This window comes from Nesoenas mayeri (genome assembly GCF_963082525.1).
Source record: "Nesoenas mayeri genome assembly, chromosome: 1".
Taxonomy (NCBI): domain Eukaryota; kingdom Metazoa; phylum Chordata; class Aves; order Columbiformes; family Columbidae; genus Nesoenas; species Nesoenas mayeri.
Window position 1 is genome coordinate 148756620 of NC_137541.1, and position 144179 is coordinate 148900798.

The 144179-nt window shown below is 40.3% G+C and overlaps 2 protein-coding genes across 3 annotated transcripts in view; one reads left to right on the forward strand and one right to left on the reverse strand.

Annotated features, from left to right (window-relative positions):
- Positions 1-4002, forward strand: part of ECRG4 (ECRG4 augurin precursor) — a gene marked incomplete at its 5' end in the record, with an annotated part of 5811 nt that extends 1809 nt beyond the window's left edge. The window contains 2 exons of the mRNA XM_080363948.1: positions 1386-1543; positions 3815-4002. Coding sequence (XP_080220074.1) covers positions 1386-1543; positions 3815-3976 — 320 coding nt within the window. The 3' untranslated portion in view covers positions 3977-4002. The remainder of the gene's footprint in view (positions 1-1385; positions 1544-3814) is intronic.
- An 8605-nt stretch (positions 4003-12607) lies between these two features.
- UXS1 (UDP-glucuronate decarboxylase 1) lies at positions 12608-79904 on the reverse strand (the record flags this gene model as incomplete). Of its 2 annotated transcripts, XM_080360853.1 has the most annotated exons (15): positions 12608-12919; positions 14977-15076; positions 17839-17900; positions 19272-19332; positions 20549-20592; positions 21962-22081; positions 34854-34975; positions 37352-37411; positions 38670-38774; positions 51006-51186; positions 57356-57416; positions 61337-61380; positions 63448-63496; positions 66287-66314; positions 79808-79904. In XM_080360853.1, the coding sequence occupies 15 exons, from the start codon at positions 79902-79904 to the stop codon at positions 12788-12790; spliced, it is 1266 nt and encodes a 421-aa protein (XP_080216979.1). In that variant the 3' UTR covers positions 12608-12787. The 2 variants fall into 2 exon arrangements, with proteins under 2 accessions (XP_080216979.1, XP_080216980.1); XM_080360854.1 differs by lacking the exons at positions 14977-15076; positions 17839-17900.
- Positions 79905-144179: the final 64275 nt, after the last annotated feature.

The window sequence follows — 144179 nt, forward strand, 5'->3', positions numbered from 1 at the left end:
CTTGCATCAGCCGCCTTCCCTGCACCCCACCAGCAGGTGGCTTGTTTGTTCCTGTCCCCTGATGAGAGGGACCACCTGGGGGAGGCTTCTTGAGGGTGCAGACACCGTGGCCTAGACCAGGAAGAACTGCAAAACCTTGTTGTGATGAGGGAGGCCATATGCAGCCTCTTTATTCCAGCCTCACTCCCCTTTTCCATTTGTGTGCTAAAGCGAGCAGTAAGTACACGACACTGGTTCCCTTGCTGGCAGCCTCCCTGTTACAAGGTTCATTCACATGACATTTGTTCAGCTGTCCCACTTGCTGGTAATAACACCCAGCTCCAGTGCACGCTGAGTTATCAGTTTCCAGCTCATCACTGCAGGGTAGCTTGCTGTTTCCCACTCTATCTGCAACAACTCATCGATCACTTTTGCCTCTTGACTCTCCTTCCCACTGCAGTCCTTTGCCTCCCCCTGTGAGGCTGCTTGGCTCCTATCTCAGTCATTTTCAAATCTCCACCTGAATTCCTCTTCTGCTTCCTTCACGTCCTCCAAAAATCACCATCCACACCCATGTTCCTGGTCTCACCCTCAATGCAATGAACCCTCTGAAGCCAAGACATTCCTCCTACTCCTACGCATGCTTCTTGTTCCACAGGAAGACCAAATGTCATACCATGTTATATCATGCAAGAGAAAATCATTTATGTGCCTAGCAGGGGGCTTGCCGGTTCTCACAGCCGTACCTTTCAGAGGCACTATAATAAATTCCTCTAGGAGCCGCAGCAAACAGCCTGTCTCTTCGGCGTGGGGCAGGCTGGGCGGCACATCTGGGTCTGGCAGGTCAAGGGCGTTCTGCATCCACCAAGCTGTGTGCTATGGAAGCCTGATGGGCTTTTGTTTTCACGCATACGTCATTTTGTAGCACTGATTGTTCAAAAGCTACGCTTCTATACAACAGATTCAAAGATCTATCTCTTTATGTGTGCCTTTCTTTATCCTAATGAGTTATCAGTGTTTCTCCAGCTGCTTTGGGCTTTTTAATTTCATGTCTCATCTTCATTCCCATTCCTGCCGCAGCAGCACACAGAGGCCAGTCTCCTGTTCTCTCCTGAAAGCACAAACACAGCGTGTTTATTCTCTTTTGCTTTGGGTTTATTTATTTAAATTCCTTACTTAGCTTGTGCCTTTGAGCTCAGAACAGCTTTTATAAAATCCAAGAGTATGAGGGTAACTGAGAAACCCTATTACACTGCTGATCCCTGAGTTTATTACTGCTGCGGCATGCATCGCGCCGCCAAGCACAAAGGCGGTGGCACGATGCAAGAAGCATTTTTCCATACAGTGCTTCAGGCTGAATGCCTAAACATTTTCTGGTGTGTCTTTTGGGGGGAAATTAATTTCAGCCCCTGTTGCCGTGAAGCCCGAGGTATCAGTGAAAGAAACGGTGGCCAAGGAGTTCCTGAGTAGCCTGAGACGCCACAGGCGCCAGCTGTGGGACCGGAGCCAGCCTGACGTCCAGCAGTGGTACCAGCAGTTCCTCTACCTGGGGTTCGATGAGGCGGTGAGTGTTGGGCTTCCAAGGGCTGGGAGGGCTGCAGCCTGAGGGGCTGTGAGTGTGGATGCACAGCCACAGGGGGACCCAGGGAGAAGCTGGAGGGCGTAGGACCTCAAGTCCTGGGACACGAGGGAGTGTCAGGAAGATGTGGCAGGGTAGGTTTAGGTTGGACATTAGGAGAAGGTTCTTCCCCCAGAGGGTGGTGGAGCACTGGAACAGGCTCCCCAGGGAGGTGTCACGGCCCCAAGCCTGACAGTGTTCAAGAAGAGACTGGACAACACCCTCAGACACATGGTGTGAACTGTGGGGTTGTCACATACAGGACAGGAGGATCAATGATCCTTGTGGGTCCCTTCCAACTCAGGATATTCTGTGCTTCTAAGCTGCACTGTTTTTCTTCACAGACACTGTGATTTCATTATTTTAAGGCAGCGAATATTGCACAGAAATGTAAGCTCTGTATTTACTAGAGATTTCTGCATTAATTTGTTAATAGAGAAAAATTACATTAAAATCTTGCATGGAGTTCTTGTCTGCTACTGAACTTTAAGCTTAATAAATTGCAACCAGACTTAAAAACAAAGTCTGCTTCAAGAAATAGGTGGCCAGACCCACAGCAACCAATTGTATTTCAGAAAATTATTTTGGCAGCCTCAGCCTAATCAATCTGCTTTTAAACATGCTGAGAAATCCACACCAAGCTGGGTGTGATTGGCATTCCTCAGTGAAACCGCACTAACGTCACGTACCTAATGCAGGCCTGTGGCTCCGTGGGGCAGGCAGCTCCTGACCATCACGAGCACTGGCAGCTGTGCCTCGACTCTAAATGTGAAGGTGAAATTCTGTCAGAGTGTGCAGCCCACCCCCCTTCAAATCAGAAGGATACTTTTTTTGAAAAACAGTTAGTTTTTGAAAATATCGGAGTGGAATCAGGAGTTCCCAGCTCTGCACAAAGCTCTACTAAACAGATGCTGAAATAGGGCGAAAAATGTGGCTTTAGCTGCAGTCCCACATGTAGAATAATTTCTGCGTTAATAAGAGGTAAAAATAGTAGTAGATGTTGAATTCTTGGCTTGTGTCAGCTGCATGAATACGTTTAATGAGATTGCATTGGCACAGGCAAGCTGGAGCACATTTTGGACCTTCATGCTATGTGGATTGCTTAAAAGATGAATGCACTCATTTTCAAAGCTGGAACAATTAAAAATATAATCCTTTTCTTGGACTGAAATAACAAAGGATACATTTTTTGTTGCTCCTGGACCTTATGCAGATAAAAGTGACTTTTTAATAGCATGGGTATATCCCCTTCCCCCAATAGGAATAGGAAAACCAGAGAAACTGGGTTTATGCATCAGAAACTGAAGACTGGGGGAAAATACTAGGAGGTAACAAGGACCAAACATGCAGATAAGATGAATTCCTCTCTGAGTTCCTGTGTGCGTTTCAAAAACTGAAATGATGCCTGTTGTGGGATACAATGAATCCACTTAGTAGGTTTTCTTGAGTATTAAGACACAGTTTTAACAATGAAATAACTGTTTGTACCGGCAAAGGACTTGGGCCATACTTACCCATTGTGTATTTTGCTAAACTTCTTTTTTTTTCAAATCTCAGCCAAAAATATTTCCAAAGAGTCATTCAGATAGAAAGGCTTTGGCTTGGCAAGTATTTGATATCCTTGCATGCTGCTTTTCCTCTGCTGTTGTGAGCAGAATTGAATTGCTTATTACATTTCCATAGCTAGAAGGCTGCACTGTACGTTTGTTTTCATCCATGCAAAATGGGAACGAAAGATCACAGACATAAAGCAAAGCCTCTTGCACCCACTTCGCAACCAGGGACATAATGACTAAAGGAATGGGGCAACAAAAACCCAAACCTTCATATTTTTAAGTACAAAACATTGAAATGTTTTTATAGTCCACCACTAAAAAGGTAATAGAAATATTGAATGTGCTCAGTGCATCTTTCAATTGAAAGTGCTTTTGGTTTAAGCACTTTACTGTGGGCAGAAGGTGTGAATGGGGGTCCCAGGTGAGGCTGGGCAGGACAATTCCTGCCCTTGGGACCCTGATAATCCCATAGCACAAGTCACAAAACCTCTCAGATCCAAAGATTTTGTTTTGACAAATCCTCAAAGGATGTGAATATCAGAAAGAAACAAAAGGAACCTCTTGCACCACTTCCATTTCACTCTCTCTGTTGTAAAGTTTCGAGCTTGGAAAACAAGTATTTTATCTTTTTTTTTTAATTATTATTATTTTTTCCTGGCAGAAATTTGAAGATGACATCTCCTACTGGACAAGCTTAGGGCGTGCTCGTAATGAATACTATGGTGGATACTACCAACACCACTATGATGAAGATTCACCGATTGGCCCACAAAATCCACACACCTTCAGGCATGGAGCAGGTGTCAACTATGATGATTACTAATGCCATTTATCTTCCTATAGCTGCTGCCTATAGTGCTGCACTGGGCAAGGCTGAGTCCTCCCTCAGGTAGAATGACCCTGCTTTCCTTCTATTCATGTAAAACAGCAAGAGTAAAGGAACGGCCAGACTTTGAAGAAAGCAACATGACTTTTTTAACAAATTATCTTCACTTAGTAGTACACCATATATAAAGTGTAATAGAAATAAAAGCTTTTTTGATAAAATAAACAGGTTGCCATTATTTAGTAGACTGTGTCACAGCAAGTTTCATTCCAACTGTATTACTACAGATTCCTTTTAAAAGGGTTTTTTTTCATTTGCTTGCCTACCATCAATTGCAAAATTACAATATATCATCCAGTTTGGCATGTAGAATACATGATATAAGCCAATACATTTCAGATGTGCCAGCTCATTCAGATTTGTGTCAACTAAGAAATCAAATTATTCTTGGGGGGAAAAATAAAAGAAAATAAAATAAAAACCCAACAGACACATTCCTCTCAAGTCAAATGCCGCCTCGTTGCCTCTTCTGCTGTTCCCATACCTACTGTGCACAGCCCTCCAAACTTGTGTGACCTGGCATGCCTACAGGTTCCACAGGTCCTTTTGGGGCCAGGGACACAGATCTTCAGAAAAGCTAAATTGAGTGCAGAGGAGCTGGTCTACCTGCACAGCCTGTGAAAGGAAAGGATTCTCCAGGGAAAGGGCTCAGTGCAGGAACCTGGCTTCAGAAGTAATTGCTGAGATTCAGAGCATCAAACCTGAGTGGCCCCTACCCCTCCCAGGCATGATAACCCAAAGGTTGTCTTTGATGAGTGCTCCCCTTTGGGTCCTTTCCACTTAGCTGCAAGCTTGCAGTCTAGCTCAAAGCAGGGAATAAAAATAATAAAATAAGCTATTTCAAATGGAGTTAGTAGCTGATAGCATCCAACACAGTCCCCAGACATAATTTCTGACCATGAAGTTTCCTCTCTCCCCAGTTCAAACTGGCATCTATACACATTAGGCTGAGCATCAAAATACATCAGAGACTGGGCACTTGTTAATGTAGTGGATAAATGGGAGGTTGGTTGGTGGGGCTGTTTGTGTTAAGAACCCCAAAATACAACCAACTTTTCTACCACAGCAACATTGGCCACATTGCCGCTTCTCTCTCGTTACTGTAGAGAAAGTCCTGACACAGACCTGAGCCTAGGAGGGAGATTTCAGCTGTCAGGGGCTCCAGGAGGAGCTTTTGGGGATAAGCGCTGCCAGACCAGCACAGAGGACTGGGAAGGGGCAGGTGAGGAGGGCTGGCTGGCTCCATGATTTTGGAGCTGGAGAATCAGGATAAAGAGAGATGCAAACTACAGCAACCAGAGGAGAAATTTCCAAAGCATGGATCATGGTAACACTGTTTTTTACATTTCACTCACTTCATCCTTAACTCTAAATGTATTTCCTAATCTTTCACTCAAACCCCTCATTGCGTGTCCAGGAGAGGCAGCCCAGCACGATCCCAGCCCCTGCGGGAGTGCTTCCAGGGGTACGGCTTTTTACCGAGGGAGCCAAATTGAACAAACGTTGTCAGTCACTTCTCTGCACGCACAGATATGTGCCCGCCTAACATGCTCCAAAAAGTCAGCTTTCCCCTAGGTTTTGAGTGCTTGCTCTTCTCAAAATCCTTGCCAGTTTAATCAGTTTAAACTGGTGTGTTGCCTCAGTAGAAGAGCCTTTATTCCAAATACAGAATAAACATATTTTGAGTCAAGCACACACTCTTTTGCACACTTGCAAAACACTTGTTCCTAGAAGAATACTTCCATTTTGTGTTCTATCAAAAAAGTGAACAGAATTTGGAAACGTTTGAACCATGCTGATAATTTCCAGCCTTTCCCAGAATTTACAACAACTGGGAATTCAGATGTCCTGAATTAGGAAGAATAATTTTTAAAAGTTCTGTAAATAAATACCATCCTTCTTTAGGCTATGGTAAGCTGTGTCCATTCCTGCAGGCTCATTCAGTCCAACAGCTTTCTGTGCCCTGCGGGCTCACAACAAAGATTACGATCTCTCTCTTCTGGATTGGCTTAACAGGAAAAAGCAGAAATCTTTTCCATTACTTTGTGCTGCGCGTTGAAGTTTTCCACCATGTACTGGGTCTGCCTGGGATGAAGTTGACTATCTTCCTAATACACTCATGGTGCCGTGTTTTACATTTGTGCCTAAAACAGTGTTGATAACAATGTTTTAGTTATTGCTGAACAGAGCTTGCACAGCATCAAGGCCACCTCTGTCTCCCACACTGTCCGCCCAGCAGGTAGGTGAGGGGTGGGTGAGAGGTTGTGAGTGGACACGGGTGGGACAGTGTCCTGGTTTTGTTAAAAACAAGTTTCTCTTTTAGTGATTTTGCCTGTCAGCTACAGCCTTCATATTAGCTGCATTTTCCTGGAGAACCAGACACGTGTTTTGGTAAACCTAGCAATGGAATGCAAACCTATTGATAATCACGAATGGACATCTCGCGAGAGGGGCAACAAGAAACTGGTGACCAAGAAACTGACCACCTGTGTATAACATTCCATTCACGTGAATACTTCATATAAAAGTGGGAGATCATGAGGATCTCCTCCCTTTGCCCTTTGCCTTTTTGCCTTTTCCCTTCTGCTTATGGCCGACATTAGGAGAGGATCTTGCGAGTCGTCCCTGCGAACTGAGGCCTAGTGACAGACTGAATCCAGCTCCGGTTGGCTGCAGAGTCCAATCCAGGACTTTGGGTGCCGGCTCGGCAGTTGCTGAGACTTTCAAGATTGGTTTTGTATGTTTTGTATTATTTTCTCTATTCTTATTAGTAGCATTAGTAAAACATCTTTAATTTTTTCCAACTCTCTTCTCTCTGTCCTTCTTTCCCTCCCAATCGCCTCTCCTGAGTGGGAAGGGGGGAGAGGGAGGGGCAAAAGGGGGAAGTGGCGGGGAGAAGAGGTTAACAATACATCTGCCAGGGTTTTATTGTCACCTCGCAATCTAACCCTCGACAGACAGCTGACCCAAACTGACCAGTTCCATCCCATATAGCATCTTGCTCAGCAATAAAAGCTGAGAAGAGGAACAAGGGGTTTGGTATTCCAGGGCACCCATTGCTCAGAGACTGGCTGGGCATCGGTTTTTCTTAGGGGCGATGGTGAAGCAGCCTTTGCATCACTTGGATATTTTTCCATCTTTCCTTCACTTATTAAACTGCTCCTACCTCAACGCTCAATTTTGCTCGCTTTTGCTCTTCCTGTTTTCTCCCCTGTCCCACTGGTGGCTGTGTGGGTAAGTAGCTGCTGGCTGGGGTCAACCCACCACAAGGCAACATCTCCGAGGAGAAGGCACCCTCCTTGTCGAGGGGTGCACCTGACTTGAAGTGCAGCAGTTGCGATGATGTAAAAGTACACGCAACAAGCTACAAAGCAAGCAAGGAGGTATGAGGCATCACAGGTTTGGGCAAAAGGAGGAAGCTTATTAAAGAAGTTTCTCACCTGCGCATGGAGTTCTTCAAAGTTAATTTCATTAGAAAGTTAACTTCCTTTGAATACTTATGTCCCCAAATGCACACAAAAACTCTGCACCCCCTCCCAGCCTTTCCATTTTGCTGCGTAGACAGCACAGAGCACTTAACATCATCATCATCCCCAGCCATCCTGGCATGGACATCACATAACCTCTCCACCAAGACAGAGGAGCAGCCATTGTTCATTGTGGCTCTCTACAGAACAGGAACAGCCTGGCCACGGTCCAGCCCTTAATGTTTCAAGATCGGATGCTGCCACATCCCCCAGTTTGCAGGTGTCTGCCAGGCAAGTCCGTCAGTCAGACTGACGGGGCACTCCTGCCTCCTTTGCTGATAATACCAGCAAGGTAACCCCTCTGTCACTACATGGAGGTGCTGCTGCTGTACCCCACTGCTACTCCCATCTTTCTCTCCAGATTCAGTTCTTCAGCAGCAGCCTCTTTTTTTTTTTTTTGGCCTTCATTTCCTTCAAGTTCCTGTTTGTAACACAAACACTTTGGGGATGGGGGATTGGGCACTTTTACGCCAGGACTGTTTCCCAGATGGAACATGGAGGCTTCCGAGCTCAAAACAGCATCTTCTGCAGTGGGGTGGACAGAGGCCAGATTGCAGTACTTAATGCCACCTCATAGTTTCCTGTGGCTTCATGTTTCTGACCCTCCAGCTGCTTCAGCTGTGACATGGACCAAGGCATGTGGAGGATCCCACTCCTTGCTGACGAGCATGTCAGAAACTAGGCAAAACATAGAAGGAATGAACCACCTGCTGCTTGGTCCGAGCTGTGAATGGCAACAAAACAAGGTGGACCAAAAGTTGTCACCATGTTTGCTATTATGGAATAGGCAAGTGAGAGAAGGAAAGGGACTGGGAAAGGGAATAGAGAACTAGAGGGTTTTTTTTTAACAAACATTGTTATTTCAGAAAAACCTCCCTGTTGACATGGAATTGTATTCAGCGACCTCCTACCTCACAAAAGGAGCCCTGCGTTTGTCCAGAGCTATTGCTGCTGTTCCTGGTAGCTCTAAGGAGTCAGGACCTCAAGTCTGACATTCCCTTGTCCTACCACTTGGGATCCAAGTGCAGGGAAAATATTCGCAACAGGGTGACTACACGTTTGTGGTGGCTGCCTTCCCACTGACTTAAGGGGGAGAGGGAGATCTCAAGGTGGCCTTTCAGTACTTAAAGAGCCCTATATGAATGATGGGGACAGACTTTTTAGCAGTGCCTGTTGAGACAGGACAAGGGGTAATAGTTTTAAACTAAAGGAGGGGGGATTCAGGCTAGATGTGAGGAAGAATTTTTTTACACTGAGGGTGGTGAAACACTGGCCCAGGTTGCCCAGAGAGGTGGGAGATGCCCCATCCCTGGAGACATTCCTGGCCAGGCTGGACGGGGCTCTGAGCAACCTGATCTAGTTGCAGATGTCCCTGCTCATTGCAGGGGGGTTGGACTAGATGGCCTTTGAAGGTCCCTTTCAACACAAACTATTCTATGATTCTGTGTATGGATGCTAGAGTCAGCAATGTTGAGAAAACACTTCCCTTGCTATTAAGAAACCATCTTCTTCCTGTGGAAGGACAGGTCTCCGATCAGCATCTAACAACCTTCAAGAATGGATTGGCCTCAAATAGGATTAAACTCAATACTAATAAAAGCCTGGGCACTAGCTCAATCCATCACACTAATCAAAGCCCTGTTCTGCCCTCTGTAACCTGTTCTCCAAGGCTAACAAATTTATGCAATTGTGTTTGTGTCATCCACCTCCTTCCTTGCTTCTTTCTCTCAACTTTGAAATTCAATTCCAACAGTATCTGACAAAGTTTTTTCAAATATATTACATTTATAAAAGTTTCTTGAAAAAACCAGATGACCAACAGATATTCATAAATGCCCAGAGGGTATTTGGCTTACTGGCTACTAAACAACCCATTAATATGGGTTAAGAAGATTGTCAGATCATGATTTTCCCACACAGCAAAAATTCGAACCTAGACATGAGGTTTCTCTAGACTGTGCATTCATGGAGCTACTTAGAATAAAATACATCTGAAAGCATCACTGTAGCTTGTCTGTAGATCAGCCATGTGGTTTACAAAGGTTCTGAACAGCCCACATATAGAAATTAAGTAAAAGTACAACCGATTAAAAAAAAATATCCAACTGTGGACCTCACACAGTGATAACTTCCAGCAGCAAGAGTGGTCCTCCTTGTTAGGTCCAAGAAATCCACCCACAGCAATAGATGCCTTGCACACCTCGTGCAGATCACTGTGACTAAAGAGGCATCTCAAGCCTGGTCATGTCTGTTTTACCTTGTCTGCCTGACCAGGTAACAGCAGAACATCCCAATTCTCAAATTTCCTGAGAAAAAAAGCCCCTACAATATGTTCTGTTCAGGCATGGTACCGAGAACACGGCTTGGCATCATTTATGCCCAAGTCCTACATTTCCAGGCTTTCAGTACTGTGTTCCACCACCTGCCATCAAAAGTTTCCAAAGCAGTTTCTCACCTGTGGCTCCCTGCAAACCTGACGTCTTCTTTCTCCTTCCAAGATGTGTAACCCCAGGTGGGAGCAGAAAGCACCAACACGCAAACCCGCATTTGCCTTCTGGAAAAATCAGTTCAGACCAGATCAAACTTAGAATTACCCCAGACCTTCAATCTTAAGTGTCAGCAGACTCTGTTTTAACATCCACGATTCATGTCTTTCCAGTCAGGTAGCACTGGCTTCACACACAAAAGGCAACAGCTGCCTCGGCTGCTATTTCTGGAAGACGTTATTTAGAAAAAATATGGAGACCAAACCAGGAACCTCTGAAATAAAAGCCAGAAACAGTACAAGGAAAGTAGGAAATCAGTACAGTCCGTCACTCAGGCCCAATGGGAGGCATGTCACACACTCACAGATGGGCTGTATCGGTACCAGACATTTGCGTTCTCTCTGATTCGCCCCTTTCATGAAGGAGGTCAGGCTGTGAAGTAACTTAAAACGCTTTTAAATTCGTATCTGTAGTATCCAAATGTTCAGACTTCCTTCCTGAGGGATTTTTTTTCTTTTTGAAAATGTACATTTTGTGCTAGTCTCCAGAAACATGCTTGTTCCAGTATGGTTTATGTGTTTTGCCCTGAAGTCACTGAGTTAAATGGAAAACAGCCCTGGAAGCAACAGTTGGCACTCACAGCTCCCATTTATTCTCAGTGCCTGCTCTAAAGACACCCTCATGCACCACCTCTTCAGAGATGCTCTGGCATACCCCAATGCCCAATTTGCATGAGGAGTAAAATATAAGGAGAAAGAACATCTTCCCTCAAATATAATCTAGAGTTTAAGGGTTGAAAACACCATTCTGGGAGCTGCTTAACAGTTCTCACACAGAACTACTGAAAAAGCAGGTGCTACTTTCACATCCACCCAGTGGTTTTGAGTATAGGGACATGCTGTGCTTTGTCACTGTATCAGTAATAACAGGTTACAGGCACATTTGGAGCATGCACACCACTGTGTACTTTTCAGGCAACTTAACATGGAATAAATGCTCAGATCAAGCACCTAGAAAAAGGCTTCAAAAAGAAAGCAGACCACGAGCTGCTCAGCTGTGAAAAGATGGAGGCAATGTTTAATACCTAAATTCCATCTCGGAGTCCAGACAGGGAGATGAGTCCTGGCTCCCCATCTTCACTGCATAGCGGATTTCCACTGGAACAAGACCTACACACGTGAGCAGAGAAGAAACTGTTTTGTCTTAAAAGGATGACTGCAAACCCAGCCCAGACAGGGCACACAGCAAAGACAGCAGCACCATCACTGCTGGGGCCTGAGGGAACTTGACCAGACAGGCTGGATGGGACCCCAAGCCCTGTCATCACCAGAAGGCTCTGGTGGACCAGGGAGCCTAAATACCACCCTGCTCGCAGGCATCAGGGGTCCAGGCATCAGGTCATTGCCACAGGTAATTCCCGCTTTGACGATCAACATAAAGACACTCGAAGCTCATGAAACCTCAAATTTTAATGAGACAAAGTCAAGTCGCTTTGCTTGATGAGATTTAGGATTTTCAGTTTTGAGTGGCACTAAGCCCAAATAGCTTTTAAAAACCTCTACCGGTCTCCCCTCCTAGGTATCCAGTCTTTGGTATTAAAAATAAAGGGGAGCTATTAAAAATAAGGGGACCTGGATATTTTATATGTTTATGTTGTTTTTTTTGTTAAGATGACATGCATAGTTATCAAAGTTGAAAGCATTTACTGGCAATTCGTTAACTGTTTAAAACAGAAACGTTTCCTCTGTTAGAGAGGCTGAAGTTAGACTCTACGGTTTGAAAAAACAAATGTTAAGGTCCTGCATCACTATGAACTACCTGAATTGGAACAATTCATGTTGTTTTTGTCTGATCTATTTCAACAGGCATCCTGCAGCCCTTCTATGTATCTATCAAGAGACAAGCAAAGAAAGACCAAAGTTATTAACTTTGAGCCAATTATTTACAGACTGTTACTTTCTAATGAATATACAATAAATGCACAGATGTGTAGTGCCAGAGAAGTGCCCACAGTAAAACCCTGAAACTAATAAGCAGAAGTTTCAATATTTTATTAAAATAGCATATTCAACCACTGTAACCAATAATACATTAACTTTTTTTCCCAGAGTATGCACAACACAGTAGTAGTGATTCAAAATATCCTTATCCATGGTAGTCAATGAAAATATCTCAAATTCAAGTGTACAACTAAAACTAAGCTTTTGAAAAAAATCTCTCCTTTAAACAATACATAAAGCTCTCATACAGAATTCTTTTAAACTCGTCTTTACTTAGATATCAGTGTCTCTCACCTGACAATACCACTAGCTTTTTTCTTATGCATAGGAGAACATCTCATATTTTATAGTACCCATTTTATAAATAAATTGGCATCTTCCATTCCATTTGTGTTTATCTTCAGCTTCACAAAGAAACCAGTAAATAAAACTGTCAAGGACAGTCACAACAAAATGATCTCACAGCAAGATATAAAACTTGAAGATACTAAAAGATGCTTCTACTCTATTTTACATAAAAAGACAGATTTAAAAAGTGCAAGGCAAGATTTGCAGGGGAAGGGGAATATTTGTTATTTTTAGGCACATCCACTTCTTTAAAGCAAGCTTCAGAATGAAATTCCAGTTTATTCTTCATGATACCTGTTTCAAAGTCTCTCTCAAAATAAACAAGAAGAAAAAAAAATTACATCTGTCAAATGTCAAGCAGGGAATCTCCTGTCCAACTAACAGTCTTCAGTTATGTCTTGTTCTTCCTTTCTTCATCCTTGCGGGTTTTGGTTTGGGGATATACTGATTGTTCGCCTGATACTCAAGTTCTTTACGGAAGTAATGAATTGCTTTATTCAAACCTTCTTCCAAGGGGACCTGTTCCCAAAAGTGAGCAGAAAATCGTATCACTCTAAGTTCACATCAGCTCTTTTCACAACAGCATCTTTTTTAATACAGCTATCAGAAGACTGCTAGGAAATCTAATTCTTAGCCAATATAAGTATTAACAGCACCACATACTGGTTACATCTCTGCACTGCTAATGTGTGTCTTAGCTTTAAAACATCAGATACATTTTCTGACACACTAAGTAAAAAACCCAACAAATTTAAATCTCATCAGATGGTTATGACTGGTCTGTTTAGTGTCAAAACACACATAATTCTACTTTCAATTCATAATACACTGAAAGAGATAAGCACACAATTTAAGCCCCTTCTGTTTCTAATGATTAAAAATCCTCTTTCACAGAATCTCACATAAACCATGACAATGGTATATACCACAGAAAGTTATGAAGGTGGTGGGGCTTTTTTAGTTTTTATTTCTTCAATGCTCCACTGATATACAGAAAAAGGGATACAAATTGTCATCCAGTATTTCATTTTATATTCTTAAATCCTATACAAATAATTGTAATTCTTTATATTCTATGCCTGTATTTAAAGACTATGATTGGTAGACAGGAACAACAGAAATACTATCCACTTTTCTCAGGAGCCACATGCTCTGACATGCTTGCTGATCCCATCACCAATACAGGAGGATAAAACAGCAGCACGAAGACTATTTGCCTTGATGTACCAACACCGAACTGCTACTTCAGAGTAATATTTGGTACTGACTGTGCCGAACACAGAAGTTCAGAACTATAAAAGTCAACTGTTTTAAACCTTTTGTGACTCTACCACTTGCCATCATCCTCATACTTTCAGGCACAGTCTGTTAATATCCGGTGCCTCCATGAATCCTTTCAGAAGGGGTTCAGAGCTACCTTTTCCTGTTACATTTAGTAGACAGGTTCACATGCTTCCTGGAAAGATTTTTGTCTGTAAATCTTAAAAAAAAAAAAGTCACTGTGCTAGCTAGAATGGGGAGTTGACTACAAAAGTCACACCCTTTCTGGGGATTAAGTAGACTTTACCTCCCCAAACAAACCAGATTTTATCATCAGCTACGTCTGGTTATACACTTGCGGTAAACTTCACCAAAAAGGTTGGGAACAGAAAAAACAGCAACCATGGGCATTTTGTATTTCTTGCTTATTAGCTGTGCAGAACAATCCTGACGTCACCCCAGGTGGCTGGTAACAAAGCTTTATAGATGGACAGACATTATTGTGGGTTGTGAGACATTAGACTAACCCTGAGCGTGTTTCAAGCTTATCAACACACAGAACAAGCCCTCAACATCTTTTCCATATGATACTTCTACTCTAAAATAAGGGCTTCTTATTCTGTTTTACTTCGGTCCACACCATAATAATACTGCTCCTAATAATAATAACGATAATAATAAAAGTGTAATCTCTGTCTGGGTAGCTTCTGTTTTGCTTGAGTTTCTGTTTAAACAAACTCTAAAAACCGGATTTTTTCTGGTGCTTACATTTCTCCTTATTAATCCAAACAAAAACTTTTTGGTTACAATGATGTAACAAGATAGTCTTAACAACAATCTTACTCCAAAGATTTTCTAAAAAATATTTTATTAAATAAAAGCAATTTTTTTCCTTCCATAATGCACGTTATCACTGCAAAATAGGAAGAACCGCAGCAACAACAGCAAACTCATTAGCTCCCATAACTACGTACCATATATTTCAAAGGATTCATCAGGCTTACAGAAAGGCAGACGCTTCATAGTATGCATGTGAAACAGCTAAAAAGCCTATCCTAACAACACTTTTTTCTACTTAAGTCTATTACAAATGCTAATCTGCTCTTCTGCATTGCATAGGCCATACAATCTTACCCAGCAGTTCTTGAATTGTAAGCTAGGGCAACATACGAGTGTCAGGCTTTTAAACTGCCCTGGAGACTATGTTAAGCAGAAATTCTGTTAACTGGAATGTATCTTTATCATGTGGTCCTCCTCTGCCCCCCTCGGCCGCCCTGCGTTTTTGCACACACCAACATTAACACAGCTGTACGCACCACAGGTTCCCAGCCAAGCAATAACTTGGCTTTTTTGATGTCAGGTTTTCGTTTCTGAGGGTCATCCTGTGCTTCTGAGAGAAACTGGATTTCACTCCCACTGCCTGTTAAACAAGAGAGGGTGCATTATCATCTGCAATTCACTATGCTTTGCATTTATACCTTTCCTACCTATTGTAGCACCAGGTCTTTCTGCAGCTTTCTGCTTCACAATCCTAACATTGAAATGCTTTCCACAGACACAGCTGCACTGCTGGCAACAGCTGGGTGAACCAGCTGTGCCACAGCAAGATGGATTCACAAAGCATTTCACAAAGATTTCAGCATGGATTCACAAGAAGGAAGCTATGTTTGACTAGTCTAATAACTTTCTACGATGAAATGACTGCCTCAGTGGCCAAGGGGAGTCGAGACCATCTACCTTGACCTCAGTGAGGTTTTTGACACCGTCTCCCATAACATCCTTATTGAGGGCTGAGCAGACAGTGGGGTGGATTGAAAACCGGCTGCACGGCCAGGCCCAGAGCATGGTGATCAGTGACACAAAGTCTAGTTGGAGGCTGGTAACTAGTGGTGTACCCCAGGAAGTCAGTTCAGAGTTGATGATACACCAGAGAGTTGTGCTGCCATCCAGAGGGACCTTGACAAAGAAGGCTGGAGAAATGGACTGATAGGAACTCAAGAAGTTCAACAAGGAGAAATGCAAAGTCCCATACCTGGGGAGGAACAGCTGCATGGACCAGTACAGGCTGGGGGCCAAACAGTTGGAAAACAGCTTGGCAGCAATGGACCTGGATGTCCCAGTGGACACCAAGTTGAATATGAGCCAGCAATGTGCCCTTGCCACAAAGAAGGAAAATGGTATCCTGGGCTCCAGCGGGAGAAGTGCTCTCAGCAAGTTGAGGAAGATGATCTTTCCCCTCTCCTCAGCAATGGGGAGATACATCTGGAGTGCTGGGTCCAGTCCTGGGCTTCCCAGTACAAGAGAGACATGGACATACTGGAGAGCATCCAACAAAAGGCCACAGAGATGATGAAGGGACTGAAGCACCTCTCCTGTGAGGACCAGCTGAGAGAGCCGGGACTTTTCAGCCTGGAGAAGAGAAGGCTCAGGGGGATTTTATCCATGTGTACAAATACCTGATGGGGAGGGTAAAGAAGAGGCAGCCAGGATCTTTTCAGTGGTGCCATGTGACAGGACCAGAGGCAATGGGCACAAAATGAACCACAGGTGGTTTCATCTGAACATCAGGAAACACATTGTTACATTGTTACTGTGAGGGTGACCCAGTGCTGGCATAGGTTGCCCAAGGAGGCTGTGGAGTTTCCACCCTTGGAGATACTCAAAAGCTGTCTGGACATGGTCCTGGGCCACTGCTGGCTGTAGGTGACCCTGCTTGAGCAGAAGGGTTGGACCAAATGACCTCCAGAGGTCCCTTCCATCCTCAACCATTCTGTCATTCTGTTAGCACCTCTGCATTGTAAAAGGACTTCAATTCCTCTTTGTCCATACTCTGCAGTCTGATGTCAATAGCCAACATGGTACTTGCCTTTCCTCATGACAATAAGCAGAAACAGGACAATTTCTCTAACCAAAGGTAGCTAATAGTTTACATGCTATGTTACTGTGAGATTTTATGGCTATAGAACTAAACCACCTCTTTGGGTGGACTGAAACAGATTCAGTTGTTTGTGAACAGATAAATGGAGCTAACAATAATTCTATGTGCCTGATGGGTTTGGTGCTGTGATTTTCAATTGCCTTCACTGATCTGTGGATTCACAAATGTTTTCCAGAGAGGATAGCCCTCTACTAGAAACATCACATGCATCAGCTTCCATACTGTATCTTTGAACTTGCCTTTTCCAGATCCCTCAGAAGCACTTTTGGAATCTACCGACTAAAAACCCTTGGCTAATGGCACCAGTATGTTTCCTCTCATTAGGAAGCTGCACTAAAAGACTAAGCACAGCCACGCGCTTCCATTCTTTAGAGCTCTGATTTGCTACAGGTATCAAGAGCAAGAACAAAGAGAAAGCCACAGTGCTTTCTTCCTAGCCACATAGCTGGGAGGTGCTCACAGCCCTTGCAAGAGTCACTGGTGGATCCATGAAAAATAGAGACAGACTGTCACCACAGCATCAGGTTTTTGAACGGTAGTTGAGGGAGAACAGCCCGCATGATTGTGAGGAACCACGCTGCTGAAATATCTGTATTTCAGCTAAGATGTTAGGCAAGGCATTTTCATTCATGTATTTTACATTTAATAGAATGTCTTGAGTTGGAAGGGATCCACAAGGATCATCGAGTCAAACTCCTGTCCCTGCACAGGGCAACCCCACAGTTCACACCATGTGTCTGAGGGTGTTGTCCAGTCTCTTCTTGAACACTGTCAGGCTTGGGGCTGTGACACCTCCCTGGGGAGCCTGTTCCAGTGCTCCACCACCCTCTGGGGGAAGAACCTTTTCATAATGTCCAACCTAAACCTCCCCTGGCACATCTTCCTGACCTTCCCTCATGTCCCAGGACTTGAGGTCCCAGGTCCTCCAAGCCCTTGTGCCAAAACAAAGCTAAAAAAGTTCAAAAATCACTATATAAAATAATGGGTATAGACTGCAGATACACAGAAAGAATGTATTCTTTCTACAATTCATGTAATATTTTACATACAATTGAGGGGATTTGGATTATCTCAAGAATATTTAATTATATGATCAGGATACAGTTAAATGGCTTTGATAAAGTTATTAAGAAATCCAAAGACCTACTAAATTATCCATATATTACACACATTAATCAAGTAATAATCAGCTAATGACAATAAGTACTTCATAAGCTTTAGGAAGAATTAGTTATCATACTCACCAACAAGTTTTTTAATTAACTGGGCAAATTCTAGGATAGTGTGCTCTTCTGGGTTTCCCTAGAAACAGAAGAGGTATTCATTACGATAACAATTGAAAACCTTACAACAGGCTAGCTTTCTGACATGAGACACTTCTAACACGGTCATGTTAAACTCTGAAAAAGCTAAACATTATGCCTTAGTCCTACTTTGATGAAAAAATGTAACTTTGCTAAGATTCACACCCATTGGAAAAGTTGCCCTCCATTACATTTGCCTTGCTAATTCAACGTATATAGGGGGGTGCCCAAATAAATCAGTCTGTAAAGAATGGACAAATGCACCTCACTTACAGTGAAGGCATATGCTACTCAGCAGCCCACACAACCACATCATCAGTTCGAAATCTGGATCCAGGGACTTTGCTGAGTTGAGGACACACAATATAACAAAGAAGTATGCTAAATTCTCTGTTCATCTAAAGTTGGGAAATCAAAATAATTTGGCTGCAATCAATTGCTTCCACATTTACTACACCTTACATATCAATATGTATAAAGCTACTTGCTTTCCTATACAGTAGTCCTTTTTTTAACTATTTTTTAACCAGCTTGCACATGAACTCCAGATATCTCAAAATAAAATTCAGAAAGCTTCCTGTTAGCATTTGCTCACCATCATCAGACTCAATTCCTCCCACCCTAGCTTTCCTCATTGCAAAACTCTTTTTTACTATATTTTGTTTGATCTAAAGCTGAGCATTTAGGTACATAGAGATCTAAACACTGAGTTTTCTGGAGATGAAACGTGATGGGGTTTAAAAAGACAAGCATAGAAATTAATTCATGGCCACAGTAAAAAAGGAAAATCTAGTGAACAATTCCCTGAAGTGTTGTATATATGATTTGGCAAAAGTTGGCATACACAGAAATTAATGGGCATATGCATCATTTTTCTATTCTTATATCCACTGCTGAGAAAAGTTCTAAGCAGCCTTAATCAATACCAGAAAATTATACAGTCAAATACTTCCCCATTTTCCTCTAATCAAGACTAGTATGAAGTGATCTCTAATTATTTAGAGCTAAGTATTCCTTCAGTGTTTTTTTCATTAAAACCAGGCTTTCACCATAATTTCCTGGGTGTATTTTGCATGTGCCCCTCTCTGCTCATTTTTTTTTTTCCATATTCTAGTTGCACAAATCTTTTTGCTAAAACAAATGAAAAACTCTAATAAATTTATCTTGTTCTTGGAACTACAAGATCTCAATATCTAGGGGATTAATCTCCTTTTAAAAAAAAATACATGGAAGAATATATTATTCATAATGGAAAGAGCTTTTCTACTCCATTTAATTCTTTTACAAATCAGCATCAGTGATGAGGAGGAAAACAGAGGTAATGTTGGCCACTACACAGTAAACAGTAGAGCAGATCTGTCGTACTCACCAAGTTGACAGGACTGCTGACATTGCTGTTCATCAACGCCACCAACCCATTCACAAGATCACTATATAAAAGGTAAGAACAGATTGAGGCAATTTCTACTTGCCTATAAATAATATTCTTGTCTAAAAAGAGAGCTACCTCCTCAGAGCTCTAGTAAAGCAGATCAAGCAGCTGAACAATACTGAAATTAGATTTACAGTGTATTTTGCAATGGGTGCAATGGCTGCTTGCTGTAATGTAACATATACTGAACTAAAGGTTAGTTTGAAAGGGCGATTATCTTAGGGACATACTGGCCATAGTTCATGTGAGAAAGTGAAACACCATAAAAAAAAAATCAAGTTACTAAAAAATTAATACTTCCTCTTCCCTCCAGTATCCAAGCATATTTAGAGGCCCACTTGTAACACATTTCAAATAAAGTAGTTAGGTTGTAATACAGATGCACATGACACCACCACCTGCTTTGCAGTTTGTTGTTTGGATTGTCTTCTCGCTTTCAGAAATTCTTAAACCATATTTGTTAAAACACAGCATTTTGGTGCTACCTCCTCCTAGCAAAATAACCCAAAGTTATTTTGGATTATTAGCGAACTCAGCATTTTGCCCCGGACATAGAAATCCAGATTCCTTTCATTATGACTCACAGTCAGGAAAGGAGTGGCTACTTTGAACTGATGGGGTTTCCTTAATGTCTATCACTGCTGTCATAACTTTAAGCAGAGGGAGAGAACATTTCCAAGCAGCAGATGATTAAAACAAAGCAGAATCCTGGCACGGAAGTGCAGCCAGCACGACAGAACAAAAGATTCTGTGGTACAGACTCATTTTTTTATAGTGAAAGCATATTCTGCCTTTGCTTACACTGCAAATATTAGCTCCAGCAATTCCCTCTCAACTGGTTCCTTTGCCCCAAAAGGAGGCACATGCCTGCAGAGCTCCCACATCGACCACAGCACCCCGAAGACACAAGGTGGCAGTACTGCATTGAAATGTAAGGGCTGACACACTGCTCAGACTCAAAGCAGCATGAAAAACTTCCCTACCCGTTACTTGCTGTCCTTTGAAGGGAAGAACACATTAATATTTTAATTAAAAGTTTTAAATCAACTAATGTTTTGTTTCTTGGTATTTTTAAGAACTTCATTGTCTTTCTTCTGAAAGTAAAGCTGGCCTAAGAATGAACATAATTTCTTTGACTAAAATGCATACAAAGCTGGTCAAGCTCAAAGAACCAGCAAGTAAAATAAATACCACACAGTACAAACGACACTTACCTGACATACTGGAAAGCTCTTGTCTGAGTTCCAGGTCCATAGACCTAAAACCAGATGAAAATAGAAGAATTACATAAATATAAAAATCCTCTTCAGCCTAATTATCTTCTCCTTACTCTTCTAGAAAAATGTCCCAAGAAACACCTGAGACACAAGCTCAGTGTTGCAGGAACGGAAAAAGATGTGCATGCAGAGCCTTTGGCAAAGAACCAGTGCTTTGAAAGTCTCTTTGCTCTTGGACGTGTCTCCAGGAAACATAACCTTAAGCATTTTGTTAACTAGAACTCTGGGTGCAGGAAACATTCTCAGGGATGTAGGACAGAGAGACACTTTGTCCTCTCCTGGAATACTGAAAGAGGCTGCAGCATTCACTCAGCCAGAAGAGACAGCCAAATATTTAAAGCAAACCTCAGAATACTAAGATGTGGTTATGATGAGCAATTTTTATTTGCTCATTATCATCAGATAACTGACTTCAAAGAGACCACCAAATGCTAGTGGTCTCTAAAAAAACTGTCAAGAAAAACAGCACTGTAAGCATTTAAAGGAATCAGAACAAAAAAAAAAATCATATGACTGTCTAAATATTGCTATATGGGCAAATGGAAAGTAAAATAATTTCTAGTGGCTAGAACTTTGGAGTAAGATAGTTGTTGCAGTTCAAAACAGATATTAAGACATACCTACAGTGTACATTAATGGTATCAGATTTATTATTTTTTCACAGTATACCATGAATACCTGAATTCTGGAAGTTATCAGTAGGCATATTTAAGTAGAGAAACACATATCTTACCACATGCTTGTTTTCCCAGGGAACAGGAAAGACAATACAACTGGTATACATGAAATCATGTAATAGTTTGTGTTGGAAGGGACCTTCAAAGGCCATCTAGTCCAGCCCCCCTGCAATGAGCAGGGACATCTGCAACTAGATCAGGTTGCTCAGAGCCCCGTCCAGCCTGGCCTGGAATGTCCCCAGGGATGAGGCATCTGCCACCTCTCTGGGCAACCTGGGCCAGTGTTTCACCACCCTCACTGTAAAAAATTTCTTCCTTGTGTCTGGCCTGAATCTCCCCTCTTCTAGTTTAAAACTATTACCCCTTATCCTGTCATAAAAGGCCCTGCTAAAAAGTCTGTCCCTATCTTTCTTATAGGGCCCTTTTAAGTACTGAAAGGCCACAATTAGGTCTCTCCAGAGCCTTCATTTCTCCAGACTGAACAACTCCAATACCATCAACAGAGTGTATCTTTGCACACATAATTCTATAGACTTGAGCTTTATATATTGAAAAACTTTTTCAGAGGGAGGGAACACCTCAGTGTTTTCTGAAATCTAGCTTCCTTCATAGCACATGAGGATAGGATATGAAGGCAAATGATTCTTTGCATCACTGAGAAGTCATTACTTACTGTTAGTGGTTCTCCTTGGAGGGCTTGTAGGATAAAATTACTGACAACTCTACCATCATTCATATGCATTCGAGGACCAAAGGTATTGAATATTCTGGCAACCCTGACTTCAACTCCTTCCTGTAGGCAAAGAAAAAAAGAATTGTTCTTACCTTAATAAGAGTGTTTTTCTTCCTAAAAGGGCAAATTAACTCTACCCTGTCCAAAAGCTTTCTTAAGAATCCCTCTTAAAACTTTAACAAGCATTGTTTTCTCAGCATGAAACACTTCTAAGCTCTAATCAACGCCACCGGAAACTGTAGAACATACAGCAAGGTAATTTATACTAGTTTGCAGTATTTGTAATGCAAATTCTAAATCAGAGCTACAACAGCTGATGATTTCCACACACACATTTTCTTCAGACAAGAATGTTAAGGTTTTTCAATAGTACCAACCAATAGTACTTCCAACAACAACTTATTTCACCTGGGACTTATCTACATTTTTTGCACACATGTGAAGTCTCACATCATCAGATATAATACCAAGGTAGCACTTCCAAAGATTAGAAAAATTGAGCACTTCCCATGAGTATCTTCACCCATACTATAAAGTGCCTTTGAAACCACAGTCACAAGGTTTCTCAGCTCCCTGCTACTTATTAGGCTGTGTAAATGTATGCATTACAATCCAGGTCTCTTCAATGGCTTAGATTTTGCAACAAATTATTCTGTCATTCCCAAAAGTCCTTCCTGCAGGATATTTCGCAAATCTTCAAAGCAAAATGCAACAAATATGTGAAATTAGAAAATGTCTGGATAAAACATTTTAACACTGGGAAACTGCAAACTCAAGTAACCTCTCTCTAGGTATTTTCTGTTTATTGATACTTACTCATCTGGACAAACCACAGTTAATGACAAACCCTACAAGAAGGATATTTGGCCTTTGTAAGCTGAAGCATGCACTTGGCTCCTGATGAGTTCAGAACAGCACAGTATGCTGTAAAAAGATAGATGCTACCACATGAGAGCGATAGCCACAAGGCAGGGAGGAAGGTGTCAACTTCAGCCCAGGCCTGTGCATCTTCCTCGTACTCCCCACTTATAGAAAAAGCCATCCTTGTATCAGCCACAGCAAACACACTTTGTACGAAGCAAACTTCATGCTGCTGATTCACCTGAAGCAACAAGCACAAGGTTCTGGAGTTGCACACATTCAGTTATTCTATCAGAGTGTACACAGAACATCTCGTATTTTCAATGCCTTTTCCTAAGGATTAGACCAATGTTTGCCATTTTGTTGGAAGACAAGGGTGTGCATGGAAGAAGTGTATTGCTGGTACATCTGTGGCTGAAGGCTGCAGCTCACACACACTTGACTCAGCAGAGATCTGAAAACACATTTTTCTTGGAAATAAATGTAGCTTTGTGTCCAACAGAGACTTGCAGGAATACCTGATCTCTCTTGGATCTCCAATGGATTCATAAACAAATGAATCCTCAAAGAAGTTACGGGAAAGCAATAGCATTAGCTTTTTACAGATGAGAAAATGAAAGGCAAAAGGCACATTTAACACTTTAACTATTCCTTGGTGTTGAGAAATGGGAAACACCAAGTAGTATACATAAAGCCAAACACTTTCCGGTATGGAGAAGGCCAAACAACATCCAGTTGTGTTTAACTGCAGGTAAGGTTTTAGCCATCGTGATTAAATATTGTTTTATTTTGCAACTAAACTGTAAGCTAGCATTAACCAGGGAGGTTAGAAAAAGCTAAAGTCATGGGTTCTTCTTACACAACAAGTGTGCAACCACAACAGAGCCATAAAAATAACCTCACAACATCCCCTTGCCCCTGATGAGAGGCCCTGGAAAGAGCAGAAGTCCCTTCCCATGCAAAATGCATCAGACGGGAACATATTCTTTTTTTTCCTGCTAGCTAAAAAAGCACAGCAGAGTAACATGTCAAACATATACTTCCAGCAGCATATTTACATTTCAGAGCCATTCTCAATGCCTTCACTGTATCTGGAAATATATACTCTGATACAGTTTCTTGTTCTTTCATCTTGCCCAGCACTCTATCTTAAAAAGGACACTTCAGGGAAGGATTGTATTTCATGCGGGCTTTCCAGACACTGCCATTAAAAACAAGCACAGAAAACGAGGCACTTGGAAGCTAGTACTCAAGATATTAAAATAACTCATTAAACAATGCTGACCAAAAAGCCTCTCTTGTACTGCATAAGCTACAGCAGCCGCCTTGTTTTCTAGTATTGCCAGGAAACTAGCAAGAGATCTAGAAAAGAAAAACACATTCACTCCAGGCACTTACTCATAGCCACAGTGAATCCAGTATTTCTTCTCTCTTCTATTTATTCCCTGCCCCCCAGTGTAATGATGTATTTTAAAATGAGTAATTTTTTATTCATAGTATCATCTAGAATAGCTTTCCTCTGCAGCCTTTTGCTTTGAAAAATCTGTTTTCTCTTTAGCTGAATTTTCATTTGTGCCCATAAAACTGGGAGCTATATTCTGAAAAGAAACTCTTCAACAGACAAAGAGATTTTGGAACCAGTAAACTTAAAAATTGTCCTAGAGTCCCCTTTGTCATTTCAAGAGCATCTCCTCTGAAGTGATCCTTTTTTTCATGTTGAATAACTCCCTACTCCTTTTTGTACTGTTTAAGAATACTTATGGCATGAGTGGCAAACATATGGCCCATGGGCTGAAACCAGCCCTCCACCTTGTTTTATCTGGCCTGGCACTTTGTTTCTCCATGGTGGCAGCACTGAGCTCCTTGTCCCCAGCCTCCTGCCAGCACTGGTCACCATGCAGCGTGTGTGACTCGTGTTGCACTGCAGGAGCAGGAGAATAGCGGGAGCTGCGACCATAGCTACAAGAGAGTGGTGAATCTGTGTGAGAAGAATAATAGGTGACACTGATGGGCAACACTAGTAACTGCCTTGGGCACTGAAAGACAAGACAGACAAGAATTACCGGGAGAAGGATGGTGGAATAAGGAGAATGCTCCTCATGGGGGGTGATAAAAGGAGAATATCACTAGGCATGTCCACCCCAAAAAGAACATTCTCTTTATTCCACCATGGAAGAATGAGGAGAATGTTCATGCTGGGGAACAGCATTAAGGATAATGTTGCTGTCCAAGGAACTGGCAATGGGGGAATAAGGAGATTGTTACTGGGATAGATGGAGAAAGAGTGACTGCTGTTCATGGGGAAGGGGGTTTGAAGGAAAGGTGAGCCTGTGTGAGAGGGCCTGAGTATTATTTAACTTGGTCCTAATGGGCATCTTGGTCTTCTACTTAGGTGGCACACCATACCATCTTTGGTGGAACAATCTAAATCCCAAAATGTCCAGTAAGAGAAAGACTGATGCAGAAGGAAGGCAATTTAATGATGGATGGGAAAGTAAATACACATTTGTGTTTCAAGGAGGAAAACCAGTATGTCTTGTGTGTTATGAGACAGTGTGGGTGATAAAGAAGTACAATGCATATAACTGAGTGATAAACACAAGGCCTGTGGGCTGAATCCTAAAATTACACTTGGCCCTTTGAAGGCAACCACAAGGCTGATGTGGCCCCTGGTGAAAATGAGTTTGACATCCTCGACTTATGGTATGCTCTTACCTATGTTCTGTTACTCTAAATATCAACAACAACGACTATCTCCACCATATTCCCACTGGCAAAGGCAATTATTTCCCCAGATTTGTGGCAGTAAGTCATGTACAATATTTTACTATCCCTAGAGAAGGAAGAAAAACGTCTTTGGCTCACATTTATACTGCTGAAGAAAAGAGAGCTTGAGACTCATCCCTGACACTAAGATCAAGTATTATCAACTGGCTTCTGTCCTCATAGTTTAAGCCTATGCCTTCCTATAGCAGATTACTCAGAGAGAAAGTTCCTTGAGCAATGCAAAACAGAGCCTGGGAGCAAGCTAATAAAATGCAGCATTGTGGGCTATCAAAACACCTCAGCTCACTCTATTATTTACCGGTATGGACACATACACAGAAACTGTGCCTGTACAGACGGAGAGGGAAGACAGAAAAGATGCAAGAAAAATTCTTATGCCTTCTAGAGATACCTCCTCTGAATAAACAGTCAGACTATTCTCTAGCTCTCCATCAAAAAGCAGCATTAGTTACCCAGTTTTCCCTGCAAAACAGACTTGTCTAAGGTCTTGTACACGAGTCTTTGCCACTTAGTTCTAGAGATCCCTGCTCCAGAAAGTATCAAAGTATCAATGATACTATGGTAACATCTGAATTTAAAAAGACATATTTTAAGTCTTTCAAGAGAACATATCTCCTTGTGTTGACTGTCTCAGAAAACAGATCAATACAGAATACAACTCAAATGTCAAGAGGTTCTTTTAACCAAAACAGCTTGAATATACGCTGTACCTGTAATTCACGAGCGTATCGGGCAAGCTTGTTTTACTAATCAACAGTGTTTCTTTCTTTGTAAAGTCTGCGGATGTACCAGAACACCCAGCATGAATCAGATCTTCCTGCACAGAAAATCAAGAAGGTGAAACCTGCCACTGTCTGCTCTGCAGCAGACAACTGGATTCACCAACAAAAAAAAAAATCTGCCAGGGAAAGCCCAGGCATGGATATCACTGTGACCTGATACAAATCCTTATCAATGTTTCAGCTAAAATGACTATGATTGTTGCCTGCATCTCTTGCTTTATGAGTCACTTCTTACTGAGTCATTCTTTCCCATGTATTTCAGAGATCATTAACTAACTCTCAAAATTATTCCCTAAACCCTGATTTGTAATCACAGCAGAATTATAGCAGTGTTCACCAGGATCCATCTGTGTTTAAGCTACAATATCCTACACTGAGGCTTGGTCCAAGGTATTATATATATATGTACTGGCTATATATAAATGAGATAAATTCTTGGTTATTAACAGCTTTTTAAAACTGTTTTGCAAAAATACTGATGCCAAGATATGAATTTCACAAACAGTAAAGCTTCTGAACAAGCTAGGAAGGACAGTCAGAATCACCTGACTGTTGGCACAGTGCAGGCACTCAAACACAACCAAGGCACTACTCTTCTCTTACGGTTGAAATACTACCATGCTTATAGTTCAACACTTCCCAGACTAGAGAAGCTAAAGCATCTCTCTGAGGTCTCTTCATAGCGTTATTTATACCTCTCTGCTAAAACTACGTTCTATTTCTACCTTTTGCATACCTCTTGTATATACTGTATGTGGTCAATGCAATCAGATGCAGCTCTTTTCTCTGACAGGAGACGTTGCTATTGAGAAGCAGTGTGTACCCAAATTACAAGGATATTCCCTTCAGACATGAATTTTAACCTCAGTATTTTACCACACAATATGGCTTCTGAACAAGAGATGGCAGATAATAGAACCAGTGCTGTAATATCCACTGAAGGAGAACTGTATCACAGCTTCCAGTAAGGTTCCAATAAGGGTCAGGAACACAAGCAAATGAACGACAATATATACTCTGAACAATTTAATTTTAGTTGTCTGCATAATGGAGAGTTCTGCAGAATTATAATAATGAATTAGTGTAACAATGACAGATGCAGGTGAAAGAAAATGCCTTACCACTACTGTATGAGGTGGATGCATGAGGAGGGTACATCTTACAGACAAGGATAAGAAGTGTACCAAATTGAAAACAACACAAGAAACAACACACACTTTGCATCAAGAGATGAATGCTGCCATGGACATATTCTTATTCAAATATCAGATAAACTTAGTGAAGTGAATCAATTTCCAAAAAGAGTTTAAAGTCTTCCTGACTTCAAAATTCAATTTGCACAACAGTGTAGCAATATCAAGAACAAAGAACTAAGTTCTCCAGTTACCTGAGGGAAATCAGAAGATGGGATTTCTTATAGCACAAGAAAAAAAACAAATCAAACCAAACAAAAACAAAACCCCAAAACCGTCAACCAAAAAAACCCAACAAAACCAACCACCACCACCAAAAAACCCCACAAACAAATAGAGCACAGAGACTATGGAAAGTATTCAGACTTCTCCTGGGAAACTGCCTGTGTTTATTCCGTGGCTTTGACAATCACTGCCATTCAGTCTTCTGACCTTGTCTATGGTATGCAGTTATTCTGCAGTTGTTAACAGCACAGAGCATGTAGAAACAGTAGGTACTAGAGCATTAGCAAAACCATTATATCTGAACACGGCCCAGAAGACCTGACAGTTCTTTCTTGCTTTATTTCCATATAACTTGGAAAAAGTGTTCCTCTACTAACAGAAAAAAGCCTCCTATTATAGTCTCACTGTGTTTGTATTAGGAAATTCTGACAACTCAGATAAAACAACACAATTTAGAAACAGATACTTAAATAATGAAACTCTCCACTTACAGGAGCTGGCTCCTGTTACTAATAACCCAGTGAAACAACAGGTTACATTTTTATAATACTGCCTCAGATCAGTACAGATCCTTTAATCCAATAGCACAGAGAATACATACCAGCAGGTTATAGAAAACAGCAGGGCTATCAGAAGGACTGTACAAGGATAACCGGGACAAGCCAGTTTCAAAAGTTAAGCATTTTTTAATCTCTAAATGATTACAGTTTGCAGGACTTTATGGAACCATGGGGAAGGATTTTATCTGTAGTTTCTCTTTTCCAAAGTATAAAAGCCTGTTTGTGAGACCCGAAGGTCCAACATACAATAAAGCTGAAAGTAGCTGTCTCCTGTTCTGAATGAAGCTGGTTAATCAAGAAGATAAAAGTGACTAAAAACAAATAGTACTTGAAATTTTCAATGGAACTGCCACGTTTATTGAGAATATTAATATAACTTCGAGCATGCTACCTCTTACACTTTACACAGGAATGGAATTGTGGACAATTTTTTTTCTTTTCTTTCTGAATTCCACTGACGTTGTATATCATAGCTCAGATGGGACACCAGTCGTGATGATGACATCCATACTTTAGGGTTGCCAACGCCCTCTCAGTCAGCAGCGAGAGGGGCTGCAGCACCTCAGCTGGACCTCCCAGGCAGTGCCTGGGGTGACTGTCTGTATTACCTTACAGACTCCACTCTCCAACCTTTGCCTCACTAATATTCCTGGATGTGAAACTCCTCTGCATGGCTCCTAGAAAGCTAAAGGGAAGCTGTTACGGTAGCTGTTATCACTACAGTTTAGCTTTGGTGTACATCCAACAGTAACCACCACCTATGTCATTAAAGGACTGTTGCCTGGGTTTTTGACAACTGTCCTGAGGAGATGCGATGCTTTTGCTTCCCCTTTCCCTCCTCTGCTGTGAAAACCACAAACGAGTCAATTCCATTCTTCCACTAAAAGCATCAATTCTGCATATTTTCTTAAGCGAACTGCTAGAAATCTTCACGTGACAACACCAAAAAAGAATGAGGCATGCTTAAATATAATCTATGTTGAATACCAAGGAAAGAAAACAACGAGCAATAATCAGAGAATATAGGATAAACTCCCAAAAGACATTAAAGCAAACTGCTTTAATTCAACACAGCTATTTGTCTCCTATCTAATTACTCAATAACTACCTCGTTATTCAATATTCAATGCCTTTTCAGTTGCAATTCAATCAACAGTTTTCATTACCCCTACATTTTACATCAAGGCTTTTTATGATTACTGAAACCAATTCAATTTGTGAATTAAATATTAGGGAGAAAGTACAACTCAACATAAAATAGAAAATCATTCTCATGTTGCAACTGCAATGCACTTCTATTTTGAACAAATTTCAGCATAACTGTGCATGTGTTATTCTCTCACATTTTTACAATAAACTTCACTTATAGCATGTCTTCCCTTTCTTCTGTTATCTGTGAAGATTTTTAGGCACCTTGAGTCTTTTACGCACCTTGAGTTAGGCACCTGGTTATAGAATATTTTATAATGTTGAGCATAACATTTGTCCACTTCAATAAGGTTATACTTAATATTTGATTATAACTGCATTCACTCCTATGTCCTTAGAAAGGCACCTAATAGAATTCTTAATTGGAAGATCTAAGCTATTCTGAAACCATTCGAAAACTATCACATCACACCATGCACAGCTAAGCCCATTTGCTGTCACTGAAGCTTGCAGAGCCACACAAATGCTATGAAAAAAAGGATGAAGAAAGTGGAAGGACATGACAAATTTCCCTGCACCATTCCATGGTGACCTGAACCATTGCTTCAGCTTTGGAGAATTTCCTTACAGATCAATGGTATAAGAGAAGTAATTAAATCTAATTCACAAAACACCCTTAATATACTCAGCATTTAAAATGCTGTGTATTTTTATTTATTACATGCCTATGCAAACATACCAGATTCTTCCCATGATGGTAGTGTCAGATTCTGGCCAGTACTTAATCTAAGCCAGAGTTGGAGTATAGGTGAATATTTGGATTTCCAGGTAGCTCCATGATTCTAACCGCAATTTTTCCAAGAATTAAATGCATACTGAATGGCAACTCCTGAACAAAGCACAAAATTTGCAAAGCAGCTATGTGCTGAAACTCCCCTCCCACCTCTTTACATCTCCCGCAACTGGATGTTTTCTCCACCTTCCTATGCAATCTTATCACCTCTATAGCAAGTCACACACCTGCACATGAAGTTCATGCAAAAAAACCCACTTTGGAAGGACAGGGAAGGAAGGGCAGAACAGTAACAAAGATAAGAGCAGAGAATGGAGAAACCAAACAGATTAATAAGCTGTTATAATCAGAGAGTTTTCAAAACTAAGCCTTGCCTCTAGGTGAACCTGCTGTAGCAGGTCGGATGGACTAGATGATCTCCAGAAGTCCCTTCCAGCCCCAACCATTCTGTGATCTTGTTAAGGCAATTAAGTGAAGTGGAAAAGTCTTTCCAGCAAGGAACGCTAGCAAGCACTGAAAAAGAGATGAAGAGAATGGAATTCTGGAGAAGAATCTGAAGCAGAGGAATTCTGGAGAAGAATCTGAAGCAGAGGATGCAATTTAGTTTCCAGTTGAACAGGTCAAGGAACTAAAGCTTCCCATGGCTTGAGAAAAGTTCCAGAAGGTGGTACTTCCACTCACACTAAGACTGACCTATGTTCTCACATGAATTTACAGAGGGAGAGCTGCTCCCAAAAGCCTACAGCAAATATCTTCCCAAACTGCACACTCAGGTGCCTCACATGTGCTGAGACGAACTCATGTACGTGCTTTGAATTTGAGCCCTGCATCTCTCCAGTAAATATTTCACTCCCCATCTCTCCTTTCCAGAAGATGCTTATATATTTCTGAATGCTACTACTGCCCTTGGACTCTTTGATATGCATGTACTGCTGGGCTTGTTTAAAGACAGCACTTGTAAAGAGGAGATGTAGTCAGGAAATAGGGGGTAGGGATCTGGGGGTCCTGGTGGATAGCAGGATGACCATGAACCAGCACTGTGCGCTTGTGGCCAGGAAGGCCAATGGCATTCTGGGGTGTATTAGAAGGGGTGGTCAGTAGGTCCAGAGAGGTTCTCCTCTCCCTCTAATCTGCCCTGGTGAGACCGCATCTGGAACACTGTGTCCAGTTCTGGGCCCCTCAGTTCAAGAAGGACAGGGAACTGCTGGAGAGGGTCCAGCAGAGGGCAACAAAGATGATCAAGGGAATGGAGCATCTCCCTTATGAGGAAAGGCTGAGGGAGCTGGGTCTCTTTAGTTTGGGGGAGACTGAGGGGTGATCTCATTAATGTTTGTAAATATATAAAGGGTGAGTGTCACGAGGATGGAGCCAGGCTCTTCTCGGTGACAACCAATGGTAGGACAAGGGGTAATGTGTTCAAACTGGAACACAAGAGGTTCCACTTAAATTTGAGAAGAAATGTCTCAGTGAGGGTAACAGAGCACTGGAACAGGCTGCCCAGGGGGCTTGTGGAGTCTCCTCTGGAGACATTCATAACCCACCTGGGCACATTCCTGTGTAATCTCACCTAGGTGTTCCTGTTCCGGCAGAGGGATTGGACTAGATGATCTTTCGAGGTCCCTTCCAATCCCTAACATTCTGTGATTCTGTGTGATTCTGTGAAATACTTAATCATAGGGTCAAAATAATTGAACAAAACATCATTGCCAGCAAAAGACGGTATCAAACAAGTCTTGGTTAGGACAGGCTGCTGAGGAATTCTGACAGCTCTGAACAAAGAGGGACCTTGACAAGCTTGAGAGGTGGGCCTGTGTGAATCTCAGGAAGTTTAACAAGGCCAAGTGCAAGGTCCTGCACATGGGTTAAGGCAATCTCAAACACAACTACAGGCTGGGTGAAGAAAGGATTGAGAGCGCCTTAAGGAGAAGGATTTGGTAAGTTGGTTGATGAGAAGCTCAACATAACCCAGCAATGTGCACTTGCAGCTCAGAAGGCCAATTGTGTCCTGGGCTGCATCAAAAGAAGAGTGGCCTGGACATCAAGGGAGGTGATTCTGCCCTTCTTCTCTGCTCTGGTGAGGCCTGGAGTCCTGTGTCCAGCTCTGGAGCCCCCAGTACAGGAAAGACATGGACCTGTTGGAGAGGGTCCAGAGGAGGCCATAAAAATGACCAGAGGGCTGGAACAGCTCTGCTGTGGGGACAGGCTGAGAGAGTTGGGGTTGTTCAGTCTGGAGAAGAGAAGGCTCCTGGGAGACCTTGCAGCAGCCTTCCAGTACATAAAAGGGCCCTACAAGAAAGCTGGAGAGGGACTTTTTACAAAGGCATGTAGTAACAGGACAAGAGATAATGGCTTTAAACTGAAAGAGGGTGGATTTAGATTAGATAGAAGGAAGAAATTCTTCACCAGGAACTGGAGGAACTGGAACACGTTGCCCAGACAAACTGCAAATGCCCCACCCCTGGAAAAGTTCATGGCCAGACTGGATGGGATTCTGAGTAGCCTGATCTGGTGGAAAGTGTCCCTGCCCAGGACAGGGGAGTTGGAACTAAATGACCCAAACCATTCTATGATTCGATGAACTTTGACTAGATTCAAGAACTGTTCTGATTCAAATAGCCTGTCTGGAAGTATAATGTAGAAGTTAATTTTTATTTTATATATTTTGGAAACACGATTAGGTATTTAAGGTATCTCATAATGTGCATGTTGATGGAAATATTAATAAGAAATAACAAAAAATATGCAGAAATAAGTTTGGTTGTTTCTTCTCTCTATTGAAGCTGAGAAGATTTTGGAAATATTTTGTTCTGAAATCCTGTAAGTCAAGTTGCTTTGGGCTAGGTCACTCCTGTCTGAAAACCCTCTTAAAAGCACCATACTTATTTTCATAGCAGAAGTCAGACCTTTCCACTAGCAAATGATAATGCTTCCTCCACTAATAGCATATCATCTAACCTCTGAAGAAAAAAAACAGCTTAGTGTTTCAGAAAATACCTGAATGTGGTACAAGCCTGGGGAGACTTCACTGGCCCATAATATAGTACAAGAAATATCTCTCAGATATGTCCCTGGGACAGAGAGCTCATTTACATAATGAGTTTTCATTTAACGTATGTGTGTACCTGCAATTCCACCTTACAAACCTTTACTATCCTTTGCAAATCCTGCATAAAATTCATAGGACAGTATCAGGACTCTTCCTGTGGCTTTAAGATACAGCCTGTTATTTTCAAATGACCTACAGTTTTGCCCTTCTAGAAGAATACTGCAATATGTACTGCAACCTTGCAAAAAAAAAAATGCAATACCCTACACAAGAATTTATCAATAAAACTACAATATTCAACTGTCAATGAATTTTTTGACCCACAAGGAATACTTTGCTACAGGAAAGTACAGAAGACATCATGATGTAAAAGTGCAGTACTACCATATTTGACCTTAAATTATTTAAAAGAGAACAAAGGAGACAGAGACCTCTGACTGTCTGGCTGAAGAGATGAGAAGATTACTACAACCTCTGTACTAAAATACCATCCCTAAAGTCTTACCACTTAAGTTTAATTCTGTTTTCCAGGTTTTTGAAAGCACTTGGTATTTTATAATTTAAAGGTCTAAAAGTCTACAGAATATACTGATACAGAATATACAGATTTATACCTTTATATATTAAGGCTGCAAGCAAAAAGAAATAGTGGCATGATTTTCTTCAGTATGCCACATTTCTTCTAATTGAATGGTTTCCCAGAGACTAGCTGAACAGCAATTAAATAAGATTCACACACAGGTAAAGAGTTGATGCTGGGCTAGTTAATGAGTTTCTTCTTGATGATTACAGAACCCACAGAAACTGGCATGTATAATTTCATAAACATATTTTAAATTGCATTTTTATCCTTCTGATGCTGTGTTTGCATGAAAAAGTGCACTACATAGCTGAGTATTCACATGTATTGTTAAGGGCTGTATTTATACCTACATATTTTAAGACACTTCTAAAGTGATTTAAAATACATTGGTCCTATATGGATACTCATTAAAGAACTTCCTCATTTTTACCTGTATATTCCAATTTCAATTATGATCATTAAACATTCCACATTTATCAGTAAAGGCCCTATTCAGCAAAGCACTTCTCAGCACAGGATCAACTTAAAACAACTCTGTTATCTAGATCCCAAATTAGTAAAGTCACCCCAGTTTAATCTAAACATAATTTATGATATTGAAAGACATAATATGTCTATCAAGGAGACTAAAGCACATTTTCTTGAGGAATATTGCTCATCTGAAAAACACAGCAGATGGAAGCAATAAAAACTTTGCACTAAAGAACACAGATTTTGAAACTACAGCATGAACTCTCCTACTAAAGACAATCTCTTTTGCCCTCCTAACCCTAAATACAGATATTCCATTTTTGCCAGACATTTGGCCTTCATAATTACATAAAATCCACTGAATCTGATACAAGTTTAATACCTGCTTCATGTATGCATAGCACATGGTTTCTGCAACCCGCTTTCCTTCATCATAGCAGGCTCTTGGACCTATTGGATTCACATGGCCCCAGTAATCTTCATTTTGAGGGTGAACTTCAGGATCTATGTGGGAAACAAAACAAAACACCTTAAATTATTTTCTGTCAAAAAGGTGAGTATATTTAATGAATATTTCAGTAGATCATTGGTGTTACAAAGTTTAACAGCTTCCCTCTGAACTATACACTTAAAAATATTAAGTTTCAACACCATTCCTTAAAAGTGTATTCAACGGAACCATGAAAATGACAGTTACAGAAGATGTGAGGCAAGAGAACTGAGTGCAAGCAAACAGCTGCTATAATCTGCTTTCCCCTATAAATACGTGAGAACTGAAGGTTAAATTCAAGTCTTCTCTGCAAAGACAAGACTACCTCAAGGGCACAACTAGGACTATTATCTAAAGTAATTCAGAAGAAATAGATTATGTAAGGCAGGATTTTTTACTGTATTTGGAAAAAAAAATAAAGCATCTTCAGGTTTTACAAAACAAGAAACAAGGAAAGAAAAATGGACAAAATGGAGAAGTACTGCATTTCTTAAAGAAGAGTAGAGTCATGTGCCACAATGTACTTGCTATGTTCCTTCTGCTTTATGCTAACCATTTTTACTAGCTATAACTGAACACAGACAATGAGGTTAGACAATCCTTTTGTCTGATCCGATACAGAAGTTCTTGATTACAAAAAAGCCCACAAAAAACACCCTCACAAACCATCACCACCAACAAAAAGCAACCAAAAATCTCCTAGGAAGCTCTGTGTGCACTGTATTTGCCTGAATCAACACAATCACCTCATTACATTTCCCCACTTTGCTATCTGTGCTGCCCCATCCTTCTCACCAGGTTTGAAGTTTGCGTAAGTTACTACTAAACTTTCAAGTTGTCACAGGCTAATTTTTGAAACAACTTTGACAGTTCTGACTAATCCTTCCAATTTTCATGCTGCTCACAGACATGACTACAGATGAATTCCTGCCACATGAGAGCCACAGAGCAACGGTAAATACAGAGAGGTTTTACATTATTATAGAAGCTTGTAGTATTCTTAAAAGGGCCCCAGAAGATGCTGTGATCTGGAAGGCCACTTCAGTTTGTCCCCCTTCTGGCAGAGGAAGCCCTATGAAGCACCTGGAAACTTTCTGTACAACACTGCTTTGAGAACTCCCAAGGAAACAGCTATTTTCTGACTTTATTTTCTGTCCTTCATTTCTCAGCAAAATGACCTTGTCTGGTTAGTCAGAGTATGACATGAACAGCTGCTCTCCACTGGCTTTTACTGCTACAATAAAGTCTGATAGAGGGAGTTTCAAGTTTTCACTTCAGCAAGCAGACTGCAGCAGAGCTACGAGGCTCCAGAACTTTATTTTCTTGCCTGTTGGTGCCCTGTTCCAGAAGAGTGTTCAGAATGTTTGTTCAGTTACAGTAGACTCCTTGGGGCTATCATTTTTATCTGTGGAGCCTGACCATGGATAATCAAAGGCAAGGGATACTCAAGCTGCTTATCTGGTGGCCTGGTCATCTTAGTGGATCTCTTGCTTGTGTATGTGCTTTGAATCTCCTTGACTGAAGTTATTCCACCAGAAGTGTGCTCCTTTAGGTACATTCTTTGTCCTTCCTCATGTTTCCTTCACAAAGCTTTGTATCTTGCTACAGAGGTATTTTTTGTTTGCTTGTTTTTTAAAGCCTAGGTTCTCACAACTAGTAACATTGAGCGGTGACTGTGCCTGCAGATCTCCATTAACCTAGCAATAGTGTTACTATCAATTAGGGAAGAGTTCACACAGCAGAAAGTTTCTCTACTAGGCACACAGTCTGTCACATATCCCAAGGAAGGAGGATAGTGAAGATTCTCACTTCATCCAGGTAGCCATTCTATCAGTCATGTCCTTGCTACTTCACTTCTTAATAACAGCAAAAGGAAGGAGATATATAGCACCATATCTCAATATTCTGTTTTAAGTGATACTGCAATGGCATGCATGTATGATCACTGTTTTCTCAGCTTGGAGGCTGTGTCCTTGCCTCTTGCACTGTGCTGCACACATGGGGGCAACTGCTATATTTTAACAATACAATTCATAAGAACACCAGGAAGAGAGAAGCAGATCTGCTACTGAAATGATCTTTCTTCACAGGTTTTATTATGGCATCTGGATTTTAATCAGAGTTCAACACTAAAAATTACCCCACAAGGCCTTATGAAGAAGAATCATAAACTACAATATAGGAAAGTTAAAGTCTGAGCCTCCTTCCACCGCTCTGACTAGAGATTTAGAGCACGTACTAATGCCCAAATCTTAAGCTGTGAGAAGTACATCAGATAAAGAAACAGAGCTAAGACAGTGATGAAAATCTATCAATCATCCAAAATAAGGTTTGTCAATAACCTTTTACACAGATCTCAAGAGTTCTAAAGACTGTTTTTTCTTTCTTACCTCCATATACCTCTGATGTAGAGGCCAGCAGCAGCCGTGCTCCAACACGCTTGGCTAACCCTAAATTTTGGGCAAGAAGGAAAGCAGAACATAATTAAATGAAGTTCAAGAATCTGTCAGTGACGTTAACTGCTTTAGAGTGATCCCATTTTCCATGTTTGTAAAGAGAATTCAATTTCTCTCATTAGATAAATCTAGTTGTAAATCACATCCATAGCTCCCACGCTCAAGCTAGAAGACTTGAGAAACAGCAGAGTAGCACCCACATGTGTGACATGTTTGCTTCTGGGACTAAAAGTTACACTGAAATGAGATCCAAGAACTCAATATATTAAACTGTAAATGAAGACCAAGGAAGCACAAACCATTCCAGTTATGAAATCTGGATCTTGAAACAAGATGTCATGATCACCAAAACTTAACGATAAGCTGCATAAACTCATACAGAATAACATGCCATAGGACAAAATAAATGCATCATTTTCCCTTTATTATGTTCCTTTAAACAACCTTGATGATCCTACTCATCACTCAAAACTATTTTGCATTCTATTTCAATGACTTTCTTGCCTTCCAGTTGGCATGGCTAATCAAAGAAATCTATCATCTATGTCGCACAACTGCCTGGTACCTCAATGGCTTCTAAATCACTTAATTCTCTGAATTCTGCTCACTGGAGTATCACTCAAATGAGAAACTCAGCTGAACAAATGCCTAGTGGGGTTTTTTTGCCTCATAATAACTCTTATGATCACTGACACCCAGTTCAAACTGCAGCATACACCAAATGGATCAAAGATAAGAGGAAAAAGCGGGGAAGGCTTGAGGCTGCCTTTTCACAAGTCTAGTCCAGGCATTGAAACCAACAGACAAAGCCGCAAATGTTGCCTTGTAATTACCTAGCATGAAGCTAAACATCAAATGTTTTTGCTGAATTTGCTAGCCAAGGTGTGCACAAGAGGGTGCAGTCACCAAGGTGGGAAGTGTGGTCACAGACACAAGTTTGCTATTAGAATCCCATGCTCTTAATTGTTTCTATGACTTCTATAATTACCACACAGTTATTACTCCATAGCCAAGTTACAGGCCTGAAGTTCTTGCGCTTTGATAGCTGAGATTGTACATCCTCAGAGTTCATCTGCAGATATATTTAAAAGAAAAGCACAAAAGTCTAAGAGTGAAAAAAAACACCCTTATTTTTCTTAAAAAATTAACTTTTAAAAATGTTCAACTCATCTGCTTCATTATCCCACCAATAGCTCTGTCCAGGTTATATTATGTCTAACACAGGTAAGTAAGAGAAAAGATTTCCACTTACCTAGCATGTTTAATGTCCCAATAGTGTTTGTCTTCAACGTTTTTATAGGATTATACATGTAATTTGGAGGAGAAGCAGGAGATGCCAGATGATAGATCTGGTCCACTACAGAAAACCAGAGCAGGGGGGAAAGAAAGCATTATTATTTTCCCATGTAATAAATTAAGTGAGAAAGCATTAGAGTCAAGAAACAAGTGCTTCTTTTTACATTTCTTAGCACTGGAAATCAGCACATCCCACATTGCTGCCTACAGATGATATGTATGCAAACCTGCTGTAACCCCAAGAAAGACTTAACTTTTAGTACAATAAAAACTAAAGCATAATATATATCAACTGTTGACACAGAAGTCTGTGTAGGTGTTGACACTTTCCACTTGTAAAAATGTTAGTTATGAGTATTTCAGAGATGTTTACAAGCTGCAAAAATATATGCAACATTTTATTACCCTCAAGTTTTTAAGTGACTACCAGCTTCAGAATATTCTTCTCAAATGGAAGCCTAAGCAAAGATGATAGAAACATTTTTTAATACCAGGAGTAATATCTTGGGTGTTTTTATTTGTAAGCCACCTGACAATGAAATAGTAATGAGATTAGTATCATATTTATATTTTAAATACATACATGCCAAGATAAGGGCATACAACTTTTGTCCTTTTTCTCCTACCTATTATCTTTGTTCTCTGCTGTACTTTGGATAATACAGCATTTTAGCTTAAAGAAAAAAAACCAAACAACTCCAATATAGAGATCCCAGTGCTCCCCCAAACCCCACCTCCCCCAATTATGAAATACAATTAACCAACACACTAGACAGTACCTTATAGTCAATGAAGGTGTACTGATGCCTAACCTAATTTAAAATAAGGTAGCTTGGGTATTGGCAACAGACTGCCTAGGTAGTACAAGTCCCAGTCTTAACTAATTATATTTGCTGCATTTCTGTAACTGGAGTATAAACAGACCCAAAGGAAAGACATGATCAACACGACAGCAAAACAGAGATGATTACAACAAAATTAAGCAGTTACACCACTGTCACAAGCACAGGTTAGATCAAAACCCAGGATTCTTAATTTAATAATAATTCCTAGCACAAGAGCACAGATAAAGAAAATAGAACAAAGGTTGTAAAAAATTTTAAGTTCAAAGGTCAAATGCATCATCAGTCAGAGCTTCTTTTTCTCCACCTTCTTCTACTTCAGTTTATTTCTATATTAAGCTAAATTAACTGTGGTTTGCTGTCTATTCATCCAGCAGTCAGACAATTATTTTCAGCTATTTATCCATTTTCATAAAATAGTCTATTTCCAGAACAACTATGGCAATCACTTCTACCAAGGTAGTTCAGAAGACACAAACAGGTATCACAAATGGTATTTGATACGAAGAAAACAAGCACACAGGGAAAAGTTGCTTTCCCGGTACTTCAGAGCTTCAAAGAGCTCAACTCACCCCAGCAAATTTAAATAACTGAAAAAAATACCTCAATAAACTGTACAGTACACCAGAATCAGTCTCAAATATGACACCTAAAAGAATCTCAAGCCTAGTTGATTAACACTGATAATGGAAAACTTAGGCAAATCCTAATTTGAGACCAGCTTCAGCATATCAAGGTTAAAGTGCATTGCATAAGACAAGAATTCAAAGGTTAGAGGGGAAAAAGTTATTAAATTATAATAAAAACAAACCAATAAAAACTACACTCATTTTCACAAGCAGCATCTGATGTTCAACAAATCTCAACCTGCAAGCCTTTCATAACACAACTATTGTAAAAATAAAAATGCTTTTCTGTCTTCTGTAAAACATGAAACACAGTTAGCCAGAACTGCTTAAAAAAAAGAACCCAGAAAAGCGAATGCCAAAAGAATTTAAATATCAGATCAAATGAGACACAGTGATGCTGAAGAAAGAAAAAAATCCCCTTCCAAGGTCATCCAAGAAAAGTAGTCAAAAGGTGATGTAAGAATTAGAATGGCAGGATGGAAGAAGAGAAAGTAATTCCTTCTGTGTTACAAAAGGAAAGCTTGATTTTTTTTCAGATGACTCAGCACTGAAACTTGAAAGAATTTGGAAAAGTAGAGGCCAGCTGTTGTTCTACCAGAAGACAATATCATATGGCACACGGGCTGTCTTGCCCTAGAACAGAACAGCACTGGTCAAATGCTACACTCAAACAAATGTTTCTTTTAACCATTTTCTCAGGTGGTTAATAATTAACAAACAGCAGCAAATAAGAACAATATGAAACGGTATTTTGACATTGTACTGATTATTGTTAGCCCTCAGTTAAGTTCAACTCTCACAGTACCTGTGACAATGAACATTTTTCCCAGTTTTAAATTAATCCTTCTGCCAAAACCAGGGGTTCAAATTAAAAAACAAAACAAAACAAAACAAACTCACAAACATGCCCAGATTTTCCTGGAAAACAAAACAAAACAATCAAGTATGAAGTTATCACCTGCTCCTTACTAGCTGAGAACAATGAAATGTTATAGGATTGTGTTTCCTGTTAAGACTTCCCTTCTTCTCTGGTTCCCAAACTTCATTTGGCACAGCAGTCACAGAATCCTTTGCTTCCTGACTGCTCTCTAATATAAAAAAGCAGAGTGGTTAGGGCGTGGGTGTCAGACTCATTTTCACCAGGGGCTACATCAGCTTCATGATTGCTTTCAAAGGGCCGAATATGACTTTAGGAGTATATAATATAAATGTAGGAGTAGTTACAATTATACAGTCCTAAAATTACATTTGGCCCTTTGAAGGCAACTGCGAGGCTGATGTGGCCCCAGGGAAAATGAGTCTGACGTCCCTGGGTTAGGGTGACAGCAGATATAAGTGGCCTAATTTACCCATGTGGAAAGTACCTATTTTCAACAATCCTTTAAGCAACCCAAATTTTTAAAATAGTTAAAAGCCTTCAAAACACAAGCATCTCCTTAAAATGAAAAAAAACACCAAAACCAAAACAGAACATCTTCCTTTAAGATAAGTATGCATTCTGATAATAAAGCTTTAAAAATACTGGCAAAGTTGGCAAGATAAAATATTTAACTTTTTTCCTGAATCCTTAGTGAAGTGCACTTGCATATATAGCCATGTGATGTTTCTCTAGAAACATATCCATTGGGCAAGCTCATGGCTCCTGTGAGTGCACACTGGCTCTTCCATAGGAGCCATGTGAAAGTGTACCCTGATCTGCATCTTTGCATTATTGCCCAATGCAAAAAATATTGCAAAACAATTTATAATGAAATTTTCTTCACTGCTTACACTTACACTGTCGAGAGTGACCAAAACAAGGAGAAATTATTGCCAGTCGAACCTCATCACATAGAACAATTAGCTATTGGCATAAATGCAGGAACAGCTTCTAAGGCCTGTGTGACTCCATCACCCCCAGTTTTACCATCTTGACAGAGTAATGATATTTGACAGTCAGCATGCTCAAGCAAATGCCACAAAATATATCTACTTCTTATAGGTTGCCATGCTTCTTTTTGGTCTACAGCTGCTAATCTCTAGAGCGGAGACAACCAGCTGCCTACAAGGTGCCAAAACAGCCCAGAAAGCTAGAGATAGAATTTTGGCATATGTGTCACACAGGTGAGGACTTATTCTCGCATTAAAAAGTGCAGAGAAGTACAACTTCATGTAGCAAGCTGCGCTGCTATCTGCTCTCTTATCAACAGAAATTGTTATTTCCATTCACTCTCAACTCCAGTGCAGCATCAAAAAAGAGCTTTTCACAGAAGGCAACCTAAAGTAGCAGTGCAATCGGTATCCAAAGACAGGCTGACACAACAAGGGCTGGAAGCGAGTACCCAGCTCAGGCTTGGCTCAAAGCCCTGCCCACATTGCTAATGCAAATGGAACTTTTAGGATTCCGTCTGCAACATACAAATAGTTAATTGAGCTGTATGATGAAGCATGGCATAGGATAATTTCTCCTTGTTTTGGTCACTGTTGACATTGCAAGCTTCAGCAGTGAAGAAAGTATAATCAAATTGTTCTGCAGGGTTTCTTGTGTTGGGGCAATAATGCACGGAAGTAGCGTGAGGTAAAGTTTAATTGGCATGTTGAACTTGTCTCCTACAGATGAGCCATGAATAGGAATGAAATATATGTGGCTGCCTCAACTTTGCTCACATTTGGAGGCATATCTCTTCCCACGGGGTGGTAATGTCACAAAACCAAAGAAGAGGGGTAGACTAGAGGCTGATGGAAGACATGTTTAGAGAAGCTGCTGATGGCTGCAGCAGGTAATTCAAGCACAGCAGCCCAGAGAAATGAGCAATGCAACAGCTAAAGCCGCCTGCAGCCAGTGCAGAGCTGAACTCTGACCTGAGTTTTATGCTGTTTCTTTCTACCTATTCCTTCACAACCCTTTCAAAATCTAGTTTTCATCAAGCTGTGGGTGATATTTTTGCAGAGTGAAAACGTCAGTTCAAAAGTGCCATGGTCAGTCAGTAACTTAGTGCTTGGTACTAGTCTGTCAAAGCAGAAGTGAACACCTTCCTGTCTTCCTACCTCCATTCACTTCATTTTTGCTGTTTCTTAGATACCTGCTGAATTTTTTGACACACAGAAGGTACTACAGGAACGCTTCCTTAAATTACACGTGGCAATTCAGATGAGCAGGGCCAAAAACTACCTTTCCTTTCTCTGCATCAGGATACAGGTAGGCCTGTGATTATCCAAGTGGCTGTATAATTGTTAGCTAGAAACAAACACAAACAAAATAGAAAATCCCAAAGGTTCCTTAAAATCTTCAAATTTATTAATTTATATACAAGAAGATACATGTAGTGGACAGTGGTCAAAAAAAAAAAATCAGAAAAATATAAAGCACTCTCCTCCTCCTAGTCCTTCTACATCATTTTGTTTCCCAGCTGGCAATTGCTTCAAATGAAACATAGAAGGAGCTGAGACAAAAAAGACTTTCCTTGCCAGACATGGTCTTGCCTGTCTAAGGCTGGTTTGCCACAGCATACTTCCTCCCATATGTACAGAAAAAAAATAGATCTCTGTGATAAAAAGGTTCAGCAAGAGCTGAACTAACAGAAGATGGAAGATGGGGCATTTGCCAAGTGTCAGATGGCCATCTTCTTGATCAAAGGGACATGCAGTGAGGCAGCTCCAGGACTTTCACCGCTTGCTTAGGAAGGGTTCTTTAGAATACTGAGCTTTAGACCAGGTATAAACATCATTGGTTTTTTAAAATGTTTAGAGAGAATGTTGGACATTTCAAAAGGGTGGCAAGGCAAGCTTTTGCCCCAAACCGGTCACATTTGAGCCATCAAGCTAAGGATGTTGTGACAAGTCAAATTATTTCTCCATCCACCTTCCCTCTTTCAACTGTCAGGTCTAAGAAACGCATGCTTTTTTTTGTCTCAGAATTTCAGCAGGCCAGTCAGACATGCCACACAAAGCCATCTGCCCAGCTTGGCTGACAACCGCGTGTGCCCTAACACAAAGCTGGCAGTTACTGAAGACAGTGTGCAACTTAAACTCTCCTCAAGCCAGAGCTGTGGAAAGCTATCCTAGCTACAGCTCTTCAGAGGATTAGCTCTTTGGGTGCTTGGACAGCATCTACTGGAGGATAGGAAAAAAAACTATGCATCTTGCGATTGATCTCCACCCCTAAAGAAAAGAAAGTTTTACAACATTTATTATGCCCACTAAGAAGCCATGAGCTAGCTTTGTAATTAAGCCATAGTGCAATTAATTGAAAATAACTGTGAGAAAGGTTGCGGAAAGCTTTCTGTAGATAGGTATGGACCCTAAAAGAAGAACAAATGGTAAAAAATCTAAGTTTTGTAGGTAACTCACATCAGGGACCAGAACTCTGTAAGTCACTGTGAACAGAACAGCGAGTACTCTACCCAGCAAAGGATGGTAGACCAGTCATAAAATAAAGAAACATTAAAAAAATTCTTCTTGTTACAGTTTTGCTGAAAAAAAGCAAAAACTTAAATCCATTACAAAATAGACACTGGCATAAACATTCAAGCCATTGGGTACACAGTGACAAATACAGAAATCCATGATCAATATAATAAATAAAGTTTTAGTAACATATTGCATCTAACATTCATCAGTTGTGTCCTTTCCTACATGAAAAGCTAAAAAACCCCCTATAATTTAGTATACATGTAATCTGTAACACCTAAATCCAGACATAAATGTTCGGTCTTGTGTTTTTCTAAATGCAAAACAAGTATGATCAGTATAACCACTCACTTTTACAAAATATTGCAATAAATCTACCTTCCTTCATAACTTCTCTATTTTCCAGCCATATCACTGCACATGTTCTGTGCGCTTCTGAAGTGAATAGTAAGGGTAGAATCTACCACCTTTCCCATGACAGGAAATTACATTCCTTCCTATAAAGCAAAGACCTGCACCTTCAATTTCTGTCTTCAACCTGTGTCACAGTACCAGGAAGGACTAAACGGGTCAGTAAGTCCACTAAGCACTTGCATCCATCACTGTACTTGGTAATTAGGAAGTACTACACAGAAAAGCTTTGATCAGAAGCGTGCAAACAGGTTTCTACAGCTTAAAAGTATGAACTTTTCTTGTAAGAACAGCTATGCCAATTCCATTACTGTAGGTCAAGCCCGAGAAGCTGACACAGTGAAGTGAAACATTTCTATTGCACTGAACTAAAAAGGACTACAAATACAAATTCATTTTCCTGAGGTGTAAAATATTGCCTGTAACTTAAGGCAAACGAGAGTAACTTTATAAAGATTTACCACATTGCTCATGCTGGAGCATTTCTGGAGAGCTTTACTGGAGACCCAGGCACCACTGCACTTGGCTCTGGGCAAACAAAATTAAGCAGCATGTGTTATCTTCTGCCTGGCCATGACCTTCCCTAATCATACAATTTAAAACCATCCAGTTGAATGTATGATGTATCTGGCAGAGGGAGCGAAGACTAAGGGGAGAAAAATCTGGGATGGAAGTACTGAAGCAAAAAAAACCCCAAACAAACAAACAACAACAACAACAACAAAAAAAACAAACCAAAAAAACCAATCTATAGAAGGCACTCAGATAAAAAATTAGAAGCTGTATTTCTATGCGCTTTAAGTTCCCTGTGAAATGACTTGAAGACTAAGAAATTCTGGGATACTGTAGAAAAGCATTTAGTAAAATGTTATCACTCTTCTCACTTGTTCTCCAACTACTATCTGTGTGACATAACACTATGCTTTGCAGGAACATGAGCCACAGAGCTCTCAAGTAACCACCTTAAGGAGCTTGTCATCTTAAAGAATGTAGAGAATGAGAGGCAAAAAATAAGCAAAGGTGGATTTTAATACTTTTTTTCTGAAAATAGAGAAAAGAGCAATATGAGAGTCTTTTCTTTATATTCTGCCCAGGAGTGGATGACGAGCGAGTTGAGAGTGTATGGCTCAGGATCAAGGGGCAGGCTGGCAGGGGTGACACTGTTGTGGGCATCTATTACAGGCCACCAGATCAGGCTGAGGAAGTTGATGAGGCCTTCTATGGGCAGCTGAGAGTGGCCTCACAGTCACAGGCCCTGGTTGTTGTGGGTGATTTTAACTTCCCTGATGTTTGCTGGAAGGACTACTCAGCCAGCCAGCCACAGTCCAGGAGGTTCCTCCAGTGCATTGATGATAACTTCATCATGCAGATGGTGGAGGAGCCGACTAGGAGAGGTGCACTGCTGGATCTCATCCTCACTAACAAGGTTGAAGCAGTAAAGGTTGAGGGCTGCCTGGGTTGAAGTGACCACAAGATGGTGGAGTTCAGCATCTTGTGTGGCAGGAACAGAATAGCAAGTAGAATTGCAACCCTGGACTTTAGCAGGGCTAACTTTGGCCTTTTCAAGCAATTGCTGGGGGGAATCCCATGGGCAAGACTGCTTGAAGGAAAAGGGGCCCAAGAGAGCTGGATTGCATTCAGAGATTGCTTCTTCCACGCTCAGGATCAGAGCATCTCCACACGTAGGAAGTCAAGGAAGGGAGCCAGGAGGCCTGCATGGTTGAATAGGGATCTGTTGGGTATGCTCAAGCAGAAGAGGAGAGTTTACTGGTCATGGAAGCAGGGGCTGGCCACTTGGGAAGAATATAAGGCTGCTGTTAGAGGATGTAGGAAGGCAGCTAGGATAGCCAAGGCCTCCTTAGAATTACAGCTGGCGAGAGGGGTCAAGGACAGCAAAAAGAACTTTTTCAAATACATAGCAGATAAAACTAATACCAGAGGCAATGTAGGCCCACTGAGGAATGGGGTGGGTGCCCTGGTGGCAGAAGATACAGAGAAGGCAGAATTACTGAATGCCTTCTTTGTCTGTCTACTCTGCCGGAGGCTGTCCTGGGGAGCCCTGTACCCCTGAGACCCCGGATGAAGCCAGGTCAATGGAGGAGTTTGCTTTAGTCGATGAGGACTGGGTTAGGAAGCAAATAAATAGTCTGGACATCCATAAATCCATGGGTCCAGATGGGATGCATCCGCAGGTGCTGAGGGAGCTGGCTGAAGTCATTGCTGGACCGCTCTCCATCATCTTTGCCAAGTCTTGGGAAACAGGAGAAGTGCCTGAGGACTGGAGGAAAGCAAATGTCACTCCAGTGTTCAAAAAGGGCAAGAAGGAGGGCAAAAAGGGCAAGAAGGAGGTCAGCCTCACCTCTGTCCCTGGGAAAGTAATGAAACAGCTTATCCTTGGTGCCATCTCAAGGCACATCAAGGATAAGAGGGTTATTAGGGGCAGTCAGCATGGCTTTACCAAGGGTAAGTCATGCTTGACCAACCTCATAGCCTTTTATGAGAATGTAACAAGGTGGATGGATGATGGCAGAGTGGTGGATGTGGTCTACCTTGGCTTCAGTAAAGCCTTTGACACAGTCTCCCACAGCATCCTCACAGCTAAGTTGAGGAGGTGTGGTCTAGACAACAGAGTAGTGAGGTGGGTTACAAACTGGCTTAAGGAGAGAAGCCAGAGAGTGGTAGTCAATGGTGCGGAGTCTAGTTGGAGACCAGTATCTAGTGGAGTGCCCCAGGGGTCAGTACTGGGGCCAGTATTATTCAATATATTCATTAACGATTTAGACGAGGGAATAGAGTGCACTATCAGCAAGTTTGCTGATGACACTAAGCTGGGAGGAGTGGCTGACACGCCAGAAGGCTGTGCTGCCATCCAGCGAGACCTGGACAGGCTGGAGAGTTGGGCGGCGAATAACCTGATGAAATTTAACATGGGGAATTGTAGAGTCTTGCATCTGGGCAGGAACAACCCCAGGTTCCAGTATAAGTTGGGGAACAACCTGTTAAAGAGCAGTGTAGGGGAAAGGGACCTGGGGGTCCTGGTGGACAACAGGATGATCATGAGCCAGCACTGTGCCCTTGTGGCCAGGAAGGCCAATGGCATCCTGGGGCGTATTAGAAGCAGGGTGGTTAGTAGATCGAGAGAGGTTCTCCTTCCCCTCTACTCTGCCATGGTGAGAGCACATCTGGAGTATTGTGTCCAGTTCTGGGCCCCTCAGTTCAAGAAGGACAGGGAACTGCTAGAGAGGGTCCAGCAGAGGGCAACAAAGATGATTAAGGGAGTGGAGCATCTCCCTTATGAAGAAAGGCTGAGGGAGCTGGGTCTCTTTAGTTTGGAGGAGACTGAGGGGTGACCTTATTAATGTTTATAAATATATAAAGGGTGAGTGCCACGAGGATGGAATGAGGCTCTTCTCGGTGGCAAACAATGATAGGACAAGGGGTAATGGGATCAAGCTAGAACACAAGAGGTTCCACTTAAATTTGAGAAAAAACTTCTTCTCAGTGAGGGTGACAGAGCACTGGAACAGGCTGCCCAGGGGGGTTGTGGAGTCTCCTCTGGAGACATTCATAACCCACCTGGACACATTCCTGTGCGACCTCACCCAAGTGTTCCTGCTCCAGCAGGGGGATTGGACTAGAGGATCTTTTGAGGTCATTTCCAATCCCAAACATACTGTGATACTGTATCAAAACCCATCATTTAATAGTGGATTAAACCTCAACATAAGCATTAGGCTGAAATGAAAATATCTTAAAAAATTCCAAATACTTTAAAAACACAGAACTCAAGTACAACTTAACATTTAATAAAACTACTATGCAAAGTTTTAAATTTTTTTTTATTTTTATTTTTTTTTACTATTTTCTGCCTTTCAAGATTTCTGAAGTAGTTTCCCTTAAATTCAGGGCCTTTGTTCTTCTGCTTGAAAAAGCCTAAGTGAAAGCTATGTTCTTGTCAGTTTTCTACTGACATCTCCAAATGGTAAAGCAAAGGAAATTCTAGTGGAGGAGAAGAAAGTCATTCAGCACTACAGTTAACTACAGTTATCTCAATCTAGATCACAATCCAAGAATGCTGAGTGCCACTTCACATCATGGATCAAAGATAATGACTCAAACAAGGCAGGTTGTGTGAAAGCATCACTGTGAAGCTAGGAAGAAAAAGAAATACATCAAGAAATTTAGTGAAAGCTATAAATCTTAAGCCCAAACTCACTTTCTGTATCAGAAGTGCAAACATTGTTCTTTCTAGATCAGAAATAAAGCAGAGATCTCTCTCACTGGAATTTAAGTGCCAAACATCCTTATATGACCTTGTTTAAACAAGACAGCAAACCGAAGTTCTTTACATACAAACTTTCTTTTGTCATGACTTCATAGTCACTCCAGTTTCTATTTATAAGTAAAAAGAAGAAACTGGGACTAAGAAATATCAATCCATATGCCTAATTTGTTAATCTGTTATAACTATCTCTCATTGCTTCATCTTCCCTCCTCAGCCCCCCTTTCCTATGTTGGAATATAAACTCTGGATTGATATGAAATTTTAGCATGTTCCTCTACTAGTACATTGAAGTTAATTTAGTTTTATTATTTAGCCATGCCAGCTCTAATTTATGCTGTTGGAAGATAAGGAGACATTCAATAAACTGCCCACTAATAACATGTCATAATTTGTTGTCAGTACAAAATAGGGAATTGCTGACTTAATTACATAAAACATGGGAGAGATAGTCGAAGGATCTCAGAATTCCCATTAATTAGTCCCTAGTAACTGCTCCACAGTATTAGCAACGATAACTCTCCGAGAAGGTCTCAGGCATAATCAGTCAGAAAGAAGGTAACACAGGGGAAAGATTAGAGAAGCCGACAAACTGAACTGCCTGAGATATGAGCTACCAGCACCTGGAGGCAATTAATAAGATCCTAGTCCCATTATCCTGTCAGTGAAGGGAGAAGTTTGAAGTAAAACAACAGGCAGTAACTGAACCAGGGCATCGTCTGACCAGAGGAAGAGCAAGTGTTTGCAGGACTGTTCCAGTCATGTTGTCAGAAATTCATTGTAAGTAATAATACAAGAGATGTGATTGCTAGAGATTCTCCCTGTGAAATTCCACCCATTAGAATTCATCAAGGATTTAAAAAATACAACTTCAGATACGGTTACATTGCTACACAGTTTTAAAGGGATGGACCAAGACCACCAGCACTGTAGTGTAATTTGAGTAACATTTTCATTGATTCGCTGTATTACTTATATACTCCCAAAACAGTCTACAAATGCATACATCTTTCAAATACAGCTGCGTCAATGCTGTCTTACAATTTGGCATAATAGTTTGGGGTTTATAATAGTTTAGACATTGAGTTACTTCTCTTTCTTCAAAGCACAATTGTTTTTCTTTGTTTGCTTAGTTTTTGTTGTTGTTGGCTTCTTTTTTTAAACTGGGGAAATTCAGTGCTGCCATTTTCCTATCCTACAGGCTGTGGAATGCTTGTACCTAAAGTAGGAACAATGTTATCCACAGAGGACACACAAGGCAACTAAAGAAAAGGAGCTGAGCTGCCCCTGGAAGGGCTTATGCTCCTCTCAACTGACCGTACACAGCTGCAGGATATAAGCCACCTAGGGTAACTGTAGCCCTGAATTAAAATTCTCAGTTCATTACATATCTAGACCACAGACTCTGTCAGTATAAGCCTGAGCAGGCACAGGGATGTGGGACAATGGATGGGACAGAAAGACTGACACATTGCCACCTTGCTTTCTCACAAAATCAGTCACGTTAGGAAGTTTCTAAGATTTCCTTTCTCCCGTACACTCCAAAAGGAAGAACTCAAAATGCTCTGAAGCTCTCACCCCACACTGGTCACAGAAATTAGGCTAATAAGAAGCAAAGAATACAGGTATTAGACAGACCAATCAAGAAGTCAGTGCACAAATTTTATTTCTTTGCAGATATACATCTTTATAAGGGTAAAACACAACAAAGTGCATATACCAACGAAGAGACTACTCACCTTCAATGTACAGGGGCTCAACGACATCGTGATTTATCAGTTCGAAGTTCTCATGACCAATCCAGTGCTCCACATTTCTTTTCCTGCCCGTAAAGAAGTTGTCCACAACTGTAACCTCATGGCCATCCATCATTAGTTTGTCAGTAAGATGAGAACCCACAAACCCTGCTCCTCCAGTTATCTGCGTTAGGACAGTTGGTATAAATTTCTTTTTCTTTTTACAGAAACACCAGACAAAGGCTACAAACATGAAGACAGAAGAACAGTAGCTTTCAGATCTTTGCTTACCCCAGGGGAAACAACTCCATTTCCATGCTTCATTTTTTTTTTTTTTTAATGCAATATTTACAGCATTTAAAATTTCAAGAGAGATGCTTGATATATTTCATCACTGTCAGCCTAGAAGTTCAGCTAACCATTCACATCAACAAAATTTCTTTTTCAGATTAGATAATTTTCCTTTTTTCCTTCAAATTGGATTGTGCCCTTTTATGTGACAGCAAAGCCTAAAAAGACCCAAAAAGGTAAGAGAAGAATTGTCTATGATTCCCATTTCTGAGAAAAAGAAGACAACAGAATGCCAGGTTGTTTCTGTGTAAGTTTTGTAGTATCAGAAATGTCAAATCCAGCTTTTGTCTGGTTTAAATGAGAGACTTGTTGAGTGTTCTAAGTACTACAAATTCTTCCCCTCTTCAGAAAAAGAAGGAAGGGTACTCTTAAATAAAAGCAAGTCTTCAAGACCTCTCATCTGAAATATCTGCTAAAACTGAAGTTATTCCTTTTGTGTTTTAATGTGTCTATAGCCCACATCCTGCCATTCTGTTTTCAGCCTCTTATACCATTAGCTCCAACATCCAGCAGTTGCCTGTCTTGGAACTTTATGCTGTCTTACTGCAAAGAAATAAGCAGAAATAAAATATTAACTTTTGTTCCGTTGCAGGTGTAGAAGTAATGAAGTTCCTCATTTTTTCCCTTTCTGGACCTCAGTCTTTAACAGTAGACAAACAAACAAACAAACAAACAAAAAAATCACTAACTCAGTATTGAAGCAGTCAACACAGTAAGTAGTAGAAGTGTAAGTTGTGTGACACATCCAGATAGACACATCTAGGAAGCAACTATCTTCCCTGCAGTTCATAAGCTATTTTCAAGAACACACAAAGACATGACAGATCATCACTCAAAGAATTAAAGGACTTGCAGAAACCCTGTGTGGCATCAGCTATGTTATATGAGCGCACGATCAAATTCACATTTTGAAAGTGATTCAGGTGTTGATGTCCATTCTTCAGCTGCAGTGACAACTAACCAAACAACAAAAGGACATGGTGAAATTGTCAAGCAGAAATCTAATGAATGGATGAGGTGCTACAATGGCAAAGTGCTGTGCGGAGAAGCATGTAGATGCCCGAGTTCCTTTGGACTAGTCAAAGCCATTTATCCTGCTCTCCCTCCATCCACTACCGAAAAAAGCCAGATGAGCAGAAATATTAAAAACAAACAAACAAACACCCCCCTACCCCCCCAAACCATCCAAAACCAAAAAAACAGACAAACCACACATAAAAACCAAAACAACAGGGAAATCACAAAGGCAAATAGAGAGCTATCGAAAACTGAAAAAGAAAAAAATATAATGACATCTGTTTTCTTCTGTAAAAACTTGAATGTCTACTGCCCACTTCTTGCATTCTCATACTTGTTTTTCTTCTTAAAAATTCACAGCCATTAGTGTGTCAAAGACACTGTAAGTACCAGTTAATAAAAGAATCATTTAGTTGGCCTATTTAGTATTCTTTTGGGTTTGTCAAGGCTTCCCTGTAGCAGATTCAATATGTGATTCAGTTCCTTGACAAACCTAAAGAACAAGGAGGATTTAGGAGGAGAATACTTCTTCAAAAAATAAAAAAATTCTCAGGGCTCTCACTACTCCGTAACAGAAAGAAGAGGAGGTTTCTGGCAAAATGCTGTGAACAAGGAAAGAAGGGTAATAACTGAGGGAGAACAGCCCTTTGCCAGGTGCTGCCACTCACCGAGGGAAAAATAATTTGCATGGAAAACCTACTGCCATAAATTTATCTTGACTTGAACTGAGCTGCAGTCTTGCTAAATGTTCCAAGGGTTTTGCCTTTTTGTGGTGACCAGGACAAAAGTTTTCTGTAGATGATCTGAACCTATTCCTTCAACTGAGGCCCAAGGAAATGCCCTGTAGCTACTTCTATTTCCAGGATTCCAGAGAAGACAAACTCGACATTTACAATATGCCTTTGGGGCAGTTAAGAGAAGGTGTCTTCTTCCCCATCTCCCTTTTGGAAAAAAACATAACCAAACCAAGCACTGCTTACAGGCACTCTTCTATGCTACAAGCAAGCAAGCAAAAAAAAAAAAGAAATTAAAAAAAAAATGCACAAACCAATTTTCCAATTTTGTCTAGGAAGAATTTTGCAATTATTTTAAATCTCTGTTTTACAACAAACTTATGTTAGCTTTATTAACATATCACTTCCCTGGGTACTAGATGAAGAACTACTTGGAAAAGGAGCTGAATTTCCCCATGAAAAGTAAACAACTATGTAAATTAATTATCATTACTTGAGGCTACATTAAAACAGATTTATCACTGAAGCTCTCTGTACAATCTTGCTGTAATCCTTCACAAAAACAAGGACGATACACTTGATTTCTAAATATGACTTCCTGCAAATCACAATGACATATTAATCTACAAAATCATATACTGTATGTGAATTATTTCCATATATGAATTGAAGCATGAGCACCTGAAGTTTAAATACACATTCATTAATAAGGCATCATTAAAAAAAATAATAAATGACTTAGTAGTGCTTGGTGACTTCAGCATCTACTATAAGGCAGAACTATAACTGGTAACTTCCTCCACTAGAGCCACTTAAAGGTTTACTCATTTGCCAGACAAGTTAATTTCTGCTATCTGAAGTCAGACTCAAAACATCTAATGTCCCATATGGAATTCTTTTAATAATTATTTTACGTTTTAATTAGTCTATCATATTCAATTCAGAAAAGCAAACCCCCAAAACACAGAACAGATTGAACCTATGCTAACATAATACATAATATTAACAGAATTCCTGTGGCCTGTGGCCAAGTCACTTCAGAGAACTGAGCAAGTAGATCAACCAACAGGATGAAGAATTGAGCTCTTTTGAATGCAAGTGCCAGAGTATCTTGTCTCAGCTGAAATACTACCCCTACTAGCAACTATCTCCAAACAGACACAGTGTAATAAAAAGTAACTGCTAGAACTGTTGTCTGATCAGGTCAGCACTGTAGGTATCTCCAGGTTGCAGCTGGAGACGGCATTCAGAGAAAAATCACGATTTAGAAAGGATTCCAGGAAAAGAAGCAGTATCAATAGAATATGAAGCAAATCAACTACCAAAGCTCACTTGGCTTGTCAATTTTTAGAATCATAGAATCATTTCAGTTAGAAGAGACCCTCAGGATCATCGAGTTCAACCATAACCTACCTGTAGCACTAAACCATGTCCCTAAGAAACACATCTAAGCACCTTTTAAACACCTCCAGGGACACTGACTCCACCACTTCCCTGGGCAACCTGTTCCAACGCCTGACAACCCATTCCAAGAAGATTTTCTTCCTAATACCCAATCTAAACCTCCCCTGGTGCAACTTGAGGTCATTTCTTCTTGTCCTATCACTTGTTACTTGGGAGAAGAGACCAAGGCCCTCCATGCTACAACCTCCTCTCATGTAGTTGCAGAGAGCAAGTAAGGGTAACAGAACACTGGAACAGGCTGCCCAGGGTGGGTGTGGAGTCTCCTACTCTGGAGACATTCAAAACCCACCTGGACACCTTCCTATGTAACCTCATCTAAGTGTTCCTTCTCTGGCGGGGGACTGGACTAGATGATCTTTCGAGGTCCCTTCCAATCCCTGACATTCTGTGATTCTGTGATAAGGACTCCCCTCAGCCTCCTTTTCTCCAGGCTAAACAGCCTCAGCTCCCTCAGCCGCTCCTCAGACTTGTGCTCCAGACCCCTCACCAGCTTTGTTGCCCTTCTCTGCACTCTCTCTAGTACCTCAATGTCCTTCTTATGATGAGGGGCCCAAAACAGAACACAGGATTCAAAGTAGGGCCTCACCAGTGCTGAGTACAATGGCACAATCCCTTCCCTAGTCCTGCTTGCCACACTATTCTTGTTACTGTTGGCCTTCTTGGCCACCTGGGCACACTGCTGGCTCATGTTCAGCCAGCTGTCAATCAACACCCCCAGATCCTTTTCCCCCAGGTAGCTTTCCAGTCACTCTTCCCCGAGCCTGTAGTGCTGCCTGGGGTTGTTGTGACCCAAGTGCAGGACCCGGCACTTGGCCTTGTTAAACCTCATACAACTGACCTCAGCCCAATAATCCAGCAGGTCCAGATCCCTCTGTATGGCCTTCCTACCCTCCAGCAGATCAACACTCCCACCCAACTTGGTGTCATCTGCAAACTTACTAAGGGTGCACTCAACCCCTTCATCCAGATCATTGATGAAGAGATTAAACAGAACTGGCCCCAATACCAAACCCCGGGGAACACCACTTGTAACCAGCCAACAACTGGATTTGGCTTCATTCACCACAACTCTGTGGGCCCAGCCATCCAGTCAGTTCTTTATCCATCGCAGAGTACACCCACCCAGGCCATGAGCTGCCAGCTTCTCCAGAAGAATGCTGTGGGATATGGTGTCAAAGGCTTTACTGAAGTCTAAGTCTTGTGTTTACTGCCAAGAAATTTCTAAGTGTCATGCTAAATCTACACGAGTCCTCAATAAGCTGACTCCAGCCATTCAGAATTTTCCCTGAAGGACTATGGCAGCAACGTTCAATTACAACAGAATGAAACTGCTAATCTGGGCAGGAGGCTTGTGGAAGCCCATCTGAGTTCCCACTGAATTAGTTCCCAGACATGAGGGAGAAGAAACAACTGAACAACTCTCTGATTCTTTTGGCCAGCTTTTTCTTCACTGATTTAAACTCTGCAAAATATGCAGTCACCAAATTGCTATTCACCTCCAGGTCACCGGAAAACACCCATATTCCAACTATTTGCCATCACTGTGGAAGAAACAGACTTCATCAAAATTTCCAGTATCTTTAAGAAGCAAAGTTTCACAGTTAGTATTAAGAGTTTCATAACCTATTAACAGCTTGCATCAACACTTTTTTTGAAAGTTTCTTCTTGCTGACACAAAAAATATGAGGTAACTTTATTACATGTGGACACATGGGCACATGATCTAGGAATTTTCAGAATTCAGCCTCTCTCTGATATTTTCCTCAGTGTACCTTCCATATTCAACAAGGGAACAGAAAGCCTACAGGTCTATCTCCTTCAGACTGTCACAAAAATGATGGTATAACACTGAAGAACTAAGCTGATTCCATCAGATTCTTTATAAAGTTTTGCAATAGCAGTGAAGACTACTGTCTAATAACGCAGTAAAACAAAATTTGTTTTTTTATTGCATCTTTTCCATGTTTTTCTTCAAAATTTTGAAGAGTTGAAGCAAAGCAGAACAGCAGATAAGTTAGGCACTTTAGCAAGAATTTGTCCCAGACTTTGCTCTCTACTACAGAGGCAGAAATTCTGTATTTACAGATCTTAAGTAGCTATAGTTTCTCTGCCTCTTCAAAATGCATGGGCATTTTTTTCCCGCTAGGACAGAGAGAAACAGAAAAAAAAAATATAAGGACATATCTAACTTCAAGTGTAGACAAAACTGGAAAGCTGACATTTAAGAATGCCTTGGATGACTCCTTGTCCCGACTTAACCTGCCTTCCTCTTCCACCCTAAATCACTTGTCATGCTTCAAAATATCAGAAACAACACACAAGATAGCAGAGAGAACATTCTCTCAACCTCATTCACTGGTCCTTCTGAAGAGTGCTGCAGAGCAGCTACTTTTCTAGCCTTATTACTAGATTTTTTTCTAATTCTATCACAAAAGCTTTCTGTCAAGATGTGCCTAAAACATTTCCCAGTCTCTGCAAGTTTAATCCACCTGGGAGCAGACATAAAGACCCTTTGGCAATGCACTCCTGAGATGCTGTGAGCAGAAAACAGCAGCTTAATTAGCAAATCAAACCTCCAAATCAGAGCCCAAGTCTACTATCAATATGACGAGTCTGAGAACATCAGAGTAAGTGAAGCACTACTCTAACCAGCATGTAACACATACGACATCCAAGGTAATGTACTCGACTCCTGTTCACGTCTTTAGTTAATCCTACAAGACTGATTACAATCCACAGAACTTTTTTTAGTTCCCTAAAATAACCCCCGAGTAAATGCCAACTTACCAGGATTCTTTTACGATCCTTTTCTGATAAAAATTTCACTGGTGGATATTTCTGGGTGAAACTACAGAACATTTCAAAACAAAGAAGAAAAAACATGTTGAGTTTCAGCTTTGCTGCTTCTTTCACATATCTGTCTTTGAAATATGAAAACCTACTCTGGCAACCTCCCATTTTTGAAGTTCTACTAAGGGTATGTTTACTCCTTTTTTCTATAGAAGGATTTTGGCCAATATAAGAACATGCCTATGCATTGTAAGAGCACTGTGAAAAATAGCAAAATTGATCTGCAAAAAGTGCTTTTAAAATTTCTGCTTAATTGACTTTCTCAAATGAATCACCTGGCTTCTATCTTTTGGGAGCTTCTGCTGGTGCCAGACATGACATCACAAAAGAATAAAATAATAATAATAAGAAAAAAAAAGTTCGTGTTTTAAAGCTTCAAAAAGCAAACGAGTTCTGGAAAAGAAAGCAACTTATCTTGACTTACCACACTGACTTCAAGCAATTCTCCTTAAAGTTTCAATGTGAAGTTCAAAGTTTTAATTGTCCTTAAAGTTTCACAATAATCAATGTAAAGTTTACAATCAATGTTGAAGAAACTCTTCTTAAGATACGTCAACATTTTTTACCAGAGAGTTTATTCAGTACAAAAGCTCATCTTGATTTTCTTCAGGTAGAATGCTATTGTTTTGATGGTCTTCAAGCTACTTTCACTTTTATTTTTTGCACCTTCTTCTTCACAGGAACTTAAACTAAAATATCCTAAAATAAAATTACATGATATACAAACCTCAGGTGCTCTTTCAAGCTTAAAATTGATGCTTAGAGCCTCAAACAATTTAATGGACATAGACTTATATCACTTCTTTTTCTCCCTAACGGCAAGCATTCTGTGTTTAGCAACAAACTTCTTCAAAGGAAGGTTTGAAAGGTGGTGTGAATTTTATTTTATTTATTCCCATAAGCACCATTGTAGTCTTGGCAATATTTTAAAAGCTCAGGTTTTTCTTAACTAAATATCAGTGCGACACTGGACAGAAATCGAACTGAGGTTGCTCTTCTCCTCCAGTAAGTCCACACACTAGACATACAATTGGATGTAGCATGCAGGGGATGTGTGTGCCAAAAGTTCACATCGACATTTTCATCTACTCACAAACAGACTCTGATTGAACTGACTCTACACCTCTGATCTGGAAGCACCTCCACTGCTTCTAACCTGCAGTACTGGCTCAACACAAATTATTCAGAGGCAAAGCACAGATGCTTCTGTACTTGTGTCAACTTTCCATCCCTGAGTGAAAGCCGTTTTCAGTTTCCCGAAGAGGGGAAATACAGCAGCAGAATCTTCCAATGTTATGCACACGGGATAACTGAAATAAGAAGCTACCTACACTCGCTTTGTATCACCACATGAGTCACTAACAGTAACCCTATTTCTTTGATTTAAGCTGAAGCAATGAGAAACAGCAGTGTGTAAGTATAACATAGACATGTAAAACAACCTTCCTGTGAGAGAAGGGCAAGTCCACCAAAAACAGCAAGAGGTTCACAGAGTTAAGAAAAATAAACAAAAGTGCCAAATAACTTGCTGCAAGGTAAAGGTCAGTCTCCTCCATTTTTAAGACCACTATTTTAAGGTCACATTAATCCAGCATGGAGACTACTGCTGCCAAAGGGACCTCCCAACCAGTTTTGGTCCTTCCATTGCACCACTGCTGGCTTAGAGGCAATGGGCAGGAGTTTGGAACTGATCCAGCTGAATGCATCTTTTGGCAACAACAGCAAGTTTATCTTGACCTAATGTTTGCGTGGATTAATACACAATGACTTTGCTGTGCAAATTATTAATAAAAGCTTTCTAGCTTTAGTCTCAGCTAAAAATCTCTTGTCATGAGACTAGCATTAAGGAATTCTTGTCTTTCCTGCTTCCCCAAAAGCATGACGACGGCTTGTGTTCAGGTTTTATCAGTAAAATAAAACCATTTTACACCAGAGTAAGCTTTGCAAACAGGAGCAGCCTTCAGGTAGCTGACAGTGAGTAGTAATTTACTGTCACTTTACACAGATATAAAATTCAAAATTTACTAATGGCAACGATCCAGTTGAACCAGAAGAGGTAAATTGCTACATTATTTGAAAAACACAACAGCAATAAGAGCCCATATTTTGATACGGGCCGTAAGGTCCCATTAGCTCACATTTTGTGAAAATAAAAAAACACTTTGATTATTTCTTCTCATTGCTAGGCATTTGAAGCAAGACTCGTCAATACACTGCAAACTGCTCAAAAAGAAAAGAGCATTTAGATGGCTCGTGGAAGAAGTTTTAACTTAACAGTTCCACCCAACAACTCACTGCTCATTTGGAAAAATATAACAATTACAAAAAAAAGCTAATCAGGATACGCTTACAGAAAGGTCCTCTGTGAATGGCAGAAGGAAATACCTGAATTACCAACAACTGCAGCTGAAGATATTCTGGCCTATCAATAAAGATTAAATAAGTAACATGAGCAGAGGCAGGGCATCATTCCATCTGAACATAAAATCCTTACTCTGTAATTTGACCATTATAACTGGTATGATGGCAGTATCACACGCACAATCCACAATTTGTTTCATATTGAAAATACATCACCTTATTTGATCCACAAAGTTCATGTGTATATTAAGAGGTGAGCAATAAGACCAGTATTGTCACCGAAACAAATTGCATGTGGCAGGTCCCTGAATTTTTCAAATTGATTATAAAAAACCAGAACTGATGATTTTTTTTTTTTAAATGGCATAGAAGACGTGGGAGCAGAAGGGGCAACAGCTCACTGGCAAGCCAAAACTTGGAACACCAAAACACTCTGGGTATCGAGTGTACCTCTGGCCAAAAGCAACAGAATCCTGCCCCTCTCTCCAGAGGAATAGCACACAACCAGTATGCCACACGTAACCATCCAGGCTCACTGGCACTGCTTGGCTAAGTCCAGACTTGGCCCTTTGCAATGCAGCATTGTCATTTATCTGTTGGTTGGGGTATTGACAGTGTGAACTGTGAAACAGTAGCACTGTCAAAAGCAGCAGTATCCTTGTCAGAGCTGCCAATTCCCACTCCTATTCCAGACCTTATTTTGTGATGAAAAGCATCTGCCTGTGAGGACACTCAGATGGGAGAACTGATCTGGCAGAGGGGAAACCAGAGTGGGGAGTGAGGGAGTTAGTTGCAAGGAGACTGAAATGCCTGGTTTCCCCATGCAGCTTACCCGCTATCAGCACTCAAGTGGTTCTGCTGGCACAAGAGAGAGGAAACATTGTGGCAGGGTGGACACAAGCAGCCAGGAATAAGTAGATCAAGCTCAGATTTTTTTTCTTTTTTTTAACAACTTTGACAATTTAAGGTGCTTGTGGAAGTACAGCACACATTTAATAACTGCAGGCCATCAAAAAACTTGTCTGCTTTTGCTCAATTGCATCATCCAGTTTAATCCAAGATATCACATTCCCTTATAAATCCTGAGAGGAGTGAATCACTTGGGCTCAATACAAAGCACATGTACAGACTAAGATTTACAAGCAAGTCACTGTACATTAGCTGAATCATGGTAACTGTGGGAAATGTGAGGTGAAACATATTTTCAGTATCTTGAAGTTGAAACTAATATGTTTTAGCACACATCCCAGTTGGTCTTAGTAAACCATGGCAATCCGTTCACCAGCTGGACTCAGAACTGCAACTTCCTCCACGGGATTTGAGCTTCACAAAAATCCAGCCCTCCCAGTTTACTTTAGTGGGATTAGTCGACCTGAATACCTTAAGCATTAATGTCTTCCAGCATTCAAGGTCTCATCCTCACTTAGATACAATAAAAATCCAAAGGCACTGACTGTATACATAAAACATTTATCTCAAGTCTACAAGGACAGAATTGATCAATACAAACAGAAACTGCTTTTTAAATGCTTCCCAAATTTAGTGAAAAAGACATACCTTTTTTCTAGATCTTTGATTTTCTCCCTTAGAGGCGCAACAGCCTAAATTAAAGGAATAACATTTAAACTTTGAAGAACAGAAAAAGATTCACATCACAAAACATGCATATAGGAAGTTACTTCAGAGCAAAAATCATGGCAAACAGTTTCCTATGAAGAGCTTCACTGAAGACATTCCAATAAACTTGTCTCTTAAAGAATCCTTTCTGTCAAAAAGTCCTTGAACATTTTTCACCAAAAATCAAGTTACCTAGTACAGTGTGAAATCCCCTTGCTTACCACTGAAAACAAAACACTGCAAGGTTATGAGTACCACAGCCTTGTCAATAAGAACATCCGACGTTATGATTCATGTTTGGCAAAGTGAAGTCACAGGAGTCACAGGTAGCTTGCCTGAGGTTGTCAAATGCAATCTCTATTGACCAACAGCAAAATAGGACAGTCAGTAGACCTCAACTATTTAAATGGACAGCAGATACACATACTTTAGGTTACACAGAAATAGAGGCACTGGCTCCAGTGCACAGGCTGTAATTCTCTCAGAACATGGTATATGAATTTAAAGAAACATCATGTTTAAAAATCTAAGATATGGTTTACATCATGATTTGAGAGTGTACCTAGGCTTTAAAAAATATTAATAAAAATAAACTTGTTAGAAAATATAGTGTTCCTACTACAGCTTCTGTTTGCATTTTCACTGTTTTGAAGGAGAGAATAATTTCAGTCAGCATCCGTTTCACGTTATCACAGGACACAAATTTATAACAGTCCTGCCAAATTTCATCACGTCCCTGAACTCTTGTTTTTAAGTTTACAAAAATCCTTGTCACAAAATATACCATCTAGGGTCATACATAAGTTGAAAGCTACCAGAGAGTTATCACTTGAACTTGTACTATATAGCAATACATCACCAACCACCATTAATTAGTTTTGTACAAACACTGCTAGTTAGAGCTAGAAAATTCAGGAACTTCATGAACTGAAATAAGGTGCATATTCATGTTAAGAAGAAATACAGCAATGTAATTTATATTCATTAAACATTTAGCTCTATGAAGCAGCAAACAGTTCTTGAAACAGTTTACTTAATTCTGATGGCTCAAGATCTCGTACAACTAAAGCTTTAAAAACAAGATGTGCAACTTTTCACACCTTATAGCAATTCTATCTACTCACTGATTTTCATGCATTTGACTATTGCTAAACAACTGGGATTTTCAGAATGCTTGTTTCAATGTTTACAAGATTTTTAAGGAAAGAAAAAAAAATAAAAAGGTATGAAAAAGACATGAACTAAGAACACAATCTTTCAATTTATTTTAAGCAATTTCAGAAGGCTTCTTGCTGTGTCCAGAGGGACTATTGCTATATAAACCTGCTGGAACACAAGACACTGGGTACACCAGACTAGACCAGTATGGTCACATACACCCACACAAGGGGTATTGACCTTAACGGTTTTAGTTATCTATTAAATTATTTGTTTTATTGTTACTAGGCTGGAAGCCTAAAGCATCTAGAGAAAGATCTGCTGCACACATTCTTAATATTTCACAATAAACTGAGATATTGGTACAGAAGTTCCAAATGACCAGTGTGTTCAATACCTATACGTCTACTCCAGAAATTGCCAAGACTTGTGCACTGGTAGAGCACACTATCCCCAACCACAAACAGTTATTTTTGTTCATTAGTTCAGAACAAAGCAAAGCATCATGGGAAGGGTTCGAGTTTCCAATGAAACATATATACTTAACATTTTGTAAGGGTGACAGAGGAAAGATCTACATCCATCTAGATACAAAAAAACAGTTCTCAGGAGGAGTCTAGGAGTCTATCACAGTCTCTGCAACAAATGAGGCAGTAGAACTACTGCTTTCAAGAAAGGTTTGGAGGAAAAAAAAAAAGAGTCACAGATCTATGTTAGGAACTCCACTGTAATGAGAAACAGTTCAAAAACTTATGTACAGACAGAAATCCAACGCTTTGAATGGTTTTAGTGGAATGGAGAGTAATGAGACAGAGCTAGATACACCCTTTCAATATGAAACAAGTGACATGAATCCTCAAAACAAAACAGACTGCAACTATTAGCAAACTGACCTCCTCTATTTTACTTTCCACCTTCTGATCCCCATTTTCTTGAAGAGACCTGTTGGCAAGAAAAGAAAAAACATAATTCATACCTAAGCAACAGCTGGTCCACTGCACATGCATCTCCTGTCCTGTTAAAACACTATCTTCAAAGTATCTCAAGTTAGTGTTACTTCAAAGACACACTCAGAGCAAATGAAAGCAGATGGCCCAATTCCCATTGAAATTAGCTAGTCTTGTCACCAAGTTTGGCAGAAACTGAAACAAGCCCACAGGAAAGAGTGATGATGATAAAAATGACACTCATTGTACAGAGAAAATGAAGTTCATCATAGAAAAGTGTCTAATCACTGCACTACAGTAGGGTCAGCAGAAATAGTTTTGAGTGTAGCTTTACTATGGAAATGCCTAAGATGTCTTTTTAGGGTCTCCATTCACTATATGCTACAAACATGCTAAAAAAAAAAAAAGTGTTTTCCCTTGATGCCATAAATGCCATAACTGTAATCATAATTTCAATCAAAAAGAGAGAAGGGCAAATGTGTCTAGCTTTGACTTTGAACTTTTACAAAATCAAGGGAAAAAAAAAAATCTTATACCAAAACTTAAGTGACTATCTGATGGGCAATACTGACTCAGCACACAAATGCTGCTTGTTTGAAATGAAGTCAAGCTTATACGCTGAAGGATGAAGGATGTAAAGGTAACTTGTGAAAACACCATATTCTACAAGACGTTGCACAAATCTTGCACAAATCTGAGAGGTGTCATTTAGCATCTAATTGTGTAAAGCATCTCAGTTAGTTGTGTTTGTTCTTTCAGTACACTTCTACACGTTTAGAATATGTATTTTTAAATTTTACCTCCTGCATCTAGTCTAAACGATTTTGCTTAAGTTTGCATAATTTCTTTTTTCACTTAAACTTTCTGAAAGGGGAATTATTTATCTTACAGTAGTAAGTTTTTGCATACTAGAGGATTCATGAGTAGCCAACATAAAATCGAGTTCTTTCAAATAAAACAGAGCTCCTTTACTTGGGACCTGAAGTCATTACACCTAGGGAAACAGAAGATCCTTTATTAAGCAGATGTACATATACCACACTGTTAGAGCAATGGTTCCCTTCATATCCCTCTGTAAAACTTGTACTAAAGAGTCAGTTTAGTCTATTACTGAGGAAAAAAATCTTATTGACCAGATCTGTTTTGTTGGAGCAGTAAACAGTGCAGTAAATTCCTACAGGAAGACACACAACCCGAACAATTTTTTCAAAACAAATTGTAATTTATTGTAACAGTGGCAAATAAAAACCCTCTAGTTAACACAGTATGAATTAACTATAAGGAAGCAATATTGAAAAATTCACACGAATTACTTAAGTGTTTCCCAAATAATGGAAATTTACAAAAAGCTGTGTGAAAAATCTTTGAAATGCATAGCCTTTCCTCTCTACTAAACAAGCAAGGAAAATCAGGAAAACCTCTCAGAATATTAAAACATCCCCTCAAAAAAGGTTCCTCTAATTGTATATTTACAAATCCTGGAACTTAAGGACTGGTATTCTGCAGTTTAGTTTTTAATGAGTTCTTCCTCCTAACAAAGACAACCTTATTGGTTGAGGACAAACATCAGACCTTCATAAAGTCTCCCCTCTTGATAGCTCTGTAATGGGCACTTCAAGTAAGTCAGATGCAGCTGATCACAATTTTTAAGGATGGCTTATCAGTGAACAAATACACTGGATCCCATGCCTGCTTGCCCTCCTCAAACCGTTCTCTGAGGTTCTTGTGCTTCCTTTTGAAATGCTCAGCTGCTCATGTGACAGCTGGCACAGTTTGCTGGTCATGGTAACATGGTCATCTAAATATCTTCATCTGGAAGCTGCAGCAGCTCAGCAGCTGTTTGCCTGACAGCTCAACACTCTTTGTAGCAAGAGTGGGAAACTCCAGGAGAAGTGGACAGCTTGGGGCAGGAACAGATCCCAGGGTCAGCTGTCCTGGGTGAATCAAGTCCACAGAAAATTCATTATTTATCTTACTATGCCTGAAACTTTCTTTACTCTGTGCTCCTAAGAACGGTAACAGTACCAAAACCCTTGACTAACAAAAGAACATGGCAAAATATTTCGTCTTCTGTGCACAAAGACTTTGTTGTAGGAACACACTGTCCCCAGATTCTCTTCCCTCTCTTTTTCAGTTGTGTCTTCCTGGTGAATTTTCCCAGTGGACAAACACACATATGCAAGCAGGAATGCTGTGAAAATCTGCATGTTTTGCATGTGGATAGTACGCCTTCCTATTTCTAAGGGCCAAAATTCTAGGACAACGTAGGATTTTTTTGCTTTTCAGTAGTTGAACCATCAGATTCTCTCCCAGTTAACAGTGGAGGAGGAAAAATCCCTCAAATCCACATTTCTAGTTTTAGGTACAGAAACATAATTATGGCAAGCCAGGATCTGCTGCTCTTCAATATTTAAGCCTGTATTGCCAGTGAGATATAGTCAGGTCTGTGCTGAAGAGAAACAGAATCCAAGCCTATGTGTCCAGCTATGCCAACTAACTAGTCTGAAAAAAACCAAAATCAGAATATGAACTTGTGTAAAGAAAGGCAGATGCTGAAGTGTGACTAAGATCCTGGGCGAGATTTGCAGCAGACATACAACCTTTTCTGAGACTGAACACCTTGTGCGTAAAAAATGGTATCAGCTGCTTAGCAACCATCCAAACAACACAGTGAGCTGCTATTCTGTTTTCTACCTACTTTATATACAGTGATACATGCTGATGGGAAAGGTAAGTTAATTTTATTTCAGATAAGGATATTCTATACAAAAATTATATACATTACCTCATATTGACGAAATTTCCCCATACAGCTGGAAAATAAGAAGAGAGAGTGTCATATAATAGTACATGAGGTCATTTTTTCTATTATCATCAGAAGGAATTTAAAACAATATTAAGTACGTTAATCATCACAAATTATTTAAATAAGTTACATACATGATATATATACACACATACCAAGTGACTAGAACAGAGTTTAAGAATATGAGAGGAATTCTGATGAAATTACATGAAACTATAAAAAAAGTCAGAAAATACAGTAATTCAATAAAAAAGGACTGGACTATTCCAGTCCACATCTGGAATTATCTGATGACTAAATCAGCAGATATGCTTATCTGTCATTAGCCCCACATGATATCACATAAACAAAACATACAAGAATTCTCTGTACTATAATTTGTCACTGCACCCAAATTAAACAAAACAGAGCTCTGGACTTGTTTATTAAGGATATTGAAAAAAATGGCAAGAGCAAGAAAGGAATCCTGTAGACCTGAACCACACAAATTGGAAACTGCAGACAGACAAGAGTAAAAAGACTGGCCATTGCAGGCGATAGCTGCATCAGTCCAAAGAGGAGCCAAAAGAGTCCTGCATTAAAGGTAGCCAAGTGCTTGTGGACACGTGTTCTCTCTCTAAATATGTATAAATTGTTATGCAGACACAGAAGGTACCTAATATAACCAAATGCCTTACTAAGCAAACAAGGCTCATTGATTACACTGTTTATATGGAAAAAAAGTTTTAAGGAAGACAAACTGCAGTATAAAACAGCACAGCAAACATGTATCAGCTGTTTCTCTGTGTTCACAAAAAGATTCATCTGCTCAATTTATTTTCTATTAAAAAAACCTTTTGAAACTGTTAATTAAGTGATTACACAAAGACCATCAGAGCACTGATTTTCCTTTTAACTTTCAACTGGGACACAGAATGTAGTTTAAAGTGAAGAAAAACAAGCAGCCATAAACCAGGCTACACTACAGAGCTGACAACTTCAGATCATCAAGACAAACAAGGTTAATAGGGAACAGTTACGTAAGGGCCTCTGCAACAATAAGCACCACAGGAAATACACCCAGAATATCACCACAGAAATCATTTTGCCATTACTCTTTAAGAGACAAGGCTCAACCTAAGGATCCAAATTACACTGGATGTTCAGAAGGTTATATGCAGTGTTAACATACATGCAGAAAGCTTCTAAAGTGCCCTCAGTTTCTGTAAGCTGTGCTTTGGAGCTCAAGCAGCTAATGAAATACTTTGCCTAGATTCAGGCTCTGCACATACATTTTCATGGTTATTACTTATTGATCTCAAGCAGACAACAAGGTGCTACAGAAGCATGAAAACAAAAAAAGCTGCTACAGTCACAGGCATCTCCCTGAGAAGAGAAGAAAGGTACCCAGGAAAGGGGACCTTGAGGACATGAGCGAGGATGCAGCAATGCAGCTGCTGTTCCACCCTTCAGGGGATGGCACAGCTACTGAGCTGTGTGTAACTACCCAGTACAGCTGAGTACTTCAAACAGTAACCCAAAAGAACCCACAACAGGCTACCAAGCAAACTGTAAGAGGGCACTGTGATATCATGGCGGTATCATAAAAACTCTGTCATCTTCTGAGGAAAAGGTAAGCAAGGTTTATACCAGAACGGATATTCAGTATAATCCAACTGAATTTAAAAAACACTGGATTTTATGTTAATTAGGTAAAGTAAATTATCAGTGCAAAAAAGGGATACAGTGTTGAAGCCTAAGCTGAATTCAAGTTATTTACCCTCAGGGCTAGGATTTTAGAATTACTTTTGATAACATTAATAGAAAAACTCCATATATTTTTTTTTTTCCCAGTGAATGATGGCAATCTGGCAACTACAGGTACAGAATTGTCAAGTTATACATTACTCAGCTACACTTACAATCAGTTATTTTTCTAGACTACAGAAACCCATACAAATAATGTAACATATTGTTTATGCAGTGGCAGGAAACATCTGGCTTAGTTGGTGAAGGAGGAGTTGATGAAAAAATGAGTCGCCAGCTGCACCACAAATACCACTCCGCCAGTTTTGCCGCAGTGAAGACAGTGCAGCTACATCGCACACAGGAAACTGGCTTCCAACAGAAAACATGTTAATTGTGTGTGCTCAATATTCACAGCAGGGAAAGGGGAGCTCAGAAAGGCATTTGTGTACTTCCAGAAACACTATGATTGATATCCTGGTTCTGCAGGAGTAAGCAACCTTCCATCAAACTTCTAGGAAGAGTAATTTTGTTACACTGCAAAAAAGAATGGAATTGCAAAAGGAACCAGACAGAAAATACCATACGGACGGATTTGAAGAATCCCGAAGTCTCTTTCATACGCAGAGAGGTGCCGCAGAAACTCTCTTGATCAAAATTCCGTCACAAAGAATTCAGAATGCACAATTCTAAGGAGGATCTCTGGCATCTGTGCGTTCACATACAGCTTACATCAATGTTGAAGGAATCAGAGGTAAGGTTTCGCACTACAGTGGAACTAAGGTTTTTGTGGGTTTTTTGTTTGTTTTTCTAAATGCACATCACACAATTGTTTATATAACAGGCTGACACACCTGCAGAACCAGCAGTATGACTACAGCTTAGAGAGGATTTCCTTGACCTATCACTTCCTTGCCCTAAAGGTTATGCCAAGGCCAGTTTGACATTCAGACAGGAAATTTATTCTGAATGACAGAAACATAATAAGGCAAGTTGGCCCAAATCCACAAGCAGAACAATGTAGAATTACAAGTCTAAATCCAGGATGAAAACCCTCACAGGCACTATAAAGCCCTTTGACAGGCCCACCAAGTTCATGCACCAAAAGCTGCAGACCTGTATGGTTAAAAAAGCTTCCACACCAGCAAGGTCATGAATCAGGCACTACACAAACAGAGTTTTCAAAAGGATCAGACCTAATTTGACCAAACACTAACATAACTGAGCACCTCACAATTGAAAGAATTCCAACTCTAAAGCCAGATTTTTAAAGTAAAAATGTATTTATCTAGGATAATAGCCTTATGCGAATTCTCAAACCTCAGAGATTTAATAGTCTCACCATCCTCCCCCCGCCCCTCCCGAGTCACATACTCTGTGAAGAACTTCCTATTCATTCAACTGGAGAGCATTAATGGACAGAGTTTTCCCACCATCTCCTGAAACTCCGTGCAAGCGAAGAATTCATGATTAATTGGACTAGACAGACAGAAGCATGACTTGTAACCAAACAATTAAGATGCTCTCCTACAAGAGAGAAGAAGTAGAGGTTTTGCTTGTTCTCTCAAAAACTATTTGCGAACCTCACTCAATGATTACAGTAATAATAAATTGCCATTAGGGAAGAGATCAGAATATCCAGATTGTTCTGAGACACATGAAAGCCTGATTTAATGCCCTATAGGAGAAAGATGTAGTCCTATTTTGACTCTATCTGCTCTGGGATGTTTTCTCCCCTCTGCATCCCTTCCATAAAATAATGACAACAATTGTTTTTATCGTAGGGTTTTTGCAAGGATTAACTGCAAGTATCATGAAGATTAAAAATACATCAGGGGCATTAATCACTCCCACAGACATTACACTTTAAAATGACAGCTTCCAAAGAAGAGTGTCGTGCCTTGAATGAAGCGATAAAGTGCTGTACTTTCAGAAAAATAAGATTTGTTTCTTAAAGTCTTAATCACAGTATTGTTATTAAGGAGGTATTTACATTTTGCCAACTAAACATTAATCACTCATGGTTTTCAGAAAACACCAATCCTTTTTTTGTTGTTTGGTTTGTTGTTGTTTCTTCCTCCTCCAGCATCTGACAAATAGAGCTACATGTACTTGGCAAGCACAGTCTCATGGTAAAATCATAGATTTTTTCAAGACTTCTCAAAACTACCTTAAACAAATCAGTCAAAGCCAAGTAAAGAATGGTTTTCTTCCTACTGAATACATTTATATTCCTGGCAATTTAAAGTTTTGCTCAGTTTTCCTAGAGAAGATTGTTTCTGAAATTATGCTGCATGCAGAGCAGTATGATGACAGGGCTACTTCCAGCAAAGCAGCATTCCAAGAGCCATCCTTTGGATACCTCCTGCAGGCAAGATTGGCTTCTTAAAACAACAACAAAACAAAATACATACCACCAACAAATCGGTTAAGTCACACACAAAAAAGTACAACAGGAATCCCAAGCAATTTGTTGTTGAGCACCCACCATTAAATGGACAGTTCCCTATCTATCAGAGTCAGACTTTGGCTGCACATCATAGCAGGCAAGTTATTCGTCTAGATCCTCACAATATAGGAACAGGATGTATGTTTTCACCTGAACATCCTTTGAGTCTCTCATCTGCAATAATACTTACTGCAGAGGTTTCTATAAAACACCGATTACTACTCTGAGAACCTTGCATGCCTTAAGTAACACATCCACAACATGCTGGGGAACCAGAAAAATAACCCTATGACTACCTGAAGCTGGGAAAAAAACAGAACCTCAGAGGAAGCCTGTGCCTTTACCCTGGATGATCTGTCTTTTCTGGCTCTCTTCAAATGACATTAAAATGAAGTCACAGATTATCACAAGGCACAATGGTAATAAACACTCATAATCTGAAATAATTAGTGACCATATTAGTTTCAGCATCACATGCATTTTTGAACCGATGTTTTCAAAAGTGAGACTGTGATGCTCATAGAGATCCAACTGTACTGCAAACAAAATTGATGTAATCTCTCTTAAAATATTTTTCTTTCCCATTTTCTTTTGTTTGCATTTTCAAGACACTCAGTTAAAGAAACTTCTACACAAACTTTTGTCCAAGGAACTTAAGAATTTTCCCCTATATCACCCTCCCTACCACCTCTGCTCCTTAGAATAAAAAGAGTATGAGATAATGTTGGTTTCAAATGGATCTCACTATCAACAGAAACAGCATGCAGGAACAATACGAACTGATAAATGATTGCAACTTGAATTTCTAGATCAAAATCTTAAACTTTGAACGTCCAGAATGAACTGCTTCAGCCAAACCTCCTATTTCAGAGATACAATATCGTTCAAAATGAGAGTTTTTTCCTATTAAATCTGACTCTCCATTGTCACTCAGCAGCTTCAGTCTCCTGGTAAAAATAAGCTTTTTGTCTGCAGAGGAAAGCTTGACAAAAATGAAAAGCAGTCAAAGAGAGCTCATAAAATGTTGATTATTACAGATGCATTAGAGTCCTAATTTAATTATTTTGCAGATTTCAATTAGATATCTAATAATATAAAGGAAATTCATTTCCCACACAACATTCTCGTTGCTAAATTGGAGAGAGGTGGGTTTGATGGATGGACTATTCAATGGATAAGGAACTGGTCAGGTGGCCACATTCAAAGAGTTGCAGTCAATGGCTCAATGTCTGAAGGGTGATCAGTGACAAGTGGTGTCCCTTAGAGGTCTCTATTGCGACCAGTACTGTTCAGTATCTTTCGTAATGACATAGTGGGATCGAGTGCACCCTCAGCAAATTTGCGGATGATACCAAGCTCAGTGTGTGGCATTGAGGGAAGAGATGCCACGCAGTGGGACCCCAACAGGCTTAAGGAGTGGATAAATATGAACCTCATGAAGCTCAATAAGGCCAAGTGCGAGGTCCTACACATGGGTTGGAGCAATCATCAGTATCAGTACAGACTGGGTTATGAAAGAACTGAGAGCAGCCCTGCAGAGAAGGACTTGGGGGTACTGGTGGATGAAAGTTTGGACATGAGCTGACAATGTGCGCTTGCAGCCCAGAAAGGCAACCATATCCTGGGCTGCATCAAAATGAGTGTGGCCAGCGGGTTGAGGGAGGTGATTCTGCCCCTCTGCTCCACCCTGGTGAGACTCCACCTGGATTTCTGTGTCCAGCACTGGGACCCTCAGTACAGGAAAGACATGGACCTGCTGGACCCGGTCCAGAGGAGGCCACAAAAATGATCAGAGGGCTGGAACAGCTCTGCTGTGAGGACAGGCTGAGAGAGTTGGGGTTGCTCAGCCTGAAGAACACTCTGGGGAGACTTTACTGCAGTCCCTTCCAATCCAAACCATTCTAAGATTTGGCCAACGCATTTCAGACTGAATTTTATAGCCTATATTCTACAATAAAAACCCCTCAATTGTGTCCTATCTGTAATTCCAGTAGTTTGTTAATTTGCTTAAGAAAATTATTATCCTGACAAGAGTATGCTCCAGTATTAGTGGAGATAACAACATACAATTACTAATTATAACTTTGTATTACAGAATATCACCTTCCTGGGTGAAGTTTATGATTATGCCTTTGGGGAACGTACAATAATTTAAATATTAAAAAAAAAAATAAAAAATCTACTCCTCTGGTATGTCTATACAGATTTCTGTATGGCAAGTAGTTCTGCCTGTTTTATTTCCTGAAATGACATCGTGTTCAAGAGTAAAGTTCCTGCCCCTAATCAAAGGCAGCATATAAGAACTATAGCTTTTCCTACATGGGAAGTACCCCAGACACCAGGATACAGGGTTTTCTAAAGGGGAAGATGCTCTCTCTTCATCTTAGATAATAGCACCACTCTAGGTGCTGTCATCATCAGCTAGTCATCACCTAGCAAACAAAGGCAACATACTCACCAGGACAACACTTTTGTACCTTCTCATAAAAATGAGTTCACTTAAACTTTGGCAAATGTATATGCTCCTACAGCTGTAAGATATAACATCATGCAAATTTTCTTTCTTTACAAGAGTTAATGAAGCTTCATACTGATGGGAAGCCAAACATGAATACTTATTCTAACATTTCAGTTATCACCATCAGTTTATGACTGAACTCTGCTCTTTGTTTCCCAGATGGCAAATTTGTACTCCTTCCTATCTCACATCTTTAGCTTAACATTCTTTACCACTATTCTTCATCCACTTTTGTCTATCCATTGTATTTTGCCATAAGTAAGGTTACTAGTTACTACAAATAGAAAAAACATCCAACGTTTACAAGAAAATGGAATGCATATATCTCATCACAATTATGAAGTTCCAAACAGGATCTTCTATTTTCATCACCACATATGCTTGAGTGGGCCTAGACATCATAAAACTTCCTAGCTTTGAATTTACTAGCCTGAAACAACAAAGTGGTTTACAAATATGTTGACTGCCTACAAAAGGTTTGAGTTCCCATGGGAGACAACAGAAGGACTTTTACTGGAGTACTATGTAATAATTACATTCTGAATAGGGTCAAAATTACTCTGGCAATCTGAAGGTTAAGCAATCTAACTTGCTAACATCCCTGTATCTGTCCTCTTTTCACTTAATGATAAAAAACCTAAAAACCCTGTTTTTCCTTAAACAATAGCAGATTACGAGAAAAACTATGTAATGATATCTACCTCAAGATAAACGTGATCTACTAATTCAAATGCAGAAGATTTGTTGAGAAAAGCATTTTCTCCGTTTGCTTTAAAGAAACACAGCAGGTTAAAGAAACCAACAGAAGTGTATATGTTGCTGTTAGGGCCACGCATCTCCCTATTTCAAGTGAAGGATAGAGAAAGCAGCAGAACTATTATCTCAAAAACTGCAATACATCATATGCAGTTTTACACAAACCATGCTTTTCCTGATCTAGACAGCAGCCATGATTTCTAAAATATCTTAAAAAAAAAAAACCAACAAACAAACAAACCCAAAACAAAATGACACACACAAAAACCACCAAACAAATAAACAATGAAAAAACTCCAATTAAAAAAAAAAAGGGAGAGGGGGGAGGGTACTGTCTTATTTAAATTAGTCCTTGACCTTCCTTTTGTTTCCCAGACATGGCTGGCAGAACTGCAGGACATTTCTGAAGAAATTCAAAGAGGTGGAGAATATTCTGCACTCTCAAGGTAAGGATGACACACCAGCATGCATGCCAAATACCAGAAACTGAGCAGCCACCCAAGGTAACATGACTTAAATTAAGGTGGTAACAAGATGAGAGGTCATGACTCAAATTGGTTATTTTCTGTATTTCATTTAAAGTTTGTTGACTGCTAAGATTGTTTTCAGGAGACTCGCAGTATGCTCCAAGGGTCAGCACCGCGACCAAAACAAACTCACTTTCCCCAGTTACCTTTTAAAAAGGTAAGTTGGTGCAGTAATCCCCACCTCTCCCTCTCTAAGGTCCATAAAAGTTGAAAACTACCAGTTCCAACTAAACTCTGCTTTGGTCGACCCACCTTGCAGAAAAGAAACAACCAATATAAATTATAGGGAAAGATTTCCCCATTGCAAAAATAATATGGGGGCAGGAAGAGGAAATCTCTGAGTATTTGTCCTTGAAGAGAATGATTATAGCACCACCTCCTGCACATGCCACAGGTAAGATAAATACTAAGTGGAGATAAAATATTAAAGACAAATACTAAAGACAAATATTAAATGGAGATAACCTGGCAACTGTAAGGGTGAATTTCTCTAGAATGCCAAAGAATTGTTTTAAAACATCATGGCTAGCAAAGCAGAGTTGGAGTCTCTACTTCTGACAAACTCAACTGAAGCGTGAACAAATTGTCATAAGCTCCCTGGCTATGGCTAGTTGGAAGCCTGATGAGCAGGGAACTGGAAGCTGCTGAAGACAGTAAACTTATTTGCATAAACCTGCAGATGAAAGGCAGCTCTGCAGGACAAAGCCAGCAAGCAAATTTCTTTTGTTGTTGTTTTGATTGTTATTGTTTTTTGGTTTGGTTTGGTTGGTTGGTTGTTTTTGGTTTTGTTTTTTTTTTTTTTTTGGCGGAGAATCCATGACATGCTGACACAAAAAGCAGGCAAGCCTGGTGTCACACCAAACCATTTCCAACTCTTTCGTGGCCAGTCAATCCAGCTGTCTAGTTGTAAAATAGCTGAGGAAGGAAGACTTCTAGTATTCTCCCACAGCAGTGCTGAATAACTTTCAGACAGTCAGCCTGAAGCAATAAGACAGGACCAAACTCACAGCTACTTACTTCTCTGTCATGAAAAGTGAAAGTAAAAGGTTATACGTTACATTTTGAACACATGCAAGACAAGCAACAAGGAAGGGACTGGTAAGATTCAAACCAAAAATCTTACTCACACCTTGATATTCTGAGAAGAGCACATTCTTCGTTGCTGACAGAAGTCTGACAAAAACAAATGGCTAACCTTGTAAAACAAAGGACAACAACCATGGAAACTCAAAATGCTGGGAGAACTCAAGCCTCTACGCTGCAGGATGTACTTGCCCCACATTATTTTGACATTTTGGTTTTAAGTTGTTTTAGTAGCTGTGCTATAATTTATCTTATAAAGGTTAGGAGGTCTTAATCTTGGATCTCAGTACAGAACCCTGCTATTAATTCTTTTTTCCCTTGGAAAAGAAACAAGGCTACTGACATACTTCCTGAGAACTATCTGATCTATGACTGAGCAAAGAGAACTGTTCTACTTTACTAGAAATAGAGCTCCTACTTTATTTTTATTGAGAACATGCAACTCCCTTATTATACAAAGACATCAGTAGATTATTTACAGTAGCACCAAGATTAAAGCAAACAATGCAGATTGACAAACTCTGGTCTTTAAATCTCGGCAGCAAGATTTTAGAGTGTTATTTCCAACAACTTAAATAAGGTCTTGATTCTACAAAGATAGTCTCACTAAAGCACTGCAGTATACCTATATAAAGCTGAATAAACATTTAAAACTTCAAAGGGAATGAGTTTAAGGTGTCTATGTACTGACATACCAACCCACAAACAGGTGGGCTTAAGGAAAAAAAAATGCAACAAACAAACAAAACCTACATAACTCTCAGCCTGCACATAAATTACTAATCTTGAGATTTTTTTTAATTATTTTTTTACAATATCTATTTAATTGGTTGCTGGTTTATGATCTGTCTACATTTCTCATTACAGACAACAAAAATAGATTAAATTCACTTCACTTGTGTTAATAATCACCTCATGTGAAACCACAGCTTAAGAACAATGGCTTCGAGATGATGTAAGTGCAGCCCGTGACTGAAAGGATTCCTTTCAGTCCATCTCCACATGCCCCCTCTCTCCTTTGGTTAGCACTAGCACTGCTGCAGCATCTTGCTGGGGAGTAAATCAGAGAAAACATGAAGCAGAAGGTTTTGTCTCTTTAAAATGGTAATGAAAATTAAATATTTGAGCAAGACTTCCCATTACATGTAGCACAATATGGCCATGCAATGTTCACAGGACATAGCACTGCAAGTCAACTAAGATAATTCTGAAAAATATATACTAAAAAAAAGAAGCGTGGCTTTCTACCAGATTACAGGGATATTTTGACAGCCCACTAGCTGCACTATCTCCAGATTCATCACATGAGTGATGGGGAACAAAATCACCCCTTTCACCTAAAGCCTACAGATAACATACATTTACCTGTTACTTAACCTCTGTTCACTTCAGTTTTGCAGAAAAACAGTTGCTTAAAGTTACAACAGCTTTTAACTGCCTGCTGCATAGAAATACTCCTTTGAGGTTCTATTTTTACATATACAAGCTATGCATAACACACTTGTTTCCAAGCCAATAATAGAAACTAGATTTACAGAAATGAGACATCAAATATTAATTTAATTCAAATCCAGATGTAAAGTAAGAATACTTCTTACTCCAAGTGCCATTAGGGAAACCAGTGAAGTCCAAAAAAAAGAGTTCCAGGTATCTTTAACATAAGCCTGACTGTGCACCTCATGTCATGGTGGTAGTTCAACCAAAGTCAACAAGATACCTTAGGTGAAACACTAACTGAAGACCTGCAAAGCTCATGATGGCAACGCTGCCAACAGCACTCCCAGATGTCCACTTCACTGCAACACCTCCTCTCCTGGGCCGAAACAGCCGTCTGCATACCCACACTGTCAAATGGTTATAACCTGAAAACGAGATCCAGACCAGTTTCTTTACCTGGTGCACAGCACGGAAATGTTAAGTCCTTGTGGGTGCTGATGGGAAGTGTGGAGCAGGGAGACCTAAGCCAGACTGGCCATCACCTTGTGCTGTGAAAATGACCAAGAGAGCCACTCAATGACTCTTGAGAGCGAGATAGCTGAGAACCATTCAACCAACCTCTAATAAGCTCTTCCTTTAGTTTGCAAACTCTTGTGGAGAAGTTCTTCAGGCACATTTGTAACAAATTTGTATTCAAAGGCAGAAAACTTTTATGAAACAAGACATTTTTAGAAAAGATACTCCTCTACGCATTCTCTCAGGGTTTCACACACTGACAAAATGGCACTATCAAGAAAGTCCTATCTCCTAGTTCATAAAAAAAATAAAGTACGTGCCAAATATTTCATTCCCTGTAACGTAACGTGCTTTAAATCCGATTCCCCGTGTACTAGCACTGAATTGAAATCCATGGAAGGGAGGTGCACAGCCTGAAAACACTTAGTCATTTGGAGAGTACTTGAGAAAGAAGGAATGTAAGAAGTGCCAGCACATACACCTACACCAGCAGCTCAGTTTTCTAAGATTCTATGCTATTTTAGCCTGGCATTATCTGGCTGCAACCAGAGCACAGTGATGATTCAGTAATATTGCAAGGAGTACACTTTTAGGACAGGGGGATGGGATCACTTCCACAGAAAAGAACACAAAACATAGCCTCTCTAGAATCTATTAGACCACTAGCAGATCATACCATATCGAAGACACCAGAGCCATAACTAATGAGTCCACTGCTTTTTACCATGAGTCAAAAGATTGAAAAGCACATACTAGATTTGCAAAAAAATACTCCCGCCAGACACCAACCTATTCCGTTTTCAAGATACTTTTTGCCACAATGATCTGCAGTCCCTCTCCACCTCCATTTTTTTTCTGAAACTCAAAGAATAAGCAGAAACAAACATTAAGAAGAATTCTGTGACTTTCAGGCCAGGCAGCAAAAAAAACATATGGCAGTTTTTCCCTTCCTTAAGGCTAACTTTTACCCACAAAGCTAGGCAGCAAACACCAAGTACTGTCCATAGAATCTAATCAACAGCCAGGTCCCAATGGGCAGGTCAATTGCCACTCAATTCCAGTATTTTCACAGCAGCCTATTAACTTCATTTTCAAAATTAAGTATCACTCCTGGCAAAACATCAAACCCTTTCAAAATAAGAACAGACATTAAGCTGTCCCCGCTTCAGTACACATGGAACCTGAAATCACTTGGACAAACAAGCTGTGCTAGGAGTCAGAGATGACACATAACTTCACTGATAACAGCAGTATCTAAATTAGGTCCTGCAAATAGAGTAACATATGGCAATAAAGGGAATTCCTGTGTTGTGTTTCTGGGGTAGGAAACACCACTCCTTCTGTCAAATTACTTGAGTTGTATCTCTCCATCCTCCCAAATGCAAAGCAAGGATCCTAAATCTGATGTGCACACTCATCCCCAAAGCTAGCTCACCTCTACATGTTTTGAAGCCTCATGAGAATCACTTGTCCCTCGCTAGGCTGACAAGGCATCAAAGATCCTCATGATGTACTGTCGACATAAAATCAACTTAGGTCTAATAACAGAAAAGGCTAGCATACAGTAAAATTAATATGGAAAATGCAACAGAAAAATCTGGACAAGAAAGGCAAGAGAGCTGACAGCACAACGTTATAAATCTGAGACTCTATCTGGCTCACGCCTAAATAAATGAAGTCATAAACATCCCTGTCAGAGGTTATTCTATGATTTTCCCAAATACCTCTGTGCCTCTCTTCAGGCTCTTAAGACTCCAGCTACGTGCTGAGCTAACAAACAAACAAACCTTTATTTAGCCTCTAAAAGGACAACAGGGGATTTTACAAAACCCAAACACGAGGCCTGCCCTGGAAAACTTCCCCGCAGGCTCGGCTCACGCAGCTACCAGGTCAACACCGACAGCGTCCGCGGAAATACTTGACTCCTTCAGCCACGTCTGGCTCACACCGCTCCCCCTCAGCCCCTCGGCCCGGCCGCCTCCGCAGCCCGCACGCCCGGGGCTCGGCCCGGAGGCCGCCTGCCAGCAGAGCCCCCCAGAGCCCCTTCCCGCGGGGCACCGAGGGGAAGCCGCCCGCAGTGAGAACACCCCCTCACGGGCCGTCGAGGAGGAACGGGGCGGGCGCACCGCGCAGCCCTCACGGCGGGGCAGGGGAACACCGCCTGACAGGCGCCCCCGGCACGGCCCGCCCGGCGGCCCCGCGGGCGCCCTCCGCCACGGCCTAGCCGGCTGCCCGCCGGACTTGGGAAAGTTTCGGGGAGGCGGGGAAAGGAGGGAACCCCTCGGCCCCGTCGCCCAGAGACGCGGGGAGCCCCCTTCCCCGCCAGCGCGGGAGCTGCCGTGCTGCGGCGCCTCGCAAACGGGCAGCACAACGGGGCGCGGGAGGAGCCGCCACCCCGTCCTCCCCGCTCCGGCGGAGGGCACGGGAGCCGGGGACGCCTGGTCAGCGGGCAATGAATGGCCGGGCCAGACCCACCCCCGCTCACTTACAGGCGACATAGGCGACGAAGGCGAGCCCCATGAGCAGCTTCATCCTCCTCCGGTTGATGGCGGTCAGCAGGCGCAGCAGCGGCCCCTTGCTCACCATGCCCAGCGGCGCGGAGCGGCACGCAGCGCCAGGCGCCTGCACGGCCACGCCACCGGGCACCCGCCGCTCGAATCGGCTCAGCTACCCCCGCCCGGGCTGCCCGGGAACCGCCCGCGCAGGCGCAGCAGCGCCCGCTCTCCCTCCCTCCCCTTCTCCCGCCGCGGATGAGGCCGGAGAGCGGGCGGCCGAGGGCGGCGCATGCGCGGGCCGCTGTCTCCTGGCGGCTGCCCCCTGGCGGCTGGATCCTCTCCCCGCGCCCGGGCCGGGTGGTGGGACGGGACGCGAAGGCGTCGCTGCAGGGTCTGTCCGTCCTCCGTCCGCGACAAGCGAAGGGCTCGTGGCTGGAGGGTGCCTGCGCCCCGCAGAGCCCGCCCGCAGCCTCGCCGTGCCCCTGGGCTGGTCTGTCAGGGTGCTTCAGTATCGGTGGCCACCTGTCATCTCCCACTGTGGTGGCTGTCGCGGTTGAGACGGACAAACAACATAGACCAAGTTCTTAAGTACAAATAGCAGTCTCCATTTATTGCCAGAAGCACTTTTTTATAGTGTCTTTACCAGTCTTTTTGCTATTGGTTACAGGCTGCAATAGTAACATATCATTGGCTGATTTTGCTATCATCAATGTTACTCTTTTACTCCCTTCTTTCTCACAGGTACACCTTAATATCTTCAGGGTCAAACTCTGTTCCCATACTCTCCATCAGGGAATCCACGAACCCACCATAATCCCCCACAGGTGGTGACCTAGTGAGATGGACGGGTGGACGTGGGCGCACGCACAGACGAAACGTGTGTCAGGCTGTGTGCTTCAGTGTCTGCTATTTTGAACGTGTCGTTTGCCTCATCCCAAATGTGCTTTCCATGTCTGCCTACATCTCTTTGCTATAGTAAATAAAAAATTTGAGGATTTTTTTTTTTTTCTGTCCAAAGTAATAGTTTATGAATTTGTCTCTGTTCAGGGTAACAAGTTCACAGCTGTTTTAAAATGTTTTACATTTCTACTGCAACTTCCATCTGAAGTCCTTGACAGCTGCTGCAAACTGCAGATACATATTTGCTTGGAATGGTAGGCACCTTCTTCACGTGTCAAAACATGTTCTCCTAGCATTAAGATCCACTCACTGAATGTGAAATCTCCCTCTACAGCCCAACCTTCTCTCTGAGTAGCATGGCGTTCACACAGTTGCTAAGGGATATTCTTTCTCACACTCGTCTCCCACAGCAGACTTTGAGAACAAGTGTTCTTGAATTAAATTATGAGATTCGGTTATTTAAGTTCAGTAGAGAAAAAGAGCTTGTTTACACTGAAGAAGTAAGGACCTCCATCACACAGACACCCACACAGTTAATGTGAGTCAACTCCTCCTTATTACAAGGACTAAAGTCAGTCAAATGTGTGAGTCTAGGAAGGATAAGTGCAGTAAGATGCTGTTCAGAGTCATTAAGAATATCCTTCTGTGGCCAAGTGAGGCAAAGTGACTTTATTCAGGAAGCCCTGACAATTGAAATTTCCTAACTCCTAACCCTGTGCTTTGATTCTAAGGCCACTCCTTTCCTCTTGACTTCTGTTTCCTTTGATTTGTATTTGATATACCTTACTTGCCTGTTTATTCTGCTGCTTTTAACTATGTGGAGAAAAGGGAATAAAAACATCATTTAAAACACAATCTAGCACCAAACACAACTCCAGAGTAATCATTCAAATAGTAACAGAGTTTAATACTTGAAGTAAATTTGGCAATCAAAAAGCTATAGCTGAACAGAGCTGCATGAAAGCTATAGAATATTACAGGAGCACACTCCCTCCCTGCACCTCAAACTCCCATTGTTTTCAGTCAGGATTTTTCATAATGGTATCCATATACACAATTCTGATTCCACAAGCCTTTAGGGGCAGGCAAGGCATTCTTAACAGTTGCCCTGCCCTAAGCAAGGCTGCACAACCCGTGACTTGATCAAGCTGCCTGTGTAAGGCATCTCGCTTGGCACCACGATTACTGTTCAGGCCAATTTTGCTGCAGAAACATGTTGAGACAGACTGCAATCCGTGAAGGTGGGAAAAGGAGGGCAAGGGAGCAGGATGCTTTATGGAGCTTCATGGTGGAGGAGTCTCAAGCCCCAGGCACAACTGTGCTCTCTACAGGGCCAGCTGTTTGTTATGGATGACACCAGGGCCAACTGAGACCATGTTGCTCACCAGGTGAGCCAGAATACACCCAACTTAACTGCAGTGGGGTGAGTGTAAGTTCCTCATATCTCAACTATAAGTACAGGCATGTACCTTGTAAGTTCTACAAAGTTCTCCTGGCACATGATGGCCAACAGCAGGGACGTTTATTTCACACCGTGTGTCTTGAGGGCATTGCCCAGTCTCTTCTTGAACACTGTCAGGCTTGGGGCCAGGACATCTCCCTGGGGAGCCTGTTCCAGTGCTCCACCACTCTCTGAGTGAAGAAACTTTTCTTAATGTCCAACTTAAACCTCCCCTTCCTGACATTCCATTGGGTTCTGTCATTGGTCGCTAAAGACAAGTGTTCGGCGGCCCTCCTCCTCCTCTTGTGAAGAAGCTGTAGACCACAATGAGGCTCTTCTTAGTCTCCTCCGAGCTGAAAAAAGCAAGTGACTTTAGCCTCTTCTAATATTGACTTTCCCTCCAAACCCTTCACCAACTTTGTAGCCCTCTTCCAGACACTGTCTATTAGCTTAATATGTTTTTTTATACTGTGGCAGCCAGAACTGCACACAGTGCTCCAGGTGAAGCCAAACCAGTGCAGAGCAGAGCGGGACTCAATGATCCTTGTGGGTCCCTTCCAACTCAGGACATTCTATGATTCTATGATTCAGGCTACAGCTGGTCACATTCACAACCTTGTGACAAGGACTGGCACCAATAGCAGAGGTTCTTGTGCATAGTGGCTGCTAAGTGTGCCAACAGAAAGACTGAGGGATGATACAGTTTTGAGTGCTGACTCTTAGGGATGCTCTACACATCGGGAAGCAGGCATCCATCTGCCTTCAGGTCATTATTTTAGCCAGGCTGAGAGCATGACCTCAGCTAATGGCAATGCTCTCTGAGCTGGTTTGCAGGCAATATACCTTGTCCTCTGTACTGCAGTTTTCAGCTTCAGTTCTCAAAGTGCTTTATGAGAGCATTTTGATTTTTTTTTTTTTTTTTAATTAAACCACAACCTGTAAAACAATGGTGGGTTTTAAGAGATGTACTTTTAAAAAATTACTTTTTAATAATTAAAAATGTGAATGTGCAGGTGTATCTGTCTAAATTACCAGCATGAAGTTAGAACTCACAGCACCCCCATGATGTATGTTTCCCTGATAGCAGATCAGAACCATGCAATTACCTAGCTGTAGTTCCAGAATCAAGAAAAATTAAAACTGCCATAATTTGCACTGTTTCCACATGATGCCACATGAGAGAGGCTCTTCTGCTATGTGGAAGCATAGGGAATATCTTGTCTTTCTGTCCCAGTCATTTTTCTGCAAGAGATGACATTCCACCATATGAGTTGTGAGACTGAAGCAGACCTCAGGCACTGAGACCTGAGCAGAGAGAACTGATGTATAAGGAAATGAGTTGCAAAGCACTGAAAAAAAGTGAAAACAATTAAAAAAAACCCTCATTACCACCACACTAATATAATCTCTTGTAACTTTGGTGTCTAAGTTAGTTAATGCTGAACGTAGCCAAGAAAGGAACACAGAGTTGTATAGCTATGCATGCCCTTCCTCACTGTTCAGCTGCATCCTACAGCTGGGAGGAATTGTTCTGGTCCCTTGATCTTCCTCTAGTAAATCTACAGTTGATTCTATTGAGTAACACTCTTGTACTGCATAAGCACAACTATCCAGTCATAAAAAGCCCTAGATCATCTTGAAAAACTAATACCATTCATGTGTGTGAAAATAGTTGTGGGTTGTGGTTTTTGTTTTTTTAATACCAGAATGTGAATCTTTTTCTTTGGTGAACTCTATAGCACATTAGAGTGGGGAAGGGAACTCACACACACACAAAGTGAAAACTAGCAGCCTTTCTCTTCAGGGAAAGTTAGAAGTTTGAGGGTTTGAGTGTGTTTTTATAAGACAAAAGAGAACATGCAGTTCTGAGACCAGAGTCAAATCTCCTAATATTAAAATCTCAAATGAAAAACAAAGCTGCTAAGTTCTTCAGTTAGTTATTATATATTATTTGGATGGTGATGTCAATAAGCAGTTTCAAATATGACTGGGTCATGACTATACTACGTATTACATGAATGAAGAATTGCGACAATCCCAGACCTTGAAAACATACAAATTAAGAGACAAATTATCCAGTGAATGTGAACAAACAAACAAGTGAGTGTCAAAGCATAATATGAAAATGACTACTTAAATACGGATTTGCAGAAATTCAGTGAATCTTTTAATGATATAGGCAGCTATTTGCAAATAATAAATTGTAATATATAAGGAAATAATTGTATTTCAAACTACAGTGCAGTCCATTTATTTTGTTAACCAGTTTCAGCAGGTATCATGTGGGAGCAGTGTCAAGATTTCATTATGTAAAAGCTGAGGCTCCTTTTTACATCAAGCATATAGAAACTCAAGACACAATGCTACTCAGAAAGGTTGCTTCAGGCTCCAGACTTGAAACTGATATGCTGACTAGATTAAAAAAAAAGTCAAACAATATTTCTAAATTGACTGGTAGCATTACCTACATAAAGTACTTGTCCTTTGTGATGCATTTTTCCTCTGAGATAACTGAGTACAACCCTGTACATTTTCAAAGTTGGAAAAAGACATTAAGATGCCATATCTATTCTAGAAGTACAGAAGGCCATATGCAAGATTCTCTGGTAACTGTGTCAGAATGAAATAGCAGAGGTAGTGGGTAAATGACAGATTATAAAAACTTGTGAGCAGTTAAAACCACTGTTCCTCAAACATTTTTTACCATCCATCAAAGAAGTTAGTTTATAGTTTAAATAGCAGAAATAGTGGGTAAATGACAGATTATAAAAACTTGTGAGCAGTTAAAGCCACTGTTCCTCAAACTTTTTTTACTATCCATCAAAGTAGCTAGTTTATTAGGCTAGGTCAGCAAGTAAATTATTCTTTCACTTCTGTTTTACATTTCATAATTTGCCCAAACCCTTTGGAGGTTTCAACTGGCATCATTCTGCCCTAGAGCACTCAGAAAGTAGTGACTTTGAACGGATCTACTTTGTGTTGGATTCAGTCTGGATTGTGCTGGAATTAGTACCAAAGAAGCCCATGGCTTCTTCGTGTTATGGTAAAAAGAAGTTGTAGCTATCTGTTTCTGTTTCCCTGTATATCATTGGCCCAGAAAGTGAAAAGGAATAAACCTATCTTGAGGTGGGTCAGGGATGCATATGCATGTAATATGCATGTGATTAGTGGCTGAGGACTGCGCTTTGTTTAAAAAAAAGAAAGCACTTGGGGGTTATGCTGGAAGTCTGTGCTGGCCACTGCAGCACTAGGAACAGGAAAGCTTTTTTTCATCTGTGTCTTTACTTGCAGTAATGATTGCTAGATGTGACTTCAGCCATTTTAGCAGTATGCTGCATAAAGGGTTTGTTTCTCCTTTCCCCATGAAAGCCACAGGCAGACGGTTTACAAACCACTTCAGTGGTAATGTCGCTCTGTTACACCAATGTGAGGATTATCAACCTAATGGCAAATAAGGGGCTGATGCTGAGTAACTTGACGAGCAGTACTGCAAGGTGCTGGAGAGCACATCTGCTCTGCAGTCTAGATATATCTATTGGTGTATTTGTCCTCTGAGACAGAAAAGACTTAGTGCCCTTCAGCTACTCTACTGCTATCAATATAGGAGAAAGTAAACAAAGTCATTAAAGGTGTTAGAGAACATGTACAGTTGAATTTATAGAAAGATACTACTGAGGAATGTCTGTATCACAGCCCAGTTGAAATATATTTAGAGTGGACAAATTCCTACTGATCTTTGCTGTTGTTCCTCTTCCACAAATTTCCCTAGCTGCATTGTCAAGAAGTTAGATGTATGACAGAGACAACATGTACACTCACACATTTCTGGAAATCTAACACAGAAGCAGTATTAAATTTATGTGGTTCATAGCTGTGATGGCCCACGGCCTTATGAAGAGGGATCTAGGACATCTAAAAACAGAAGAGTCTTGTGTAGTAGGCTCATCTGAATGATGGGCTCGAGTGTACCCTCAGCAAGTTTGCAGATGACACCGAAGTGGAAGGAGTGGTTGATACGCCAGAGCATTGTACTGCCATCCAGCTCTCAATAAGCTGGAGGAATGGCCTGACAGGACCCCCATTAAGTTCAACAAGGAGTAGTGCAAGTCCTGCAACTGGGAGGAACAACCCAGGCACCAGTACATGCTGGAGGCCAACCAGCTGGAAAGGGCTTGGAGGTCCTGGACACCAAGCTGAATAAAACCAAGCCATGTACCCCTGTGGTGAAGAAGGCTGATGGTATCTTGGACTGCATTAGGAGGAGTGTGGCCAGCAGGTTGAGGAAAATGATCTTTCCTGTCAACTCAGCACTGGTGAGTATTGGGTCCCATTCTGGGCTCACCAGTACAAGAGAGACATGGACATACTGGAGAGAGTACGGTGAATGGCAGCTAAGATGATTAAGGGAGCATCTGTCCTATGAGGAAAAAGAGAAAGATCTGGGACTGTCCAGCGTGGAGAAGAGAAGGCTCGGGAGGGATCTCATGCATTTGTGTAAATACCTAATGGAAGTGTATAAAGAGGATGGAGCCAGGCTCTTTCCAGTGGTGCCCAGTGAGAGGACCAGAGATAGTGGGCACAAAGTAAAACACAGGAGGTTCCCTCTGAACATCAGGAAACACTTTTTTTTTTTTTTAATGTCAGAGTGACAGCACTGGCACAGGTTGTTGTGGGAAACTGCAGCAGGTCTGTGGAATCCTTGACAGAAAATATGAGAGTAGAGATCAGCCTTGAGATATTAGGATTTACCCTTGAGAAGGATGGGAGTAAAGGAGTATCCGGAGAGAGGAGAGATGTACCCGTGAGAGAGAAGGGGATAGAAGAATAACATGAGTAACAGAAAAATTAACCAATGAGATGTTAGTGCTGTAACTTGTAACCAATAGTGAAAAGACACATGAACTGGTAGAATTGTATAAAAATGCACTTGTAGCAATAAATGGCATCTACTACTTTCATCTTGAAAGAACTTGGTCCATGTCGTTTGTCCGTCTCAACCGCGACAGGTTGTCTGGGGAGGCTGTGGAGTCACCAGCTTTGGAGATATTCAAAAACTGTGTGGACATGGTGCCAGGCAACTGGCTCAAGGTGGCCCAGCTTCAGCAGGAGGTTAGGACCAGATGACCTCCAGTGGTGCCTGCTAACCTCAGACATTCTGTGATTTGGTGTTTACAAGGCAAACAAAAGCACACTTCCACATATTTTACTTAGCTGTGGGCTTTTGTTCTTTTCCTGGATACAGCTGAATAGATTCAAAACCAAGCAAGTGCTTGCCTTTGTATAAATTGCCGTTAGTTATCTCAATAGAAATATTTATGTGAGTAAAGACACTAATGAACGGCCTTCTATGTAACCTTACTCTCTTTTGCAATTACAGGCTTTGGAATTATTGCCTATGGTCAAGGTAATTTACAGTATCAAATTTCTGTTTTGAAGTTAGGAGGATTAGGGATTTCCAGATAAGTTTCCCAGTAGCTAATGAGATTTAACCAAACAAACTTTCATTGCTGCCTTCCAAAGTTAAATTATGGTCTTACATAAACTGTAAATTCCCCTGATGAATACCAGTTAAATGAGTTTGGAAATTGTGTTGCAGCCCAACAACCAACCAACCAAACCTTGCAAAATAACCCTTGAATATTCTTGTTATACAGAGTATAAATTCACTACTGGTAAAACCCATACTTTGTAGATTTCCAAATCATATAAAAGCAATGTGAACTTTTGAGAATGAAACTTATTCATAGAAAAAATTATGACATTTCTTATGTGCACACTTTTACCTTGTGCCCCTCACTGGCACTGAAAATTTATTGCTGCAGTGCTTATTAAAAGCAAACAACAAAAGAGAATGAAGGTCTAACGTGAACAGCATTTGAATTATTAGGTCAAAAATAATTATTGGAAATTTATCTTTTCATGTTATGCCAATGCTTCTATTGGAAGGTTTTACAAATGAGCAAATTTGCATTCATCACAGGCTTCAAACTAGGCAGTTAAGCTAAGTTGATTAGGCCAAGCCTGGACAATACTGTGTGACCTTACTGGATCATGCGACCAGCTTTTTTGGTGGTAACTGGTAGCTTTTTAGTTACAGAAACAATACTCCAAAGTGAAGGCTGAATTGAGGAAGGAATGCAATGAAGATAAAGCTGGAACATTCACCTGAATTACATCTGGAAAGTATTCCTAGATCCTGAAGTTCCAATATGTGGACTGCTTTGAAGCATTCTGCAAAAGGTTCTGGGAAAAAAAAAAAAAAAAGTAATCCTATTATCAGGAAACTTACATCTGAAGTCTGGAGAAGGCTGTAGATCAGAAAGGTTTGGAAACCTTTTATGCACATGTTATAGGCTGACTAGGTAGGAACAGGCTCTCCAACTCTAATGCCCGTCAAAAGGAAAATAACTATGTTCATTTAAGTTATTGGTAATTTCAACAAATATATGGCTCAGGAGCTTGTCTACAGTACATACAGAACATTTCCCAACCTTTTTGTACTGGATTCACTTCCAAATAGTGCAAATGTGCCCACATAGATTATATGGAAAAATTAGTCTCATGCCAAGGTAGCTTAAACTAGTACCCTGAAAAGAATCAAGCAATATCAGTAAGATGAGTTGTTGCTGGATATTTTGTCCTAATGTCTGTGCCGATCCCCATTTTTTTATCTGGAGTACATAACTGTATAAATGTGTGTGTACATTCCTGTATCTCTCTATGTCTTTCGCTGCGCTCCTGTCTCTCTGATCCTTCAGTAATTTTTTAATCACCTGCTTGTTTGATCTGAAATAGCATAGAGATGTTAATTCCCCTATACATTTATTAGTGGTAAGCTGATGGAAAATGCTTAAGTGTTATTAAGCAGCAGAGTCCATGCAGGAGGAAGACACATGAACACTGTGACCTTGGGAATTTCAATCAGAGCTCACAATATATTAGATATATATATTAGATATATTAGATATCACAAGACAAAAATTCTTTGGAAACCAGGCTTAATTAGCTCTTGTTCCTGGAGTTACTAATTGTTGTAGTAAAACTTAACAGCAAAGCCTTCAGTGCCAGCTGCCTGGGAGAAATGAATGGGGCCCCAGGAGCAGAGAAATCTGCAGCAGAAGATGGAAGGTAGTATGAAAAGGAGAAAGGAAAACGAAATAGTCTGTTGAAACTAAGCTGTGCCCAAATATCTTGAAGCAGAAGCTGTAATTATCCGTGTGTTTCTCAAGAAGTTTGAGAACAATGCCAGGTGATGACAAAAAAGTAGATAAAGTAGATTTCTGATCCCTTTTTCTCCCCTCATCCAGTACTCTATGGTGTTAACAAAAAGAAAAGGTTGGCTGTATGAGGAGAGAAGAAGGAAGGGTGTCATCCATGTGAATGGCACTTGAGCAGTTTGCCTTGGCTCAGCCCACCCACTCTCACCCAAAATGAACTTGGCTGTAGAGACTGATTACTTATGCATTTCATGCAGCCTTCATCTGCCAAATCCAGCCAACTGGAGAGGGAGTGCAAGTAAAAACAGTTCTGTACTCCATCTGTCAGGCCATTCTCTGTCTTTTGTATGGTTTTCTCACATGTCAATGGACGTTTCAAAAAAAAATGTTTGAAAGGCATTGTTTTCTGTTTTTGTTTGTTTGTTTGATTAGGTGTTTTTATGTGTTTGTTGGGTTTTTTTAAAGAAAATGACCATACTGAAAGACTACATCAGCAAGCTTTCTCTAGAGATTAGTGTGCACTTCTACAGAACTTGCAACAACACATTCCTGACTAGCTTTATTATTTATTTCAACGTTAACAGCCATATAGGCTTATGGTTTGTAGCACCTAAATTAATCTTCTGAGGCTATAAAATCTGTAATACTCTTACAGGTAGCACCCTTCGTATTCATCTAGCTTTAGGAAAGGCTGAGGTACTCTGTGTGGTCGCTGAACAGAAATAGCTATGCTTGAACAAGAACTGCATTAAAATCCCAGCTATTAAGGACCTCTGATGCCCTTCAACATGGCCATGCACTCTGGAAGGTGGTCACAGTTTATTGCCAGGGACAAATAAACCTCTCTTTTTAGCAGTAGTTGCTATCTATATTGCATCCTGCAATTAGTTAAGATGCTATCTCTAGGATCAATGTCATTCACTGGGAGCTGAAGGACATACTAATATAAAATTCCTGGTTTGATCTCAGGTCACATATAAAAGCACCATTAGAGTGCAACAGCTGATACAACAGCACAAAAATCTTTGTATTTCCTGTCTTTCATATGCCATCTAGTATGTCCCACTGCCAGTCTTGGTGATCCCTATGGGTTCAAACATTCATAGCTCCAGCTGCAGACTGCAAAATGCAGGTCTGGGTACACCGTGGTCATGTAGTAGGGAATGACAATAGTCAGGAGATTTGGACACCTGGCCTAAATTTTCATCTTCCCCACATACAGCTAAGCCGATATCGGGTGAATTGAGTAAAAAGGAAGGCTGTTTATGTAAGAGAGCAATGCAGAGCTGGTGTATTGTTGTATATTAACCCTGTCAGGCAGATCAACCCCATGCAGCCACTCTCTCATGCTCCCATCTGTGGGACAGGGAAGAGAATCAAAAAGAATGAGAAAACTGATAGGTTGAGATAAAGATACTTTAATAAAGCAAAAGTTACACATAAGCAATTAGAAGTAAGGAACTCATTCACTACTTCCCATCAGCAGGCAGGTATTCAACCATCTCCAGCAAAGCCGGCCCCCATCACACGTAACAGTTACTTGGGAAGACAAATGCCATCACTCCAAATATACCCCCTTTCTCCTTCTTCCTGCAGCTTTTATTGCTGAGCATAATGCCATATGGTCTCGAACATTCCTTTCATTAGTTAGGGTCAACTGTCCCATCTGTGTCCCCTCTGAACTTCTTGTGGACTCCCAGTCTACTCACTGGTGGGGCAGCGTGAGAAATAGAAAAGCCCTAGATGCTGTGCAAGCCCTGCTCAGCAATAACTAAAACATCCTTGTGTTATCAACACTGTTTTGGTCACAAATCTGAACCACAGTACAAGCTACTATGAAGAAAACTGACTCAGCCCCAGACATAATCAGTACACGTGTGCAAACAAGTGAGGGGAGAAGGGCCCTGTACGGGTGTGGGATATTGAATTTTTTTTTAGTGTAGGCATCACAGCCCAGCATATTCCATGCTGTATGTAGGTGTGACTAGACCACTGAGAGAAAGGAGCTGCAAAAATGCACGTGTTGTGGTCTTGAATGGGGCTTTCCAGCTGGAGCTTGTATGAGGACATGCATTGCAGACATGGATACAACGTCTGGCTAGAGGTAGGGGTCTGGTCAGGCTTTCTGTACACTTGGGTGAAATGGCTCACTGCTCTTGTGAATGTTTCCTTCCCATCTGTTGATCCACTTGTCTTGGAAACTCAGAAGGCCTGAAAGGAGAGGGAGAAGGTGCTAGGAGGTCTTTTGGTGTAATGGCTTACTATATTCTCTAATTTGTATTTTCAATGACTTTGTCTGCAAAATGCTACTTTCATCACTGAGCCTGTCCTTGGGTATGCTTGAGATGATTTTTATTTTTTCACTCTTTGGCTTTTCAGAAGCTCATTTTCCCCCAAACACATGGACACTCCCTTCTTCAAATGCATTTCCTTTTTATGCCTCTGGACAACGTGGAAAGGTAGAGCTCTGAATATAGTGAAGTAACCAGTGCAGAATTTATACATCCTTGCAGTAAAGCCAGGGCACACACTCTCTCTACAACTCAAATTGTTGATTTACCTATTGAAATACTTTGCCTTGAACCTTCTCAGGTATATTATTTGAAATCAATCACTAGAAGTGAGGATGTTAGGGGAATTTTTTCATCCTTTTGATGTATACAGGATGTCCATTAACATCATGCAGGAGAGGATCTTCCCAGTTTACAGATCAGACAATTTCAAGAACTTAAGTATAGCCTTTAGAACCTTGAATACAAGTCACTGTAAAAGTGTTCATGCCTACACTTTTTTAGACTTCAGTAGTTTAATTGCCTCTTGTGCCTGATGAGGTGTTGATCTCTGCTAGATTGTAATAGCTGAGCCTCCTCTGGCAATAACTTAGAAATGGAAATAGGGTAATTAGCATCTGGCTATCCAGTTTTCCAAATAAGACCTGGAGAAATGTTATGTAAAATCTCCTCCATCAACAGAAGTGATCAAGTAGTTTATATATTTTGACTTCAATCTGATAAAATCAAGAAAGGTTTTATTTATAATCTACCTTCTCAATGTTTGGTTTGAATAGAGAATTTTTTTTTAATTTATGTTAGCACTGTCTCCCTCCAGTCCTGCAGAATCAAGTGAACCCAGGGAGCGGGAAGACAGTGGCTAAGGGGCTGCTATTCAGTCAGACACACCGATATTTAATATGTTGCCCCTCTTCCAGAACACACTTTTTAACAATCTTTGTACTACCCCCTGTGAATTTGATGGGAGCTGCACATACAAAACATGTTTTTTATGAACATGGGTCACTGCCAAGTAAAGAGCCTGATACAAATAATCAGATGAATTTCTTGAGGTACAAGTTAAAAGCAAGGAAACTAAGGAAAATAAATTTCAAAAGAGTGAACCTATAAGAGTGATTTGTTATAATCACAGTATTAAGCCACATGTTTAATGATCAGATGAGCTGGTGTAGGTCCCAAACTAAACTGTGTATTGGGCGTTGATGACAAAGGGTCAATGAACGCTGAAGCAGAATTTGTTTGGCTGATTTAAGGGAAACTGCATATCTTTTGTGATTTTTTTTTCTGGTTGTTTAAACATTAAAACACGAATTCTAGACAGTAATCCCATGACAAAACATGAATTCTGGAAAGCCCTTGTCTTCTGCACTTCCCACTGAAAAATTCATTTGCAGAATGCTAGTTGTATCCTATTTTCCAAAAGCTGTATCTGCATTTCATAGGTAAGTATGTCTCAAAGCTGTTATATTAGTTGTGACCCCACTTTAGCTATAACTGTTTGTGTTGCAGGATCAAGTGGCATCTAATAAATTGAAAAATGTGAGTGGAATCTTCATCCACCCTACAACATTATACCAAAACAGTTAGTATGATGTAGGAGGACCCCTTGAAAGTCCTGAATCTACTGGAAACATGACTTACCCAACACCAGGACCAGAGAAGACACTGTATAGTTCGTTGTTCAAATAGATTTTACCCTGAGTTAGCTGATTCTCTTCATATATTATGTAAAGAACTCTAGGCACAGGGTATAGCGTCAACTTTGGGGTCAGATGTCTAAAGATTAGCCCCCGTGGGGGTTATAATAGATAATTCCATGGCTTTTCTCATTTCTTGCAAGAGCTCATCACCACCATCATCATGCTGAGTGCTGATGTTGGGAGTACAGAGGGAATCAGCACATCCCTACATCCCTCCTCCTCTCGTGGGAGTTTGCCTTCCTGGGCTTAGGGACAAGAGCTTAGCTGCCTGCAGTCAAGGTCAGCTCAGTGAGAAGAGCTCTTGTGAAGAAAGAGCTGGAAGATGCCTTTGGGATCCACACTCCTTCCTTTCAAAGTTGCTTTTGAATTGAGCCTCTTGCCCCTGTCCCCACCCGAGCTATCTTGCAGTTGTGCCACAGTCATGCCCGTCCCTGGCCATGGACACTTGATCCTGATCCTGACTTGCTGGCTTGACTCCATGACTTGATCTCGATCCTGCTTTATCTCTATGGTCTTGTCTCGCGATCTGGACTCTCAGCCTAAGCTGACTGCTGTCACTGGATTTTGTCTGATCACCTCATTCAGGTACTATGGGACTCAGCCCTTGCTGGCATGGCCTCTGTCTGCCAGCTGCTTCATCATGCTTGGCTTCCCACTGCCTTTTCCTTATGGAGCAGCTGGACCTTGCTGCTCCCTGACAGGGAGATTCATGGCAGCAGGCATGGTTTGTTAGCTATAGCCTGGGTATCATACTGTGCAATGACTGCCTGAGGAAAGAAAAGCTGTTTAACAGGTGAAGAGGGCCCCCTTGCAGGATAAAGAATAGTCATGCTAAGTCCTTGCCTATACGTGACAATTTTTCCTTTTGTAATTGTGCCAGAAATGAAGTTGCTATTTTTCCCTGTCACTCACCCAGTGAGATGTACTCACAGTGGTACAGTAATGTTACTGTTTGACTTATTATGAAAAGCTCAGGGATGTATTCTGGACTGTATGAAATATGCAGAACCTATAATTAACTAACCTGGAAAAAAAATCATGCACCCTCTCACCACCATATTTCAAACTTCAAATGCATGTTAAGCTCCAATTTGTAATATTGATGCAGTTTTGCTGCTATTGGATTTACCAAAGTGATGTTATAGTGCCCCTTTCCAGTAAACTCAAATCCTCGGAGGTGTGAAAGTTTGTACAGTATACACTACGCAAAGATGTTTGGAAGTTCATGCAAGATCTCTTCTTTGTGTCTTTCTGCAAGCAGTTTTCAGTTGGACTTGTCTTTACACCCTGTGAATACAACAGGCAGGTGATACATCACATGGGAGTCAATGTGCTGAGGGGCCAAGTGTGGGTTATATATCTGGGGATAAGTAAATAGTTGTGACTTTATTTCAGCCAGTGAGGCTCTTTTCTACCCATTTGCGCAACTGCTGTATGACCTTGACTACCACATGTTGGGATGGCCATTCTCTCTTTTTAGAGGTTTGCAGGCTTCTCCTATAGCTTTTCTCTCCTATAAATTCTCATTACCACTACATGGCTTTTCCACTTATTAAAACTTGTTCTTAGTGACAGTTTGGTACAACTGAGAAGGACTCTAACACATGCTATGTGCTGGTCATAAAGCCTCTTAAAAGCCTAGATTGCCATTTTCAAAAACAGTTTAGGCTCATAGAGTTAAATCTGTATCTGGAAAAGACATACTGGTGATCCATCAACAGTTGGTGGATTGCACTTACACAAAGATTATTCACAAAAAGAGAGTTTTACTTATAGCTACTTCCCAGCAATATCCAGAACTCACACAGACCACACCATCACAGTAACAAATTGCTGCAAGCAAATCAGCTCCACAGTAGAAACTACTGACAGACATTCACTCTAAATTATGTATTTTTCATATGTTCTGTATATAGAGCTGGCATTGATCAGGGGTGATAAAAGCAGCAAGACATTTGAGACAAAAGCAAAAAGATAGAAACTGCAGTGTGTAGAAGCAGAGACATCTTCTTTTGGTTTATTTGTTCTGCAGCGAAAATTTTGCAGTATTTTGCAAGACTACCCAGAAAGCTCACTTTTGTATTGCAACCCTTCCCCATCTGCCAAGAGGGGACCTCTTGGACCATATTACAGTAGGGCATTGGCTTTGTCAGTGTGTTTACATTTGTGTGGAGGGTCTTCTGTGACTGCCTCAGCTCACTGCTCTCATAACTACTGCTAATAACCTGTCTCCACAGCAGAGTTAACTAGGTTGCAAACCTAATGAAAGTAAGATATCAGATTGTTCAGATGAAGAGTACTTTAGGTCTAGAGGTCTTCATCCTTGAGATGCTGTAGTGCAGACCAGTGTGACTGTGTCCATAGAAACTCTGACCCAGCCTCAGTGCTTTAAAAAGGACTGTTCAACAAACTCATTCACAAGGTGCTTTCTCCTCCAGCCAGACGTGCTGTTTATGGCAGTGACATGAAAACAATGCTTTATGTAAGAAGCTTCCAAGCAGTTGCTCGTTATTAATGCAGACAGTTCTGACAGTGAAAGCAAACAGCATTTGGCAGCAAGAACTTAATAAGAGTGTCATTAAGGAATTTAGTCTGGCAACTAGCAAGTGCTTTGTAGTGCAGTGAGATGACTTCTCTGCCTCTTTGCCTCTGTTTTTTGGCTGCTAAACATTAAAATGTCATTTTAAGTATATTTTCCCCTGTTCATATGTTTTACTGGTGTCATACCACAGCTTACCAGAAGATTTATGTCAGGTTCTGGCAGCCTGCATTCTCTGTTGGCATCACAGAGATGGAACAGAAATGCATGAAAAAAAATCAGCAAAGAAGCACAGCCTGGTAATAACAGGGTTTGGAGGACTAACAAGATCAGCATTTAGTTTCTCTGCATGTTCATTGAATGTATTACAAACACTGGGGTCATTACTTGTGTAGTTGCTTTGCAGAGTATTAACAGATGGCAAATAACAGTTGATAAGCATGATCCCTGATGAAAACTCCTGGTATTTATTTTACCAACACTTTTTTCTCCTTTCCTTTCCTTTCCTTTCCTTTCCTTTCCTTTCCTTTCCTTTCCTTTCCTTTCCTTTCCTTTCCTTTCCTTTCCTTTCCTTTCCTTTCCTTTCCTTTCCTTTCCTTTCCTTTCCTTTCCTTTCCTTTCCTTTCCTTTCCTTTCCTTTCCTTTCCTTTCCTTCCCCTTCCCCTTCCCCTTCCCCTTCCCCTTTCGTCACAGAAATTAACTGTCTTGGAGATTAAGGAAATAAAGTAATTTTTAAAACCCCATGGATTTAACTTGACCTAAACACTCTAAAATATTTTTATCAAATAGATGGAAAGAACTGGTGTATCAATTACTTTGGAAAGGTTAATCAACAAAATTGGCATGTGGCACTTGGTCTTGGCATGCCAAATACCACTCTGTGTGGCTACACAGAGAGAAAATAATGTAGTGCTCTGGTCTTGGTCCAGATTCAGCTGGAGCTGGATCAGCATGTGCCTAGTAATTCACTACAAATGATCTGCAAAGGAGAATAATATTTATTGGTTTTCTTCAAAAACAAACAAACAAAAACCTAAGAGAACAAAGTGCAGAACATGAAAGACCTCATGGCTGGAGAGTGAGCTGCACTTCCCAGACTTTTTTACCACTTCACTTTCTAATGTTAAGAATATCAGGAACAGAAATCTTGTCTCATACCTTTGCTGAAAGATTCATTCAGCATGTAGTTAAGGAGCAAAAGTGTTGAGTGATTCACACAGACAGTATTTCTTGCAGATAGTTTAATTAAACGGATGTAAACTAATCAAACAACAACAAATTGCACAACCGAGGTGTTGCAAACAGTTTGAATAATGATCTCATTTGCTTACTTGATCAGTTTGAGTTCCTTGGTATGCTCCATATCATATCCCTGGCTAGGTCTCCATCAAGATTCTAAGGGAAAACAATTCCTGAAAGTACTTAATTTTTACAACCTAAATATTTAAAACTTAAATGCTTCCTCCCACCACCCAGAGGGCAACTTTCAGACCATCAACCGCACTATAATTTAGCCCTCCACTCCATAAATCATGCCAACTTGTCTTCAAGAATCATCATGAGCTACCTCTATTTGAAGTACAGAAAGATCATTCACAAGAGCAGAAATTGTGTTTTGGAATGTGACTTGTGCTGGCTAAAGATGGTCTTAAATGAGAACAAAATCTGTTTGTTTGTTTGCTTGTTTGTTTTTTTCAGGTGGTTACTAACTGTAAAGATCCCTACCTAGAGCTAGAATGCACAGAGATCAATGTAAGTAGGGTCCTCATTTGGGTTGGTTGTGGAGTAGCAGTGTTTCTGTTAAAACAATATCCAAATCTTTATTCAGATTTGTCCTGCATGCTTCTCTTTATCAAGGTGTCAAGCTTGGCTACGCTCATTTTGCACTTTTGCCAATGATTTTATAGGCTGCCTCAGACGCTGAATGCCCCGCAGAGACTGGCAACCTAGAGTAAGACCCACAGAGTAGGGAGTGGGTAGGGGACTGAAGCAAAAAGGACACCAAGATGGCCATAGCTTACTTCTCTGTGAAGGTTAGTGAGTATTTCCTTCCATGAGGGTTCTCCGCAATGACTCACCAGATACTCAGCTTAAGAATGGGAGGCAGAACATGGCTGGAAGTGTCTGACATAGCTTTGGAGAGCTGAGCTGCTCTATTTTTGTTGTATACTCCAAGGTAGCATACATGGGCTGAAAGAAATCCTGCCTTTCTCGCAGCTGCTATGGACTAGACTGCAAACTGATCTGGTTGAAAGCACACTGTTCTTTAGTGTGTTATGAAATCTGGAGATTGGCAGACAGATGGGGTAATTATTTTGCTGGAGGGGCTGCCTTATGCAGGCTTTGCCAGTTAAACTATGGCCACAATCTCAGAATTTGGTAACATCTTCCAGGGATAGCCACAACCAGATCAGCACCGGTTATGCTGATTTATCTGCTTTCTATTCTTATTCTTCTATATAGCATTTCAGCAAAGTCTATATTTATAAAATATCTAAAACCTGTGGGGGCTTGAGAATTGTGAACTTCCATGGTTTCATCATTCTAATTCTGCATATGTTTCTATGTCTATATATGGAACAATAAGAATTCATAAATTACCAGCTAAACATGGCAAACCTCAATTTAGACAATTAATGCTCAGTTGGTCTGGAGAAGATAAGTGTTTTCTTCTAAATTATCATGCCTATGCTGCTGCTTTAGGTGTTTTAATTGAGCTAACTAGTTCATTTTACACTTCTTTCAAGGATTCCTTATGGGCAACTGAATTCTAACACTGCTAATTAGAAGCTTCAGAAGCGACCATTACCAGTACCTTTGACATTTTGCAGATTTGCACATCTTCTCTGACATTTTTTTTTCTTGTTGTTGAGAAAGTAAGTTACATATCATTAAACTCTCTAGGTTTTTTATGTGTCTGTAGTCTTTCTCTGAATTTCCCATATTTGGAATTACTGTAGTTTGAAGAATTGTCATTTACTAACCCAGTTCCAATCCCACCGAAGGGCAACCTGACTCTGTAGGAAAGCAGTGCTATCTGTACTAATAAGCATTAATGACACTGAGGAAACTGAGTGTTCTGAGTAGACTCTGCATGTTGCCAGTTCTCTCTGCCATTCAGCACTAATGAAAGAGCTGATGACCTCGCTGCAGTGAACAGCTGCTGCAGGAAAGGTTGCAAGGCAATTAAATTAGGAACGCAAATACAGGACATTAAGTCTAATTGAGCATGCTGATTCCTGTTGCCACTGTGATGTTGCTGGGTTGATAACGACACCTTTTGCTGAGAGTTTCTGAAGCATTCCAGAGTTCTGCCATAGGAGCAAATGAAAATTTTGGAACAGCAGCAAGTTCTGAAGCAATGTTTAATGGTGGCACTGACAGTTCTGGTGACAAACAAATAGCAAAGAAAAATCTGCTAAAGATTACCAAAATCTTCAGGTCTACTCCACTGTGGAGAATGCTTGATTTTCATCAGAATAGTGTGGTAAAGGGGCTGGAAGGAGCCTTCAGGATTCATCTGCTCACTGCCCTACCCTGCATACATGGGAATTATTGGCCAAGCAGTTGATGGGGACTCTTTGAGCCCTTAGGCAACCTACTGAAGCACTGCACTCATCCCATTCCTTCAATGGAAGGGTAAATCTGTATCTACAGTACATTTGGTTATTCAAAACACTTTTTATTTCTAGACCAGATAATGTCAGGATAATGACCCTGGAACCAGCTGCTTTCCATCCAAGATTGTTTTTTTGGGGAGGAAGGATCCAGAAGCTTAAGGAATTGCAGTGATTCCAGCAGCAGAGAATGAGCCACTCTAGAACAGCATAGCTAAGCTCACAACATGTTGTGGTCTCTTATGCTTTTGGAAAGAAGAAGCAAAAGTAACAGACTGTGCTGGTTTGTCTGAAAATGGGTTAATTTTCTTTATGCAGTTAGAAACCTTTATTTTTCATAGCTATCACACTCATTATTTGGACTTAGTTTGAGAACAAGAGATAACACCCCGGGACAGAGTTAATGTTTTTAATTACTCTGGTCTGAGAGCCAAGGACACTCTGAGTCCTCTGCCCACAGGTGAGAGGCATCAAGGAACAGGGGTATGGATGGGGCAGAGCTTGACTGACATCCAGACTGATCAATAAGAGTATTCCATCCCATTAGCATCATGCTTCATATTTAAGGAGAGTTGGGACCTTCTGGTTTGCTCTTCCATTTTTTCTGGCTCTCTCTCTGGGGCGCAGCCGGGGGAGTTTCAGTTGGGACGTTTAGCGTGGCCTTTTGCCATTTTGCAGAGGCCTCTGGTCTCTTCTGCCTTTTTCCTCTCTTTTGTCTCTCTGGGATTTGCTTTAGGATCAGGTGTGGCTTGCTGGGACTGGCTGCTCAGTTGTGGACAGAGCTTCTATTTTATATATATAAATACTAGTAGCGTATTAGTTTTTTGTTATTTTATTAAACTGTGTTTATCTCAATCCAAGTTTCTCCCTTCCTTTTTGATGCTCTCCCCTGTTGCAGAGGGGGTGGGAGAGGGGGTGAGTGAGTGGCTATCGTGGTTGTATTGCTAGCTCAGGTTAAACCACGACACAAGCCCTGCAAGTCTCTAGGGGCATGAATTTCAGAGAGGAGGAACTGTTCTCTTCCAAACCTAGTAGAGTTCTTCTGCAGAGAAAGGCTTGAAAGCTGTCGCTGGGTCCTCTCTTCATGCTTTGTTTTATGGGCAAGTTAGGAATACCCAACTGCTAAGAATTACTCAGTCACTGAGAGGCCCAGCAAGGTGGACACAAAAATCTCTAGGATCATGGAAAACAATGACCTGGCATACCATGACTCCTTTCTACCCTCACCTGAGCCTGCTCTTTAAGATTTCCAGAACACAGGCAGCTGTTGCATATATTGTAGCTTGGCAATTATTCCTTGTTTACTGATTTTGTCCAAGCATTACAGTCTGGAGAAAGACTCACAGCTGGGTGGCACTAGAATGTCTTGTTGGTTTTTTTTCACAATGGGTGCTGTACAGCAGTTTCTTAATTATTTTGATCTTACAGTTTCTCCACCAGAGGCATTTACTATTTATTTAAAAAGTGAACAAAGGTTATTTTTTAACAAATTTTACCAGCACAGGGAAGCATGTGTCTGTGTCACAGGTTGCAGCTCTGTATTTCTCAAAACTTTTCAAATTTAGCATGAGTGAATGGACAAGTTCAGTCAAAAATGATGGAGAAGATAGTACTCAAATATTGAATATCCACATCCTTTTACAGATTGTCCACCACCTCTTCTCCATGAGACACTTACCACAGTAAATGTGTTCTCCTTTCCAGCCATAATTGACAGGATATGTAGGATACATGTCAACACATACAGGTCTTGTAGCATTTAGTTTTGAGACTCTGGAATTTACCAGAATCTAAGATACTTCTCTCACAACAGCAGGAAGGGGAACAAGGAAACAACCACCTTGTTCAGATGCTGTATACTTTGGGGTTGTTTGGGGCTCTTTTAAACTCCATTTTGAAACTGCACCACTGAAAACTAAAAAAACATGGTAGAACTGTGGAACTAGTATGTGTCTACTGGATTCTGTGAACTGAGTGACTTCTTGAGAACCTTCAACTTTGTTTTCTATTATTTCATGCCAATGGGGTTTTTTTTAGGGATTTTTTTACCTATGTAGGAATTAAAAGAAAATTAAGAAATCAAAACAACATTGAAAATAAAAGATCTAAGATTACCTTAGAGATACCCACAGGTTCCTCATGGCATATTTTCCTGTATAAGTGAGGCTCCTTGACTGAAATAAAACCCTAGCTGAATTTTTTTGTTTCCCATCCTGATGAATTATTTAAGGTTATACTGGGAGTACCCACATGCTCTGGATGTAGCTGGAGCTGACTTTTCCAGTTTGTCAGTTCTCCTTTTTGCCTTTTGCCTTTCTGCCCTCTTTCTGGGATCAGCTGTTCAAGACTGGGGACTCGCTGTTTGGCATGATTGTGTTTTAATGAGAACTGTTGTCCAGATCTCCGGTGTTCTGGGAACGGCTGTACAGGTCCAGTGTTCATGAGCAATTGCATTGTGCAGTATTATTATTATTGTTGTTGTTGTTGTTATTATTGTTATCATCACCATCATCCTCTTATTTTGCTATCTCTCTTACCTCTTCTTATCTTAACCCATGAATTTACCCCTTACCTTTTGACTATCTCCCCCATTCCACTTGCAGAAGGTGGGAGTGAGCAGGATGAGCACATGGCTGCGTGGTCCTAGTTGTTGGCTGTGGCTAAACCACAGCAAACCTAAAATAGCCCAAAAGCTATATATTGAAAAATAAAGGCAACATGACTTCACAAGTCTAATAATATACTCTGATCCCAAATTCATAAAAAAAGAACAAGGAGCTCACAAATTTGCACTTTGAAATATTGTCTCCAATAAAGAAACTGAAATTCTGCAAGTATTTTATTCATTCATTGTCTCAATAATGCACAACAATTGTCCAGATGTGTCCCAGGGGAAGTTAAACAAGAATCTGCTTTGTGGAATCAGTAACAGGAAAAATGGATCACATTTTGGATTTTGTTTCCAAGCTGATGACACATTGTGGAGACAGAAAGTTCAGCCTGGAAAAAGTTCTCAGGTGGATGAAAAGTGATTTATTTAATATGACAGACAAAACTGATGATATACACAATGAATAACCTGTAAATCTTTTCAACCAGCAGAACAATGATTGAAGAATTGCACAGTTCCTCACAGATTCTCTTTATTCTGCTTTTAAATAAATTCTCTGGAAAGTTGAGTTTTTGTCCCATATGACTTACATATTATTTGATGTCTGTTCAAAAATGAGTGTGAAATCATGAAGTTGTATTGGTTTTATTGTGATTTTTAATTGAAATTAGTAGTGGGATTCATCTCTGCAACCCCCTCATCCCCACAAAAGATCTTCATTCTCATTAATATTTTACGTTCCTACCAAATATGGAAAAAGACTAATGTTCACACCAAAAATTATGTTTCCATCTCAAATTTTTCATTGATTTCATACTAATTCTCCTGTTTAAAAACAAGCAGGTCATGCAAGACATTACTTAACATTTGCTGGAGCATCTTATGGGCATCTATAGCTGTATCTATGTTATACTTTTCTTTGTTACAGTATTGAAGTTATACAGGGAATTCCTCCAGCTGTCCCCAGCTGTGAGTTGATTTATTTGGTTTGTAGAACTGTAGGATGTGTGCAAATCCAATATCCTTTTGAAGAATATTAAACCAGAAGCTGTGCTCCTACTGTGCATGAAGTGCACCCCAACCTCTAACAGACCTCAGGATCTGAATCAATGATGGCCCTTTGGACAACTTCAGTCCACAGCCAGGGGGATGGATAAAGATCTAATCTGAAGTAAAAGCCCTCTACCATCTTGTACAGCTATATCAGACAAGCATTGATTGCTGCCATGCTGGGCCACTTCTCTTACACCCTAGTGAAATACTTACTAAAGTAGACATTGCCTCTGATTCTTTACTTTCTATGAAGTATTTTTATTTCCTTAGTTGCATCTTTTACATGCCTCTTTATTTCCTTTTTTTTCGTTTATTTTTATTAATATATACACTAGCTCCTTGCCATAATAGGAAATGTTTTTTTCTGATTTGTTCTTGGAAACAAACCAGTGGCCTGAACAAGTTTTCCAGTTTCGAGTTTACATGTGCTGTCTAAACACAATTTGTCATTTTTTATTTTTATCCTTCCTGGAAGGTTTTTCTTATCACTTTTATGCCTTTGAAATGCCCATTTCCCTGTTAAGTGGAGTGACACGAAATGAGGAATTCGCTTGCTTATAAATTACCTTCTTCCCTTGACTTACATTTCTAACAGGTTTTGCAATAGCTGATGTTCAAAAATTCTTTGGGAACATTATTACAAGAGGCTCTCAACAGATTACTCATGGAGCTTGACACATTACATATTACAGTATAGCAAAAGCATAACAAAGGCATAATTCAGGAAATGCTATTAAATGTTAACATGCTTGAAGTAAAGCTGCAGCAAGCCTTCATCTCTGCCCTTGACTGGTTTTTGTTTATGTGTTACTCATAAATGGCTACAGTTTTTGTAACAAGTTTGTTCTTAGACCTGTTGTACTGACTTTGCTTCAATCTCCTTACCACGCTATCTTTTTAGATTATCAGTGTAATCAGATGTTTGAACTTCATGTGGGTTCAGGGGAAGGCTGGACAAATGGCCAGAAGACAAATGGAGTGATAGTTGGTAGAGGTTTTGTACCTGCTCAGCCTCCTCTTATCCACTCTCAGGCATCTCCTTCTCATCACCCAGGACTACCTCAGACACCTTCACTGTCTTGTAAATGCCCTGGTTGCCCCGACAGCAGTGGACTCTGCTGGTGGTCATCAACTGCAGCTCCAGCTCTCTAAGCTTGTGATTTCTCACAAAGTGAGCTAGTGATTTTTTTAGACCCTTTCCATCCTTCAGAGTATCTCTAGGGAAACACTTCTACCCTTTCCTTTGCATCTTTAGAAGCAGATAAACAGACTCCCTTTGGGGAAGAGATATTCCTTGGACAGGAGAAGGTGGCCTGCATTTAGCAGTAGACACCAGATCTTTTAGTTTTGTACTGTGTGGCTACTTTTTAATGTCCTACAACCATTTTTTTCCCTCAGATGCTCTGGAGCCTTTGTATTTATTTATATATGCAAAACTTGCAGCTTTATATGTAGTGGTTATATGTTGGTACCAGCCACAGCACATTCAGGTACTGGTACAACCCAGTGACACACAGATTGCACCTGATATTGTAGAAGTTGCTTTGCAGGTTTTAGATTGGTCTTGCAGCAATACCTTAAAAGAAGGGATTGTATTTTCAGACATGCTGACGTCTCCCTGGTCCAGGAATGTAGAAATGTGCTGAAGTGAGAAGAAAACTCTTCTGCTGCATTGGAATGCAGAAAACAGACAAATAAAACCCCTAAAAAAAAAAACAACCCAAGCCCTCACTATTTTTAGTGCAGGACCAAGTTAATAATTCTGGCTAGATATCCATACAGATCATGTGTGGGGTTTTTTGAAGGAGAGCTTGTGTTCGTGCCATTGCTTGGTCCTTTGGGCTTTTCTTGTGAGGAAATGAGAACCTGCATCCCGAGTGCAGATGTTGGGGTGGCAGCAGCAACCAGCCAGTTGCCTGAGAACCAGCAAGGAGGAACCAACAAGGAACAACAGGAACATCAGAGAGCATTGCCTACCTCTACCTGAATATGCTGACCTGACACCAGTCTGCTCACAAAATGAATTAGAAGAATCCCATTAGATCCGGTTAGACCCACAAGGCAGTAAGCTTGGCTGACTTTGGCAATCCACAAGTGAAATGTCTAGTCTTTTTCCAAGTTTCCCTTGTAGTCCAGGGAACAAGATCATCACCTCCAGCTGGGGATGTGTTCCACCTGCAAGTGCCTTTTTCCTTACACTTGCACAAAGGGGATCTGAAGGACTGCCTTCCATACTTCAGAAATTCCTACCAGTCCCAGTGGGAGAAATGTTCACACTCATTAAGTTGAGGGGAACCAATGCTTTTAATCAACCTTATTTTAGAGATGCTTAGAACAATCCTGTTATTACTGAGGTGGTGGCTGTATACCTGCAGTCACATTCCCTCATTTTGGGTGCTCAGTTTAGGCACAGCAGCCAGCATGGTGCCAGCTCAAGAGCCTGAGACTCATCACATCCCAGCTGTCTGGCACTGCCAAAACCCTTCCTTGCTGCGAAGAGAATGAAATGCTAATGTGACTGTTTGGAAACAGCAGCTTCTGTCATCACAGCAGCACCAGGCGTAATTCCAGCATTACTTTGAAAAATTAGATGAGTTCAGTGATAAAACACCCACATCCAAATTAAACACTGTCAAGAGTTTTGGGGCTCAGCTCCGTGGCAGATTGAGTAACTTGTCCTTATGTAAGCAAAGTGCTTCAGAAAGAACTCAAAACTCTCGGGATTTCCCAGTCTAGCAAGTGCTTTGTTAGTTACATCAGTGCAATACCTTCATATATTGACAGCTTGTTCAGACATACAGCATTTCAGTTATCCAGGACAATATTACCATGATCTCTGGCACAGAAGCAGATCATTTCATCATAGTGTTTTAAGAACCTGCTTTCGATAACCAAGCTGATTTAGTGTGAGTGCAATAATTTAGGATTTACTTAGTTGGTTATTGCTGAGCCAAGTCAATGTGACATATTTATTCCCTTTAATCACGTCAGTGTTATGTTGACAATTAACCTTTCAAAAGCCTTTTGAAATAAGTAGTGGCACTATAATGCTATATTTAGATCTAATTAAAACTTGTGTTCTGAACATGATTTTCCCTTTAATGCCAACTGCACTACTATATGTGTTACAAATGCAATCATATAATTGAATGGATTTGAAGTAGTAGCTTAAAAAGAACAAATGGACAATCTGAGTGAGAAAACACTTCAAGAAAAAATGAAATGGTAATTAGCTGGCTAGCACAGCATTTTTGTGTTATTTTATGAAGAGCAGAATGTTGCTCTATTTTGCATTTATTTTTATGATGTCACCTCTGGCTTTTCCTATGTATACACCTTCACTCCTTGGACTAATCTAAATCTAATTCTAAATCATAACCTAATATACTTTTTTTACAATTGTTGTTTGTTTGTTTGTTTTTAATACATATGACTGCTAATCTTCTTGGAGTGCAAGTGACTGGTGTGTTTGAGCCAGTTCTATTTGAAAGCAATCAAATGCTCACTCTGGCATCAGTGTTGTGAAGATATGTGGAAGGCTTAGCTATTATTCTGAATTGTTACCATTGTTAGTTGTTTACTGTGTTCTAAGCTAATAAATTTTTTTTTTTTTTTTTTTGTGAAATTAGACAAATCTGATTAAATAAATAAGTTGGACAATGTAGTTCATTTATATATCGTATTTACTTATATGCCTGTAAAAACCACACACATATCTAGATATACACCTTTCCTCCCATAAGCTACATTGTGAACAAATGAATGCTTTACCTGGTACCTATAAATTAATAGCTGTAGGATATTTCTTGAATGTATGTTCTTTAGCAAATATTGGCAAAAATAATTTTTGAGTGTGCATTTGATAGCAAATATCAGCACCCACATTTCATTCAACAGAGCTAGGATAACAAGAAATTAATGGAGTAAGAAATTCAATTTAATTGTTTCCCTCTCTCACACTCTGGACTGACTGGAGGGGTTGGTAAGCAAGCTGTGTGTTCCTTATAATGCAATACATGTCACTAGACATGTTATTCCCTCCACCAGGAAGACAACACTGGCCCAGATGAACTTAGGAGGTGGAGGTAGCTTTGAGTTCTGTCCTGTACTTTGGACCTCTACCAAACCTAATGGTATCCGCAGTCAAAAGGGGAGACAAGTAAGAGAGAAAATGGAGCTGTGTGGTAATGTGCTGAAGGGATGTTTTCTTTCATTGCAATGGGCAAGGAACTGAGTCAAAGTTACCATAAATATAAGAGTGTCATTTATTGCTTCTTTATAGGTAATATATGACTTTTCCCATATTGGTGCTGTTCCATTTGCCTTTCTGTGTATTCTGTACAGATCTGGTACTTGCAGACAGGGAATTACTGCTTGGGAATGGTATCCCAAAGAAGGACTGAGTAATTCCTGTTTTTTTGAGTGGGGGATCATTGGGGTTTGCAAGACCTGCTATGCAACTGAAAGCTGGCAACTGTTCCTGGTGTTGTTGGAAGGCTGCCGTGCTATGTTTCTAAGTGGATTATAATGAGTTTGTATCATTAGTAACGCTGTTTTTTTGAGGGAGGCAGAGTACTTGTAGAGCAGAGGAATGAGGACAACTACTTTTGAGTCACCATCTTAAGAAACTGTCTCTTTCACTCGAAGATACTGGTTGTGTAGGTCTCTTGTAGTCTAAAAGCATCCATTTGAAGGCCTCTCAGGTTTTTCCTCTAATGGGAGACACCACTGTGTCTGCTCAAGAGGCAGGGACCATGTCTGGTGAATGATGCCAAGTGAGGGGTCAGATCTAAGCACCCACTGACCAGCCGTACGTGGCACGACAGGTGGCAGCAGAAGAGTTGGCAGCACTACAGTGCCTACCATAGCAGGTCTGTCTCTCTGTGGGGCAGAAGAGGGAAAAGCCTGTCTGGACTCTGATCTGCAGGAATCTTGACAGGCATGGTGTGCCTGGGAGTCCCTCTTCATAATGTCTGCAGAGTGGCATGAGAAAGTGTCTTTAGTGCCACAGATGTCCTGCTCAGTGCCCACAGCTCAGAGGTCCTCTTGCTGGGAATGAATGGGGTGAGTTGTGCAAGCAGTCATCGTTTTTCAATTAAGTACCTTTGTGTCTCTGCAGTCACGCAGAGGGGACATTGCTAAAGCAAGACATACAGGTCCCTTTCAGACAGCCAACACTGTTGTAACGGTGTTTTAGGCAGTGAGAATTGTCATACAAACCAGCAAGAAATAAATCTCTCCATGCTGCCCCACAATGAAATAAGTATTTTCTTCCTGAGTGTGATATCTCTGCCAGTGACTGGCAGCAGCAAAGCTGCTGTGAATAGGGAGCCCTGGCATGTCAGTGGTAAGCATTACAGAGAGGTGTGACTGTTACAGGCTGTGCTAAGTATGCTTTTACTGCATAGGGACAGATAAGCATAGGTTGTGAGGTGACACATAGCACAGTTGTCACATAGTATTTTGATGAAACTCCAGAGGGCTTGGACCATGGCAGATGATAAAGAGAGGATTAAAGGCTGTGTCTTTCTTCAGTGAACTATACTTTGCATAAACCTAGTGACTGCTTGAATAAGCAAGCTGTGTAAAAAGATGAGTAGATAAATGAGATGTGAAGTTTGAATAATTCTCTTACAGGAGGTTCAAAGTTTCATAAGACATCAGTCATTCTAGGCAGATTGTGGGGACACAGCCAGATAGAAAGGTAGACCCTTGTCCCCCAAATTGCACATAAGAGTTTTTTTTCCCTGAAGTGTAAGAAATCAACTTAGGAGTCTAGATAATTTTGCTTTGACTTGTGCTATAGTGACTCTTCTTTCACCTTTGTTTGTAATTTCTCGAGAATCATAGAATCATAGAATGTCCTGAGTTGGAAGGGACCCACAAGGATCATCGAGTCCAGCTCCTGTCCCTGCATATGACACCTCCAAAGTTCACACCATGTGTCTGAAGGCATTGCCCAGTCTCTTCCTGAACACTGTCAGGCTTGGGACTGTGACACCTCCCTGGGGAGCCTGTTCCAGTGCTCCACCAACCTCTGGGTGAAGAACCTATTCCTAATGTCCAACCTAAACCTCCCCTGGCACATCTTCCTGCCATTCCCTCGGGTTCTGTCACTGGTCACTAAAGAGAAGGGATCAGTGCCTGCCCCTTCTCCTCCCCTTGTGAGGAAGCTCTCTGCAGAGCTGCTTTCCAGCATCTCGTCCCCCAGTCTGTATGCACAGCCAGGGTTGCCGTGTCACAGGTGTAAAATCCACCACTTGTCCTTGTTGAACTTCATACAGTTGGCTATTGCCCAGTTCTCCATTTTGTCCAGATCCCTCTGAAGGACCTCTCTGCCCTCAAGAGTGTTGACATCTCCAAGGGGAGAACATAGGAGCTTGATTACAATTTGGAAGTGTAGAAAGTCTCAGGGCAGAAACTGAGGGACATGGTCCAATGGCAGCCTTAGCAATTCAGCTCCCAGAGGGGCATAGGAAAAGGTATTTTTCAGTTATGTAGTTCTAATAAACTCTTCAAAGGCACAAGTGTTACAGTCATCTCATTCAGGATGAAAACTCTGTCTATCAAGACCATCTGTCAATGACAACACAATAAACAAGTAATTCTGTGCACAACAGAACTGAAGTAGCTCAGTTTCCAGTCTCTGTTTCTCTTCATCTCTGCCCTGCTTCCTCACCCCTACTAGGGGAATTTTTTGATATCTAATGGAGAGCAAAACTGCCCCTTAATGGGACATGAAACACACAAGCTTTATTTCCTCTGACAACCACAATAAAAAGATGCTCTTTCCTAGTTTAAACAGGTTATTACATGCTATTACCAAGGGGAGTGGTGTGGTAGGAAAAAAACCCTGCAGAAATATTAAACTTTCTTTATATAAAACAATGGAAGATTAATATAGCCCTATATCTGAAGGGACCTTCGGGTAGGAGTTTACCTGGCTGAAGACCTTACAGTTGATCTCATTCTACATTTCATTTTGATTTTGCTCCTGATTTCGCTGAGGCTGGATGATTAGGTATCAAACCCAGTGCCCACAGGGAGCCTAAAATGAACAGAGCTCTGCCCACATGGCCTTGGGTACAAAATTCTAACCGTCTAATGCAATAAGGCATCTCAGAGCCATGTCACAGCAATCTGTTTTCTCTTTAAACTCTTAAAAGATGCAGTTGCAGTATTTCTTTCTCCCTGTGAAACACTTTATGTACAGTGAAACCATAAACAAATCTAAACGTGAAGGCAAATAGAAATTACTGTTCAACATTTCCCAGCATCAGTCTCGAAGGAAGTGTATAACCACATCAGTGTACTGAAATAATTTGTTTTCATTTGGTTTCCAATTGATTCACTTCACATTGTTTAGTAATGTTAAAATTCTCGTGATTCACTGGAGCTATAGTTTTAGTGTGATCTTTGTACAGTATCTGGTATTGCAAGCTTTGCATAGTATCTATTGCTAGACAAGGGTCCAAAGGGAGAAGAGATCATTTTCTACAAGACCACAGACATAACATTTGTGTTTATGCTTAATGAGATTTATTCTTTCACCTCACTTAACATTTTCAGTGTTAGTGCTGTGGTATTTTGCTGTACATTGCTGTATTATGTTACATGAGACTTATGCAAACCTTACTTCTTGTAAATTCACTGCTCATGCTGTTATCCTAACTAAAATTGTTTTGTGAACCATGGGAGAAAATCTAGGTTATTACATTCACAAACATAAATCCCAGACCATCTTTTAGGGAAGCCCAAGGATTAGAGTGCTTCAAACTGTTTCCAATCCTTTTGCCAACTGAGAGAATGAAGATCAGAGTGGCTGGACAGGAGGCATAAAATTTGTATCAGACTTGGACCAAAATTTGCATTACGTAAATAAAAGTGCACAGTGGATGAAAAGCAGCACAAGCTCTTAAGCCAAAATGTGCCAACGAGGGTAGGGAATGGAAACCCTGTACCAGCTATTCCCAAGATGGTGTTCAGTCTTCAGCATCACCAAATTCTGCCTGATGCATACAGTAATTCATACTGCAGTGAATCAATCCTGCAAAATTCTATTCCATAATAAATGCCAGAGTGAATTCTGGTTAAGGATTTTTGTTTTCTTCTAGTGATAATTTGTAATTTATTTAATTTTTCAAATAAATCAGCTTCATATCTGTAGGGTGAAATGTAAATATTGCTTGAGTATTTACGATTGATTTGAATGTGTATTATTATAAAGTATTTGCACTGCATCCTGAAAGCTGTGAAAAGCACTTTATAATGCAGCAACATATCATCAAGATCTATTTTTGACTGAGCTCTTGAGTGCATTTTCAAAACCTCTACCTGAGTCAATCAGTTGCAATCATCCAGAGTACACATGAATGATTGATTTTGATGTCTGGAAGGATAAGATTATTATAATATAGAATAAAGCATCTGTGCCATTTCTGCCTTGAATAGCTAGTAGGGTAATAACATAAAGTAATAACTATCTAGCACAAATGGTTAATGGGAACAGTTAAGCTTTTGCAGTCAAAACAGAGTTCTTTGTGACGAATAAGATTTATAAAAACCTTGTCTTACAATGCATAACATCATCATCCTATATGAAGACCTATGTAATTATGATTCTCACTTTCAGGTCACAGTCCCCAGTGCTGTATTTTGCATAATTAAAGTAGCATAGGCTGTTATTCAATGTGGCTCAGCTGTCATACGTACTAGTTACAGAAAGGCTTGCTACAGTGAGAGTTTCATTGCTTGGTACTTTTGTAAATAACAAAAACAAAGTGGTCCAAATCTTTGAGCATACATAGTTCTAGTCAAGTCAGTGGAACTGTACCACATTGGTATCAGCTCAGCATATAGCCCATCTCATTAGTACTCCTGATAAATACCAGTAAAGTAGCATTTAAGTTTTTCTGAAAAGTATGTCAATCTTTTTAGCAAGTGAATTGGGCATTTTCAGGGTATTTTTTTCTTTTTGTTGGCTTATTAGGAAACTGGATGTATTTCTTTTAGGTTTTCTAAGTCTCTATCTTATGGTTAGGGCAAACCAGTTCTAGCCTTTATAATGGCTGTGCCTGTTCATTTATAGTTCCCCAAATTCTCAGCACCTTTCTATATCAGATTAACCCCACTTGTTTCCCAGTTGTCTTTGCCCTTAAGTGCCAGAGCAACATCTTGCTGGGATTATATATACAATCAGCTGTAACTTAATGAATTCTTCACACCCCTGCATGGTCCTTCCATATGTGAAAGAAAGAGCTGCTTTTCATGATGAGGCTTTTCAGTAGAAAAATGTCAATAAACATAACAATATTATATAAAATCCACTTGAAAAAGTATTTTTAAAACAACATCGTTCTCCTAGGAGAAAGCCCCAACATGGCAGCCAAGAAATATTGGAGTACTGTGGACCTGAAGAATTTGGTGGTGTTTGAATTAGATTGTGGTTTCTTGCTGTTTCAGCCATTTTTACCTGTTGCAAGTCATGTCCTTCAGAATGGCTAAAACATTGGATATTTTCGGTTAATCCATTTTGTTAGCTGTGCCACAATCTTCAGGATGTACCCAGACATTTCAGAGAGGAAGAAATATTAAAAGTTTTAATAATACTATTCAAACAAATAATAGAACAAAGAGGCATTTACATTAGCAAGGGTTGCTTAAAGATGTAGAGTCTTGGTTCTGCAAAACCAAACAAAAAGCTTGTAATGTAATCCCTTTAACAAAATACTTCCAACTAAGATTGCTTAATGCATCAGAGCTCCCTGAAAAGACAGCACCTTAATTACTATTTGTTTGTACAGAGATTGAATGAAAACAGGATTGATGCGAACTGCAATGGTACAACACTGGGCAAGCTTCTTTTTTGAGTTTTCTAGCTTCATTTCCAGTTTCACCAGTCTATGTACTCTGGATCCAAGCAAAAGAGAGACGTTTGTTTTGGAAGCCCTAGGTGTAATTGTTTTGAGACTTAAAACCTGGATAAAACCTTGAGGTACATATGTTGCTAGGACCATCCCTGTGCTTAAAATTGAGCGTATGTTCACTGATGTGTGATGTATCATCATAGAATCACAGAATGTCCTGAGTTGGAAGGGACCCACAAGGATCATCAGTTCAACTCCTGTCCCTGCATGTGACAACCCCACAGTTCACACCATGTGTCTGAGGGCATTGTCCAGTCTCCTCTTGAACACTGTCAGGCTTGGGGCCATGACACCTCCCTGGGGAGCCTGTTCCAGTGCTCCACCACCCTCTGGGTGAAGGACCTATTCCTAATGTCCAACCTAAACCTTCCCTGGCACATTTTCCTGCCATTCCCTCTGGTTCTGTCATTGGTTGCCAGAGAGGAGATCAGTGCCTGCCCCTTCTTCTCCCCTTGAGTCATTGCCCAAAGACATATGTGTGGGTCTTGTTATATTTATCTTTGTAAGCCTCCACTGTGACTTTCAGTTGCTAAGAAAGTGAAGAAAACTCTGCTTTGGGCTTTTGCAAAAAATATGTGAGTGTGAGTACGTGTGTGCATGTGTACTTGCATGTGAAAGAACAAGACGTTTCTCCTCTGAAGAGTTAAACTGTGAAGCCTGGTGGTCTGATGTGAAGGAGCAAGTGCCTGTCTCTCCTTTCCCTTGGGGGATGCTTTTAAGCTGAAGCTTTGCTGCTGGCACTTGTGCTACTGTCATGGCTGTGTAGCTGCTGTCTCTGTGCCTGGTCTCAGATCAGCTTTCTTCTGAACTGGACCTGCTGTCTTGGCATTCTGGTTTCACCATGGACCTGCCTTATCACTGTGGACTTGCTGGGTGATCACTGGATGGTGTCTGACACCGCAGTGTCTCCTGACCTGATTCCAACGCTCACTTGCTGGCTGGGCTTCCTGGCTGCTTAGTGGCCAGGTCACTGCTCTTGCCAATATGCTATCATGCTCAGCTCCTGACTCACTTTCCTCTGTGGAGCTGCTGGTCCTTGTTGTTCCTTGATGTTATCAATGTCCTCCAAATGGAAATTCAGGTTTTACCACCCAAGAGGAAAAGAAATCTTATTTGCAAGAAGAGCCAACCTCAAATTGACTAAATGTGACCACACCAGGACTTGCTGAGTTTCACCCCACCTGGTGACAGGTGAGAGCCTACCAGGAGGATACTGCCCCTCACCAATTGCCTTGTCTGGACTTTTCTCTCAGGAAAAAACATATCAAGTTATCTGTGTCACTGAGTATAATCCCTCTTCACTGAACTCAATGCTTGGAGTGTCTAGTCTGAGTGTGCCAGAGTCTGTCTTTCTGTTGTAAGTAAAACCAGAACAAACAAGGGACACAGTTTTAAGCAGCCTTGTCTCTGTATGGGTTGACCGATATTTTACACTCTCTGGGAAGGATTTGCCACCTACCCCTCTCCTACTGAAGACAGCCTTTCTCTTCTACTTATGAGGTCCATCTGACTTGCTGACAGGCACACTGAGAAAAAATCCCTTTGCATCTTCACCTTTGCATCATCTTCTTGCAGTTTGTAAAACATTACCACCGCCATAAAGCACTCATTGTCAAGTGAGAGCTTTTATTTTAACAGCTTATTTGCTCGTCAGAGTGATTTTTGCAGATTGTACCACACATCTGGGAGAGCTGTTTGTCATTTTCTTTCCTCAGACTTCAGGCCTTACATGAAAGTGTTATCTCAGTAGACATGTGCTTGCCAGGAAGCTCCAAGCTCAATAGAGAGGCTGTCCATCAAGGCTGCCCTGTCAGCACCTATTGCAGAGTCTGACCACAAAGCTGCCTCTGCTGTTTCAGGACTTGAAAAAGGGAGGGATCCATCTCAGCTGGACTTGGGTAGCTAATCTTACTTAGTTATCAAAGCAATCCTTAATCATCTCAAGATAAGTATCTAAAATAACTAGAAGGAGTTGTCCTTTGGAGGTGCCAGTTGCTCTCTCTTTAGTAGAGAAAATATTTAGACTACCAGCTCAGACCATGCACCTATTTTTTAAATAAGGATTTTAGGTGATAGCCTGCTAACAGCTTCTTGTGTCACTCCATATTCAGTTACTTCAGCTGCTTCACTGTATTTTAGTCCTCCACTGCCTTCTTCAGCAAGTGAACTCAGTTTCTGAGTCCCTCTGCACCTGTCCATGGCTGCAAATGCCTGTTTTTGCCATCAGTGCTATCCTCACAGTTGTTTGTGAGCATCACAAGGAATGAACAGCAAAAACCTGCAGGTTACCATCCTGTGAAAAATATTAACCATTCTGCCATTCTCTGTCACAAACAGGGGAGTTACGGAAGATTTATACTGCACAGCAACCTTCTCTCAAATGTGGAGCCACTCTTCATCTCCCTTCAAAGATTGCTGGACCTGTTGCTTTCTTTAGTGGATATTAAACCCTTTTTTTCTCTGACTGTCACTCCACCTCCACAAAGGAAATAAGCTTCTCATAGGTAACAGGAAACATGATGTCTCAGGTACCATTAGGCCTGATGAAAGGTAATGAATATTCAGGTGACAGGAAGGTGGTGGGAGAATCTGTACTTCTAAACTGGCTTCAGTTATGAAAACAGTATCTACCAACATGTACTGTTGGCTTTGCATGACTGTTGACACAAGAAGGTTTTGCCAACTTATAAATTACTTTTCTCTGTAAACATTATTTTTTCCAAGCTTCTTTTTTCCTGGACAACATAGCTCTGCCTTGACTGCAAAAGATAAAAAGATGATGTAAACCAGAATAGGCCAATCTCAGTGATAGGTGGACATAAATATGGGGAATATTAACAATAGATCTAGTAAAAAAAGAGATTTTTTTTTTTTTTGCTATTGCTTCTATGAACTCTTTCAGCAATTCAGCTTTCTATTATTTTCATTTGAATATTTTTCATTTGAAATTACTTTTGTTGTTTCTTCTCCATTCCTTGCATTTCTAGCCAATGTGTTGTGCAGTTATTGAAAAGTCACTGGGAGCTGGGTCACTTTTATGGTAGCTATCCCAAACCCTGCCTCTAGTTCAGGTTTCTGCAAAAGACATAGAACTTCTAAAAAATCAGGTTGGGATTTTCTGGAGTTCCTAAGGTGTTTTCATGCTGAATACTCTGAAATACTGTGGAAGTTGGGCATCTAGATTCTGTAACAACTGCAAGCCAGTCTCCCCATCACTTAGAAAATAGTAAAGACTGCAGGAAGCACATCTATTCTACTTTCTTTATTATGTAATGTACTTTTAAATGTTACCTACATACAGTTATGTATATATCCTTGTTCAGATGTGTGTAGGAGAACTACGACCTACTTTGTGATAGAGTACAAAAAGATCATTTCATCATACATCTGAAAGGAAATGGAATGTCGTATTTCAATATAATGGTTTTAAAACAGAATGATTGAATAGATTTTGTCAGCAACAATGTGATAAAAGGCTGTCAAATTCGTGCTACTGCTACTTCATAAATATTAGTATGTCTACTTTTTTATTTACTCAAAAGTCATCTTTTAGAGAAGTGAGAGGTATATGATTTTAAACTAATTTTTTTACAGGCTATGCTTTGCAAAATGTATACTGCTAGCTGAAAGTTGCAGAGCTCAGTTGTGCTGTTGTACAAAGCATTGTGTTGCCATTTATTCCAGGGCTTTTGTAAAAAAGGTCTTCTTTAAAAGAAGATGCATATATCAAAAGGTGCACATCTATAATCAGTTTCTGATGAAAACAGTTTTTACTTATGACTAGAAGTCTTATTTGTTTTACTTGTCATGTCTTGGGTTTCTAATTTCCCTTTTCAGTCACTAAAAATTTAGGTTTGGTTCCATTCTACATGTTAACATTTGAAGTATCCCTATTCATAGTTTTATATGATAGCATTGTACTGTCATATACTCATGAGTGCCTCCTGTGCTGTATTATTTGGTGGTGTAGGTTGTAGCTCTGTGGGTACATTAAAAAAAAAAACAACAACACAACTGCTTTAATACATGAAAATTAGAATTGCCTCTGGCCATTATTTTCATATACGCATACCTGTATACTGCTGCTTTCTATTCCTACCTAGATTACTTTTTCCCTGCTAAAACTACATCTGTAATAAATTGCATATGACTGACACTGTCACTACTTAATGAATTAGGAAGGATACATGAACAATCTTTCTTATGGAACTACATGTGGTGAGAATGGTGGAGCGTTATGTGGCTGTATTGGATGAGGTGACTGATGGGTGCCTTCCTCAGAGGTAGTGATTTCTTAAAACTCATCTTAGAACTGATCTGTTTGGTATATATAAAACTGGGAAGTAAGAATGGATTATTTATGCAAATGACTTGTAGGCAAACTCCACATACCTGAATTTCTTCCAACCTCAACAAGGAATTTCCTGCTTGACTCTGTGGTCATTTTCTATTTAATAGCTGGTGCAACAAAAAGAATGACCAGGCAAAATTTAATGTTTTCATTTGCCATAATCTTATTTATTTTGCTTTAAGCTGTTGGCCACAGTTGTTTTTTTTCTTTTCTTATCTTTTTAAATTGTTCTGGAGAAAATGCTGAGAGAACATCTGGCATATCCAATTAGGTTCAGTTCTGAACTAAATCACTCCAAGCTATTTTAAAGTGGAGCTTATAGGACTTTAAAAGCTCTGCTATTTATAAAGCCATGCTAGAATAGGTCTTTGTAAAGCTCTGGCCGGTTTTATGAAAACAAAATTGTATTGTAGACTTCTTTTAGATTTTAAAGTGTTAAAAAAATTCTCACTGCTCACTTCTTCAGTGCTCCAAACAGACAAAACCAAGACCAATCCCTTGGCAGCTGATGGAAATTGTAGGCACAGTTGTAATTTTATTTTGGTATTTGTTCTAGACTTCTGGTAACAGTTATACTCAGGTACCCTCTTTCAAGTTGAAAGCCAACGACACAAAATTTGTTAAGTTGTTCTTTCACAGAATTACTGATCTTGACTATGTAACTTGTAACAGTAAACCTGAAGTGAGGCCAAGCTATCAGAGGGACACAGTGAGATTGGATTGGTGAGAACATGGTGCCCACATCAAGAGAAGAGCAGACCTTTCTACATTCAGCATTTGTCCTGTTTAATAGGTTCTTTGACCAATGTGATGAAAATTCATCCTGATAGACTTAATTATACTTTTCAGAGAGATAATTTTTCTATTATTTATGATAGATGAATTGATATAGCAGAGATGACATATTAATCAGGCTACTGACAGACTCTTGTACTTCAGTGCATATTTTTTATTTCCTTTTAAAAATGCATAGATAACTAATACTCCTGCTTTTTGAAACAAGTCGAGAAATGGCAAATCAGCAACTAACTTGTTTGGTTCATCTTATCCACAGTGACTCTGAGCCCTAGACTCTTGTTTGATGATGAAAACCATTAATGATCAGCTTCCCTATGGAGCAGTAGTGCCAGGTACAGTGAAGAGCAAAATCTGAACACCCTAAAGAACATAGCTGTTGAACTGTTTCTCAGCTGGACTGGTAGCCCCTTAATTTATTAAGACTATTCATTTTGTAAGCACAAGGGGGCTGAATCTGTCAGAGTTTAGATTCCTTTACTCATAGCTGCGTTCAACTTGACCCATGCGTGTTCATCCTCTGTAGTTCATCTGGATTTAAAAAATGTTTGGGCACCTCCTGGGACTGCCACGGTGTCTGATGTGCTTTTGAGTATCTGTGCTTCAAAGGCATAGAATATGAAATAAAAGAGGTGTTCCAGCATTACTCCCCTCTTACCCCAGAGCCAAAAGAGCTGAGCTGAAACAGAGCATGGTGCAGTCCTAAACACAATAAATGCCTACCTGAGGGTTCCCAAAGCTGCTAGCAGAAATGGATTTTAAAGAGTTTAAAGTTGTTTTTAACAACAAAGGGCAATTTTTAGCCCATTTCTCCCCCAGAGTGAACCAGGTCACTATGAGAACTCATCAAAAACAAACATTAAAGCCGTGCCTGCACTTTTCTGTCTGACAGTTCAGTACCAGGAAGGTCACACAGGCTGAGCACTGCTGCAGCGCAGGGAGCACAATTAAAATGTAGAATGACAGCAGGCAGTGTTATTGTCAGTGGATGGTTAGTTCACTTGCTGCCTGCAACTTGCTCTGAATTACTTCAGAAATGGTGACATCAATGTGAATGCTCCCAGCAGCAAGAGCCACTGTGGAAAATATTTATATCTTTGCTTAATTTCTGACAGTTAATGAGACCTACAGGGAATATTTGCAGAGCAAAAAAGCACCTTCTTCTGGCTTGTTTGCTTTCTAATGCAGAATATTTATTGGTCTCCTGTCACTCCCTGATGACTCTTCTCTCTTTCAATCTTTGGCCTCTGTCGTTCTGGCTATAAATAAATAAGAAGAGAGAGTCTTTGCAAACTGCTTTTAAAAACTGCTTCTTTGCGTTTCTCCTGTGGGACCTGTTTGCTCTCATTTGTTAAGTATTTGCAGCTGTTCACCTTCCTGATCTCTGGCATCAGAAAGCTGGGGGTTTGGGTCCTGGGCCACCTTCTCCTGCCTCTGTGCAGGAAAGGCCTCAGGTCTGTGGTCTTACTGGTGCACCCCGACATGTACATGAACTGTTGTACTAAAGCAGCATCATGATGCCTGGGGCGGGATGTCAGGGTGATGGCTCTGCCTCATAAACTTATTTGAAAGAAAGTCTGTGTTTATCAAAAGGTGATACAGAGAATCCTCCATGACGAGCCCCTTGTGCAAACACAGATTAAGGAGGAAGATTTTGTTCTTTAAATAAGTTTCCCCTCTTTCAGTATTTTCTTGGGACAGACATCCTTCTCAGGCTGCCCTGGCTACAGCATGTACACACAGACACTGCCTGTGGTGTAAACACTCACACATATGCGACTACCAAATGAACTGGGGGGCTCACAGGGTGGCATGACCACCCACATGACCAAAAATTAGGATGATAGCTCTGAGGAGGAGGAATTCAAGGAGGAATTCAAGGAGGAATCTCTCCTTGCTCAGCAAGGAGTGGGTGTGATAGAAACCTCTTAGACATCACATGGTTTCCCTTGTTCAGAGGCCTGACAATGACATGCCAGGAGGTAAATGTACTTTGTCTTAAGCTGTCTGTCTGCAGACAAACCTGTCAAAAGGCTAAGTGGTATATATTATATGGTTCTGTCAGCCTACAATGTTGCAGCTGGTGAGCACTGGTGCTCAGTGTCACTTCCACTGCTTCAGACTAAGAGGAGAGGAACTGCTCTATTGTAATAAAGATCGTAAATGCTAATGTAGACTATTGATTTGAAGAGTGGAAAAATATACAGAGTTCAATGTAGTTTTACCTGCCCACTGTTTTTGAAGGTTTGAGAACACAATAAGTGCACCAGTATAGCATTAATTGGCTTTTATAATAGGTATAGTTAAGCTGAAAAAAAAGGACCATGTGGACAGAGTCTTATTTTGATGAGAAAGCAGATGGTTACTTCACTTGGTGAGGATTGTGGGGGAATGGTTGGGAAGTAAGGTAAACAGGAGTTGCAAGGTTTGGGTTCTTGTCAGCAGGGGGAAAGAGTATGAGAAGAGAATGAAGAGAGTTATGGAGCTGGAGGTTATGGTACAAGGTCAGTACTGTGTGTGAAGGCACAGTGAAGGGAAAATAAAATCCTTCAACTTCACCCGTCTGTTTGAATTTTTGTTGTTATCAAATGGAGACTTTCATACTTAATTTTGACTTAGTACTGCTATGCTTAAATTAACTCCTTAAACTATATTGGTGTGATTCAGTATTTTGTTTATTTTGCAGGCCAGATACTTAGCAAATCTTAAATAAAACAGTATGATACTTTAGAGATACTAGGTCAATATGTCTTTCCAGACAAATCTGTGTGAAGCTTAAAGCTTAGCAGTTTCAGCTAGATAATTTTGATAATTTTTTTCTTTTCTTTTTTTTTTCTTTTTTTTTTCTTTTTTTCTCTTTTTTTTTTTTCTGTATATAAATGGTTTAAATTAGAAAACAAAGCTCTGTAAAGCTCTGCAAAACTCTTGGGAGGAAAGACTGAAGTTTGAAATGAAGTGGATGTTGGTTGGATTTGGATTGCATTATAAAAGCATTTCTTTACCTGTGACACCTTCTTCTCCACAGAGAATAGCTTCCTATTGTGTTTTCTTCATAAAATCTTTGGTATAAGGTGGAATTCTGCATTCTATCTTTGTGAAATTACTATCCAAAGAGCAAGCATATTCAAGGAAGCTCATGTGTTTCAAGTTAAAGAGGTTCCTCTCTTTCTACTGCTATTCCATATTTAACTTAATTTGGGAGTGCAGGAGAAGATGAACCTAATTCTTTGAGTATCAAAGGCTACAGGAAAAATCAGTGGGAATGGGACTAATTCTGTGACACACAGAGGATCCTATAGAGCAAGGCTCTGATAGATTTTCCCATCTCCCTTTTTGGCAGGTTGCAAAAACTGAAAATTTCCTCAGATAGTCATACAAGAGCTTATTCATCTTTTGTTGGCACTTTTGAGAAAATAAATAAATTATTTATAATATAAATAACATCAATTAATTTTCTGAGTGCATTTCCACTTCCAAATGAGCATATTTCTTGCTCCTTTGGGTGCAACAGAGTTACAGATAAAATAAGAAGCGTACAACAAAGCTGCAAAAAGATCTTCATTTCAATATGGGAATACATAGCCCTCCAGGTCTCCAAATACTGTATATGTATCACAAGAGAAGAAATCTAGTAATTTGAAGTATTGAATCATGGAATTATTCAAGTTGCAAGAAAGCTTGGAGAGCTGTTAGTCCAGCCACTTGCTCAAAGCAGAGATAAGGCCTGGTTTGTTAGGTCTTAGTTCAGTCAGGTCTTGAAAACCTCTAAGGACAGAGATTTTACAGCCTCTGCCACTCTTTAGGGTATTTCTCCATTGCAAATTTTATTAGAAATGCCTGTTGTGGTTTAACCCCAGCTGGTAACTAAGCACCACACTCTAGAAAGAAAATTCTCTCTCTTCCAGCCAAAAAAAAATGGACAATATCCAAGAAAGCACACAGAAAGCATTAGCATGTATCAAGGGAAGTGATTATTCCCTTTTCCTTAGTGCATGTTGCACCATATCTGCATCCAATTCTGGGACCCTAGTGAAATAAAAAGTTTTTGATCATATTTACAGTTTTATTATTTTATTTCAGCTAATTAAATTTATTTGGCTTATCTAGATCAAACAACTTTGGAAATACATTGGGGGAACTGAATAGAGTTTTGTTTCTTGATGTCTGACAGTTTTTTTAAATTATATAATCTTGTGTACTATAAATATCTTAGAATATAAGGTTTGATTTTTATGAGATATTGTTGTCTAAAGATAACTGGGTTGTGCGTGTTTTCTCAGTTGCTCCAAGACAAAGAATTTTTGTTATTGAGGAGACTGAATTTTCCTTTAAGCTGTACATTCTTGAGCAGAGATCTTATTTTATTCAGATTCTCTTACAGAACTGTCGTGTGTGTAAACAGTTGGTTTTCCTGTATAAGAAGCCAAATGCATGTGAAGACACTGACTTTATTAACAGCTTCTGTAGGACCTTAATACTGTAAATATTAGAAAGTTGTATAATAGGTCCAGCATCCTGGATTGCCTTAGGAAGGGCATTGCCTGCAGACTTAGGGAGGTGATCCTTCCCCAGGGCCACTAAGATGGTTAAAGTACTGGAGCATCTCTCATATGAGGAGAAGCTGAAAGAGCTGGGACGTTTCAACCTGGAGAAGAGAAGGCTCAGGGACATCTTATTCAAGTGTAAAAATATCTGAGGTGGGGAGTAAAGCGGTCAGAGACAGACTGTTATAAGTGATGTTCAGTGACAGGACAATCAGCAATGGATAAAAATTGAAATACAGGAAATTTCACTTAAACGTAAGAGAAATTTTTTTCTGTGAAGGTTATCAAGCACTGGTACAAGTTGCTCTGAGAGGCTCTGAAGTCTCCATCCTTGGAGATATTCAAACCCTTCCTGGTCATATTTCAGAGCAATTTACTTTATTTGACCCTGCTTTGAACAGGGGGTGAGACAAGATCATCTCCAGCAGTGCCTTCCAACCTCAACTGTTCTGTGACTCTGTTTTTGTATTCTTTAACCTAACCCATTAACATAATTTACTACATTACATATTTGCTATAAAAGAGTAGTTCCTGTGATCATACTGTACTTCTGTGGATGTTTAGCCCATCTATGGATAGGGACCTACGCATGTGATAAACAAGATAAAGTAGTGAGGATGTCTAGATAGGCTAAAGTCATTAAACTACCTCTATTCAGCATAACACTTAGAACAAATCTATCTTAAAGTGTTGTCCAACATGTTGTATTGAACTGGGCTCAAGTAACATAATTTGGAGTCAGAGTGTGGAACTTCCACTGACATTAGCAGTGGAAGATCAAACACTCAATTATCAGATTGCTACTTTTCAGTTTATAGCATTCTGTCTTGGTTTCAGTCCAACAATAGATTGCTTTAGAAAAACATGACTAACTCTCAATTTTTATTTTGTTTTAATTAAGAGGGGAGTGGAAAAATTAATTTCCCCTTCTAGCATAACAATATTGTTTTCACTGACTTTTGGCAGCCATAAATGAAAGACAGCCAAATTTTGAAGATGAAACTTGTTATGTCACTTCCCTATTGACCTGTGTAAAACTCTATGAATCATGGGCAACAGAACTGTGAAATAAATCCACATATGTGTCAGTGAGTTTGTTAAAGGGAAAATTTCTAGCTATCTCCTTTCATGTGATAGGAGAACTCATACTTCATTTATTTCATAGCTGGACAAAGTACCTTCTTAATGAAGTCTACAAAAGAAGACAAATGTGAATTTCTTTGCTAACCGTAGAAATACAGTCATGGTTAGATCAGTAATCACAAGAACTACCACAGCCACAAAAAATATAAATCTCTTATTGTAACTTGTGCATGAGTTCTTGGTTTTCTTCTGGCTGATTGCTTCTTGTTATAGTTTGAAGTTTCTGTTTGATTTTAATACAGCAGCTTTTGATATTTGTAGGTGGAAACAGATGATAGACAAATCTGAACGTGACTCATTTATAGCCTTTCACTTTCCAGCAATGAGCTCTGTGCTGTGAGGAAGTTTAAGTATTTCCTGGTGGCTGCTTGCACTGAGAGCAGAGTCAGCTCTGTCCTTGGCTGGGCGGGAATGAAAGAAAACAGATCCTAGTTCCCAGGATTAAAAACTACAAGTGCTGGAATTGCAGCTGAACTTTCATCCTGCTTATTCTACAGATCTCCCCCAGCCTCAGCTCTACTCAGATGAGCTAACACCCAGGCAGCCAGGGCACTTTGGCAGCTGACATACTGAAGTACAATGTTAGAAGTGGACTCTGAGGGTGTCTTTCTGGGCACTACCAGGAGACAAAAGAAGGTCCTGGCATTTTATGAAAGGATGACTGATGCTTTCTTTCAAACAGTCAGACATATAGACTAGGAATCCTGTTCTTGTGCCTGTCTGAAGCCTGGACACAGGTGAGTGCACAAGCGTGTGTAAAACCTCAGAGGTTTTCCTGCTCTCCAGCTGTAGTAGCTCCTGGCTCTGTATCCAACTGATGTGACACCATGTGAGACCCAGGACCTGGCTTAGAGCCAGCTGGAGCCAGGTAGCCAGGGACTCGCTAATAATCTGTTCAGCACAGCAGTAAAGATGGCATAAGAAATCATAAGTCCTTCTTGAGGACCTTGTCTTTGTTTTTACTTTGGATTTCTTTGGGTTCCTCCTTTCTTTAGACTGAGATTCTACCTCCAGCTGTCACTACACCTTGAGGCTGCTGAGAGCAAGTAGCTCAGATCACCAGGCTGCTCATTTAAGAAATCAATGAGCTATTCAAATCTTCAACCATGAGACACCTGTCTCCTTGTTTTTTATATGCACGTATGTTTATATGTAAGTATAGACCTACTTATATACAAAATATATGTATCTATAGTTTCCATCAATATTCTAATAAAATTCTGGATGCCTAGTTAGTGTGTTCTACTGGTATACAAATGGAAATTGCTGACCCCAAAGTTTTCATGGTTTTATTCTTCTATTAACAACCAGATATTCTACAGTCCTAGAACGCAGTGTATAAGTATTTTTAGTGTATAAATAATTTATAAACATTATTAGTCCTGATTTATGCAAAAGTTGAAACCTACCCTTGAGTCTGCTACTTTAAATGGGACTCGCAACATTCGCCTGAATGAAAATGCTTGTCTGAATTGGTACCACAGCAATTTAAATTATCACTGCATTTGTATTTTAAATCCTTATCCTCTGATTGTTTTTTTCACGGGCTTTGTAGTAGCAAGTAAAAAATTACTTATACCTTTCAAGTCCATTCTTATCTCAAAGCATCTACCAGCAGAGATGGAAACATTTTTCACACTTGGATCAATCTATAGATTTTAAAGGTAAATCCTCTCCTTTTAGGAAACAAAGACTTTGAGTATACCCATACAATTTTTGTGAGACGGGAGCCCTGCCCCTTCAGACTAATTAATGAGATTTGGCCCACATCCTTTGAGCTGGGGCTGAATCCTCAGGGAGAGCGAGTCGATCTTGGCAGGAGCTTGGTTTTCAAAAGCTGGTGTGAACACAATGTGTGCAGTGAAGGTACCTGAACCTAAGACTGTAACAGAGATCAAGCCAAAGTGACGGTGTATATGCACCCTCTGATGGTTGTTTCAATGCACTTTTTAATTTGTATTTTTTAGAGAGAAAGGATAATAAGAAAGTCACAGTAGCAAGAACTGACTCTCTTTTTATTATATCCTGGAAAATCGAACTAAAATGCTTTCCTAGCATAGCTTTACTTGAAAATTAATTTAAATTAACTTTTTTCATTCAAGTGTGAATTCAATGTACTGCAGCTATTGCTGATTAGCTGTACACAGGACACACTTTCCCAGAGTCATATGCCTGTTTGTGTTTATCTTAATTCATTCTGAAAACAAAAGGTCAGAAAAGGAGAGAATCCAGTGTAGAGGAGAGGAATTGATTTGGAATGACAATATGAAATGTTGTGATAAGGAAAGTGCTAAAACCAGCAAAAACAGCTAAAAGGATCAAGTCATTTGTAAGAACATAATGTGCAAAGTGTAAAAAGAGACAACAGAAGCCATTGCTGTCTGGTTCGTGTCATGGTGCTTTTGTGGTCACCTGTGTCCACGTTGTACACTGGTTTTGTGTGGGAGAACTCAAAATGTTCCTTCTGGTGGGGCAGGGTTTTGTCTTGATGACCTCAGCTGTCAGTTTCTGCTCACCAGTACAACTGTCATTTTTACATGTGTTTTATTCCTCTGGGATATTCTCCACTGAGAACATAGTTTATTTAGTAAAAAAAATTGTTAAAATAATGAAATTAATGCTTTCTTTATAAGCTTTTTCTGTTAAATGAATTTACTCTTACCTGATATGGGTGGCCAAGCCCCATCTGTCCTGTGAATGCTGGCTGAATTAAATTTTCCTCTTAGTCTTGATAAAAACCCAAAACAAAACAAATTCTGCTTGCCTCTTTTTGTGGACTAAAATATAAGAACTTCAGTGCTAAAAGTTACACTGAAGATAGTAATTAATAATCATAGCCTGCAAGCCCACAAATCTGCAAGATATTTGCTGCTACACTTAAGACAAAGAAATATTTACTCTGCAATAGTGTGTCAGAGTAATATTGAACAGCTGGTTAAACACACAATCAAATACAAATGCTGTAATGCTTCCAAGAGCCTTAGCTTGCCACTGAAGAACAGCAATTTCCAGGCATACATTTGCATCCATTATAAAAATAAATCTCCACAGCCATCTTTCCAAAGAGTCTGGTTTACTTATGGAAAGCACATTCAGTGTCTATAGTTCTAAAGTACAGATGCAAAAGCAGAAAAGCATATGAAAAATAAATAAAACTTATCTTTCCAGCTCTCTGAGGGGAGGGCTAGCTGTATTGGTAATGCAATGACTCCATCCAAACTGCTTCTCCAGCTGTTGGGACTTATCTGAGGAGTGAATGTCTTTGATGACATCCTTCACCAGTCTTACTTGACAAGACAGTATGTCCTGTCTTATAGTGCTTAATCTCAGGACTTCCTATTAGCACTTAGTATCTACATCATATCAGAATTTCCCTAAGCTTGGGAAACTAATGCAAAAGTAACATCGCTAGACCAAAATGCTGACTGGAGTTCAGCTCTTTGATGATGACTTGAAGAAGTTTGCTCATATCCCCACTGGAAGACAAAGAACTATTGGGTTTCCTTTCTGCATAGAAAATCTGGAGCTTCTTCTGTCGCCTCCTCTAAAGTCTTGCTTGGTAACTCCCACGTAGCTGCTTTCAGCTCGTGAATATCTTCTTGAAGAAATACATCGTGTCTGTTCCATGTCTCCACAGCAGCTGGGAACAGGTACCTGATGGGGAAACACTCCTGATGAGTTTAGGATTGTAAGAAATGTAAAACTGTTTATATGCTTGTCTGTAACAAGGAGTTGGTATGTAAAATGGAGTTTTGGAAAGGGCAAGTCTGTTCAATGAATCAAGCAGATGACTGGGACAAATTTACCCTCAGAGTCTGTAAATAGGCCGACTCCCTCAGGGAGTGGGGTGCGTAGCTGTTTTTTATGCATTTAGCCTGGCAAATACATAGTAATTTTAATTAACTACATTAGTAGTACAGGAATTGTATGTATTTTCTATACACTAGGAATATTCACTTTTAGAAAGTCACCACAAGTCAGTTAAAAAAACTGGAAATCTCTTAAAGTAAGATGATGGCAGATCAAGACTCCCAGTTTCCTTCATGGTGTGGCTTCTCACAGAATCACAGAATGGCTGAGGTTGGAAGGGACATCTGAAGGTCATCTAATACAAAACTCCTGCTCCAGCAGGGACACCTACAGCTGGTGGGCCATGACGATGTCGAGACAGCTTTTGAATATCTCCAGGGATGGAGCCTCCACAACCTCCCCAGGCAACCTGTGCCAGTGCTGGGTCACCCTCACAGGGAAACAGTGTTTCCTGATGTTCAGAGAGAATACCCTGTATTTGCCTCTGGTCCTGTCACTGGTCACTACTGGAAAGAGGCTGGCTCTATCTTCTGTATACCTTCTTTTCAATTATTTATACACATGGCAGAGATCCCTCCTGAGCCTTCTCTTCTCCAGACAGAACAGATCTCTCAGCCTATCCTCATAGAAGAGATGCTCCAATCCCTTTATCATCTTAGTAGTCATTCAATATACTCTCTCCAGTATGTTCAAGTCTCTTGTACTGGGGAGCCTAGAACTGGACCCAGTACTCCAGGTGTGGCCTCAGCAGTGCTGAGTAGAGAGGAAGGATCATCTCCTTCAGTGTGCTGGCAATACTTCATCTAATGCCACTCAGGATACCATTCTCCTCCTTTGTGGCAAGGGCATGTGACTGGCTCATATACAACTCAGTCTCCACTAGGACATCCAAATGCTTTTCTGAAAATCTGCTTTCCAGCACTGGATGGCCCCCAGCATATACTGGTATACTGATGCCTGGGGTCATTCTTCCACAGCTAAATGGCAGATGTAACCTAGATACACTGAACTGTTTTTACGTATTATTTTCTATTTCAGCTGCATCCATATATATTTTTTTAATTAACAAAATTATCCTGTGGATGTTTCAGACACAGAAAAAAATAACCCTGAGTCACAGCAGACATCTCATCTGACTGCTCCATAAGAAAGACTTCCAGCTTTGGGCTGTGCCTCAGTGGCTGGCCCAGGGAACAGGGAGAGACATGACCACAAAAGAAGAGAGCTGGACTGATGGGTCATAAGTCAGTCCCAGCTTTAATAATACCAATAAAATGCATGACAGCTTATCAACAGCTTATCAACTAGTCTGAGAGTGTGTTGGAAACCAACTGCATTTTGGAAGGGGAATAATATGTAATCAAAATTAAGATACCTATTATACACTAACAGAATCGCAGAATCACAGAATGTTAGAGATTGGAAGGGACCTCAAAAGATCATCTAGTCCAATCCCCCTGCCGGAGCAGGAACACCTAGATGAGGTTACACAGGAGTGTGTCCAGGCGGGTTTTGAATGTCTCCAGAGAAGGAGACTCCACAACCACCCTGGGCAGCCTGCTCCAGTGCTCTGTTACCCTCACTGAGAAGATGTTTCTTCTCAAATTTAAGTGGAACCACTTGTGTTCCAGTTTGAACCCATTACTCCTTGTCCTACCATTGGTTGTCACTGAGAAGAGCCTGGCTCCATCCTCACGACACTCATCCTTTATATATTTGTAAACATTGATAAGGTCACCCCTCAGTCTCCTCTTCTCCAAACTAAAGAGACCCGGCTCCCTCAGCCTTTCCTCATAAGGGAGATGCTCCACTCCCTTGACCATCTTTGTTGCCCTGCGCTGGATTCTCTCCAGCAGTTCTCTGTCCTTCTTGAACTGAGGAGCCCAGAACTGGACACAGTATTCCAGATGTGGTTTCACCAGGGCAGAGTAGAGGGGAAGGAGAACCACTCTTGACCTACTAACCGCCCCCCATTTCTAATACACCCCAGGATGCCATTGGTCTTCCTGGCCACAAGGGCACAGTGCTGGCTCATGGTCATCCTGTTGTCCACCAGGATCCCCAAGTCGCTTTCCCCTACGTTGCACTCTAGTAGGTCATTCCCCAACTTACACTGGAATCTGGGCTTGTTCCTACCCAGATGCAAGACTCTACACTTGCCCTTGTTATACTTAATTAAATTTTTCGCTGTCCAACTCTCCAGCCTGTCCAGGTCTCACTGGATGGCAGCACAGCCTTCTGGTGTGTCACCCACTACTCACAGCTTGGTGTCATCAGCAAACTTGCTGATAGTACACTCTATTCCCTCATCCAAATAACTGATGAATGTATTGAATAATACCAGCCCCGGTACTAACCCTTGAGGCACTCCACTAGATACAGGCCTCCAACTAGATTCTTCCCCATTGACCATGACTCTCTAGCTTCTTTCCTTTAGCGAGTTCGCAGTCCACCTCGCTACCTGATTGTCCAGACCACACTCCCTCAGTTTAGCTGTAAGGATGCCGTGGGGGAGTGTGTCAAATGTTTTACTGAAGTCAAGGTAGACCACATCCACTGCTCTGCCATCATCTATCCACCTCATTATGTTCTCATAAAAGTCAATGAGGTTGGTCAAGCACGACTTCCCCTTGGTGAAGCCATGTTGACTGCACCTAATGACCCTCTCATCCTTGATATGGCACCAAGAAAAGAATAACAAAATCACAGAGAGCCCGTTTGACCATTCTCCATTCTGTGTCTCCTAGGTTTTAGTTGTCTTTAAGCAAATGTGCAGCATGAAATACACTATAGCATACTATTAACTGCAGTGTGATCCATCTGGGAAGTAGGGGCCAGTTCTGGGCCATGCTCAACTCTGTGTCACTGGAGCCTAGATTTGTTCTGACCAGCAGTAGTGCCAAAACCATTAGGAAATTCCAGTAACCTTGTCAAAGATTGGTACTTACACACCTTTTATTTATTCTTTCTATTTCTACTGTTTCTATTTAATTTATGCAGTTTACTGCTTTAGTCACAGTGTGTCATTCAGTACAAACAAAAATGTCTTTTCCTCTCACATTTTATTATCAATTATTTCTTGCCACCAGGGGTCACACGACGACCACAGCTTCTCAGAGCTGCTGCTGCCCAACTCACTGATGCCAGCACGTAATTCCTGGGTAAGAGGCACTTGGAAATGCCTCTCAGAGGTACAGAAAAGAGAGTAGGGGAATGGGAATGACCATCTTATTACTTAAATATTTTTCTGGGAAGGATCCTATAATATCTGTAGCATTATTTTTTTTTGAAGCTCAGATTTTTTTAAATGGTTATATTATTAATATAATTGCTGCAATAGTTCGGATACTCACACCCACTCTGAACTTCACTATGTTTCCAGGCTGTTATTACTCTCCCAGTGTTAAGCTTGACTCAACAACCTCGGCTACAAAAGGGTATATTATAAAACTTCCTCTAGGACAGGAAAAAAGAAGCAGCTGACTATTGGAACCCCACTAGGAAAAGCAAATTGACAGTCAGGAATTGAAATAAAAGCATTAGTATTTTATGCTTTCATATCTGACATCCATGTTGCAATTGTCACCTTGGCAAATTTTCCTTCAAGGAAAAAAGTCAACAATGAAGACAGAACAGCTAAAGAATGAAAGGCTGTTAGAGCATTTAAAAAAACCCTTGTGGGATGTAGTGAGTGTGAAACTTTGAGTCAACTATCGTGCATAGTATTGATATTTCAAGTGCAAAAGAAGTAAGGATTGTAGTGAGGCGTCACAGCTCCCTTTCACTAGACACACATACTAAAGGAACAATCTATCCAAGACAGCCAGAATCTAAGATCTGGATAAATCATGAGGGGAGGACTACCATAGGACTATGGAAATGTGAGCAGCTTTTCAGAAATCTTCTCCAGGCATGGTCATGATAAACATCTGATGAACATTTACTCCAATCCCCTAGCACCAGCACTAGATCAGCTCAGCTGCGGTTTGTCTGTCTAGGTCTCAAAAGACCTCCAAGGATGGAGGTTCCCAGCCCTGCTGGGCAATGTATTCTGGGGTTGCATCGCACTCTCAATGAAGATTTTCCTCATATTTGATTCAACTCCTCCAAGCTATAAAGACGCCATTCTGTACCACTGCTGAGAAGAATTTGGTTCCAGCTGCACAAAAATATTGGTTCCAGCTGCACAACTGTGGAGTGTGTAAACAGCTGTCTGCATAGACCAGAGCACAGATAACCTCCATGGGTATTGTCTGATCCCTTTCAAATGAAGGATCACGTGTACATGGGAACACATGGGTTAGCAGCATTGTTGTCTCACTGAAGTCAGATTAATAGATACAATGAGTAAAAATAATTTTCCTGACATTGTTAGCTATTTAAGAGATTTATAGCTGCCTTTCTTACGAAGATACCTGAATGTTGGTACCCCTGGATGTTACTTGTAGGATGATTAGTAACGCATAGACTCTAGAGGACACACCTGCTCTGCTCCCACCTTCCTGTATACCTTGCATCACAAAATCTATGAAAACAGCACATTTGGCAGCTATGCTGAAGTCTGGGTTTAAATTTGCAGGGAGAAATGCTTCAAAACGAGGCTGTGGCAATACTGCAGAGAAGGGCAGGGCTTGCAGGGGAACACTGCTTTGCTAGGAGAGCACCATGGTTCCATTCTACAGCTTCATTTGGGCAATCTAGACTCACGTGCAGGTCTGAGCCACAGGTGACTTGGTGGTGCTGGGAATGGCCTGTGTTCCTGTCACAACATTTCTGCAGACTGCAAGATATACCTGAAGCCAATTTCTAGCCCTTCGATGCATGAGAATTTACACACTTAGATTAAATTTCAAATAAACAGCATGCAAATATCTCACAAAGGAAAATGGAAGGGAGAAAAGATATTCCAGTCTATGACTGCGAAGATGCTCTAAACTGTAATTTCTACTACTTGATTGCCCATTAATGCTTGTTCATGCTATTTTTTTGTAGTAAATTGATGTCATTGAGATATAAAAAAATGCCAGAAGAAGAAAAATCAGAATTGTCAAAGGGTCAGAGTCTTTTAGCCAACTTTGAAAAGAGACAAGAAATGAGAAGATGAGTCTTCAGACCTGAAAAGAAAGAACAAGAGGGAGGACAGTATCAACATGAGATAGACATGCTCAGTAACTACTATAATGGCACTACTAAGTAGAGATGCAGTAACCCATCTGTAACACAGAGAACAGGCTCACTAGATGAAGTTAAGGCTAAGACCTGCCTTACTTTATCTGCATATAGCCCTACTTTTTCAAAAGAATTACAAATGAGTAAATCATCACCACACTAAACCAAGAGTTTTAAATCGGATATTAAAATTCACATTGTGGTTATAGTTTTTCTTTTCTGTTAGTTTTCATAACCTTCAATTATTGTCATGCAAATATCTTGAGAGCTATTAAAACAGATATAGAGACGCACTCAGCATCTCTCATTTTAAAACTCTGAAGTTCCATGTATTATCTTTCATGAACATTGAGACACTGAAACGAGACCAACTGGTGCGCTTCAACCATTAGACTGGAAATTGTAAGATGAGTATAACTAAAGAGCTGATACCTAGAGAGCTCATTATCTAACTTCCTAGGATCTTATTGATGTTATTAATTTCCTTCTGTCAAATAGGCAAAGATAATGTGAGACATTGAATGACTAGGTCATTCCAAGAAGAAATAATTAAACATTTCCAGCTGCAAATGGTGCTTCTTTATGTGACAAATGATGGCCTTTTCATGGTACAAAATTACACTACAAATCATGATGTTAATATGAGAGATGTATTCTAATTCTGTCCTAAGCTGCAGGATATCCATGGTGAAAAAATGAACCATTTACCCAGAAAGATCGTGCAGTGTATAGCCTAAAAATAATTAGTCAAACACCCTCCCAAGGGAGGTACACATTAACTGCTGTGAATCCTCATCTACCTGATTAGAAGTCTCAAGTAGGAGGTCTGTCAAGATGAGATTGTGAGAAAAACCTCATAAACACCATAAGTGTGGTACCTCAGAAAACATTAGTAAGAAGAGTTGCAAGGGATGCAAAGGACACTGGGTGGCAAGTATCAGAGAAATGTTTTCTATGAGTTCTGCCTTTACTCAAATTCAGTTGGAGATAAAACTGCTCCTCTTGCAGGAAGCCTCAGTGTGGCAACACTTCAGAGATTCTGAGAAACACAAAGTGAATAAGAAGGGCAAATGGTGTCATCTCTTCACCAGTGTTCATAAGGCAAGGACCCTTAAAGCTAAAAGGAGTTTTCAAAAAAACAAACAAACAAACAAAAAACCCCAGTGTAAATAGGAATCAGAGTGGCTTAATTCTTTAAGAGCTCTGAAAGAAGCTATGTCACCATTTCCGGAGACGAACACAAACTGGTGACATGGCACTGCTCAGCACTGTGCAGCAGCAGCATGAACTTACAATCTGACATCAATCAGTATCACATCTTATTTCATAAAGCAGCTTCTCAGATTCTGGTTCTCAAGATGTCTCTTGGCCCTCTGCATCTACTGCATGAAGATCTGACTCCATTCTCCTGTGCTTTTTTGGCCTTCTAAAAAGACCTCTAGAGAAGATGATATGAAGTTAGGTATGTGACAGACATTCTCAGCTATCTGGTGTACATGAGCCTCTGAGACCATGAGCCTCCGAGACCACTCAGTCCTCTGAAAAGTCTTGTGGCTGCTTCATCCCTGTGAAATTTCCAAATTATTGCACCGAGCTACGAAAGCAGAGACTAAAAAGCACTTAATTCCCCAGAAATTTTGACTGGGTTTTCCTCTTTCCTTGCTTTGAAACTTTTTTTTCTGGACACAGTGAATCTTGAGTACTACTCAAATGTCTTTTAGAGGCTGAATGGATGGTGGTAGCAATCTGTTCAGGTTTTGTCAGTGAAGTTTTTCAACAGACTGTTAGTGTTTAACCACCACTTGAGGGAATGTTTTATGTGTCTGTAAACATCAATCTATCCAGAAGATGCTGAGAAAATAGTACTTCCAGGCAAATTCTTTGAGAATGTGAGTGAGGTTGCCTAGGGAATTGTGTTTTGGCATAATGATGCTAATCCTACTAGGCACAATACTGTCTTTGCTGCTCATGTGTCATTTTGCAAACGGAGGTTTTCAGACCTCTGATTATTTTCATCCTCTACTTTTCTATTCTGAGAAGGAAAATAACCTCAACCCTTTTTGAAGAGAGCTTCTTAACTGGTGTAAGTGCTGACCGAGACTGGCAGTGTTCATTACAAAGTTCAAAAATGGTTTTTTTCTTTTGCTGTTATAAAAGTAATCATAACCCAGTCTTTTAAACATCTGAGAGTCAAACGCTCTGCAAACTTTCCACAATAGCAACATCTTTTGGGAAGATTTAATGTCTGCCAATGAGAAAAGGATTGAGCCTGTGTAGACTACTGAAATATACCATGCATCTGTAAGGTTATAGCCTAAAGAAGATAGTGGAAATATATACCACTCAGCTCTTCATAATGTAGGTCCACAATCAATTAAAGAAGATAATGGAAATATATACCACTCAGCTCTTCATAATGTAGGTCCACAATCAATTTGACTAATTTACAATATACAGCAGAGACAATTATAAATAATTTCTCACCATGACAGTAATTCATTGAAATGCAAGGCATTTTTTTGCATATCAAATATACATTTTTATAACTCTTGTAAATGTTTATAGAAAAACAGGATTGTGAAAACAGTGCAGAGACATAAGATTTCAGAATACAGTGTCCATCTTCTACTGCTGCTTATTGTACTCTGTGTTTTACAAGCCACCAGGAAAAATCAGAACATTACAGTGGATACCACTTGGCCTTCTGTGCTTGTTTACAGGTGTTAACAACATGTGTTTTAAGAAAACTAACAGCATCAGCTCTCATTTTATTGAGAAAAATAAACAATACAAAGAAGGATCTCTCAATTTTCAAAAAGTTTGTTATATTCCAGAAAAAAACCCAACCATCTAATATTAAATCACCCTCCTCCTCAGGTTTGAAATAGTGGATTTCACAGATATACGTGCTCTGGCAAAAAAACAAAACAAAACAAAACAAAACATTAAGTGCAGCTGATGAAGAAAAAAACAAGGAGGTGGGAACAACTTATGGCACTACAGGTAAATTAGATGAGTGATAGTTCACAGACTAGTAGCACAGGAAGAAAACAAACTATGGTTAAAAAAATCCCTGTAAGTATCTAAAATGGCACTGCTGCAAAGTTTTATCTGCAAAAACAAAGTTAACACACCTGGTTTTGGACAGTCATTATATTTATATGTGCTTAATATAGACTTGACATTACTGGCAGCAAACCCAATTTATGGAAAAAAAAATAAGACACTTGGCATTTTGCTGTAAAGCTATAAAATCATATACAAGCAGTGTCCAGCACTGAACCTTGTAGTGTCATGAAGTCTCTTGCACTGAGAATTAACAGAGGAGGAAAAGGATATTACATTAAGTTACTCAACCCAATTCATCTTTTGTTCCCCGCTTAAAGTCCAGTGTTCAGTTTTGTCTCACAGCTTATTAAACAGGAGGAAGTGAAGCTTTAGGGAAGACTCAGAACATGGTTTAATTGTATGGTGGTTTTGACATGAGTGCCACCATCATGATTCTTACTCCTTCTGTCCACCTATGGGCAGCTTTTTCTCTGCACAGAGACTGAGAGGACAGTTTATCATGGTAAGAATATATACCAGTGGTGCATTGGTGGGACTCCTTATTGAGCGTTCCCACCAAAGTCCCTGGTTAATGCAATACTTCTTTTGGAGGTGGCATTAAAAAATGGGGTTTCAAAGGGTGTCCATTTTTTGAAAATCTTCCTGAACAGAAGTAAACTATTCCTTAATGTTCTGTGTGAGACAAAACTTCTTCATAGGTTGTTAAAACATATCATGTTCTTTCAACTCTTTTGAACTTTTAAAAGTTTCATTCACTGTTGAAAGAGCATCTTGAGAGGGTGACTGAACCTTTTCAATTTAGACACCAAACTTAGTGTGAGGTGAACAGCTTTTGGAAGAATTTATCTGTTCCTGTTGACTCTAGATAGGTAGTTCATTTCACACGTGTAATTTTAGAATGGTTAAAGTCATCAGAGAGGACACTCAGCCATTGGTATCATTTAGTAAGAGTTATGGGATGACATAAACTTGAACACTTGGAAATCTTTTGAAATAATCATCCATCCATAGTTGTCTCATGGCCTGGAATGTGACCAATTCTGAAGACGTTCTTCTTCTTTCCTTTTTTCATTGAGATTTTCTGTTGAAAAACATTAATTGGTCACTCAGAAATTTAGACTTTCCAGTGGCAAATATGTAACAAGCAAAACCAAATTATTTCCCCAGTTTGGTAAGACTTCATGGTATATCAGGAGGAGAAAATATGTTAGACTAAACAACTGGAGAGGAAGGCAAGAGATCATTATTATTTCACTGTTTGTGTACCCAAAGCAAACAAAAGTGGACAGCAAAGCACCTTTCAAACAAAAGAAAGCATAACCTTTGGTGTCCACATTTCACAGCAAACTATTAACCAATGAAGAAAAGGGCTCCATATAATGTATGAAATAGTATGCTAACTATAGAGTAACCATTGAAGTCCATTTTCTAGTGCATTTTAGATCAGAAATAAAATAGCCATATTCAAATACGCATATCCTAAACTACTGTACCTAACTGGAGTGAAGCAATGATTGTTGAGGTGAATAAGAAAAATCAAGATACAAAAATCAGGAAAAAAATGTGCTTATGCCATTTTCATCCATCATCCCAGTTTCCTTATGATATGGTTTGATTTTTTTCTCAACTTATTATGAATTTCGAAAAGTAAAATATGCAACGAATACATGTAAAGAAAGTAGTGAATAGAGATAGTAAGTATCTAACAAAGGTTGAAGGAAAATCAAATGCATAAGATGACAAGTACTCTGAGAGAAGATAATTGACTTCCTGAGATTTCTGTGAGTAAAATCATGTGAATGGAAGAAGTCAGACAAAAATAAAATACACATATATCTATATATATAGAGTGAGACAGAGAGTGAGCAAGACACCTCTTTAAAATGCAGAGTTATCTGGAAGATGTTTACTTAACTAAGGTAAAAAAAGAGAGGAGAAAGAAGGACTCTGAAATATTATAAGTCTCTCCAGAGCAGTGGGTCAGGTAGACCTGTTTTCAGTTACAGATTGAACTATAAGTCATAAATTCTTCAGGTTAAATCCATCTAAAAAGTTTATGCTCCAGCTTCTGTATGAAGGTGAGATTATTTTTTGCACTTTAAAAATCAGACACTTCAGATAAAAGAGGCATGGGAACACAGAGGTAGAAGGGCAGAAGGTACAGTTCAGCAATAGCAATGCTTTGAAAGTTTGTTTCCTATGAGGGTAGACTGTAGAATAAGACAGAAATGTGAATGCCTCTCCTTTTTCCACCAAAAGCCAGCTTTTGTGCAAAAAGAATGAAAGAATGTTAGTGATTGATGCTTGTCTGACCCTTTGAATGTCAGGGTACATAAGTGGCTCATTGTCTTCCTTCAGGCAGTTGACATCTTGGTGGCAGAAGCAGACTTGCAGTCTCTGGCAGAAGATAAATGCCCTACTTTCCTCAACTTCTGGCTAGCTGTCAGCTCACCTATAACCAGGAAATTTCCTCTGTATTCTGTATTGTTACATACTATCTTGCATCTAGTGGAGGAGGGAAATAAAGCCTTCTTTCTACAGAGCTTTTCTTCAACTCAGCCATTCTTCAACTGTGATGGTGAATGTGCTTGTGTCATCACAGCTGTGGGAATTTTGTTAGGAACGCGTAAAAGTGGAACTTATTCTTTCAGCTGCCAGCCTACATCTAACAGAGTAACTGCAGACAGATAATCTTTTCAGGGCATCATGGAGCGAGCACCAAGCATCCTCACAGCCCCTGTACCCATGGGCCATGCTGGGTCGCAGCTGGAGGTGTGACTTCTGTCCCAAAATGTGCATTCAGACTGTTTCTAATGAGTGGGCACTAGATGGTGGTGGTCATGTGGGCCCGATGCATTGCTGACATATATAGCTGAAGTCTATGCAGATATTATTTCATCCCTAGTGAGTCTAAACTAGTTTGATTAAAACAAGGTCATATGCATTTTCAGATCTTGCTGGGGAGTCATACCTCTTTTTCCACTTTGGGGGAAAGATGAGAATGAGTGTTTTTGTGTTTCTGTAGAGCAGAAAGTGGTTTCAGACCAGCCTAAATGCAAAATACAATGAAGTCCACATGCAAAAGAAAGCAGCGGAGTGGATAATATTAGCCAAAGTGTAATGAGAGTCTAAGGTAAAGAGGGGCTGAAAGTGGCATCCTCTTGGGAGCAGAAGGGTCAAGAAACCTGCCTAGTTTTAATGAGATCTTGTTCAATGAGTGACTCGGACAGCTTGCAAAAGATGAGATCCTTTCTGAAGCTGAGTGTGGGAGACTGATTCACCTCCTTGGCTATAATGTGCAGGGAAAGTAAGAGTGTGCCCAGAGCAAAGGCAGAGGAGCAGCCTGGGGTAATTCTTTGATATTAGGGTGGGTATCAAATGTAAGTGCTTCTGAATTAAAAGGAGACAGAACATTTTTTTATTTTAACAGCTTGATTTCACATCCTCATGAATCTTTTAGGGTTAAAATCACCATGCTCACAGAGTTCCTATTTGAAAATATTATGAATTTTAAATCTTAGAAGAAGGTTTGCTCAGCCATCTCTGGCTATCAGGAAAACTTCTCTACCCCAACAGGCTAAATTTAAATAAACAACTATATTATCATATTAGTGTGAGCAATGGTCACAATTGGCTAGTTTCCCCTTTCCTCCAATTTTGCTTTCATAAATTAGGACCCTAATCTTATGCATTGGTAATCCTTATTCTTGAGAGGGAGGAAAGAGCTAGTATGCATATTCAACCATTATGTTGAGCACCATATAGTACTGATAAACAATATGGTCAATGATTAGACAATTGTGTGACACACATGCAGCCTTTGTGCCACTGTTTCTGAATAGAATTCATTGTTATTATGCTCTTTTGTGAGGAGAAAAATAAAATCCTGAAACCTCCAGCTTTCTCAAAATCTTTTATATCACAATTGCAAATGTGGATGCAAAATGTATTTACAAATGTACATTGATAAATGAAGTGTTATTTAGGAATTAATTTACCTTTGTGTTTAAGTTACTCTGTGTGTGAATTACAGTACTATAACAAAATTGCTCAAAAATTACCTAGTCCTAATTATGAATAATATAGCAGCATCTGGGAAGCTTGGGTAGGTGCCAACATGAGAGCTGACATCATTTTGGTTTAAAAGCTGGAATGGTGGTTTCTGAATACAGAACATCTTTTTGCATATTTTATAGCTCTGGGAACTAGCTATGTCAAACCCATTCAAAGCTTATGACTTGCATAAATGTTCATGGCATTAATTTGAAGGTAAGATTTTTAAGAACATGTTTAAACCTAATTGCTCTGTACAGGACATTAAGCAATAAAAAGATGAAGGTGTTTCAATGGTAGAAGGAGCATAATCACAAAAGACAGGCAGCTGTCAAAGTGGAGGATCAGTTCTGCAAGGAAATTCTAAGCAATCGCATCAACTATCTATGCCTTTGCCAGGCAAAAATGCAAATTTTGACCATAGCAAAACCAAATTGAGTAATCTAACCCTATTTTGATTGCACAAAAGGCTATGTCTATTCATGAAAGATCTTTGAATGCCTTTTTTTTGGCAACCTTATCCGAGAGAAATAATAAAGAAGATTTTTCAAGGAAGTAATACAGTTTAATAATGGTTTTGTTGAAATAACAACCCACTAGCCTCATCATACATTATCCATTTCTCAAAACTTACGTAGTTTTCTTAGTTGTATGAATTTCCAGGCATAAGTGCAGAAATCATAACTCTTTAATAGTTAAAAAAGTACCTAAACTTAGAGATTAGAAGCTCCAAAAATTTGTATGTCTGTGCAGTTTTGAAATAGTAAGAGAAAGCAAAACACAGTGCAGAATATATAACTTGGTTACAGATTATGACAGTGGAACCCAAGTCAAATTATTTTTCATGCTGTCTTTAAATGAGAGATGTGGTTTTGGCTTCCCTTCTGTGTGCTTAATGGAAAACAGTGATCTGTTAATGACGATTACTTCAGGGAAAAATCCCACCCTTGCATGTCCTTCCTCAGCCTTCATCTCTCAGACCAGCTATGTTAAATCCATGGCTGAAAATACTGAAAGATTGAATCTCCTTCTCATCTGGCACTTTGTCCAAGGAAGAAAATATAATTTCCTTTTCAGACAAGGCATGATGGCGATGGCAGAGGAAGGCAGACATCTCCTGTTCATGCTTGAGCACACAGCCGTGTGGTCCTGGAGGATTTTGTGCTGACCAAGGGCCATGTAGGGGCTGATGCCGATTGGGGAGCCCTGCAAGTGGACAGACCCAAGGCACTCTCAGAGTTCCTCCCCTCTTTCCTTCCAAGCTGCAGCCTGTGCATTTGAAACAGATTTCAATGGGTATTATACTATTTGTATCTGTGACTTAACATGGCTGGCTGTTTTCACTGTAGTGGTCTACTTATATCAATGGTGCTAGATACTATAATGTGCGTCATAATAACCAAAGTAGTTCTAAAAAATTGAATGGCAAAGGGCAAGTAAAAATTCAGAGTACTTTACAAGCAGCTTAAAATGCAGCATCAACCTGGCATTTCAGTTCTTTTAGTATTATCAAGCCAGTGCCACCACAGAGCCAAAAAAATCATGTCGGCTTTTGGAGGATCAGATGACTGATCCATGTGAGAATGCAAAATAATAACTTAATTTAAATAATTTGGTCCTAACAAGTTGTAGTCCAAAAAAGACCACAGCTTGACTTTATAATTCTGTACTGACTTTGTAGGGTAGAAAGCAGATTTTTTACTTGTGAACTGTGCTGAACTGGTAAGAAATCATTGAGAATATTCAAAGAACAAAAGGAACATTTTGGCTCGCGTTTTCTTGGCTAGAATTTCATTTTTATCCAACTCTTTTCATTATGATCTGGCCATAAAATTGAGCTAACTCTTTTCTATGTCTCCATATCAGTAGACACCATTCTTGGGTCTATCCAAGCTATTTTGGCCTTGTTTATAACATTTCATTTTCACACAGTATAAATGCAGCAGTTTATAAACTTGAACTTTTTATTGGTCAAGGAAAAGAGGAAATACTGTTCAAAAAAGAGGAAAAACATAACAGGAAGGTAATTATAATGATCAATTAAATCAAGTACAAGGAGTACTTAGCTCTGACTTTTGGTAAAGGCATCTCAGGCTAAAACACATTTCTGCAGAGAATCTCATTCTAATAAAATTAGCTCTAAGTTCCTTTCCCTCCAACTGATTTATAGAGTCCTTCTGAATTCTGGCCTATATTCTCCCTGAAGAAGAGCACAGGGCTTCTGCTCACAGTAAAAGGGATTTCAGATACACAGCTAAGATAAATTTAGTTTTCCAAAAACATGAAAATGATTTATTGCTGATTGAAAATATTATTTTGTATCTGCCAACAAATGTAACACAGTGAAATGAGGAAATTTATTTGGTTAAGTACAGATGAAGTTAATAATACAACTGGCCCAACTGAAAGGTAATACATATTTTTAAATATCAAGAAAAATATGAAATTAACTCTACCCATCACCATGTTCCCTCTTCCTACTGCCGGAAAGGCTATGTGCAATATACAGATACTAGTAAAACTGCACATCTTATTCCAAGATACAATTATATATGTAGGATTACACGGCATACAGAAGTCTGCATAGAACAGAAGATAAAAGATCTTATTGAAGAGAATTAATAAGATTGCTAAATATGATAGATTTTGTATCTGCAACCAAAATAATGTTCTAAATAATTTTTACCAAATCAAGAAAAAAATTGACCAAATACTCCAAATAACATTGGAGCTTCTTAGGTGCTCCATTGCATCCTTTACCATAAGATGTAGTCCATACAAAAGAAAGCTTCACTGTTCTTTATTTTTTTATCATTGAGATGTCTACTGTATATTTCATTACAAAATAACAAAAGAAGGCAGCCATTCTTGAAAAACAAATCTACTTTTGCCATGATTTTCTGAAGTTGATGGAGTTCTGCCTTTGTCTTACTTAATTTTTTTATTACTTTCAGTTTGTTTGTGTGCGTATGTGTATATGTGTGTGTAACAGCAATGTTACTTTCACTTCTTGCATAGAAATTCCTCCTTGCTTCAGGAACAACAGTTGTTGAACTACCATCATTCTTACTGTATTTATGTCCAAGAGATTAAAAGTCTTTGTGGATCAGGGATAGTACAGAGCTATAGGCAAGCATGAAAACTGAAATGGATGCGCAGAGATTGAAGTTATTTTAGTTCTTAGAGGCTTTGCATGTCTTTTCAAATATAAAATAATTTCTCTGTAGAAGCGTGACATTTCATGACTAATTAAAATGCATTCTGCAGGCCCCTAAAGAGTTTATCTGTCAGCTTACTTACCTATCTTCAAAGTAAAAAAATCCTTTAAAAATATGACCTCCTAATGGATTTTAAAAGCCAAGGGTATTCAAGATTTATATTTTTCAGATGTGTGATATCTGATCACCTTAAAAAGCCCCTGACATCTCTTATGAGACTGGGTGCTGCATAATATACAGTCAGGGATATCTTATGACATTCTTATAGCCTGGGTAAAGGACTCAGTGATCTGTAACATAAAGGGAAGATTAAAGACCTAATTATTTATATTTGTGCTTGCAAGGGAAATAAAACAAGTCACATCATACCTATAAGTCACACATAACCTATAAGTGTATATTTATATTGATTCTTTCTTCCTGTTTTCTTGGAGACATGTCTGTGCTGTAGTTTGAGATGGCAGAGCTGTCTTCTCTGGGTGTTGAAATGATTTACAGGAAGGCCACCACTCAACCCAAGGACTGCATGACCGCAGAGGATGCCTGCAGCAGAGACTGGACATTGTGGATGTTTAGTGAAGGAAAAACAAGACTTAGTGTACATTTTTTCATCTCCAGTGAATAAATAGCCCTTTCAGGAGCAAAATTCTACCAGTTCCCTCTCCAGGAACAAGGTTCCATTTTATCAGAAGAAACAGACTTAACCCTAGGGAAGGATTTTTTCTCTTGATATCTGATTCATCTTATTTCCAATTATTCTGCTTGCCATTATGGTTGTTTCCTGCCAGGCCATGGCTTTAGTATCAACTCTTGAATTTGTAAGAATAATTTTGCTCTACATTGGTACTTTTAAGCCAGATACAGGCTTAAAGCACTTTTTCAGATATTTAGATGGTGGAGCAGCCCTCACTTGACGTCC